This window comes from Phodopus roborovskii, unplaced genomic scaffold (genome assembly GCF_943737965.1).
Source record: "Phodopus roborovskii unplaced genomic scaffold, PHOROB, whole genome shotgun sequence".
In the NCBI taxonomy this organism is placed as follows: Eukaryota; Metazoa; Chordata; class Mammalia; order Rodentia; family Cricetidae; genus Phodopus; species Phodopus roborovskii.
Window position 1 is genome coordinate 9,095,492 of NW_026126434.1, and position 121,206 is coordinate 9,216,697.

General features: G+C 48.8%; 3 protein-coding genes and 2 pseudogenes across 4 annotated transcripts; 3 read left to right on the forward strand and 2 right to left on the reverse strand.

The window, feature by feature from the left end:
• Positions 1–1,605: 1,605 nt before the first annotated feature.
• On the reverse strand, positions 1,606–57,863 carry Pald1 (phosphatase domain containing paladin 1). 2 transcript variants are annotated; one of them, XM_051186748.1, is made up of 20 exons: positions 57,815–57,863; positions 33,854–34,067; positions 31,123–31,225; positions 30,114–30,293; positions 28,913–29,077; positions 27,951–28,111; positions 27,729–27,804; positions 26,833–26,984; positions 26,453–26,552; positions 26,146–26,250; positions 23,538–23,633; positions 23,100–23,228; positions 22,664–22,780; positions 22,425–22,580; positions 21,927–22,112; positions 20,793–20,933; positions 20,523–20,594; positions 17,122–17,262; positions 4,669–4,824; positions 1,606–2,960 (listed from the first exon to the last, which is right to left on the reverse strand). In XM_051186748.1, the coding sequence occupies exons 2-20, from the start codon at positions 34,036–34,038 to the stop codon at positions 2,808–2,810; spliced, it is 2,574 nt and encodes an 857-aa protein (XP_051042705.1). In that variant the 5' UTR covers positions 34,039–34,067; positions 57,815–57,863; the 3' UTR covers positions 1,606–2,807. The 2 variants fall into 2 exon arrangements, with proteins under 2 accessions (XP_051042705.1, XP_051042704.1); XM_051186747.1 differs by lacking the exon at positions 57,815–57,863 and adding an exon at positions 57,466–57,626.
• Positions 57,864–87,494: 29,631 nt separating this feature from the next.
• Positions 87,495–93,991, forward strand: Nodal (nodal growth differentiation factor). The gene is made up of 3 exons (XM_051186791.1): positions 87,495–87,690; positions 91,627–92,339; positions 93,070–93,991. The coding sequence occupies exons 1-3, from the start codon at positions 87,495–87,497 to the stop codon at positions 93,220–93,222; spliced, it is 1,062 nt and encodes a 353-aa protein (XP_051042748.1). The 3' UTR covers positions 93,223–93,991.
• Positions 93,992–100,926: 6,935 nt separating this feature from the next.
• Positions 100,927–118,259, reverse strand: Eif4ebp2 (eukaryotic translation initiation factor 4E binding protein 2). The gene is made up of 3 exons (XM_051186781.1): positions 118,015–118,259; positions 104,086–104,271; positions 100,927–102,949 (listed from the first exon to the last, which is right to left on the reverse strand). The coding sequence occupies exons 1-3, from the start codon at positions 118,157–118,159 to the stop codon at positions 102,918–102,920; spliced, it is 363 nt and encodes a 120-aa protein (XP_051042738.1). The 5' UTR covers positions 118,160–118,259; the 3' UTR covers positions 100,927–102,917.
• On the forward strand, positions 112,370–112,885 carry LOC127224022 (ATP synthase F(0) complex subunit C2, mitochondrial-like; annotated as a pseudogene).
• Positions 118,260–120,608: 2,349 nt separating the features above from the next.
• LOC127223889 (nucleophosmin-like) overlaps positions 120,609–121,206 on the forward strand; it is an 844-nt pseudogene continuing 246 nt past the window's right edge.

The following is a 121,206-nucleotide window of genomic DNA, read 5'->3' on the forward strand; positions in this document are numbered from 1 at the left end:
AATGGTGCACTTCCTGCAGTGGTGTACTTCCTGCAGTGGTGCACTTCCTGCAGTGGGACACTTCCTGCACTGGTGCACTTCCTGCAGTGGTGTACTTACTGCAGTGGTGCACTTCCTGTAGTGGGACACTTCCTGCAGTGGTGCACTTCCCGCAGTGGTGCACTTCCCGCAGTGGTGCACTTCCTGCAGTGGGACACTTCCTGCAGTGGGACACTTCCTGCAGTGGGACACTTCCTGCAGTGGTGCACTTCCTGTAGTGGGACACTTCCTGCAGTGGTGCACTTCCCGCAGTGGTGCACTTCCTGCAGTGGTGCACTTCCTGCAGTGGGACACTTCCTGCAGTGGGACACTTCCTGCAGTGGTGCACTTCCCACAGTGGTGCACTTCCTGCAGTGGTGTACTTCCTGCAGTTGGACACTTCTGCAGTGGAACACTTCCTGCAGTGGTGCACTTCCTGCAGTTGGACACTTCCTGCAGTGATGCACTTCCTGCAATGGAACACTTCCTGCACTGGTGCACTTCCTGCAGTGGTGTACTTTCTACAGTGGTGCACTGCAGTGGTGCACTTCCTGAAGTTGGACACTTCCTGCAGCAGGACACTTCCCACAGTGGTGCACTTCCTGCAGTTGGACACTTCCTGCAATGGAACACTTCCTGCAGTGGGACACTTCCCGCAGTGGTGCACTTCCTGCAGTTGGACACTTCCTGCAATGGAACACTTCCTGCAGTGGTGCACTTCCTGCAGTGGGACACTTCCCGCAGTGGTGCACTTCCTGCAGTGGTGCACTTCCTGCAGTTGGACACTTCCTGCAGTTGGACACTTCCTGCAATGGAACACTTCCCACAGTGGTGCACTTCCTGCAGTGGTGTACTTTCTACAGTGGTGCACTGCAGTGGTGTACTTCCTACAGTGAGGCTCCATCTTCTAAAAGTTCTGCAAGCTTCACACACAGTACTGCCAGCTGGAGAGAAAGCATTCAAACACATGGTCCTATGGGAGACACTTGATTTTCAAACCAAAATAGTATAAATGTAAAGGACAAGACAACAGTGATCGAAGGTGCTGGGCAGGGCCCTTGGGTGTCTGCAGAGGAAGTGGGGACTGAGGTCTGTCCTCTTTAACAGGCCCTAACTCCTCTTTGAGCACTTGTCTTTCTTAAAATCTGTAATAATATCTCCAGCTCTGCTTCATCATAAAGCTAATCCTGAAAGCTTTTGTGTGTGTGTAGATGCTGTGCTCATCGATTTTATGTCAACTTGACATAAGCTAAAGTCACTGGGGGAGAGTGAATAAGGGAATTCCTCTACTTGACTGACCTGTGGGCAAGCCTGTGGCACACTGTTTTGATTGACAGTTGATAGAATTGTTTGTTCAAGCAGAGATCAGCACGGCCATCTTAGACATCCACTACAAGATGGTAAGGTGTGACTGAGCATATTCAGGAAGTAAAGTCTGTAACACCCACAGCCTCCAACATCAGGAGTGCCAGCAACAAGGGCTTCCCATTCACTTTGCATCCACCCTCACTCTGGAGGAACAGGGGACCCACTTATCCTCATATCTTCCTTGATGTCTGCCTCACACTAAAGATCAATCAGCAACACTTTGCATGTTTCTACTGTTTTTAATGCTCAGAAGCTCTGTACAAAAACAAAACAAAACAAAAAACATAGAGGATTCCTCACAACATCCCTGTGAGGTAGGTAGGCAAGTATTATTCTCCCATTTTACAGATGGGGCAACTGAGGCAGAGAGGTAAAGTGATCCGCCAGTGGTCCCAGCATATCTCCAAGTCAGTGCCAACTGTGAGAGTGTGAAGGGTCCCCCTCTGGCCTCTGACTCCTTGGCTTCTTGTCTGGAAAGAACTGACATGCATGAAGCAGACACCAGCAAACCTGAGAAGCTGTGAACAGACATACAGCAGCTTGCAAAAGAAGTTGGCTAAGAGCGTCAATATATCCCCAGGCTGGAAACAACTCTGGTCTCTTCAAATATCACAGCTAACAGCTGGCCGGTCCTTCCGTCTTCCTGTGGAAGGACAGGAGCCCTGTCTCCAAAGTGTGCAACCACTGGATACCCCAAAGTGCAGTCCCAGTCAAGGCTCACCAAACACAGGCCTCTATGCTTGTCGCCCTACTGTGTGAACAAAGCTCAGCAGTGCCCCCAGGGAAGTGGCTCAGGGATCCTGGCAAGGGTGGGCCTGCAATCGGCTGACAATTCACCGCAGCCCTGCCTGACCCACCCCGCACTGTGAGCCTCCTGAGTCACTCTTGATCCTGCCAATGGGTTTCCCACACACAGATCCCTCCTGACTGGAGCCATCCTCATAGTCTTCCAGGCTGGCGACATTCATGAGCCAGGGGGAGCTGGGCAGAGCTGCCTTTAACATGGACCTGCCCAGCTCAATGACCCCGTCACCTACCTCAGGCAGCTGCTTAAAATGAACGAGTGAGAAGCAAGAGCAAGCCAGCCAGAGGAAGTGAAACAACGAACATGGTCAGTCTGCTGCCCACCTAGTCTGATGACCATCAGTGAGAAAAGGACAGTGGTGGCTGGCTGTGTGGGAAGCGAGCTTCCGAAAGGCTGTTCACCTGCTGTTGTGTGAGGGACACATGCTAGGCCTTGCCAGAGGCCATTACACACTCCAAGGATTCACAGAGAATGGCTGTGCCATCTACACTTCCCACAAAAGCCTCTTTGCAAAGGCTCTCAGCCCCTCAATAACTCCAGGAAGCTGGCAAGTGTTCATCTGAAGCAATGAGAAACTCAGGCCCCCGGCATGCCTGGCAAGGAACAAGAAAAAGGCCTACAGGAAGTCCCCAGCATCACAGGGTTCCGGGTCTCGGCTCTGCTCCTGCCAGCGGTGGCGGAGCCTTGACAGGGGCTGGTCCTCCGTGCTTTCTAGCTCAGGGAAGCCCAGCTGGTTAAGGATCTCATAGATGCCTGCTTTGGTTGCCACCTGGAGAGGGCAGAGATGGGGCAGAACTTCAGAGGAGGGGGCCATCATCCAGACTACATTCCTCATATCACACCCCACTCCCTTCCTGAGCTCTGAGACACATGGGTGAGTCTGAGAGCTGCCCTCAGCCAGCTCGGCAGCTACCACAAGTCTGCGTGTCCATCTCTAGCCACCTTGTTAAGAGGACCACTGACAAGTCTCTCTCCTGGGACTGTCAAATACATGGACAGTCCACAGCACTGGCCCGGCCACTCCAGCAAAGCACATCTGGGCAGGGAGGCTGCAGAAGCTGTGTGGATGCCAGAGCAGACAGCAAGACTTCTCTTTGCCTGGGAGATCAGCTCAGGAAGCTTGTTGGCACTGAACACTCAACACAGAGTTGATGGCCCAGTAGCCTGGCCCTTGGCCCCAGGCTTCAACCAACCCCAACACCTTCTTGGGGGCAACTTTCCCTGGAGTAAAGAGATGGTGCTGTCCCTCTTGCTGTCCCTAGGCACCCTTGTCCCCAGGGTAGGGATGTAGCTGCTGGTGTATCACTTACCTGGCAAGCCTAAAGCACTCGGGTTTGGGCCCTAGCAATCTATAAACCAACTTGGCATGGTGGTAAACCCCTGTAACCCCAGGAAGGTGGAAACAGGAAGATCAGAAGGTCAAGGTCATCCTTAGCTACATAGTGAGTTTGAGGCCAGCCTGGGCTATATGAGATCCTCCCACCTACATTCCACTCCAGGACTCAAAAAAAGAAGCCAAGCTTGGGCCTGCTCACCAAGGTGGTCTCAACATTCACCCTCAAATACAAAGATTCATTTCATATGCTTCCCCACATTGACACCTGCGACCAAGCCCCGAAGGCACTGCAGCCTGCATTCCACACCCCTGGCTCCTCCCTGTGGTTCTGAACTCTATCCAGCCCTGAACCCCCCCCCCCCCCCCGCACCTGTCCTATACCCGCTCTGATGGAGTTCCTCATTCCTGATCTCCGCCCACTCGCATCCTGGTAGCTAACCATGGACTTGAATTCAGACTAGAATGGCTGATGGATGGTAAGGGCGACAGGGCCAGCTTCCTGGCTGAGGGATAATTACAGGCTTCTTTCTTCTCTCTCCTTGACCAGCAGGTGCCAAGTGGGACTGGAAGTCCAAGTAAAGAGAGACCACAGGGGCCTCAGGGAGAGAGGAGCCAACAACCAGTTCCCATGACATTCATGAAGACGTCCTGAACCTCTGTAAGACCCCTCCACTAAAGCATACCTGGATCTTGCCAGGTCTGGCAGAGGCACTACACGTATGTCACGGAGTCCCCACCACCTTCCCAGATGACACCAACACTATTGCCACTATTCTAGTACTGAGGACAGCTGACTTACAAGACTGGCCACCCCGTCCAGGTCATGGGTGGGAGGAGACAGGATCTGGACAAACATCTTTGCCCATTATAGAGCACAAACGGGAGTTGAACAGAATAATGGACTAGTATCCAGGCATCCAGGCAGTGCTGGTCATGAGACGCATAGAGCAAGTTCCTAGCTGGCAGGCTGCCCTTCCCACCCCATCTCTCCCTCTTCTGTCCATTCATTGACTCGGCTGTCACACGTACCAGCTATCTGCCTGGTGAGACACTAGGCAAGGGACACAAGGGATGAATGGGACCAGGGGGAAAGATACAGCCCACCGTACCCATCACCCGCAAGCAGGCCTGTTGGTCTCACCGTGCGCATCCAGGTGCTGAAGGGCCTCTGCCAGGAGCCGGCCTTCTCCAGGCGGAGGTAGGCATTAAAGAGTATCAGGTAGATATAGCGTTCCAGGTACTGTAGGCTTCGTAGGTGCAACCTCCGAGCCTCCTGGGCATCTTTGGTGGCCTTTGCCTGGAGGACAAGGAGGATGGTGTCAGCAAGAAGACCATTATTTAACACACTCACACGGTCACTCACTGACTGAGCATCCAGCAAGGTGACTTCAGTACCAGAGCCTGGGGTACTGCCTGGCTTGGCCGCAGAGGAGACCCATGGGGAACCAGTTCCTGGATGGGTCTCAAACCCATTTCCTACTGAGAAGAAAGGCCTCTACTTCCTCCCAAAGTCAGGCAGTGTGCTGAAAAGCTAGGGACCATATGAGGTATAGAGGGTGAGATGCCTAGCTTGGGGTCCCCAGTCTCCCAGGCCTGACTCTTCTCTCCCAGCCCCGAGCATCCCTGTGGAGACATGTGGAGCTCTGATCATGGCCTGTCAGGGGGCCAATGGCATAGAGCTCTGACTGAGGCAGCCTCTAGCCCCAGGTGGCTAGAGTGTGGAACCTGTACTTTAGTGAGCTCCCACCAGACTCCCCTGGAAATGGTACCAGTCCACACGGGAGAAAAGAAGATGGCAAAGCTGATAGATGGGAGTCTGGATGGGCAGTGAAGACCTCATGGGTCTGGCAGTGAGAATGTGCACCTGTGGGGACATCAACAAGGTCCTAAGGTATGTGTGGAGGCTGTGGCCTGCTAGCCTGGGGGGAAGAGAGTGCCACCAGTATCATGGAGGATATTAATCCTACCCGTAGAGTTCATAGCCTCACTGCTCTTAAGAACCACATGGAAACCTTAAAATTCAAGGACCTTGGCTCACCCCAGATCAGCCAGTGAGGTCTCAGAGGGGTGGGGTATGGGTACTAGTGTTACTAAGGGCCAAGGTTGGGCACTGTGGGATTCAGCATTGGAACTCACTGAAGGTTCAGTAGTACCAGTAGCCTATTGGAGGAAGACACTGTGGGAGAGCCATGCAAAAGAGAAAGGGGACATTAAAAAAGGAAATGCTTGCTGGGTGTTGATGGCGAATGCCTTTAATCCCAGCACTGGGGAGGCAGAGGCAAGCAGATGTCTGTGAGTTCAAGGCCAGCCTAGTCTACAGATCGAGTTCCAGGACAGGTTCTAAAACAATACAGAGAAACCCTGTCTCAAGAAAAAAGGAAGGAAGGAAGGAAGGAAGGAAGGAAGGAAGGAAGGAAGGAAGGAAGAAAAAGAAAAAAGAAAAGGAAATGCTTTCAAGGTTCCCCTCGGCAGAGAAACATGCCAGGGATAGTCATAAGATCTGAGACAGGCAGCACAGCCAGCCTCCCCCTGTAGGGTGGTCTGCCTCCATATCCCAGTCTCCTCATCTACCCACCATGGATGTGCTGCCCACACAGCTGTGGAAAGGAGTCCCAGAGGGAGAAGGCCACCCAGACCTGTAGTAGCCCAACCTCACACCCTCAGGCCTCTACCCAGACTCACTGCAGCTCTGATTCAGGAAAAGTGTGGCATGGGCTGTCCTTCAAATGGCAGCGATATCTGTTGGAGGGCACAGTGAGCCCCAAGGGGCCAGGAAGGGATGCTCTCCCAACAGCTGGGCCACAGATGGAAACCCTTCCATGAACACACACAGTGCTGGCCTACATACACTGGGAAAACTCCAGGGTCACCCCCACACCAGACATGACATGGCCCAGTGCCCTAAAACTCACAACTGGGGAGGGCCTGCCCAGCACAAAATGAGCTTTGAGAGCATACGAGGGGTGGCAACTGGCAAAGCTGGGGACCCGGGGGAGGGAAGCAGGGGAGAAAGCAGTACCAGGAAGGGCTTGAGGACAGGGACAGTGCCTGGATCCCTGAGAGACAGACGGTGAGGCTCACAAGATGGCTACACATTGGCCGTTAGCCCCCGGCATCCACATCTCAGGGAACTAGTGAAAAGTTGTGTGTGACCCACACTGCCCCAAGCACTGATGAAACAGGTCTGAAGCCACAGAGGTGAGTCCCACCTGCCCTGCCCTCTGGGAGACTCCAATGTACAAAGCAGCCACCTGGCTGTGTCAAGAAAGGAGGGGGAAGGGCAGTAAGAAGGAAATGACCTGCCAGGTGGGTGAGGCAGAAGCAGCAGGCACCAAGGAGGGAGGCTGGGGTCAGGAAGGAGACATGTCCTCAGCGTAGTAAAGGGGGCAGCTTGGACAGCTGCGTTAGCAACAGGGGAAGACAGGCTGGTTAGTTTTGATTGCTGTGGACTCGACACACCATAGGATCATCTGGAAAAAGGGCCTCAGTGGGGACTTGTCTAGATTAGGTTGGCCTGTGGGCATGCCCCCTTTTTAAAAGACTTATTTATTATGTGAATAGTCTGCCTGCAGGCCAGAAGAGGGCATGAGGTCTCATTACAGATGGTTGGGAGCCACCACAAGGTTGCTGGGAATTGAACTCAGGACCTTTGGAAGAGCAGGCAGTGCTCTTAACCACTGAGCCATCTCTCCAGCCCCAGGCAATTTCTTCATTGAGTTTTAACTGAGGTGGGGAAACCCACTCTGAATGCTGGTGGCACCTTATCATGGGCCAGGCCCTGGGTAAATGAAGGGAGAGAGAACAGGCCGAGCACCGGCATGGATTATTCAGTGCTCTCTAGTCTTGACTGTGGGTGTGATGGTACAGCTGCTTCAGATTCCTACAGCCCTGACTCCCCACAAACCGAGAGCCAATCAGAGCCCTTCTCCCTTAAGTCCCTTTGTCAGGGTGTCTCATCACAGAAGCAAGATGAGAAGCCAAGACAAGAGGGAGGGCCCCCAGACCGAGGACCAGACAGCTGCCTGTAGAACACACAGTAGGCTGCATACCATTTTAAATATTAACATCATGTGCTCCCAAAAATCATTTTTGCTTATAGACAGTGGATATTAGGGGAAAAATATAGTTTACTTAAATGTAAAGCACATGGCCAACACAGTGACACCCTGATTGTCTCACAGGATTGTGAGCCAGTCCACATTACACGGATCAGATAGCTTCCATCCCTCAGTCCACCTGTCCTCTCTCAGTCTCCTCTGGACCTGGAAACGTTTTCAGGAGTACAGAAGTCACCCACAGTGCTCCTTGGAAAAGCCATTTTAAATTGCTTCCCATCAAGGCTCAGGAAAAATGCCTGCTCTCACCTGGCCACAGCCACACCATACCAGCACTATCCCAAGACACCAGCAAGGACGAGGTCTGAGGTACATCCGGAGAAGAGCAGAGGGAGTCTTTCTCCTTACCACCAAGGGTAGAATTATCTCTAAATTCAGACACTGTGTGAAAATGTTGTCTGACACCCCCAGAGGTTCCCATGGACACATCCTGCCTCTGGCCACAAGGTTGTGATTTGAGACTGGTCCATCTGCCTGTCACAACCCAATTTCCTTAAAAGCACTCCATGCTGGCACAGTTCTGGAAGGGGGCATCCAGCCACCTCCAGTGCATAAAAATAGCCAAGCTGTTTTTAAATGGTTCAGCAGGCCAGGCTGTCATTGGCTGTCATGAAGCTAGACAAAGGCTTCTTGGACCCTTGGGACTTAACCCCAAAATAAAAGGGGCCCAAGAGAGATGTCAGGGCTGCAGGGGCCACAGGCTTCACCTCTGGCCTGTCTAGCATGGGTACAGGTCTAGCTCTGTCTGGGAGCTCTTTGCTGGGCCACCAAGAATAAACATAAGGCTGTCATCTGTGCCTTCACCCACTTATTCCTTCTGTCCTCCCCTACCCAATTGTTCCCAGTCACCACATCTCAATGACAGTCCCTGCCTGGGTTACATCCATGCCCCAGGGCCCTTTCCATCATTGGAGAAAAAATGGCTTGTCCCAGTAGACTAAGAGCCAAAAGGGATGCAGACAGGTTTTCCTATTAATGCAAGTGTTTTCTCCACTTGCTACCTACTGCCCACTCACTAAATAGATCTAGCAGAACCTGCTGTGTCTGGCAGGGTCCTGGGACCTAGGCTGTGGAAGTGGGCCTATGCAATGAACCAAGCACTCCCCAGAGAGTGAGAGCTACAAACACAGAGGCAAGTCTCAGTGAGATGATACCAGGGCTAGGGGATGCTGGACTTGACCCTGGGACCCCTCTAAGTCCAGTGGTACACACAGACCACACCAGGCACAGCTTAAGAGCCTGTCCTAGAACTAACTCTGTAGACCAGGCTGGCCTGGAACTCACAGAGATCCTCCTGCCTCTGCCTCCCGAGTGCTGGGATTAAAGGCGTGCACCTCCAACACCCGGCAGCCACCAAGGAGGGAAAGGAAGATAGGACAAAGCAGAATATACAGTTCTGGCCCTGTTGGTCAGTTGTGGATTTCTGAATCTGCTTCCATATGTTTCTTCATAAGACAGAATTAGACTCCCTTAATATAGGTGACAATGGTGACTGGGACAATATATAAGGCCACTGGTAGGGCGACCAAGATCTAACTCTGATGCATAAACTGACTTAGTGGAGACCATTCTATATGGAGAGATAACCATGCTCAGCCTAGACACAGAGGTGTGGGGGGTGGAGAGGTATCTTGGTCCTGCCTCAATGAGATGATGGGACAGACTTAGTAGACTTCCTAGGGGAGGCCTTACCCTCTTCGAGAGCAGATGGGGTGGGGGAGGAGAGAGAGGAGGGAGGAGGAACTGGGATTGGAATGTAAAAATAAATTAATAAAAAAATTTTTTTTTACGTTCTGGCCCTGTTTCCAACCAGGTACAAATTTTCCTTGGGCCTCAGTTTCTTCCTCAGTAAAATGCTTCTAGCAGAGCTTCCTCTAGAGCCTGACCTTGGTTTCTGTCAGAAATAGTTTTCCTTCTCCAAGTCCAAAAGGAAACAACTGATTCACAAGTGGGCCAACCTGTGGGTTGGTGGCCATGTTGGAACACCTCAGTAGGGCCTGGACTTCTCATACTGGCCCCAAATGCTTCAGCTCTACCCTAACCTCATGAAGTGGCTCACCTCGAGAGACTTTCTTTCCTTTTCTTTTTCCATGTGAGGCAGTTTTTTACAAATGTTTATTTGTGTGTGTGTGCATGTGTGAGTATGTACAGAAGTCAGAGGACAACTGGAGAGAATCTGTCACCTCCTTCCTCAATGCAGGTCTAGGGACCATCAGATAGGGTGACAAGTCCCTTTACTCACTGAGCCATCTCACCATCCCTTGAGGCAGTTCTTAAAACTTCCTGAGCATTCTGGTCCTACAGACACACACACTCACACATACTCATACACACACACACTCATACACACACGCTCAAACACACTCATACACATACACTCACACACACACTCACACACACACTCACACACGCTCAAACACACTCTCACACACACACACACACACACACACACTCACATATACGGCACCAAGGCCTAGACACAGACAGCCTCATAGTCTACGGCATTGCTGTGAGTTGTGTCTCCAAGGCCAGGCAAATGAAGCAAGGAAAGGCAAGGCTGTCCCAGAAGGCCTTGGGGGCTTCCAGTTGGCATATACCATACAACATCAGTCACAATGGCATGAAGGGCTCTCAGCCATCACCAAGAACTGCCCAAGGGCACAGACAGGCATGTGTGTGCCTCTTTTCACCTTGCTATACCACAGGATGGCACAGCCTTCTCCTTGGTCTGACTTGGTGTCAGCAAAGGACAGGTAAGGAGTGAGCATGTGGGTTAGAGAGATGGTTCAGGATAAGACCAGTGCCTGCTCTTTCAGAGGTCCTGAGTTCAATTCCCAACAACACATGATAGCTCACAACCAATGAGATCTGGTGCCTTCTGGTGTGCAGACATAGATGCAAGCAGAACATTGTATACATAATAAATAAATCTTTAAAAAAAAAAAAAACCAAAAAGTGAGCATGTGCCAGGCAAGCCTAGCCTCAGACACACACATAGACAATCCCAATGAGTACTCAAAGCCTAATAATCCCACCTTTGAGGAAAGGTGAATGTGAGTGTACAAAGACCAGTATGAGAGAGCCAGAGAGATGGCTCAGAGGTTAAGAGCACTGACTGTTCTTCCAGAGGACCCTGGTTCAATTCTCAGCACCCACACAGCCACTCACAACTGTCTGTAACTACAGTTCCAGAGGATCTGACACCCTCACATAGACACACATGCAGGCAAAAATACCAATGCACATGAAATAAAAATAAATTACTAAAAAAAGACGAGAGTTGGGCATTGGTGGTGCACGCCTTTAGTCCCAGCACTTGAGAGGCAGAAGCAAGCAGATCTCTGTGAGTTTGAGGCCAGTCTGGTCTACAGAGTGAGTTCCAGGACAGGTTCCAAAGCAACACAGAAGCCCTGTCTCAAAAAACAAACAAAACAAAACAAGACCAGAACGAAAAAGCTGAAACTGAAGTCTCCGTGTCTTGGTAAACAATGGGAGCCCTCTGCATCCCCAGACTGTTTTAAGCATGTCATTATATATCATGCCACCTCTAACAAGGCAGCTGCACACAGACTTCCTTACTGTTCACGTTCATATCACACATGGAGCTCTTTCCTGCTCCACAGGAGAGTAAGGACCTCCCATTTCTCTACTTCTCTGGGGCCCTGGAGTCACTTCATCGCAAAAAGCAGCATCAATGCCAAATACCAGCCATGTATTCCTAACAGCTTCTGATTAACGTTTAAGTCAACCACTGACGCAGGCAGGGGGCCAGGAAAGATGAGTTCTGGAGGGTGAGGGGCAGAAGCCAAGTTGCCACATGCTGTTGGGAGAGTCATAATCTCAAGGCTGTGTTCTGCTGGGAGAACTTGAGATGGAGAAAAAATGCCGAGGGACAACTTGAAATGGATAGAATGTTGACATTCCCAGGCAGTGAGGCTGATGGAGGGGGCACATCCCAGATGGTGCCTGGGCCCATTTCCATTCAGAGCTGAGTAGCATCCCCCACAGCCACCACACATGCCCACTGGTCTGCTCTGTGCCAAGCTTGTCAGGCTCCAGCAGAGAACAGCTGAGGATTTCCAGTTTGAAACCAGAGGGCAGAGGCTTAACTGAACCCCCAAATACTGAAGGTAAGACCCAGCTGCCAGTTTCTAGGAGTCAGTCCATGAAGTGAGGTGGGGGCTACAGTCCCAGTGATTCTCCCCCACAGGCACCTAGAGACCCTGGGCTTGAATGCTGCATAGACTGGGTCATGAGACTGGAAAGGAGACCTTTGCCTCCTATCCCTGCTTTGCCACTAACCCACACAGGACCTTGTGTGGCCTGGCCTCCTATTACATGTACCACAGCTTCATCTGTGAACACACACTGGAATCTGAGGGCCTTTTGAAGCTAGGAGGAATATTACAGGACACCAGCCAAAGATGCATCCTCATCCCTTCTGCTGAGCACTTACTAGGATCTAGCCCAACCCTATGCGTAGAAAGCCCCCAAGGTCTTCCAAACACTGCCCCTTAAGAGTAGCGTGGCTCCAGCCTGGCAGGTGGGGACATAAGCAATGGGAGGCTGAAAATTCTCTCCCTCAGTGGAATTCAGAGCTTCCAACATCTACATCCTTGTCCTCCGCCTGTCAGTCCAGACGATCTATCCTGGCTCCTTCACCTCTTCCATGGAACTGGAGCTATGTGTGTTCACTGAGAAGAGCCAACCCCACTGTCTACTCTGATCACTGGTGTTTTCACCGTGCAGAGAAAATGGAACTTTTTACACACAGCTCAAAAACTACACAGAAACCTTCCTCCCTGCCACTTGTGTAGAACTGGCGGGAGCCTCTCTAGAGCCTGTGTACATCTGGCCTTCTACGCTAAGCATCTGGAATGGCTCAGGGGACAGCTCAGCCCACCATGATCTCAGACAGAACCTTTCCAGGATGAGACACACAGAGGACTTGGAGGAAGGAGTACCTTTCTTGCTAATGGAGCCAACATTCAAGTCTCCAAAAGCTGCCATCCTCAAACCTCAGGGCCATGAGAAATCAGGAATGCAGATCTTCCCAGTGCTGACCTCCATGTAAGGCTGACACATTCTACTTCATGATCACTAAATAGCCCTTCTATTATGAAATGCCATAAGTTTGGATGACAGTTGAGGTTTAAAATTTCTGCTTCTTCCTTTCTTTAAAGATTTATTTTTACTTGTGTGTTTGTGTGTGTGTGTGTGTGTGTGTGTGTGTGTGTGTGTGTGTAAAGCTATGCTACTGTGTGGGTACCACAGAAGACAGAAGGGGACATCAGATCCCCTGGCTCTCCTTACACCTTTTGAAGTGACAAAGGTCTCTGTGGATGGTTGTCATAGAAGAACAGAGTCAAAACCAGACTGTGTTTGGTCCCCCCATGCACACAAAGTCATACACACACACACACACACACACACACACACACTGTCAAGATAAACGAGAGCACACCAGGGCGTGTACATGTGGCTTTGTTGGGAGAGTACCTGCCCAGCATGCACCAAGCCCTAGGTTCTAACTCCAGCACTGCATAAAGCAGTTGTAATTGTGTACACCTGTGACCCCAATACTAGGGAAGCAGAGACAGGAGGTTACAACCTCAAGGTCATTCTCAGACACATTTAGGATTCGAAGCCAGCCCACGATACACAAAATGAAAGAAAGAGCCAGGTGCTCATGACTTTAATCCCAGCACTCAGGAGGCAATGGCAGGTAAATCTCTGAGTTCAAGGCCAAGCTGGTCTACATAGTAAATTCCAAGCCAGCCAGAGCTTCATAATGCCAAAAAGGAAGAAAGAAAAAGAGAAAGAAAGAAAGATCTATACACTGATGGGAGATGTCATTCTATAAATATGTTTCTCTTATTGGTTAAAGAATAAAGCACTGTTAGCCAATAGGAAAGCAAGATAGGCGGGACTAGGAGACAAGGAGGAGTCAAGGAAGTAGTAGGGAAAAGTCAAGATGTAGAGACTAGAGAGAACAGAGGTCTGGGCCCGCTCTCTAGTAAGATAAGACCACGTGGAAATATTTAGATTAATACAAATGGGTTAATATTTAAGACAGAGCTAGCCAATAAGAAACTAGTAACTGGCCAACAGCTTTATATCTAATACAGTATCTCTGTGTGTTATTTGGGGCTGGCACGGCCCTGGGACCAGACCGGCAGGAAAAACTATTCATAATAATACACACACACACACAAAAACATTCAATTATTATGAGATGTGTAAAAATAGACAAGTGAATCCAGAAAGACACAACAGGAAACATGGAGATGTTGGTGGCTGGGGACCAACTGCCAAGGCTTGAGGTTTCTTTCTATGGCCCTGAGCATGCTCTAGATTCCCTGTTGCAATGTTAACCATGGACCAGACTGCTCTAAATGCTTGCACTGGGCTGTATGTGAACTGTATCTCCATAAGCTTGGTCACAACAAGCAGGGCCCTGGCATGGCCCAGGCCCCATGTTACTCCATGTTACGAGTCATGAGTACTGTCATCTCAGAGCTGTGGAACGTCCAGAAACTCTGGCACAGCCCCAGAAACCTGCACTTTGGCAAGCCTGAAGGGGAAGCTGAGGTACTCAGGTAGGAGACAAGACTCCCCCACTCCCCAACCCCCACTCATAAGTGGCTGTCAGCCTTGGCTATTCCCTGGACTCACCTTGGCAAATTTTAAAAGCTACACTCACACACTGGTCATAAAGCAAACCAGGGACTCTAGGAGGGAGCTCAGACACAAGATGCTAAAAGTTCCCCGTTTGCCTCCTGCACAGGTAGGGTGAAAGCCCCTGAGAGTCGCAGCCCCCCCCCCATACTAGTGTGAAGTCCTGAGTTTGAATCACCAGAACCCAAAGAAAGCCAGATATAGTAGGTCTTGCCTATAATCCTAGCATTCCTACAGCAAGATGGGGGTTGGGACAGGAGAACCCTTGAACACTCAGGGCCATCTAGCAAACAAAAGGACCCACCTCAACATAAGGGGGAAGGAGCCAGAAAAGTGGCTTGGCCAGGAAAAGCATTTGCCATTTAAGCCCAATGAACCAAGTTCAATCCCAGATCCCACATAAAGATGGACAGAGAGAACTTCTAACCCTCGCATGCTCACTGTGTCACACACCCCTCCCATCATACGTGCTCGCGCGCACACACACACACACACACACACACACACACACACACACACCTTGCAGTGATGCCCTGGGTTCAGCCTGAAGCGATGGAGAGGGATTTACCTTAACTAAACTCACTGGCACCACCTGGTGGCCACACTTGTGAATAACTGCATCTAGCTCCCTGCCTCTGCAGGGACCCTGGGATTCCATCTCATGCAGAAACTTGGCCTTGGAAATATGAGGGGCATCTTGGTGGGGAGGTGGGGAGAGGCCCCACTTGTTCAGCTTCCTCTATTAAATACTCCACTGTGAAGGTGACTAAGCTACTGCCCCTAAAAATACAGGTCTGTCCCTCACCTTCTTCCCTTCTCATTCCCCATGAGTAAACCCAGCTACTCATCCAACCTCACTGCTGACAACACTGTGCTACCAAATGGCCTTCAGTGTCTCCAAACCCACTAGGAACCCTTAGGCCTCCTGGCCTTTGCCCATGTGGCCCTGGAGGCCTACACTGACTCCTCTTGAGGCCAATTCCTAGCTTCTCCTATGCTACCTGTTCTCTGTGTCCTCACAGTGGACATACAGGTAGAGTTCGAAGGAAGCGAGGGCCTGTGAGGTTTGGAGTTGGGATAGAGAGAAGGGGGCTCCAATAGGGCCTGGTCCACATGCTCTGAAGCAGGTCTAAGCACCCCCTTTCCACTGTCAGAACCTAGAGGCCTCAGCTCTCATGCTCTAGAGGAAGGCTCTGAATAATGGCAGCGAGTGTGTGCTGGCTAGCTTTCTGCCAACCTGACATAAGCCAGTGTCATTTAAGACGAGGGAACCTCAAGTGAGGAAATGCCCCCACCAGATCAGCCTGTGGGCAAGCCTTTGGTGCATTTTCTGGATTCATGATTGCTGTGGGAGGGCCCAGCTTCCCGTGTATGGTGCCACCCCTGAGCAGGTGGTCCTGAGTTGTATAAGCAAGCAGGCTGAGTAAGACAGTAAACATCGTTCTTCCATGGTCTCTGCATCAGTTCCTGCCACCATGGCCCTGCCCTGGTTTCCATGGGTGACGGGCTACAAGCTATAAGACAAGCCCTGCCCTCCCCAAGTTGCTTTCAGTCACCCTGTTTCATCACAACAATAGAAGCCCTAAGGCAGTGCGAGACACAAGGGTAACTAACTCATAGGAACCTGGAGATGGGTGCCTAATCACACATACATTGTGTCTCCTAAGTATGCCAAGTCCACTTTGGAAGCTCATGACCCACCATCTCATGACCCACCATCTCCTACCCATGAGTGACAGCTTCTTAGTCTGAACTTTTCCCAAGGCTTACCCCCAAACGCCTAGCCTGCCTCCACACAGGGGCCAGCCATCTGATCCAGGCAGGGTCTAACCCATGGCCCCAAGTCAAGGCTGTCCTGACTCATTCTGGTCATGCTTCCCCAGCTTGAGGCTGAACAAATGGCCTGACATAGCCTCCTCTTATAAGACACAGGCAGAAGCTGCCCTGAAAAATCACCCCACCATGGCATATACTGCCACCTCTCGGTACCATGCAGCACTGTCCCCTACCCACCTGCTACCAGGCTGAGAAGTAGGGATCTCTGACCTTGTGACCACCCTCCAGAGTACTGAAGCTGCAAATTCCATCTCCTGCCTAGCCCTCAAGTCCTATGACAGACAGAGAAGGGGGGCCAGGGCAGAGTATCTGAACTATTCTGATGACCTTATCATAATTTAGTGAGGACTGGCAATATGGCTCAGTGCGTAAAGGCAACTGCCACAAAGGCTAACCACCTAAAACCGTTCCCCAGGCTCTACATGGTGGGAGGAGAGAACCAGCTCCTACAAGTTGTCCCTGACCCCCACACTCATGCTGTGTGCACACAAATAAGTAAAATATGGAAAATAAAATAATATTTAACTAAGCAGATTTAAAAAAAAAAAACACTAAATAGGGGCCAGACCCAGACCCCAAATGTTGTAGACAAACCTGTCCTGGGGTGCGGCAGCTGCACCCTACAGTACTCAGCTTCATCCCTGCTGTCAGTCACACTGCCGCCCTCAGGAACACACACCAGACCCTGCTCCACCCAACAGGGTCTCAGGTGTTCCTCTTGGCCCCTCCCACAGCAAGTTATCCCAGATCAGGTAGGAGTGGCTTGGACTGCTGACATTTCTGTCTCCAGGTCCACATTCCTTTCTAAGAGGTGGTAAAGTGATCAAAAGGAATTAAAACAAAAGAAGGGCCCACTAGACTTGCTGCCACTTCAAACCTGCACCATCGATCTTCCACACCCTCACCCCCACCAGGTGAGCCACGGCCCATCCTGCAGAGCAGGAGCCCAGGGGCTCAGGGCTCACCTGCCGGTAGGTGCAGATAATGATCTCCCGAAGGTGGTAGTGCATAGGAGTCATGGTCTCGCTGACAGTGTCCAGCGCCGCGTCCACCTCCTTCTTCACATGGTGGCCATCGGGTAGCAACTGGACCACCTTCATCACCACCTGGGACCAGAGGAAGGGTGAGTGGATGGAAAACCAAGGGGGATCCTCAGCCCGGAGCCCTCCTTCCTGCTCCCCAGGCTTGGGGCAGTAAGGCGATGTGGGATTGCTTGGGTCACAGTTCCATATTCTTTTCATTCATAGGCAAGATTCTGTGAGTTGTTCAGAGGATCTTTATGTGTACATTTCAATGCATATATTATTTGCTGTGTATGTGTTAAATGTGCATGCATGTGTGGTGTGTGTGAATGCATGTGGTATATGAGTGCATGTGTGTACAGCTACGTGGACCTGTGCACACACAGAGGCCACTGGAGGACACTGAGTGTTCTGCTCCCTCTCTCCCTATTGCTTTGACGCAGGGTCTCTCACTAAACCCAAGCCTAGGCTGGCCTCCAGCAAACCCCACGATCCTCTCCTCTTCCCTCGGCTCTGCACATGCACATAGCCACTCCTGGCTTTTATAGGTCTTACTATTGGAACTCAGGTCCCCATGCTTGGACAATGAGCTCTGCACCCACCATTCTTAATGTGTGTATCAAAAATTCTAAGAAGCTGAGTATGTTCATCTTTTTTGGTCATTTCATTGACTTTCTAGCCTTACGAGAACTTCAAGAGCCTGGGGAAACAATTCAGTTGGGAAGGTACTTGCTGCTCAAGACTGGCAGTCTCTGGAGGCAGAGGCAGGCAGATCTCTGTGAGTTCGAGGCCAGCCTGATCTACAGAGCTAGTTCCTGGACAGGCTCCAAAGCTATAGAGAAACCCTGTCTCAGGAAAAGAGAGAGAGAGAGAGAGAGAAAAAAAACAGCAGTCTATTCCAAGCACCTACGAAAAAGGACAGAGTGGCACATGTCTGTACTTATGGCAATGGCAGAGGGCAGGGAGCAGAGAAGGTAGATCCCTAAGGCTTGTCAGTCAGCCAGTTTAGCTGAACTGGAAAGCCCCAGGCCAGGGAAACCCTGTCTCAAATAATAATAATAACAACAATTACTACAAGTAGACAGCTCCTATGGGATCACACCCAAAGTTGACAAAAATAATTATTTAAAAGAGGATATGAGGGTAAAGAGATGGCTCAGCTGTTAAGAGCATGGACTGTTCTTGCAGAGGACCTGAGTTTAGTGCATCAAATACCTCACAACAGCCTGTAACTCCAGTTCCAGGGAATCCAGCGCCCTCTTCTGGCCTCTACAAGCACATGCACTCATGTGGACATACCCTCACAGAGACACACAGGTACACATAATTAAAAATAAAATCTTTTACTGGGTATAGTAGTAAACAACTTTAGTCCCTGCACTCTATTCTGAAGGCAGAGGCAGGCAGATCTCTGAATTCAAGATCAGCCTGGTCTACAGAATGAATTCCAGGACAGCCAGAACTACATAGTGAGACCCTGTCAAAAAAAGAGAAAAAGAAATCTTTTTAAAAAGTGGGCATTGCCAGGCGTTGGTGGCGCATGCCTTTAATCCCAGAACTCAGGAGGCAGAGGCAGGCGAATCTCTGTGAGTTCGAGGCCAGCCTGGTCTACAAGAGCTAGTTCCAGGACAGGCTCCAAAGCCACAGAGAAACCCTGTCTTGAAAAAAAAAAAAAAAAAAAGTGGGTACTAAACCTCCGAACTTTCATGTCACCTTTGCCTGCCCTGTCAATCACTGTTGGTGAAACAGACACGAATTCTCAGTCTTTCACAGCACATTAACAGCAGAACTGGGAAAGCCAGGCTCCTATAACATAAAGTGCTAACAAGGAGAGCCGGGGAGATGATAGGAGAGCCAGGGAGATGATGGAGAGCCAGAGAGATGATGGGAGATCTGGGGAGATGATGGAGAGCTGAAGAGATGATGGAGAGCCGGGGGAATGATGGGAGAGCCGGGGAGATGATGAGAGAGCCAGGGAGATGATGGAGAGCTGGGGAGATGATGGAGAGCTGGGGAGATGATGGAGAGCTGGGGAGATGATGGAGAGCTGGGGAGATGATGGAGAGCTGGGGAGATGATGGAGAGCTGGGGAGATGATGGAGAGCTGGGGAGATGATGGAGAGCTGGGGAGATGATGGGAGAGCTGGGGGGGATTATAGGAGAGCAGGGGAGATGATGGGAGAGCAGGTAGGATGATGGAGAGCTGGGGAAATGGTGCCAGCAAACCACAGGAAGTACTAATGGTTTGAAATGCTCAGAGTATATTAAGACCACAGGCGAGGCTCCTTACAAAGATTCATCTTATTCTTTACTTTTTAGCTGTTGTACAAGCATTTTACCTACTGAGCCAGTAGGTAACTGCCCCCACTGCCCCCAACTCCCATGTAAAGAGACAGGATCTTTACATGTTCCAGGCAGTCCTCAGACTTACTGGATTACAGACATGAGCCACCACTCCCACTCAGGGTCTGTGATGCTAGGCTTAAACCCAGGAGTCCGTACATGCTTAACAAGCATCTAATTTATTTAATGCAGTGGTAGGGATCCAGTCCAGGGCCTTGAACATGCCAGGCAAACATTCCACCACTGAGCTACACTTATTTATTTATTCAAAACAAGGTTTCACTGTATAGCTCCAACTGGCCTGAAAGTTGCTATGTAGACCAGACTGGCTTCAAGTTTGATTTCTGTTAGTATATTTTTGTCACACTAAGAAAAAAAAAAAGAATCTGAGCATTTATCATAAAAGAAAGACATTGTCTAAAGAGGAGCACACCCAAAGGCCTAGAGGCACATGTGATTGGCAGCTTTGACCTCCCACACAGAGAGAAGGGCAACAGGACTCCCAGTAGGACAAGTGGCAAGCGTGTGGCACAGTTACCAGGTAGACAGGAATTAATGGTAATGCCAGCCACTGGTCAGATATAGATCAAGTGTGCAAAACGGTGTCACATGTCTGATATGACCCATGACTTGTGGCAGGTGCATGATTTATGATGACTGGACCTGAAATGTTAATGTCTGCCCACCCAGGGGCCCTGACCTGAAGCAAGGGGACGGATGGAGTAGGTTGTAGCCCTGCATGGGGCACCAACCACAGCTGAATCTCAAGAAACTGAGGTAGTTATCAACTAGGCTATGCAGAACCCAGTGCCCTGGCCAGGTAGGGGAGAAACCAGACCGTGTCTACTATGGGCATTTGCAGAGGCTTACGAGTCAAACTGTTCTGAGCCATAGTCTGTCCATCTGGGAAACAGAAAGCCAGACCCATTCCCACTAAGCTGCCAGCAAGACCCAAGATTCTAGTCTGCATAGAACTCCCAGGGACTCAGGGGCATACCCACCTGAAACTCGCCCTTGGTGAATTTGGCATCAGGCACGCTCACAAGTTCCTCCTCGCCCACCTCAGGGCAGCCCTGAGGGATGACAGAGCTAGATGGAGCATCTCCCTCTTCTACCCCATCCCCTGAAGCCCTGCTGGGGGGTCTGCCAGGACTGATGGGAGGGGTCCCAGGGTGACATCAGGCATGGCCTCTGCCCCTCCACACTAGCCATAGCCAGTCCCCACCCTTGCCTGGGATGATCTCTGACCTCACTCAGAAGGCCACACCTACCCCGATGTGCCAGCAGGCCAGCACAGCCACCACCATGGCAGTTGTGGTCCGGCCCTGGCCACTAAGGCAGCTGAAGACAAAGCCTGTGCCTGGGTCCTTGGTGAGAGCAGCCCGCAGGGCCTCAAACAGCCGGTCAAAGTCCTGAGGTGACAAGACCAGAGTCTGGGTCCAGGGGTGTCACTGGAAGCCCAGACTCACACTGGGGACCCCCATCCAAATGGTAACCCCAGTTTTATATTCCCATGTGCCCCGTCATACACATAACCTTGTCCATGTACACACACAGAGCTCACTATGTTTATACACAAGCCCACGTGTGTGTGAAAAGCTGCATTCTTGTGTATCTCCCATCCCAGGCACCCAAGATTGGGCACATGAGCAGATACAACACACTTCTGGGACTCAATATGCCAGCCCTCCACCTGGCAGATCATGCACAGATGTTTTCTAGCCTGATGCCCAGGCCCTGCCTGAGAACCAGGTCCTGCCTGAGCTCATCCAAACACTTGGGAGAGCAGCCTCCAGGGGGCAGCACTCCACGGGCTGTGAGCCCACAGAGAGCCAGGCAAAAGCAAATAGCCCTGAAACTATCACAGCAACATCCACAGGCCACACATATCAGGTATACCCAGCCCACAGATGTACCAGTACCTGAAAGACAAACCACACAGCCGGCTACAAACATACATCTGTCAGCTACCACATGAACACCACTTAGTCAGATTCCACAGAGTTTTCTCCATGAGCACACACGCCCACCCCTCCCATGGATGTACCATCTACCCACAGCCCACAAACACAAGACAGATGCCATGAGCCCCATGAGAACCTACACCCCACACCACCAGGGCACCATGCATCATATCCCTCCAGCAGACATATGAGCACGCTCTCTTCCCTGAAACATAAACATACAGTACAGTATACATGCCTACAACACATCACACACACACACACACACACACACACACACACACACACACACACACAGAGGGGGGGGAGGGAGGAACATGCTTCTGAGGTCACATATGGACCCCATCAGACAATCCCTGGCTGCATTATGGAGTTGAGCTGCTTTTCCCAGGCCTAGCAAGAGGAAAAGAGATCTTGGTCCCCAGAGGCCAGGCCCCTTACCTCCTCCGGAGGGGCACAGAAGTCTGGCACAGGAATACGATGGTAGGTAAGGCCCAGGCAGGTCCCCTGGTGCTGGCTGAAGACCTCCTGGGTGGTCAGACACTTCTGGAACCTGGGAGCAGTAGGGTTTTTCTTCATGTCAGGGGCAGGAGCACTCAGGTGGGCCTTCAGCTGTGCCTCCAGGGCCTGGACAGAAGCAGGACAGAGGGCAGAAGCCACTGAGACAGGCCTGAGAGGCAGGAGCCTGCTGGAGCCATGACTAGTACTGGCTTCCCAGCCCTAACCTCAGGTCAGAACCACCCCAGAGGCGGGAAAGCCACAGGAATACGGGGACATGGGAACACAGGAAGAGACCTAGAATAGTCTAAATCATTCCCTCCTGAACTCCAGCTTCTCCATTCACACAGGAGGAGTGTGGGGTCTTCTGGCTCACTCCCTCACCCTCCTTCTGTTCCAAGTGCCTCCCATGCAGACCATGCAAAAAGCCAGAAACCTTACCTCCAGCTGCTCAGGGGTCAGGGGTGGTCCCGGTGGCCATAGGCTGTATATGTGACCATCACACTCCAGTACAACCTCCTCCCTCAGGTTGATCCAGACCACCTGTTGTAGCTTCCTCTTGGTATCAGACAGGTAGGACAGGATGCTGCCTAGGGCCTGGGGGACGAGAGCTTGTCAGGGCCAGGGCTAGCCTTTCCCCTGTCCCCATGTTTGGACCTGGGCCTGGGAGTGGCAGGCACCTTGGCACTGGGCTGGGCGGTACCATAGATAGGCATGCGAGGCACACGCCGGAAGTTGGCTACATCCATCTCTCTGACGGTGCTGAGCTCGTCTGGAGAAACAAGATCATCTGCTTCCTGTGGGGAGAACACCACGCCTGAAGTTCATAGTCACCAACCATATCCAGCCTCAGTGGGCAAGTGTGGGGTAGCAACAATGCCCTACTGGGTACAGGGCATACATGGCTGCAGCCTTACTGGTGTCCTGGCAGGGATGCGGTGACACACACCCTCCAGAGAGCTCCAGCTGGGATTAAGGAGAAGGTGCCAGAACATGGTGCCTGAACATGTACAGTTAATTCAGAGAAGCCTATGAGGCCCCTGGCAATACTTCTCCATCCCTATAGGAATCTATACCTCCTCAGCCCAGCCCACTCCACAGTACACAGCCACTCACCAGGGAGCCTTTGGCGATGAGGTCCCCTGGAGCCACGGGCCCCACTGAACTCAGCATCACGGGCAGACGGTACAGCTCAGGGTGGGTACACAGCCATCGACTGAAACTGAGGGCAAAGGCCAGGGGGTACTGCAGCCCGAGGCCAAGAGAGACGGGGCATTGAGAGTGTGGGGACACCTTGAGCCCTCCTTGCCTAGCCACAAAAAGGGGGCCCCAAAAGGTCTAGGGGGAAACAAGTAGGTGAGGGAGGACCAGGGTGTTTGCTGCCCAGACCAAAAGGGAAAGGGGAGAGGGGGGTGGGGGAGAATCAACAGTCATCTGGATCCCTTCTTGCCCCTCCCAACCCTCCTCAGGGTCCAACACACACAATGCCACCCTATTCCCCATCCCGGGAGTCCCTGTTGCTGGGCTGGGTGCACTTTGCTCCCTCAGACCGACCTGCTCATGCAGATAGTAGTTAAATAGGATCAGGTAGAAGTACAGCTCCAGGCTCCACAGTGCCCTCTGCTGGACAGCATGTTGGCTACCACTTCCCTAGGGACAGGAAGGGGAAAGGAGAAATGAGGTGTTAAACATGGGGCTGCCCCCTAGCTGTGAGTAGAAGAGTAGAAAATCCCTGAAGGCACTCTGGAGCTCCATGACAGTTCTGCCAGGCTGGAAATCCTTCCGAGCGTCTATCCCATTCGTCATAGTACAGAACTCTGTGGTGACCACATTGGACAAGGGTGGCTCTGGTGCAGATGCTGCCTCTGCAGGCCAGTCCCCAGCCCTGGGACAGGGAACAAGAGTGAGGAGGGGACAACTGGCCGACGAATCCCCATGTCATGTTCCATTTCCTTTCCCTTTCTTGAGGGAGGCCCTCCTTTAGAAACCAAGCAGCAGTGACACACGCCTTTAGTCTCAACATTTGGGACGCAGAGGCAGGAGGATCTCTGTGAGTTCAAGACCACCTTGGTTTACAGAGCAGAGCGAGTTCCAGGACAGCCAGAGCTACAGAGAGAAACCCTGTCTCAAAAACAAGAATCAAGAACTGTCTCTGTCTCTGTATGTGTGTGTCTGTCTCTCTGTCTCTCTCTCATGTCTAGGGTCCTATTGCTATCCCTAATTCATAGAGAGAAAATAGGAGTTCTGAGTAACAGAGCAGCTTCCTGCAAGTCATCCAGCTGACAGGACCTGTCTCCACTAACCCAGCTGCACCTCCTCCAAGCACTGGGGTATCCGAGAAAGCCCATGAGTCCCACCCCTTAACCCCACAGTTCTCCAGCCAGGTCAGGGGCTACGAAGCCTTTTCTACAGAAAGCTAGAGAGTGAGTATGCTAGATGTTGGGGGCAGCCACAGTCTCAGTCACACCTTCCATGTTGCCATGGCAGCATGATAGCTCTGCCAATGACAGGTAAGTCAACCATGAGTTGCCCAGGGAAACAAAGATGGAGCATGAGCCCTGGGCCCTGTGCCATGCTCTGATGGTCCCTGACCCCTGGTCCAGACTAGGACATAACGCTGGGCTCTGACACCCCCACTGCAGCTGCAAAAGGGGGATTCAGATAATGTTAAGGCGAGATGAAGCCGCTCCAGACAAAAGCAATTACAGGATGGGGTCCTGATACAGCTCAAGAGTCTACGGTGACAGTAGCAGGTGACACTCAGCCCTCTTTCCCCTCTTTCCTCACATGACCCCACAGTCCTACCAGTTACTTATCATCACTTGCCCCATTTCACAAATGGGGCGATGAAGGCACACAGCACATGCCCAAGTCCCCATCTTTGTAAGTGACACTAGGACTACAACCAGGTAACTGGACCGGGAGCCCCCCCATTCTGACTCATTAGGCCAATGGGGGTTGACCTGGCCATGAGTTTAAGAAACAGCCATTAAAAATCTCAATGACAAAATCCAAGTATTCACATTAAAGCCAGAAGCGTGGGCAGCTATACAGAGAATCACAAACAAATGAACAAACAAACAAACAAACACACAGTTAAAAAGCATGCCTGGGCAGCTGCCAGTGTGAAGTACCATCACTTCTCATGGTTCTGATTTCTCAGTTTTCCCACAGCTCTCAAGGACTTTTTTTTTTTTTTTTTTTTAAGTATTAAAGAAAGAAAAGGTTGTAAGGGCTTAGATTCTTTCCGTACACTGTACACAAACACTTGTCGGCCCCCTCTTCCCCCTGGAGCTAGGGACAGGGGCTGTGAGCCAGCTCAGCACTCCTCCTGAAGCTGTGGGATGAACACAGCCTGCTCTTCCCAGGGAAGCCCCAGATGCTTCCTTTGTAGGAAGAGCCTGAATGAATCCCCAGAGACCCTCCCAGAGGCCCCTGAATTAAAGACTGGGTCCTGGGGTGACACTGAGGGAAGGTGAGGGGTTCCTTAAGGGGCAGAGCCTAGCAGGAGCACTTTAGGCCATTGGAGATGTGCTCTAAAAGGGGACTGCAGGATGTTGGCTGCCTCTTCTTATCTTTTTGTCCCCTGGCCATGATGTGAGAAGTCCTGTCCCACCATAATGTGCCAGCCAGAAGAGCAGAGCTAATGAGCTATGGGTGACCTCGCTCCTCTCCTCTTCTTTCTTCTCTCTTCCCCTCTCCTCTCTTTCTTTCCCCTCCCTCCCCCCCTCCTTCTCCCTACCCCTTCTCTCTTTGCTGACCTGAAACACACCATGCAGCCCAGGCTGCCCTTGAACTCAGTACCCCCACCCCTGCCTCAGCAGCAGTGTGGGGATTACAAGCCTGCACCAGCCCTGGCTAGCCTTTCCTTTTTACGAGCTAACTGTCTTAGCTTCAGGTTCTTCATCACCCTAATGTGAAGCTGACTAATGTGATGAACTGGGAATCTGTCTGCATCCAGAGGTCTCAGCAGGCTTCTCTATCCATGCCGTTTACTCTGCAGCCAAGAGACCTGCTCAGAAAAAATAAACTTCCTCTTCCTCATCCTTCCAGCTGCCCACCCCACCCCCTCCAGAAACTAACAGAGAAGCAGCATCCAGGAACAATCAGGCTGAAAAATCCCAGTCCCAGGCAGAGTGCAGGATGCTCCTCCTGATCTCACCTGCACTGGGCTCTCTGGCTTGATGCTATCCAGCTTCCTCTGGTTCTTTAGAACCTCTTCCTTCAAGTCATGTAACTCTGCACAGGCAGTGACAGCTTGATCCACCTAGGGCCGGAACAGGAGACAGAGAATGGGAGAGGACTGTCAGAGAGAAACAGTGTGAGGGAGGAGGAGAGCTCTCCACACACAGAGAGACACACAGACATACACACGTGCGCGCGCGCGCGCACACACACACACACACACACACCAGCGACAGGAGCAACTGCTGCCCACTCCCAGTGACCTGGCCCAGCCCCTCACTCACCTCTTCTACCATCTTCTTCCCCTGGGGTACCATGCGGATGAAGCCTTGGATGACCTGAAACTGCTCCATGGGCAGGAGTTTGGTCAGCAAGGAGGCAGCCCTGACAAGGTGAGAGTCAGGAGTGTGATGAGAGGCAGCCACGCAGCCCTCTGGCACCCCTCGGCCACTGGGAAGCATCAGATTGCAGGCTCCTTCTGAATTTCATTGGGGGAATGAAGGCTCAGAAGGGCCCAGTGCCTCTCCAGGGCACCAAGCAAATCTGTAGCAAATGAGGCAATGATGCCCAGCCTTCTGGATGTGGCCCATCATCCTGGAGGTGGCTTTACCCTTTCCTCTCCGGTCCTTCCAACCCCTTGCCTGGCTGGACCCCTGCCACTCACTCTGGCTGGGAGGTGATTCTACGGTAGTGGAACAGCACGAGAGTACCCAGGGCCATGCCCACATTGGTCCTGCCCACACCTGACTGGCAGCTGAACAGGAGGGCAGGGGGAAGACCATGGTTATCACGGAGACGCAGAAGGCTGGGGGTCTCCTGCAGGAGGGAACATGAATGATTATCATGCAAGAGTGTGATGGGAAAACGATGAGGCTGAAACCCCAGTCAAGCTCATGACATCTGCAACAAGCTAGGGTCAGAAAAGTAGCACAGCCTCTGATGTCAAACCCACAGCCAGATCTGATCCATCTGATCCCAGGGCCTCAGGTCCTGCCCCTGCCTAGCCTCAGGGGAACTCAGAGAACAGGCCAGGAATCTCCTGGGGTCCAGAATAGGAGCTACTCACAGGGTCCCAGGCCCTACACTGACCTGATGCCCCTCCCCATGCAATACAAATTAAGGCACTATCCCAAAAATGGGTTGGGACAGAAGCCCCACCCCCACCCCCAGTAAATATCAGCAAACAAGCCTGTGGGACAAGCTTGACTGAAGGAAGGAGACATCTAGAGAGGAGGAACAGCCTCCAACACCACACAGTGAGTGTGCAGTCAAGCCACAGCTAGAACCGGGTCCTCCAGCATTAGAGAATCGTAACATGTATACTCAGGTGCACCTGTGCACACACAGATACATGTACACACACTGCAGAAGCTTACATATATGCACACATAAGGGCATAGACACCACTCCACACCCCAACATACCTATATATACACATTATAGATCAAACCTTCCATAGAAATAGCCTGAGATCACACTATCCTAGACGTCTCCATAGAGACCAATGAATGGCACCTGTTCCTACCTACCACTCCCAGAACTCCCCTCAGTCCCACTTACCCGGAGGACACTGACAAAGGCATCAAACTGGGATTCCAAGGGGGCCCCTTGCTCTGGTAGGGGAAGACGGTGATACCTGCCAGGAGAAGAGAACATCCCATGAGCCTGGCAACGGCCCTGAGCAGCAGCATCCCTTATCCCCAGGCACAGGCCTGATGTGCAGGTGAGGCACTGAGGTAGCAGCTGGAGAGCCAGCCCAGACAGGACATCAGCTCCAGGTACCTGTAGGTGGGCTGAAGGAAGAGCGGCCGCTTATACACCTCCTCGGTCACGTGCACATCATCCTCACCTCGGATGGCCACGGCGTGCGGCTCCCCACGCAGGTCCTCCGTGTTGTGATACACGTGGTACGTGTTCTCTTTCAGCTGGGCAAAATCGTGGATCTAGAGTGAGATGCAAGAGTCAGAGGGACAAGGCCTGGGCTCCCTGATTGAGCAGGCCCCACAGAGGCCACACACAAGCTTCTTTTCCTTCAAGAGGGAGCCACATGGCCAGAGGTACTCTGCCCTGCCTACAGAGGTCAAGCCTGAGGGCAGCCAGACCTGCATGGACTGACCATGACCTCCACAGAGGTCAACCAGAGGGGGCAGTGGAAATGCATGAAGCCACCTGAATCCCAGGACGGGTGAGGCTCGGCCAGTTGAAGCAGATGTAAGAGGCTGGTCCCCACAGCAGGGTCTGGACTTCCCCACAAACATCTATCTCTGCAACCCCCCCCCCCACAACCCACTCATGTACCTCTGTGGTATGTCAGCAGTCTCAGAGCCCCCACCAAGCCTCTGTGCCACTGGAGAGAAGAGGACACCCCAGAATCTGAGACAGGCCCAGCAAACGCCTCCTTAGGGCCCCACATGACCAGTGCATAGCCGAACTTCAGCCATGAGCATCCTACGCTAAATCTCTTCTCACCAGACCAGACCCCTCCCTAACCCAGGACTGGGGAGTGAAGGAGAAACATGGTGAGAGAGGGACAGAAATAGGCCAGCTTGGAACAAGAGGTCAACTGTGCAGCCAACCACCCACCCAAGCAGGGCAGGGGAGTATGTGCCAGTGAAGGCCGAGCAGCTCCCACACCCAGAATGGCTTCAGGGGCATGTCTGGAGAGCAGACTGGAGCGTCTGCTCAGACATGAGGCCAGCTAGGAAGAAGTTCTCTCATCACATCGCCACCCCACAGGCCCTCACCTCTTTCTGGATGGCCAGCTCCAGGCTCTCAGCCTTGATCCCTGGCCCAGGGCTCCTGAGGTTCTCATGAAGGCTCTCTCTGTCTCGAGGTGTGTAGGAGACGAAGTCCTCCTCAGCACGCAAGAACAGCACAGGCTCCTCCCGCACACAGAAGATGATACACTCCTGTCAAAGAGAAGCCATTGCCCCTGTGTTGCATGGACACCCATATCCTGTCCAACCTCTAGGCCTTTGCACAGATAGTTCCTCCCTCATCCGGGGCGAAGCACTGGACCAGTCAATCCCTTCAACAGGAATCCTAAAGAAACTGAAGTTCCATCTAACTGCTACCCGCCCCCCAACTCTCCTCAATCAGCAGGAATACATTCTCCTCTCTTCAAGGCAAGTTCTGTTGCATTTTAATCTGTTAACATGTCAGTAGGCCTGTCTTCTCTCTGAGTGGACTGCACATCACCCAGACAGAATCACACTCTGGTCCTTTCCATGGTCTATAATACCTAGTGTATTATAGGAAATCAGTTGCCTGATAAAGACGAGCTAAAAAAGGCTAGATTAGCCTCTTCACCAAGCAGTCAGCCGCTGGCTGAGCTACAGCAGAGGGAGCTAAGCTAGGATCAAGATGGGAAGACAGGACCTTCACACAGCCCCCACTCGATTCTTGGTTGCTCTGCCACTCAACCTCATCCCAGGCCAATACAATCACTGCCACGGTTGAGGAACCTGGACCACACCAACCCTTTGGCCTTACCCCCACCTCCTTCAGGCAGGTGAGAGAAAGTTATTTGAAATCAGGTACTTGGAGTCTAATTGCCTGAGTCTGAGCCCTCAGGCACCACATGGGAGCTGTGTGACCTTGAACAAGCCACTTTCCCTCTCAGGATATCAGTTTCCTACTCTGTAAAATGGGGCCCTTCCTCATAGAGTTGACAGATTTAGGTGTCAGCCAAGACCATCATGTGGCAGTCTCTGAAGTTGGAAAGTGGCTCCCTTGTCACCTCTCACTTCCTCCAAGGCTCTCAAGAGTGGGCGCACAAGAGGTTTCTGACACTCCCCCTCCCCTGCCCCCAACAGGACAATGCAATAAATACTCTACAGTTTCTACCCGAAGTTAGAGGCCTAGCCAAGGTCACACTCCCTTCCTTAGCCCCAGGTGAGCCACTCCAGAGCTATCTAAAGACAGCCTGAGACATAGCAAGCTTACCTTGTGCCCATCCTTCTGGAGTTTCTGCAGGACCTTCCTAAATCCAAAGAGGCTGGGCTGTCCCATGCCAAACACAGGGAGTCCGCCCCGCACCTGCCGGAAGTTGGGAGCCCCACAGCTCCCCAAGGTGCCCAGCATGTCCATTTTCTCGGTGACATCACGCACCAGGAAATAGCGGCCCTGGCAGAGAGAATCACAGCAGATCAATTAGAGATGCAAGGGTTTCTCCGCGGGTAGAACTCTGGGCTCCAGGGAGCAGGGAGGGAGAATGGGATGGGGGTGGGGACATGGTCCTGCCCTCAAGTTACTTGCAGGTTCATGCGACAGGTGTCTGTGACAGCAGTGGTGTTTGGTTCAGGAAAATAAAGAAGACTTCATATAGAAGGTGGCCTTGGGGCCAGCCAGAGATTGGAACTGCAAGCCAACACTTACTCCAAAGAGGGTCTGCAGCTCCCCTGGAGGACAATGGGACACCCTGAGCTCTGAACCAAGGCTCGCAGAAAGAGGGTCATGTCTGGATTGAGCCAGACAATAACTAGGTGGGCTCCTCCCTGGAGCCCCACTAGCTCCAAGACTTAAGTGAATTGATACACAGTGACCACAGAGAAAAAACCAGACTACTGGCTGATCAAGAGTTCATTCCTGGGTCATCTCCTGTGACCCCTGCCTGGCAGATGAGGAGTGAGACCTGTACTCCCAGACAAGCCAGAAACTCCCACAATGATCATCACACAGACAGACAGACAGACAGACAGACAGACAGACAGACAGACAGTCATCCAGTGTCTAGTCATTCCTACACTGCTCTCGCTGCTCTTCATGAGACAAATACCAAACAGTAATCAGAGTTAGAATGCTTGTCCAGAACCACCAGTGAGGGACTGGGGCATGGCTCCGTAGTGGAATGCCCTGAGTTCCAAAGAAGGACTCAGAGACAGAGTGAAAGGAGGTGGACATGGAGAAGCAGAGAGGAGGGTGGGGTGGGGTGGGGTGGGGAGGCTGTCCTCACCTGCACTAAGTAGTGCTCAGGGGTAGCATCTGAGAGCCTGCCCATCCTGTAATGAGCCTTGAGCAACTCATCGTGAATCTGGAACTCCTCCTTACAGTTGTACCTGCCATGGGCACAGTGAAAACTGAGTCAGACAACCTTTGTTGGTCCCTTACAATCACCAGAACCCACAGCAAAGCCATCTCACCCCTACCCATGCAGCTGTTCCTTCACCCTCATACACAGAACACCAGAGCTGAGACTGAGACCTGGGGCTACCCCCATTGCAGACTACATTTCTCAGCCTCCCTTGCAGCTAGCTGTGGTCCTGTGATTAAGTTCTGGCCAATGTGATGCCAGGGAGTGAGGTGGGGCAAATTCTGGGCCACTCCCAAAGGCGGATGCCTTCTAATGTGTCTTTTGCTTGTTTTCCCTGGCAGAAGAGAAACACTTGTCTCAAAAGACAGAGGCACATGCTGATGGAATTATGGTAAGACATTTGGGGGAGCCTGGATGGTCAGGGTCTGCCATACCAGCCTGGAAAGCGAAATGAGAGGTGAGTATCTGTCTTGATTCAAGAATCCTATATAGACACTACTTTATTATGGTAGTTTAACCTGGACTCTAAGGCATTGACACTGACTGGATGGTCCACCCCTCAGGCTGTGACTGGAATAGTCCCTACACTTCCAATCCTAGAGTCGAGGGCAGTTCAGCCCGCAAGATCAAAGGGTGAGTCCCTACATTTGCGTTTTCAGGTGTTCCAATTCCTAGGACCTAATTATCACTCACAAGAGGCCTGACCACACACCAGCTGTTTAAAGCAGCTCGTGATGATTTCTGTAGACAGTAAGCCAGGTAAAGGCACAATGACTGAAGCAGAATGACTGTGCTCAAGACACACAGCCATGCTGTCACTGTACTAGTGCGTGAGACCTGCCTGTCAGAGCTCAAGTCTCATGTTGGGGCTCCATACAAAACAGCTGCCTGCAAGAAAGCAGTGGGTGAATGGGTGAGATAGAGGGCAGCTGCGTAAGCCTGGGGCCTGGTTGCTGCTCTGCCTCTACCTTGGTAACACTTTATAGTGTCCCACCCTCTGCCTCCCTGAAACTCACGTTTCTATCTCAGTTTTCACATCTATCTGCCGTGATCAGGGCTCTGCAAACCTTTCCTGCAAAGGCCCAAAGCCAAACATTTCTGGCTTTGTGGGTCATGTAGGCTCTGCTACAGTCTGACAATTCTGCTACTGAAGCACTAGGTGTCTACAGGTGATGTAAAAGTGGATGGACTTTATTAACATCAGCAGGTGGTGGGCCAGATTTGGCCTGCAGGATGCAGTAAGCTGGTGCCTCAACTGGAATGATCTGTAAGGTCCCTTCCACTTCAAACACTCTGTAACACAAGGAGGGCTGCAAGCAAGACCCACTCCTGCTGGACATTTTCAGGTAGCCAGTAATTGTCTGAGCCACAATATACCAGTTCTACATTTCCCCTGTCATCTCTGCTTATCTTGATGAGGAAACTGAGGTCCAGAGAAAGAACAGGAAGGCAGAGCCCAGGCTCCACACCTGCTTTCCCCAAAACCACCTTCAACATCCAAACTGCCTCCCTTTCTTCCTTCCTTCCCTCCTTTCTTTGAGACAGGGTCTCACTATGTAGCAGCCCTGGCTGTGTTGGAATGAACAATGTTGACCAATCTGGCCTTGAATTTACAGAGATACACTTGCCTCTGCCTCCAAATTCTGGGATTAAGGTGTATGCACTCCATTACACTGCCAGCCATTACACCGCCCAGCAACACAAACTAACTTTCACTGTCTATCAAGTCACTTTTGCATGTCATTTCTCTTGTGCCTTCATCCCAAGCACAGTAATTTATGGTAATTTCGGCTTTCCTGCCACACCCCAGAGCTAGCAGCCTGATCACTCCACCCATAGGCTTCCCCACCTCCCAGGTCTCTGCCATCTCTGTGTGTGGAACAAGTTTAATTCTTAGAGCCCTGTGTCCTTCTCCCTGCATTCCAGAAAGGTCCAGAGATGGAGCATGATGTTCAGGTGTGATGAGAAGAACAAGGCTCCCGGCTCCCCAGGAGACAGACCCAGGGTCTCTTGCACTCTCCTGTCTCTAGCTCTCAGAAGCACCATTCTTTCATCCACACACAGATGTCCACCCTCCCCAGACATCCTGTATGCTTCTGTGTCCAGGCTTCTGAAAACACACTGACAAGAGCGAACCTCTACCTCCCACTCAGCTTTTCTGAGGCCCCAGCTGGAACACAGAGGAGGAGCTCCCAACTTTCCAGCCCAAGACTCTGGAGGAAAAAAACAGCAACTGCGGGGCATCATGGTGCACACCATTAATCCCAGCGCTCGGGAGGCAGAGGCAGGTGGATCTCTGCCATAAAGGACAGCCTGATCTACACGGCAAGTCCTAGGCCAGCTCAGACTAACTACATAGTGAGACCCTGTCTTTAAAATAAAAAAAAAGGAGGGGGTATAAAAAGGATGTCCCTTTGGCCAATCTTCCTTCCCAAGGCTTCTGGCATGGGTAAACAACACAGATCTGGAGATTCTGCCCTAATACCTGTTTGCTGTGTGGTTCCAGAAATACTGATGAACCTCTCTGGGTGAGACTTGGTGTTTTATCTACAAAACTGGAAGCAAACTGGAAGCATTAAGTGTACTCAGGTCTGCCCCCCAACCCCAAGGCCATGTTTTCCAGGAACATGATAACATGTCCCCCAGTACTCACGTAATCACAACAGGGGCCACCTTATTGGGGATGATGGACTTTGCCTTGCTGTTGTGCAAGCTTGTGGTGTGGAAGGAGTGCACACTGAGTGCCTGCCTGCCATCCATGGTGCTGCTACCTTGCAGGCCCTCTAAGGAGGTGCCAGCTGAAACTGTCTGCTGTGCCGTGCTTGCCGTTGTACCCATAGTCTGCCAGCGGCCTCAGGACCCCAGACCTGCAGGTAAGAGGGCACACAGTTCAGAGGGCAAAGTACCCATACACATAAAAACAAAATTTAAAAAGAATATGAACATGTTCAGGAAAATAATTTTTTAAAAAAAGAAGGTAACCGGGTGGTGGTGCCCACCTTTAATCCCAACACTCGGGAGGCAGAGGCAAGTGGATCTCTGTGAGTTCGAGGCCAGCCTGGTCTACAGAGAAGAAGAAAGGCTGAGATGCAGCTCAGCCATAGAGGTACAGTCAGGAAAGGATAGCTGCCCACAGAGATGATGGTGCTTCAGGACTTCTAGGCTCAGAGAGTAGGAGATGAAGATGGGTAGAGAGGGCTTCGATGGGAATGGGTCCACATGTGCCCCTTGCACCGAAGCCTTGCTCATCTCTTCTGTGTCATTCTGCTAAGGCAGGCAGGCACACAGGGAGACATTCTACCCATGAGTTTCCTAGAACGAGTCCAGAGACATCCCAGCTAGGAGAGCTTCCATCAGATGAAGTGTTCAAAGAGAGTGGCGGCCACAGAACCCAACACCAACATTTGGTCAGCATCATCGGTCTTTGGGATTTGGGGCGGAGCTTCCTCACCCACAGAAAGCGCACCGTGGATTCAAAGAAAACAGGTCTTGCCAGCCTGAGGTTAAAGTCCAAGGGCTACAGTTGAAGAGCTGGAAGTTGGCGTGAGGCAGGTTGAGTGTCCCACAGAGAGTGGTAGACATGGCAGAGGGGATCATGGGAGTTTCTAGGAACTCTGTGGCCACAAGCACCACATATAGAATAGATATTGCTATGAATGGGGGGCATCCTTTAGCTCCCCACACCCTTTTACACTTGGAGATAGCCCACTGTATTCCCTAAACATGGCAACTCTCCCAGCTGCAAATCATGAGTATTGTTTGTTCCTGAGCACACACTCCCACTCCTCTGCTCCACACCAACCTCCTCTAATCACTGCAGTGACACCCAGAGATGTGAGCAGTGGAGTGATGGGGTCAGCACAAAGGCAAGCAAGTCAGTCCGCGGTCCCTAGACCTGACTTAGAGCTCACAACGCCATAGACTCTCCCTGTGTTCCCCAACACTGCAAACAGGGGATCCTTCCCCAGAGCTATCTCTTGTCCTGGAGACTCAAGAGAGAAACTGCCCATCTCCTCTGCCCTTCTAGAACTTTCTCCAGCTGCTGACAGTTCCTGTCCCATACAGAAAAGGCCCCCTCTTTTCTTTAGCCTCAGCATCCTTGAAAACTCCTGGTGAACGCCCCACACCTGTACATAAGAGCCCATCTCCCTGGCTCTCAATACACTGCTTGGTTCCCCTACCCCTGAAAGGTACACAGAATGAACCTTTATATTCCCAAATAGGAAAGCAGGTAGCTCACAAAGCGGAGTTTCTCAGTGAACCCCAACTGATAGACCACAGAGAGAGCACTCTCTCTTCTTCACCATCCTCTCCAGCTGCCGGGCTTCAGGCTAAAGTTTCCCAGGCCTCCTCCCAGCAGCCTGGGCCAAAGGAATGTGAGTGGAAACAGCTCCAAGAAAGGAACACATAGGAAAAGAGGGAAACGGGCATGAATCCACTGCTGGCCACAGCTGCCACAGGCCAGGCCCAGGCCCATTCCCACAGGACAGGCTCTACCCCGCCCACCCTTTGCCTCTATGCCTTCTTGCTTTGGGCTCATAGACAATGACAGGCCCCGGCTGCTAGCCTGCAAGGACAGTCAGCAGACAATACAGATGTGCACAGCTGGCAGAACAAGCACTAGGGTGGGCAGCATCCTTTAAAAACTGAACAGGCCTTTAAAATTGTGTAGACGTACTATCACACAATGACTCAGAGGGTCTGAAAGTTGCTAAGGTCGTGATACTGATAATTATAGCACTCTTGATAACAATGGTCAGCATGGCAGTGCTATGAGTGGGCTTCTGAGGCGCTTAGGCTCCTGTGGGATATCCTGGAGGTGGAGAATTAGACGGTGGGCATGAAACAAGGCTGTTTAGGGAGCTCACTGGCATAGGTATGTAAACAACCTGCTGTGTGTTAGGATAACAAAATACCTGGGGTAATCAACTGACACAAGGGACAGGTTCATTCTGTTCTACAGGTCCAGTGGTTTCGGTCAATGGTGCATTGGCACCATTGTTTCTGGGACAGTAGAGCAGCAGAAGCCCACGGAGGAGGGGTTCCAATAGGTAGATCTCCTGACAGCCAGGAATTTGTCATGTATTATCCTGTTTAATCCTGACCCACCAAAGAGGCACTGTATGAAGTTTACATACACAAAAAAACTTGAAGATGAGCAAGAGACAGATGTGAGGACATGTTTGCATCCAAACAAGGACACAAGATGACAGGGCTCACTCATCTTCAGTGACAGATTTTCAAAGACTAAATAAATAATCAAGGCCCTGGAATTCCCAGGCCCTCACACAGCTGGCCAAGTGAAGTCCTGTGGTGACTTCAAAAAACAGTTCCATCATTTTGTTTGTTTGATTGATACTTACGTATTTGTTGAGACTCAGCATGTCCACTTAAAAGGCTCTACCAGAGAACATGTCTGGGCCATGAGGGAATGTGGCTTTCTAGTCCTCAAAAGCAAGACTGACCTACCTAGGAAACTGTGGAAGATCCTGCACAGCCTGAGGCTCTCACTCAGATTCTCAGCCTAAAATCATCCTTAACTTTGGCCAAAATGTCTACAGTTGGGGCCAATGGATAAAGGCACCTGTTGCCATGTCTGAAGACCAGAGTTTGAGCCCTGGAATCCACACAGTAAAGGAGAAAACCTACTCCTAGTTGTCTTTTGACCTCCATGGGTATGCTTTCTGTGTTCTGTTGTTCCTGCCCCCCCTCTTTTCCCCTTACTCTCTTGCACTCCAGCTCTCTCACTCCCTCTAATTAATAAATAATATTTTCAAATTATTTTTGAATACCCAGAATGCCTTCCTTCCCCCAGGAAAGGCAGAGATGACTACCTAAGCACAATGCTATAGAGGACCAAGATCTTTAGATACTTGTGCCATGTGACTAAATTCTAGCTAACAGAACATAAGGGACAACTTAACATGTCAAGGTCCAGAATCCTTCCATATGAGAGCTTTTCCTCATTTCTTCCATCCTGTGGCCTGGGACACAGATGTGACAGTAGACATTTTGCAGCCATGTTGAACCTAGCTAGAGCTTGTGAAACAGCAATTTAGGAACGGTGGCCATCCAAGATCCTGAGGGAAACCATGGAGTAGAGCCACCAAGTGTCCAGCATGATCTACAAAGCACTAAGCTTGGATAGGGACAGAGAAATAAACTTCCATCTTGTATAAACTCTTGTTATTTGGCTTTTCCTATGACTTACAGACAAATCTAATCCTGACTAATGTACCCTGTTATTTTTAGGCAGGACCCTCAGTGACCACAGACCAGATGGTCACAGGAATGAACGTTTTCCCCTCTTGCAAGGGAATGTCAACCTCCCTGCCGGTGAACAGGCTGCGCTGTAGACTGTGAGTCTGCTCTCAGAGTTTGAGGTGGAGGGAAGTCACTGCCGTGGGCGACCACAGAACACATGACCCATACACCCCCCCATCTTAGCAGCAACTGAGGAGACATAGACATGAACCCACCATCAGTTAATCTCCACCACCAGCTGCAGGGTCTAGAAAGTTCTGAGCAGGATTATGTTCCCTGCTGCAGACAAAACCTGGCTTCTGCTACTCCCAAAGGGCAGAGGAACTCAGAGTGCCTCCTTGGCCCTCCAGGAGCCGTTGTAAGCCATGAGAGTCCCCACGGGGCAAGAAACGGTCACCAGGGAGAGAGAGGCCTGCAGCCAGGCTGTTCTGCTGCACACACAACTAGTAGTAGGCAGTGCAGTTTCCCAGAAGAACCAGAGATGCCGGAGGAACAGCTGTTCCCTTGGCTTCTGTCCACTGCAGCCCCCGAGTACTGGAATGAACCAACACGTTGGAGACCTCAGACAGCAGGGCAGAGACAGTCAAGATTCTTTAGGGTCAGCAGAAACCTAGACTCTCTTGGGGATCCATGAGGGCACCACTTGCCCGCTTTCCTGATGGCTACCTGGGCCTCAGAGAGCCACTTAACTCAAGCCCACTTGTGACTCCAGCAAACATGCAGGGCCACCAGGGCCTGTTCCTCCCAACCCTATGGCCTCCTTCGTCTAGCATTGAGAACAACCTTCTGGGGCTCACGCAGTGGCTCAGTGAGCAGAGTGCTCAGCCAGCATGCACGAGGCCCTGGGTTCCAGCCCTCAGCACTACATAAACAAAATATGGTGGTGAACATCTATGATCCCAGCACTTAGGAGATGGAGGCCAGAGGATCAGGAATTCAGGGTGATCCTCAGCTACCTACTAAGTTCAGAGCTAGCTTGGGCTACATAAGACCCTGTCTCAAAAATAAAAGAAACAAATAATAATGCCCAAGACACCCCCACCCAACACACAGTCAACTTGGTGTTTCTAAGCACAGACTTGAACCTCTGATACATGTAGCTTCAAAATATCCCTTGCCGGGTGAATCTCACATGTCTTACCCCTCCAGAGCATTGCTATGAGGAACAGAGGGCTACTGTCCCATTCAGCAGGTACAACAAACTCATGTACAGAGTTTACTGTCTGAGAAGCCGCTTCTCTTCTCAAGTGACACAGAGAGACCTAAAACAGGGACTGCCAGGAGACAGAGCTTGATGGGCAGGACGGGGTGTGGCCTTTCCAGGGCCACAGCCTCCCACATGCTCCTGGAAGCAGATGCCCAGGCCTTAACAATAGAGCTAAAAATAGGCTGATCCATCTTGAGGACAGTGGCTGAGTGAGTGGCCAGCTGCAGGAAACATCTGCCCCAGCTTCAGAACAAATACAGGGAAGTCACCAAGCTATAGGGTTCCCCTGCTGGGGGACCAAAGGGCTGAAATGGAATCATAAAACTTTTAGGGCAGACAGGGAGTGCTGGGAAGATGTTTCAATCACACACACACACACACACACACACACACACACACACACACACACACTCATGTACATCAATCCCCCCCTCCCCTGTTTATCCCTAGCTGTCCTGGAATTCACTTTGTAGACCAGGCTGGCCTGGAACTCACAGAGATCCACCTGCCTCTGCCTCCTGAGTGCTGGGATCAAAAGGCATGCACCATTACTGCCTGACATAAGTCAGTATTTTTTAACTATTACAAGAAGTAAACATGCCTGAAGAACAACACCCAAGATTGACTCTAGTCCCCATACACACCTGCACACAACACACGTGGACACACACACTTTCAGATCTATCCCTAGAGCAAGAGCTTAGATTGTCCCCTTCCTTCCCAGGTCTTTTCCCTCAACTCCTAACACAGTCACAAACATGAATGTGACACTCACAGTAGAGTCAGAATCCCCCTCGGGCATCAACAGGTATCTTAGAATTGGAGCCAGAGGTGCTTTTAAGAGTCCATTCTGTTCTGTTTACAGAGGAGGAAACTGAGGCCCAGTGGTGGCCAGAGACCCACCCACACACAAACAGTGGGCAACAGAATGGGAACAAGAGTCTCCTAAACACCTATCCCCTCTCCGGTTAATTGCTTTCCTGCCCAGAACCAGGGAAGACCCTGTTATGGGACACACTCCTGTTTCCAGCAAGTGGTGAGAACAGAATCCTATGGGAAGGACTTCGGGGAGGCTCAAGGAAGGACTCCCCTGAGCCAGCCCAGCTTCTTCCAGCTGCCTATGACTCCCAAAACCCATGTTGCATCAAGACTTCAGTGTAATGCATCACCAGGCCTTCACAAATCAATAACAGAAATACAGAGCAGAGGAATATCCTACTACAAGGCAGGAGCAGTCTTGGAAATCCCAGTCACTGGTGGGAGGCCTCTGCTGGCAGGCCCAGCCAGTCTGGAAGACGCAGGACTTCTCTTCATCCGGCTAACTCTCAGGCTTGCTCTCACTCATTCCACATCTTCCTGCCCAGCACTGACCCCCAACAAGACGGGAAGAAGCTTCCCTCAGCCAGGAGGTACCCCAAGTCTCTTCAGGCAGGGGCTAGGCCTAGCCTTCAGGTACATCCCAGAGCCTGGCCAGGGCTTGGCACAAAGGGGTCACTTGAAGGAACACAGAACATAAGGTTGGACTCATGGGAGCCTCTTGTGAGAATTAACAAATTAATAAGACAACACATGTGCACTTTTAGCCCAGGGTGGGGAACACAGTACCTGTACCAGAGAGGGCCACTAAAAATGACACGCAGAGGTATCCTCAGCCCTTCAGCTGAGAAGGATAGCGAGGAAGGTTAGGGTTAGGGTTAGGTCCAAAAGCTGTGGACACCAGAGGGGTATATCCCATCTGAGAGCACACCCCACCCACATGGATCAGGTGCTTGCCTGAGACCCTTGGGCCTCGTCTCTTGAGTCAAGCCCTCTTGTCTCTCAGTGGGGCAAGAAAAATGGTTAAGCTACAACCCCCATATATACACCTTCATTCACACCAGAAATGTATCAAGGCTCTGAGCAGTTTTTGAAAGCTCAAGCAAATCTTTTTGTTGTTGTGTTATCTTTTGTGTGTTGTATCTGGGGGTGGGGGGAGACAGGTGTTTTGTTTCGGTTTTGGTTGTTATTGTTTCCAAGAGTCTATGTGTGTGAAGTGTGATTGTCTATGTGCACATGTGTGCACATGTCCTCAACCACCTTCCACTGTATTCATTGACTCAGAGTCTGTCAGGCGAACATAGAGCTCCTAATCTCCACTGTACTCCTTGATTCAGGGTATGTCAGTTGAACCCAGAGCTCTGGATCTCCACTGTATTCCTTGATTCAGGGTATGTCAGTTGAACCCAGAGCTCTGGATCTCCACTGTATTCCTTGATTCAGGGTATGTCAGTTGAACCCAGAGCTCTGGATCTCCACTGTATTCCTTGATTCAGGGTATGTCAGTTGAACCCAGAGCTCTGGATCTCCACTGTATTCCTTGATTCAGGGTATGTCAGTTGAATCCAGAGCTCCTGATTGAACAGTCTAACTAGCCAGCTTTTATCCAGAGACTTCCTGACTCTTATCTTCCAAGCCCCAGCATTGGGTATTGGGGACTCAAATTACAATGGTGAACACCTTACCTGATGAATCACCTCCTTGGCCCTGTTTTGTTTTGTTTTTGTTTGGTTGTTTTGTTTTTAAGATAAAGTCTCATGTAGCTCAGTCTAACCTTGAATTTGCTATGTATCCAAAAATGACTAAACTTCAACGAATAATCCTCCTGCCTCCACTCCTAAATGCTGGGATTACATTTTTTTCATCAGTCCTGTCTTACTTAGGGTTTCAATTGCTATGAAAAGACACCATGAACATGGCAACTCTTATAAATGGAAACATTTAATTGGGGTGGTTTACAATTTCATCATGGTGAGACATGGTGGCACGCAGGCAGACATGGCATTGCTGAAGGTGCTGAGAATCCTACATCTTGACTTGCAGTCAACAGGAAGTAGTCTGAACCACTGGGTGTGACTTGAGCATATATGAGACTCAAAGCCCGCCTCTACACTGACACACTTCCTCCAACAAAGCCACACCTCCTAAAGTTCGACTCTCTATGAGCTTATGGGGCCAATTACATTCAAACCACCACAGCCCCAACTAACCAAATAATGAATCTTTAACACCAGTCAGTATAATGTGCTCTATCTGGGGACAATATACAAATTATGACAGGTGAGCTGGGGAGATGGCTAGGTGGGTAAAGTGCTTGCTGCACAAGCAAGAAGACCTGAGTTCAATGCCCAGCATCCACATAAAAAGCCCTGGTACACCTTTTAGACCAGCACCAGGGATACAGAGACACAGATCCCTGGAGGTTGCTAGCTGACCAAACTAACTCAGTCAGTAAGAGCAACTAAAAAAGATACCCACCCAATGCCAATCTCTGACTTCCACACATACACAGCACCCGTGCATGCACACATGAACACACAGTAAGATGATAGGCAAGAAAATGTATGAGTTGTTATTGAAATTGAGACCAGTAACCCTGAAGGGGAAAGAGAAGGAACAGGTAATGTGCAGTGGCCACCAAGAGAGCACAGACACTAGGCAAAGGATTGTCACAGGACTGCAGTTTGGTAGGCATGTTTCTCAGGGCCAGGGTCCCCAGTATCTTCATCCCCGGTTACCTAGATGGGAACATGTGTGACAGCATGCTTCTTTCCTTGACAGAATGGTATTTTGTGGGGCAAAAGCCACAGTGAGTAAAAATACCACAGCCATGGCAGGGAGCAAGACAGTGACCCACATGGGCTGGACTGTGTTTTCCATCGACATGAGCTTACTGTGACAACATACACCCACCTATTATCTAAGAGTGTCCTTGTGAGGCAGTGAGGCACAGCTTCTCAATCCCCAGTACCACATAAACCATGTATTGTTGTGGGATAATCTTTTTGTATACTGTGAAATGTGTCATTCTGATTGGTTTAATAAAAACATGAACCAGGCAGGAGGTTTAGCAAGGACGTCAGGACAGAGAGAACTCTGGGAAGAAGAAAGGCGGAGTTGCCACCCAAACTGAGAGGAAGCAGGGAAGGGAGTACAGAGTAAAGGTAACCAAGCCATATTAAAAAAAAAAAAAAAATAGATTAAAAGAATTAAAAGATATGGGTTCATTTAAGTTATAAGAACTAGTTAGGAACAAGCCTAAGCTATTGGCTGACCTTTTATAATTAACAATAATTCTCTGTGTTATCATTGGGGAGCCCACGGTGCTGACCAAAACAGTCCTGACTACAGTGCATGGTGCTACAAGTCTGGAACTTGCAAGATGGAGCCAGGAGGATCAGAAGTTCAAGACCATCCTTGGCTACACAGGGAATTCAAGGCCAGCCTGGGCTACTTGAGAACATTTCTCGAAAGATCTGCCAGGTGTGATGGTATACACCTTTAATCCTAGCACTCAGGAGATAGTGGTTCTCTCTTGAGTTCAAAGTCAGACAGACCCTGTCTCCAGGGTGGAGGGTGGGGTCAGTGTCTTCTTGCCTAGTAAGCTAGTGTTTCTCCAAAGTCCTGCACCTAATGTTACAAAGTCACAGAAAAGCCACTCAAAATATAGCATGCTTGTGGCATTAGGGTTTAACAGAAAGATTACTATAATGTTTCCAGACTCTGCTCAAATCTAAGAATCTGCTCCTGCGCCAACATGGCTCAGGGGTAAAGAAAGTGTCTTGACACAAACCTGATGACCTAAGTTTGGCTCCCAGGACCCAGAAGGTACAAAGAGAGAACCAAGTCCAGAAAGTCACCCTCTAACCTCTATGCCCACACCATGGCTTGCTTGTGACTCCCAGCACTTGGGAAGCAGAGGCAGGTGGGTCCCTGGGTTTCAACATTGTCAACCTTTTAAGTTCCATGCAACCAGCACTACCCAGTGAGACCCCATCTAAAATAAATAAATGGAATCCACTGCTGCTAGTATTTTTACCTGGTATCAAAGAAAACTGTCCCCAGGTGACTAAAACATCCCTTTCCACCCAAGAATCAATGGACAAATGAGCCTTCTCCACACACTTAAACCAAGCAGCAGATCACAGCCCACTGAATGCAAAAGCAGAAATGGACAGATATAAAAGGGCCTTGGGAAACTGAAATAAAGACACTCTGGCCATGAGGGCACACACATTTCTGCAAGGATACAGTTCAAAATGCTCTTGGTGAGTATGGAATCTGGGGGCAGGGATAACCCAGGTGATTTTTCTCATCTTTTCAAATACTTTTATCTTCTCTGATTTTTGAGATTTTTTGGGTTTTTGTTTTTTCCGTTTGGTTGGTATGGTTTGGTTTTTGTGATGCTTGGGAATGAACCCTTCACATCATTCATTCAAAGGTAAGGCCTTCTCCATGGAGCTATGCTTTCGGTCTTATTTTCTCCACTTCTCCTACCACAGACATACCCCATACATCGTAAGGCCATTGGGACAAGCATCCATGGTTTAGTATCAACTTTACAGCCAAAGATATGCTGGCACCTCCCACAGAAGTGGGGCCGCCCTTGAGTACTGTGGGCAGACTCATAAATGCCTTCCTGTAGGAAAAACCAGGACCAAAACTTGGCTTCTTCACCAATGCTGTCCTGCTCCGGAGGCCTGGCCACAGCCTTGCTTTTCTGCACCCCATTTCCTACAGGGGACTGAGAGTTAAATGAGGTCATTCAGTGCTATCCTGACCAGGTCAGTGTTCTTGTTGTCACAGGCAGCCCCGGCTGCCCAGAAGAAATCGGGCCCAAGGGCAGCCATGGAGCATCCTCACCTCATACTACCTGCCTGTGAATGCAGCCCTGGACCAGTCATACAGCTTCCTTGGACCCCACTGATGGAGTTCCAGGCAGGAAAGGTGATGGCTTATTCAGACAGGAAGTGAACTCGCTGGATGAAAGACAGGCCAGCATCCCATCAGGAACCCCCACCTGCTAGTGACCCATGGGGTCATGGGAGCTGGGAGTGTGTGGGCACATGTAAGCTGAGGAGGAAATGGGATTTACTGCAAAAGCCAAACACAGGGCAACCCCCTGGGTGGGGAAGTGACTTCATTTCACGCTCTGTCCTCATTCCTTCCGCCTCTGGCTCAGAAGGGACTTAACCCTGAGAAGGCCATGTTTCTCCAAGTCCTGTCCAGCTTCACGCCAATTCAGGCTTTCTCCTCTCCCTGACACCTAGCCATGCCAATTCACAAATGAGGAAACTGGGGCTCAAAGAAGCTGACAGCAGGCCAGAGCCTCCAGCATTTTCCCCAGTACCCTGAGCTGTAGTCAGGGAGACATTATCTATCCATCAGGAAAGGCTCCTGAAGAAGGCAAGGGAACGAGCCAGAAAAGCAAAACAATGGTGTCATTTCCAGAAGGAACAGCACAGATGGACATCCCATGCTGTGCAGAGCCTTCTGGGAAATCTCATGGTACCTGGGACTAGAACAGAGGATAGGAGGGGACCCAAAGTTCCTTAGGCACTGAACCAAGATATCAGGTATCACTCTGTGGATGAGACACGCCACAGTATGGAGGCATGGCTACAGCAGTGCGTCACCTTCAAGTAGCCACGCAAAGGAGGAAGCATGTGGGAAGGGACAAAGTTGTGTTACGTTTGCGTATGCTGCTGAATGTGTGTTACATTTGTCTGTGCTGCATTTGTTTAACTATGTGAAGATGTGTTGTTGTTTTACCTTGCTTGCCTAAGGCACAATGGTCAATAGATAAGCAGGGGAGGGATCTAAGGTGCTGGTGAACAGAGAGAATAAATAGGAGGAAGACTCTAGAGAGAAGGAGGAGGAGAGAACTAGGGAGATGGAGAAGAACATACCCAGGGTCAGAAGGCAGGCAGCCTCCAGCCAGCCAGACACAGAAACAGTGGAAGTAAGTTACACAGAAAGAAAGAAAGGTAAAAGCCCCAAGGTGAAATGTAAGTGGAGGAAAACAGGTTAAGTTATAAGAGCTAGCAAGAAATGAGCCTAGGCTAAGGCCGAGTAGTCATAACTAACAATGTCTCCATGTTATGATTTGGGAGCTGGTTGGTGGCCCACAAGAAAAAGCCTGCTGCCCCTTTATGCTACCACCCCAACATCTCTAAGAGAAGAGAAAGGAATCCCCATAGCAACAGCAGCCCAGGCCAGGTCTATGCCCAACAACAGCCAGATCAGGGTACTGGTGGGCAGGCCCCTGGGCTCCAGCCTCCACCCCAGCATCAGTACCTTTACAACCCTGACTGAAGCACTTTATCCATCTGGGTCAGTTCATTACACAAGGAACTGGCTGCTCTTCCAGGGGACCAGGATTCAATTCCCAGCAGCCACATGCTGGCTCACAGTCTGTAACTCCAGTCCTAGTGGATGGGATGTTCAGTTCTGGCCTCTAGGGGCCGTGCAAGCATGTGGTGCACAGGTAAAGCAGTCATACACTATGCTGGCTAGTCTTGTTTGTCAATACTTCACCTGGAATTAACTAAGACACAAGCAGCAGGGCGCACCTGTGATGGCTTTTCTTGATTGGAACATCTGAAATCAGAAGACCTACCCTAAATCTGGGCCACAGCATCTCATGGTGGCCCACATAAAAAGACAGAGAAGGAAGCATTTGCATTTTGCCTGCTTGCCCTTCCTCTTGCTGGCAAGTTCATTCTTTTGACTGGTAATAGAGCCTATTTCTCCAGGATTCCAAGGTGTATCAATAAACAGCTGAGACATCCAGCCTCACGGGCTTTCTGTTGGGAGACTATCTGGACCCCAGCCTATAAGCAATTCTAATAAATCCTCTTTATATAAAGATATAGACACAGATTCGTTCTATCAGTTCTCTTCCTCCCGAGAACCCCAACTAACACATACACATAAAAATAAATAATAGATCTTGTAAATAATGATGCTGATGCCTAGCCAGAACGAGATGACACCAGCCAGGCTGAGATGACCCCTGGCAGACCCACCTGTGTGCCCACAGCCAGCAGCCACACACACCTGCTGCTGTGTTGCTGTTCCCAGTGCCTCACAGGCCAGCAAACAAAGACGGGAGGCAAAGGACACTGCCACCAAATTCAGAGTGGATGCTAGGTTCACCCCATTCACGGAGGCAAACTGTGAGTGACCCAAGAGCCCTCCCTGACAAGCTGAGCCAAGTCCCCAGGCCTCTGTCTAGCCTTCCTAACTCTAGGTCCAGAGAGCAGCAGGGAGGGGCACCGGGCTGCACAGGAAAATAGGGTTTGGTTTCTCTTCTTCCTGTTTATCTGTCCCCACCATCCTGAAGCTCATGGCACTGTTTGTTCAGGGAAAGTCCTGCCAAGAGGGACATCCTGCACTATGGCCACCCTGGGCTGGGCTGGGCTTACCTGATAGCCTTGTGCTGGATGCTCTGGGGGCCAACTGCCTGCAGACCCCTGCCTGGGTCTAAGGCTGCTGCAAAGAAGGGATTTCCACAGCAGCTGCATCAAGTGGGAGTGCCTGGGTCTGAAAAAGGCAGGCCTATCCCCCCTGGGTATCAGTTGGTTCCATGTACAGATGTGAGAAGTGACAAGAAGGATTCCAGGCAGAGACTAACAGCCTAGGGTCAGGAACTCAGAGCCTAAGCTATGCAGTCAGGTAGACCTGGCACCCGAGCTCAGCAATACGAACTTGGCCACATCATGAACTTCCCTGAGCCAGTCTCTCTCCTGTCAGGTGACAACAGCAGAGAGTACACAGGGAAGAGGTGGCACCTGATAAATAACAGCCTCTGTCATCATCTTCCCTGGTGCTGACTCCTCCCTCAGTCCTCAAATGTGAAATGCCCAAAAAAGTAGTTACACTGGGCTGGAGAAATGGCTCAGCAATTAAGAGCCCTGATTTGTTCTTCCGGAGAACCCAGGTTAGATTCCCAGCATGCACACAGTGGCTCACAACCATCTGCAACTCCAGTTCCAGGGGATCTGATGGCCTCTTCTGAACTTCATGCTTACCAGGCACACTTATAGTGCATATACATGCACATAAAATAAATCTTAAAAAATTAAAAAAAAAATAGTTAAATGGATGAAGAGGCAGGCAGATCCTGAGTTCAAGGCCAGCCTGGGCTACATAACAAGATTGTCTCACAAACAAAACAATGAGAACAATTAGGGCCCAAAAGGAAGGAAATTCTGACAGGTGCTGCCACATGGTGGACCCCTGAGGACACTGTGCTGTTTGGATAAGGCAGAACGTGAGGAGGAACCCTGTGCAGCTCCATTTCGTATCCCCTGTAGCAGCCCACCACAGAGCCAGGAAGCAAGACAGTCACCTCCAGGGACTGAAGAGCTGGTGTCTAAAGGGCACAGAGTTTCTGGTTGAGAAGACAAGACTGTTCTAGAAAGGCTGCGGATGTGGCACAGTCGGCAGAGTGTTTGCCTAGCACACACAAAACCCTGGCTCATTCCTTAACATCATATACAACAGGCATGGTGGTACATGTAATCCAGAACTTGAGAGCTAGAGACAGGAGGAGGATCGGGAGTTCAAGGCCAGCCTCTGCTACATAGTGAGTCTGACGCCAGCCTGGGCCACATGAGAACTTGTTGAAAGACAGGAAGACAGACAGACAAACACAGACAAGGGCAAACCTAAACATGACCATCTGCCCTGCTGGAACCAGAGGCAGGGGACAGAGAAGGAGGAAGATGGAGAAGGCGACTACTGAGTGGGTGTGTCCATTAGTCAAGACTCAGCAAAGTCTCCCTCCACCACTCCAGCCAGGGTGGGGATGGGGAAGCCTAGGGAGTTAGATGGACTGAGTGACACTTGGCTTCCTGCTGCAGGCCTTCAGGAAGCTCCTCAGCTTCCTTCTTGGTAAAAGAAGGATTCCAGCCAGCGACTCACTCCTGGGCATCTCTTCTAGAGAGGGAAGTACTCATGGTCCTCAAAAGGCATGAGGGAGCTTTATCCAACCCCCACAATTAGAAACAAAACTAGGGGCTGGGTGGTAGTAACCCAGCACTTGGGAGGCAGAGGCAGGCGGATCTCAGTGAGTTCAAATCCAAGCAAGTTCCAGGACAGGCTCCAAAGCTACACAGAGAAACCCTGCCTCTAGAAAAGAAAAGAAAAGAAAAGAAAGAAGGAAGGAAGGAAGGAAGGAAGGAAGGAAGGAAGGAAGGAAGGAAGGAAGGAAAAATCAAACAAAGCTCAGGTCCATCCCAGGAACAAGAGAACACAATTTGTGGCTGCCCTTGTTGGGGACCCAGGTTTGGTTTTTAGGGCACCCACAAGGCAGCTCACAATCCTGTAGCTCCAATTCCAGGGATCCAGCGCCCTCTCTGACCCTGATGAGCACACACGGTACATAGACATACATACAGATAAACCTATTTAAAAAGAAAGAAAACCCACCCTGACTGTAAGGATTACCCTGTAACCACCCTGCAATATGGGCTGGGGTTTGTTTCCACCTTTAGAACCCAGTTGCTTCTCTATGAAGGCCATCACTCACAGAAGGACTGGCTCAAGTCAGAACATGGAGTGGAGAGGGAGAAAGAGGCCACCCCACCCCCACAGGAGCATGGCCATGCCTGACTGAGAGGGTCAAGTTTCCAAGCAGGCTGGACTACGGTGGAGTGCAGAACATCTGTGTGTCCTGGGCACAGCCCATGGTTGCCGTGCCAAGACCCGACTCCCACAAGAAGAGAGGGTTGAAGAACCGCCACACACACTTCAATAGTGCCATTATTCTGCCCTTATCAGCAAGCCAACAAACTGGCCTGCCAGGAGTTAAGGGTGACCTATTGAGACAGACATACAGTCACTCACCGGCAATGTGGGCTTAACTGGAAGGTCTGGTTACCCCAATCCATATACCCACTGCCAAGCCCTTAACATACATAGTCTGAACACCATGCAATGGCAGGAGAGGCCAGGACCGCAACACTGGCAACCTCTGAGACTGGCCCACTTCCCCACACCAGCATGGCTTACTGCAGGTGGCTGGCTCTCTAGCATCCTTTGTTTTCCTGCTTCTGTAGGGTTTTGCTTTTGATAGTGCTAAGGATGCAACCCAAGGCTTTGGCCATGATAGGCAGTGCTCTACCACTGAGCCCTACTCATGTGTTTCCTAGTTAAATAAAACCTGAATTCTCAGGCACTTGGGTCCATTATGTATATGCAAGTTACACTCTAATGTGAGTAATGAACACCAATAAGTACTTTTCTATCTCTCTGAAAGAGGAATCTCTTTGAAAAGGGATCTGGGGCTGTGATGTAGCTTTTCAGTACAATGTTTACTTAGCAGGCATGAAGTCCTGAGTTCGATCGATCTCCAGTGCAACATAAACTGAACAAGATGGTACTTGCCTGTAACCCCAGCACATGAAAGATGGAGGCAGGAGAATAAAGAGCTCAAGGCCACCCTCTGCTACATAGTAAGTCAAAGTCAGCTTAATATACATGACTCTGTCTACAAGTAAGTCTACAAATAACACACTGGGTGAGCTGGAGAGATGGCTCAGTGGTTAAGAGCACTGGCTGTTCTTCCAGAGGTTTGAGTTCAATTCCCAGCACCCACATGGTGGCTCACAACCATCTAAAGTGTGGTCCAATGCCCTCTTCTGTCATAAAGGTATACATGCAGATAGAGCATTCATACATAAAATAAATAAATAAATCTAAAAAGAAAAAGAAAAAAAATACACATGGTATGACTACAGTAATATGAGGTGTCCAGGATCAGAAAATCTATAAAGACAGACAGTGAACTCATGGGTTGGGGTGATCAGACACTACTAATAGTACAGGGAATCTGTGGCAGTTTGAATGTAATTGGCTCATAGGGAGTGGCACTATTAGGTGTGGCTTTGTTGAAGTGGGTATGGCCTTGTTGGAGGAAGTGTGTCACTGTGGGAGCGGTCTTTGATGTTTCCTATGCTCAAGATACCACCCAGTATCAAAGTCCACTTCCTGTTGCCTTCTGATCAAGCTGTAGCCAGCATCATGTCTGCTTGCACACCACCCCTGCTCCCTGTCATGATGATAATGGACCAAACCTCTGAAACTGTAAGTGGGCCATCCCAATTAAGTTTTCATTTATAAGAGTTGCCATGGTCATAGTGTCTCTTCACAGCATTAGAGAAAGAATAGACAGTATCTTTGAGGTTCATGAAAATGCTGTACAATTAGACCTTGGTGACAGGTGCACCATCTGTGAATATATTGAATAGAAGCAGCTGAAGACAGGTGAACTGAATGACATGTGAATTATTCTCAAGCCAGGTGTGTGGTAGCACATGTCTAAATTCTCAGCACTCGGGAGGTTGAGGCAGGAGGATCTCAGTAAGTTTTGGGCCTGCCTGAGCTATATAGCAAGATCTTGTCTTGAAGAAGAGGAGGAGGAGGAAAGGAGGAGAGGAGGAGGAGGCAGAGGAGGTGGAGGAAAAAGAAGTATATGTCAGTACTGGGTTAAGGAGCGCTAGATTGTGGGATTCCTTGGTGACAGCTTCCCTCCCAGGCCCACTCCCTTTCCCATCCCCCTTTGGTGTCCTTAAAGATCCAAGTCAACAGCATCTGAGTAGGTAGGTGGCTACACCTACTTGGGACACCTACCTGGGAAATACTTGACACAATAGTGTTAAGATACTACACTGAACTATAAAATTTGGGGAAACGTTAAAACTTCACAGGCAGAAAGATGAGGGTTATGGTTACCCATCTAGGACAGTGTCAAAGAGGAAGTGTGACCACAGAGATTTGGAGACCGGACTGTGAGGGATTTGGTAGTGACATCCATGCTGCCTGGGCCCCTTCCTACCCTTCCTACAGAGGTGCAGCCCAGCCCTCCACCCACACACATACCAGAAAGCATTTGTGTGCTGAGGCCCCCACCAAGCGCTCCTAAGAAAAAGCCAACTAAGCAGGCAGTGTCTGGGGCTTCCCGAAAACCTCAGCACTGGCTCCTTGTCCTTGCAGACCCCAAGGCTCTTCCATACACCCAACCAGCTGCCCTCTACGGGCCATATTCCTTCTAGTAAATCATAGATACAAGAAGTGGGACAGGAACCCTGCATGAAGCTGCTGATTGGCGGACACATCCACAGACCCTCAGCTTTCAGCTTGACCTCTCCGTGATGAATCACCCCCCAGCAGTGTGCACAGGCCTAACGCTTCTATTCTGGTCAGGCTTGGAGCAAGCACATTTGCTGACTGAGATATCTCACCTATCCTAAAAAAGTTCATTTTATGTTCAAGGAAAAGTCATTAAAAAAGAATGAACTAACCAGAATTGGGGTTTGTTTGTTTTTGATTTTTGGTTTTTGTTTTGTTTTGTTCTAAACATGGTAGCACATGCCTATAATGCCAGGACTTGGAAGATTGAGGCAGGAGGATTGCCAAATGTTTAAGGTCAGCCTGGGCAACAAATGAGTTCCAAGCTAGCCTGGGCTATAAAAGTAAGATTTTGCCAACAAGAAAAGGAGGCTAAAGAGATGGCTCAGTTAGTAAAATGATTGCTACATGCTACACAAGGACATGAATTCAAATCCCCAGAACCCATGTAAAAGCCAGACACAGCAATGCTCATCTGTAATCCCAGTATGCCTCCTGTGCGAAGGGTGGCTGCTACTCAACAGAGACCCTGCCTCAAACAAGGCAGAATGCAAAGACCAACATCCACAGTTGTCCTCTGTTCTACACACACACACACACACACACACATACACACACACACACACACACACACACACACACACACACACACTTACAAGAGTGGAGGATGTAAATACAAACACATAAGAAAGACTAGAGAGAGAGAGCTCAGTCAGTGAAGCACTTTTTTTTCTTTCTTTTTGTTTTGTGAGCCAGGGTTTCTTTGTGTAGCCCTGGCTATCCTGGAACTGGTTCTGCAGGATTAAAGGTGTGCACCACCACCACCTGCATGTGTGCTATTTCTAAAAGCAATCAGAGAAAAAAATTCCACCCATTCCATAGATGAGAACATATGTTCAGAGCAGACACTGGACCATCACCCAAGCTGATGCTCATCAGAGCCCACAGACAATAGAGGCCTGCCCCACACTTCTCTGCAGCCTAGGAGCTGATGTCCTAAGACTGCCCTTTGTCATGAGCATCTGGAACCCTGAGATTACTGACAGGTCCTGGATAAGTCAGGCCAAGACACACTCACAGGAGACTCCAAATGTCCAGGAATGCCCTCCACCTCCCCTAGTTCCCCGCAGGTGGGCAGGTTCCATAGCCATGAGGACAGAAAGAGAACCTGGAAGTCAGCGCAAGGCTAACCCACACAGCAGACCATGGCTGGCTTGAAGCTCTCCTAAGTCCCACCATCAGTGAGGCACTAGTGGAGGGCCACCCTGGGAAGGAAGCAGAAGGGTCCCAAGATGGAGGACTCTGTCAATACCAGTGTCAGTTCAAGGGCACACATTCCCCTGGCCACTTAGTGACCAGCAAGAGAAGGGTTAACTCAGTGGTGAGGTTCTTGGCCCAGGAAAGGGAAATTCCCTTCTGCACTATCCAAAAAAAAAAAATCTTCCAAAACACCCCAGTTTCCCTGTCCTCTCTTTGGGGCGGGAAGCCCAGGAGTGGCACAGCTGGGAGGCAGGTGCGGGGATAAGTAGAACAAACATTCTAGGCCATCTCAGGACATTCACCGCTCTCCCTGTGGAGGCCCACGTCTCAGGGGAGCCACAGTCTTCCAGTTCCAAGTGCTCTCTCCTTAAGGAGCTGCTGCAAGCCCACAGAGTTCCTCCCAGTGACCTACCCAGGTCCCAAAGCCCAGGACCTGCTGGAGCACCACAGGCCCATAGTGAGCCCAGATGTCCCTTGTCTATGGCACAAAGCTGCCCCAGCTCCAGGCTAGAGAGGACCCCTGTGTCACAGAACATCCACAGGAAATATACAAACAGCTGGGGCCATTCCACCTACCAGACCTTCTGCTGGGATAGCCATCTAACCTTTGCCAAGCCTACCTTAGTGACTGCCTGGGCAAACTGTGCCCACCAGCTCCAACCACAGGCAGCAATAACCTACCTGCACACAGTAGGACCCAGTGGAATGTGGTATAATCCACCTCTAAAGAGATACCTGTACTTCATCTGTGCATGTGCACACCAGTGTTGATTATACATGCTTGGCCGTATGTGAAGGCTGGAGGTTGGCACTAGATCACTCTGTATTTTTGAGACCCAGCACCTTGGCTAGGCAGGCTGGTCAGCAAGCCCCAGCACTGCACATGACTGCAGCCAGCTCATCAGTGGATTTTAGTAATGGAACTTAGATCCTTATGTTTGCATGAGATCCAACTTTACTAATGAGCCATATTCCCCACCTCAAATCAAATGACATTTGGTCCTTGTCCCCCATCAACATGCTGCGATCCATCGTGGGCTTCTCTGGTTCACCACCCTGCTGGAAAATGTGACCATCATGATGACTACAGCACCCATTGTGTCCCTAACACATCCTGTGAGCCAAACAGTCTCCAGCCATCTCCGTACACACCCACCTTATGTTCTTGTGATATCCCTTCAGGGGAATCCCTTCCCCTACCCTGTTACATAAGGAAAATAAGGCACAGAGATGTTAAGTGTGCTGCTGAGGGTCATAGAGCTAGGATAGGAATTCTGCTACAGTCTGCTACAGAACTGTAGACAGTTAGGGGGAGTTTAGCAGGACACTCTGGGGGGTTGAGGGAAGGAAGACCTGCAAGAGACAAAGGCTGTTGTTCACTCACTTTTTATTTCCTGAGTCCCAGACAAAGGCTTGAGCAAAGTAGCAAAGCCAGCTCCCAGGCCCATCCCTGTGCCATGCTGGCCACAGGAAACGTGAAAAGCCTTTCTCCAAGCCTGTACTCTGAGCCAGGCAAAGGCAATGCTGCCCACCGCAAGGCCAGAACCATGATTTGGGCTATTCTTAGCAAGCCACTGGCTCCCCTCCCAGAGGCCCTGCAGGCAGAAAGCCCATGCTTCCACACGCCCAGCCTGCTACTTCCTGACCCCTTTCAGAGCACCCCAGGATGAGGAGGGGCTGTGGGCAGAGAGAAAGGACAGAGGGGGCTGCCACTTCCAACAGAGAGGTGCCCAGTGCCTACATGCCCTACTTGCCCAGGCTCCCAGCCAAGCACCTAGCTTCTAAAGAGTCTCTGGGCTGTCATGGTTGCAGCCCTACTGAACCCATGGAAGGTCACTAACTTTCCATGAATTGTCTCCCATTTAACCCTCCAGGGAGCTGAGGTTAAAGATGAGGCAACTAAGACATTAAGTAACTGTGGAAGGTCACAAGAGCATTTGGTGTCAAGCTGTATCAGGGTCAGGGCTGGTCCCAAAGTGCCAGGCTGGGCAGAGTAGCCATGAGCACAGTGAGAATATGGGAGCCTCTGCTCTGTCCAAGCCAAAGGGAAAAGGCTTTCATCCCAGACCCTCCATATATCTCCCAGTGGTATATAGAAGCAACTGCCTGAAGGCGCAAGGGTGTAGTTAAGCTCAGCAGAAAAGCCTGCAGACTCTAGGGCAGGCAGCAGTTGAAGCAGCACACAGAACAATGGGAAGGCTCATAAAAGTCCCAGGACACAAAAGGATGCCACCAAAGGCTGACAAAGCTTCAGCTGGTACCCCAGGCAGACACTTAGCCAGTAACTGAAGGGGCAGGAGGTCATATGCCTTCAGAGTAAAACAACACTAAGCCATTTGGGACCCTCTAACTATCCCCAACATGGTCTAGAAATAAATCCACAGTGGGGCTGTGTCTCAGTTGGTAGAGTGCTTGGGTAGCATGCATGAGGCCCTGGGTCCCATTCCCAGCACCTGTAAACTGGGCATGGGGGAACATACCTGTAACCTTAGTACCCAGGAGGTAGAGACAAGAGGATCAGGAGTTTAAGACTATTTTTGGCCACACGGTAAGTTCATAGCTAGCCTGGGATATATGAAGAAGGAAGGAAGTCATACCACACAACACCTGAGAACCTGTCCCTCCATGCCAAACAAGATGATGTCTGGCTAGGCTGCCGTATCCACAACAACATTTACCTGGGACTACATCTCAGCATCTGCGGGTATCAGGATGCTAGCCTTGACTAGCAGGTGCCTCCGGCCAGTATGTGTGTTTCCCTGAGAGGTCCACAGCTGGATCCATGTCTACCTAGGTACTTGAGAACCTCAAGACCCAGTGGCTAGTCCTCCTTGGCCATGCTCATACTCCCTGTCCCCTCATGTGTCTGTGATCTTGGGTTGCCCGCCCATGCCCTTCTGTGCCTGTTCCAGTTCTTCCCTTTGTCTGCCCAGATGGATACACACCTGACTATGAGCTCATGTCCCACCCACCCTGAATTCCCACCTGTGACCGGGAAGCTCCCACTAGAAGAAAAGCACCCAAGGCCTTGGACACTGGTACACTACCACCTCCCCAAAGTGTTGTAGAAAAGCAGAAGCCTATCAGGGACAGTAGGGACAGAGCAGAGTCCCGGATACTGTGGAGCCTCACAGGTAGGGTCAGATTGTCCAGGCCCCACCCTGTCCACTCCAATACCAGAGAGGAGAGCAAAGTGGGCCACCCCCAGGCCTGTTTGCCCTCACAGGAAACGGAGGCTAGCCGATGCCTCCCACCATTCCCTCCAGTCCCCAGATGGAGGCTCTTCAAAAAGGAAGTCAGGGTTTCCTCCTGTAGGGCTGGCCCAAACCTCAGCAGCCCGACTTCTGTTCTGCTCCATCTGTCTGAAGAAAACAAACGGGTCCTTAGACCCCCCCAAAGCAAACAAAATCTGGGGGCTTGGGGGGTGGACACAGAAGCTGGAAGTCCTTGCTAGCCCTCCTATGTTTGTTGTCCCTGAGTAGAAAACGGTTCCGATTCTGTTGGTAATGCTAACAAAGAGGGAGGAACTGATTCCACCAGGCCACTGAGACACATCTATGTGCAAAGTCTCAGGACATTCCAGCCAGTACCCTTGCAGCACTGGTGTTTTGTAATTCCCACGAGTTAGCCTCTTGGCATTTTCTTCTACTGCTACCAGCCCAGAGCTGATATCAAACTCCCTATCAGAGAACTGGCCTTGCGTTTCTGTCTTGTCTTACCTTGCAGGGCAGAGCCACATGAGGACAAAGTCCTTCCAAGTCCTCCCACCTCCCACACTGTCTGAGTATGGCTCAGAGCCCACATCTCACAGGTGCTCTGCCACTGGTTGTGGGCAGCCAAGGACTCGCGGGGGCTGTGGCTGCCAGAGCAAATGCCTCAAGCTTGCCCAAACTAAGAGGCTTTTATTGAGTCAGATTTCCAAAAAAAAAAAAAAAAAAAAAAAAAAAAACGAGCACTCTGGCCACTACGAGAGGCTAGAACAGTCAGTCTCCCATGCACTGTACCTTTTCTGATAAGTCCATTTCCTTTCAGGGGGTCCTCTGAAGCTTGATGAGAGGACAGATGCGCGCGCGCACGCGCACACACACACACACACACACACACACACCACATGCAGAGGCACATCAATGCACACTCTGCATGGACACGCTCGCTCGCTCACACCAAGGAGACTCAGGCTCAGAAGAGACCAAACAGAGCAGCGAATTAAAGCTTGTGCCTGCCAAGTTCCTGAATTTGCTCTCTTGTCCCTGGGCCTCAAGGGCCCTGCAGATTAAAACTGGGGATCCCATGCCCAGATCGCGACCCGGCTGTCTCCTAACTTCTTAGAATGCCCAGCTGGCTGGGAGGACTCCCGGACACCGCAGTGAGGAGCGGGTAGTGCCATCCCACGTTGTCTCCACTCCGAGGGAAGCCAGGGTACAAGAACTGAACCCGGGATCGACCTGCGCACGACCCAGGAGCAGCTCAGGCTTTGGGAGACCGCGGTGGCGCCGAGCTGGGGCAGGCCTGGGTGGCCCGAACGCCTACGCTCCAAGTCTAGGGACCCCGATTCGCCCTTGGCGCGGCCCACGAGTGCTTACCTGGCAGCCGCAGCTCCAGTGGAGCGTCGCGTTCTGCGGCCGGGGACTGCCGGTGCCGAGGCGGGCTGCAGGCGCGCCCGGCGCGGGCTCCAGCTAGCTCCGCCCACTCTCCCAGCCCATCCGGGGGCGGAGGCAGCTCCCGCAGAGTACAGACGGTGCAGACCCCACCAGCCCGCGGTCACCAAGCCCTGGATCATCCCGGGAGCCCCGCCCCGAGACCGAATCCCCCTCACCCGCCACGGTCACTCCTTGCCCAGCCGGGCCTGCCGCAGCTTCGGCCTCCGCCCTCGGGGAAGGGGTGTGAATTTAAAGACACACTTCACCGCGTCGCGATAGGCATCCCCCCCACTTCAGCCGCAGCTCCCAGAGGGCCCTGTTCCGGGCCAGCTTCCTCCGTCCGCTCGCCCTGCGCCTGAAGAAAAAGTCTGGGGCGGGAAACAGTGCCTGCGAAGCCAGTTCCTCTTCCCTTGTCCGCTCCGCTCCTTCTGGAAGATACCCAAGGCCGGCGTCCAGCTCCTTGCCCGGAGAAAGCAGCATAGACTGGTAGTGCCACACCCCCTCCCCAACTCCAGGTCGGCAAGGATATTGGTAGCCCCTGGCTCTATCCTCTCTCTGCTTCTCCAGTCTGAGCAGAACACCAAGTCGGCCTTTCTCCTGTGCAACTTGCGCTAGGGGACTGACGTCTCTGGGCTTCAGATGCCCAAGGACAGGCCCCTTAAAGAGCAGTTTGTTAGCTTGATGATGCCTTAAGAAAGCTGCAGCTCCCGGTCTTTGCTTCCAAAGAAGGGGCCCAACTGGCCCTACCCAATGTCTACAAGTAGTGGTGGGCCCAGTGGCTCTGTCGAGCTCTAGGTCCAGCACCTGGGCAGTCTGACTCTTGACCTCAGTTCAACCACGTGCACTTGCTTACCCCTCCTTCTGTCTCAGGAGGAGTATAGGCTGAGTTACTTTTTTCCTCCCTCTCACCCTACACTAAGGAATCTCTCTCTCCTCACCTGCCTCTATCTGCCTTGGCTAGTTAAAGCAAGAGGGTCCTTGGCTCACTATGTGGGGAGTTGTGACCAGCATGAAGACAATGCAGGCCTGGCTTCTATCCAGTCAAGTCAGGGCACTCTAATCATGCAGAATGAAGGGCTTGCAACCCTAAAAGGATTCATTAATGGTGATCTGGCCAGATACCCAGCATGTCTGTGATGGTCTCATCTGTCTGTCTAATCTTAGAGGTTGTTCATAATGAAAAGGAGTGGGGTGCCCTGTACAGATGTGTTTGTGTGCACAGCCAGCTTGTGCTGCTCCTCTGGAGGGATGTGAAAGGGATTGTGTGTCTGTGTCAGGCCTCATTGGGAGTGTGGGAATACAAATGTGTGCACCTGTGCATGCATGTGCATGTGTGTATGCGAGTGCATGTGTGTGTGCTTAAGTGTGCATGTGAGTATGTACATGTGTGCATGTGTGTGTGCTCCAAGTATGTATGTGGGTATGCATGTGTGTGTGCTCAAGTGTGCATGTGAATATGCACATGTGTGCATGTGTGTGTGCATACACCTGAATGAAAATGAATATAGAACACACAAAGCACCCAACCCCATTACAGAATCAGGACACAGGACCACTCAGCCCTAGCCAGGTTTCAGTACTCTTGAAATCTCAAATCCAGCCCTTGAGCAGAAGCTGTGGGAATCCAGCTTCCCTCGTGGGAACACTCAAGCCACAAGTTATTTCCTGACAGGCACAAATGATTGTCTGGAAGGCAGAGGCCCTGAGTCCTAACCAAAGATGACACTTGACAAGGGATGAGAAGCAGACCCCTCTGGTCCTCTCAGCTCCCATCAGGCCAGGCAAGCCTGGGGATACAGGACAGAGAAGATGAAGTCCACCTGTCCTTACTCTTGGTGACCACAGTACTGTCACAGTATTCCAGGGCAGGGGTCAGCAGCTTCCCCCCAGCTTGGTGATCTCTAGGAGAGTTACATGACTCCCAACCCAGACCCAGCAGGGCAAACCCACATTACTTCCCTGTCACCACAGGTCTCCAGGAGTTCTGGCTTCCTGGGACCACCTGGAGGATAAAAGGGGTGCCAGCACTAACTAATCACTCCATTGTTATTGCTGTCACTCTCATTGTTATTGCCACCAGAGCTCACATTGAGGACCTAGCCCTGGACCTTCCAGGGCAGAGGGCTGCCCTGGAAGAGAGCTTCTTCTGGCTGAGTCCGGAAGCCCAATCCTGTTGGCTTCCCTCCCTGGTGCACCCACTAGATCTGTGGGCTTTGGACCTTGCCTCATTCTGGCCCAGTAAGGCTGTGGGACCCAACCAAGTACATCTCTTACACTAGTGCATCCCCTAGACCCTAAGTACTTTCAGTAACTGACAGCCTCAGGATCATCAGGATTCACACTCACACCACAAATGGGGTTTTGTTGTTGATGTTTGTTTGGTTTTGTTTTGTTTTGTTTCTTTTTCTGATGCTGGGATAGAACCCAGGGCCTTGAGTGAGGCAAAGCTCTACTACTAAGGTACAGCCCCAAACTCTCAGAAAGCCTAAAACCAAGACCCAAAATAAATACTTTAGTTTGGTTGTTTCTTTTTTGTTTTTCTGTTTGGCTTTGTTTTTGAGACAGTCTCATGGAGCCCTGGCTGGCTTCAAAGCCCCTGTGTAGCTGAGGATACTGTTGATGGCCAGACCCTCCAGCATCTTCTTCCAGACTGCAGAGATTACAGGTGAGTGTCACCAAGACTGTTTATGCAGTCTGAGGATGGAACCCAGAGCTCCCACCATGCCAGCCCTATAGTGTCTCTTTAAGCACATTCTCCATGCCTAGCCCTGAACACCTGTGGGTGAGGAGAATAAGCCAACAAGCCGATTGGCCATCTCTAAGCAATCCATTCATGCAAGGAAGGGATGGGACCCGAGTAATGGAAAACCAAAGAGGATGGCCCTGGGCCAAGCACAGACTTTTAAGCCAGCTTGAGTTGAAGTAGATGGTTGTAAGGGCCCTGCCAGCTCCAGCAGTGTCCAGGTAGTTTGTGTAGTCCTCTGCAGGAAATAGATCTGAGTTTTCAACCAGTAAGGTAAGCTACTTAACTTCTCTGAGTTACCAATTCCACATCTATAAAGTGGCCATACCTACCCTGGTATCATTCTGAGATTAAGGAAAAATAAATCCCATAACCAACAGTGCCCCAGATGAAGTTCTGCTCTTTGGGGTTTTTCCCTTGCTTTTGTTTGTTTGTTTTTCTGTTTTGTTTTGTTTTTTGAGACAGGGTTTCTCTGTGTCTCTCTGAGTTGCTGGCTGTCCTGGAACTCACTTTGTAGACCAGGCTGGCCTCAAACTCACAGAAACCCTTTTACCTCTGCCTCCTCAGTGTTGGGATTAAAGATGTTCACCACCATGCCCAGATTTATTATTATTCTGAGGTTTTTGTTGTTGTTGTTTCAGATGAAGTTCTAAACAGAAAAATAGTTGTGGTGGTTAGCTTCAGCACTAGAAGTTTCTCTGACATGTTATTTATCGCTCTCCCTTCAGTGTTCCCTAGCCAGCACTTATTCCAAACCCCTTCAGAACATGCAAAATTGCCAGGCCCCTGCTGGCTGTCAGGCAGGATTCCAAGTGGCTTTCTGCTGGGCCTCAGTGCAGAATTCCAGGCCCTGGACACTGGGAATAATAGGCACAGGGAGGGGCCACCACCCTGCAGCAGAGAGGCTACCCATCCCTGAATACACTGCTGTCACTCGCTCCCTCCCACCCATTCTGTCCCTTAAATAGTCCAGCCCTGTTGCCTGGTTGTCTCCAAGCAGCCCCATCCAGGCTTCCAAGGATGTCTCATAATGGCAGTGCCATTTACGAAGATACTGCAGGGGAAGCAGGGAACTGGAAGAGGTCACAGGATCCAGGGAGGCTTGACATAGCCTCCCAGGAGCCCTCTTGTGTCCCTGTCCCTAGAAACAGGACTCCTGGGGTGGTGGCATCTCCCTGAACCAAAGGCAAGGTGGATGGCTGCTTGCCAGAAAAATGTGAGGGAGGTAGAGGGCCACAGACTTAGGGGGAGGGTCCTGGACATTGGGGACATGAGACAGGCAGAACCCTGGGCTCAACCCCCTGTCACCAACCTCATTACTAACACTTGTGGGCTGGTTATTCCCCAGAGCCTCTGAACCCCACAGAACCCCAGTGCTGGAAGACAGCAACTGTATGGGGTTAGACCAGACACTATCGTACCTTTTGTCAGTATGTGTCCAAATATCACAGGAAGAGACCCTCTGCCCTCACGTTTCCACTCAGAAATGGGCCTAGAGATGTGCTTCTGTGGCTGCAAATCACCTTGAACAAGACTGGTCATAGTTTTCAACAGTGTGAGTTTGTAAAATGAAAGAATCTATGGACAGAGAGCTCATGGGCCTGCTAACTTGAGCATGGAACATGTGTAGCTATTTTATTTTATTTTTCAAATTTTATGTGCATGAGTGTCTTGGCTGCATGTGTGTATATTCACCATGTAGATGCCTGGTGCCTTCAGAGGCCAGAAGAGGACACTGAATGACCTGAAACTGAAGTTACAGACTGTTGTGAACCACCATGTGGGTGCTGGGAACTGATCTCAGGTCCTCTGGAGTAGCAGTCTATACTCTTAAGTACTGAACCACCTCTCCAACCCAGATATTTTATTTTTTAAGGTAGGTGTGTGTGTGTGTGTGTGTGTGTGTGTGTGTGTGTGTGTGTGTGTGTGTATGTGTGTATCTATTCAGATACCTGAGGAAGCCAGAAGAGGGTATCAGATCTCCTGGATCAAAGGACTATGAACCACCTGATATGGGTTCTGAGATCTGAACTTCTGTCCTCTGGAAGAATAATAAGAACTCCTAAGCTGGAGCCTTCACCAGCCCACATGCTGAGAGGGGACTATCTCTAGAGTGGGAATGAGGGCTGGAGGTGGACAGGGATAAGGACAGCCAGAGTTGTATGGACTATGGTGGTGGCATTCTGGAATCAGTCAAGGTCTCTAAACTACAGGTCATGCCAAGTTCACCCAGACAGTTACATACACAGTCCAGAAGCTGGAATAAGCTTGGAAATACTGTATCCAGGGATAAGAGCCAGAGTAAAGCTATAGACATTAACTATGCAACACTGTTAATATACAGTATCACTGGTATAGACAACATCTGTATACAGGATGCCACTTTTGTTCTCTGCAGTGCTGGGATAGAACTTTATAAATGTTAGATTAGCACTCTACTACTGAGCTACACTGAGGAACACCATATGCTGGGCATTCACCTAACGTGTGTGTGTGTGTCTGTGTGTCTGTGTGTCTGTGTCTGTCTGTGTGTGTGTCTGTATCTATGTCTGTGTCTGTGTCTGGGCTAGAGAGATGGCTCAATGGTTAAGAGCACTGGATGCTCTTCCTGAATTCAATTCCCATCAACCACATGGTGGCTCACAACCATCTGTAGTGGGATCTAATGCCTTTTTCTGGCATTACATGCAGTTAGAGTACTCACATACATAAAATAAATAAATAAGTAGACATTAAAAACAAACGAAAAAATCCATATCTTATCTGGGCAAATCCATATCTTATCTGGGCATGATGGCATAGGCCTAATCCCAACACAGAAACAGATTGGTCTCTGAATTTGAAGCCACCTTGGTGTACAATGAGGGTTTTAGGATAACCAGGACTACACAGAGTAACCCTGTCTTGAAACAAAACAAAAGTATATATTTTGTTTTTGTTTAGGACTCAGGATTAAGAGATAGATGGCATCTCTGTGAGTCCAAGGCCACCCAGATCTACACAGATTGAGTCAGCCTAAAGGGGATTATAACTCACACCTTTAATCCCAGGACTCATGAGAGATATGTAAGTCAGTGTCAGGATTCAGAGAGGCATTCATTCTCCAGCCACGCTGAGTGGAGGCTATGGTCTGAGGCTTGGTGAGAGCTCATGGAGACAGGATCAGCCCACTCAGCCTGAGGTAGAGGTAAGAGCTAGTGGGCCGCTGCTTTGCTTTTCTGAACTTCAGCTTGAAGCTTGAACTCCAATGTCAGGCTCTGGGTCATTTATTAATTTGTGTTATATACATACATATATACATACATACATACATACATACATACATACATACATACATATTCATCTTTCATGATTTCTTTGCAATCTTTTTCTCTTTTTATTGCCTTGAAGTGTATGTGTGTCTTTTTGGTGTTTGAGTTTTTGGTGTTTGGGGATTTTTTGGTTTGATTTTTTAGTTTTTGTTTGTTTTTGAAGTCAGGTCAAGTAGCCCCAAATGTGTAGCAATTTGCTGCCCCCTCCAAGTGCTGGGCTTACAGACTTGCACCACCACACCCAGTTCCCATTGGGTCTCTGTTGGGGAGTTTGAAAGCAACCACAACCCTCACAGCAGCTTGCAGACCCCTCATCAGGCTGTGAAGGATGAGACACACACCATTCCAGAAGAAAAGTGTAAGAGGATAGCCAATGTGTTCCACCAGACCTGACCTTGACCCTGGGGTGGCATCGCCTACTCCCTTCTTGACTGTTCCCTTCAATTCATTACCAGAACTCTCTCTCCCTCCTTCCTTCCTTCCCTCCCTCCCTCCTTTTGAAACAGAGTCTCATGTAGCCCAATCTAACCACCCCTGCCTCCACCTCTCAAGTACTAGGATTACAAGTGTGCCCCAGTACACCTGGCTTGTCTTCAGTCCAGTGTCTAGAAGCTATGTTCTTGAAGAGACGATGCTTCCTACCTTTGTACTGCTTTGCCAACTTGCAGACACGTAGCAGAGGCAGGGACAACTCCCAGGATTGTTATCCCACACACAACCTTAGCCACACTGTAGCCCCCACATTCACATTGACTGGATTCAGAGCTCTGCGGGAAAGCGGACCTCCATAGGCATTCGCAATCCTGCAGGAAAGAGCAAGCAGGAGCAGGGTCCAGACCATTCTTCCCCTGTCTCAGTCATTAGCGGAAGCCATGGACACCTTTCCAGGGTGGGTGGGGATGGTGTTGACTGTTTAGGAACCACTAGGCCAAAGGACACTGAGACCTCTTCTGGCTATATCCAGCTAATACAACTTAGTTACAGTCCCTCCCCAGCACCCCCCTCCCTGAGTTATAGGGCCCCCCAGCTCCACCCCAGGTGCGTTAGTCTGAATTCACTGGCAGAGATGGGACAATGCCAGCTTCTCTGAGCCTAAGGCTGCTCTGGCTAAGGCTCAGAGGGATTCTCAGGCCTGAAACAACATGGCTATATTTGCACTTCCTCCCATCTCCAGTAGGGAACAGGAACCATGAAGTCAGGCCAGATACCCTGAAGCAGATTAGCTCACTTCCCAAACCTCAGTTTCCTTGTCTACTCAAAGAGAATGTGGAAAGCATGGCATGGTGGGCTCCCCATGCCTCTGTCCCCTTCTCCCCCCCACACTTCCACTGAGGGGAAGATGGGGCCAGGCTTGAAAAAGCCATATCAGGCTTCTAGAGACCCAAGTTCCAGCCCCATCCCTACCTCCCTGGGTCTAGGCTGGGCAGATCAGGGGACTTGGCCTCAGTCTGTTCATCTGTGCAATAGGCACAATCATGCTTGCCTGGTGCTCTTCTCAGCTCCATCTATGGGGGAGTAGGTGATGAACTTCAGGGGACTTTAGAGGCATTGTTGGAATTTCCATGTAACCTTGGGCCAGGAGGACAATTGGAGAAGATCTCCCCACTTCACCCCGGAATCCCCATCTCCTTTGAGATGCTGTGCCTTCCTTCCCTGGGTGATAAACTTCATAGTGGCCATGTCCATCCTGTCTTCATTACACAAATGTATAAATTGAGATAACAAAAACTGAGGAATTTGCCTCACATCCCCCAGTCCACCAGTGCTGTTATGTTCAGCCACACAAATGCTGCCTGGTTTGGTTCCTCTTAGTGACTGGACCTGACATCTTTGAAAGCAGCCCTCTTTGCTGCAGCCTGAGCTGTCAGGGTGGCCTTCATCCTTCCTGTCAATGAATCTGGCAGCTACTTCCAACTGGCTCTGTGTGTGTGTGTGTGTGTGTGTGTGTGCCTCTCTCTGTGTCTCTGTCTCTCTCTGTGTCTCTGTCTCTGTCTGTCTGTCTCTCTCTCTCACCACCACCACCACAACCACCACCAGCACCAGGAGTCTCAGTAGATCAGCTTTCAAATATTTGAGAAATGCCATGCCATATCCGGGTCCCCAGACTCCCTAGTTAAACACCCTAGCTTTCAAAGGCTGTGGGAACCTTGAGAACCTTGAGTTCTGAGTTCTTTTCCTACCTCCCCTGCGGGATTCTTTCCCAAGATGGTGGAGAAAGGAGCCTTTGTCTCTCCAGCCATCCCCTCCCACACCACCAGGAGCTGACTCCTAGCTCTAACCTCGCACCTCACTGGCACTTTACATTAAGGCATTGTAGTCTGACCTTGAGGCCCCCCTCACCTGCCTCCCAGCCTGTCACCTGCCCCTCCCCACCACACACGCTTCTGCTTTGGGGACAGGGTTGCTGCAAGTGGGAAGCCTAGGAATCCTGCTGCCTGAGGTCCTATGGGAGAGCCGGGCCAGGCCAGGAGGGAGTGGCAGTCAGAGTCAGGACTGAGGGATGAAAGGCCATTAGGAACCCCTGGGAGCTGTAGACATGCAAAGACCAAGTAAGTTCTCTCACTTCTCTCCCAGGCTACTCCCCACCCTACAAAATATCCTCATGTTGTCACATAATGCTACAGAGTCTCCATTTGAGGGGATGAGAGGCTTCTGGAGGATGGTCACCTAGGGTCCTTAGAAATGCAGTTAGTGCTATGTATGAATCAGTTAAAAATACTGGAAGGGCTGGAGAGATGATTTAGCAGTTAGGAAGGCTCTGCTGCTCTTCCAGAGGACCTGGGTTCAATCTCCAGCACCCATGTGGTAGCTAACAACTGTCTGTAACTCCAGTTCCAGGAGATATATGCCTTCTTCTAGCCTTTGAGGACACTCGGCACACATTCAGTACACAGACATACGTGCCCGAAAACATACAAACAGGTAAAAGACCCATATACATAAACTAATTCCAGCACTTGGGAGACAGAGACAGGCGGATCTCTGTGAGTTCGAGGCCAGCCTGATCTACAGAGTGAGTTCCAGGGCAGCCAGGACCGTTACACAAAGAAACCATGTCTCAATAAATAAATAAAGTTTAATATTTTTAAAAAATTTATTATCTGGCAGTCAGATGTGGAAGTCACACCTGTAATCCCAGCATCTGAGAGACATAGGCAGAAGGACCAGGATTTTGAGATCACCTTCAACTACATAGTAAGTTCAAGCTCAGCCTGGTTAACATGAGACCCTAGCTCAACAACAAATATTTAGTTGGTGGTTGGGAATACAGCTGTAACTCAGTTGGTAGAGTGCTTACCTAAGAGCTGGGTTCAGTCCCCAAAGCTGAATAAAAATGAGCATAGTACAGACACCTGTAATTCTCTAGCAAGGCCACCCTCAATTACACAGCAAGTTTGAGGCCATGGAGCCATGTGAAACCCCATCTCAGTATATATCTGGGTGTGGTGTGATGATGTACACCTTTAACCCCAGTGCTTGAGAGGCAGAGGCAGGTGAACCTCTGTGAGTTGGAAGCCAGCCTGGTCTACAAAGTGAGTTCTAGGATAGCTAAGGCTATAAAGTGCGACCCTGTCTTTAAAAAAAAAAAAAAAAAAAAAAAAAAAAGACTGTGTTTGTGGTGTGTGTGTGTGTGTGTGTGTGTGTGTGTGCTTAATAGCACTCACCTACAATCCCAGCACTCAGTGGGATTGCAAGTTCCAAGCTATATAAGACTCTTTGTCAGAAACCAGCCAACAAATAGTTATAGAAATAGGCTTTATGTTTTGTTTTATTGCTTTAAAATTTTCCATTGATTTGTTTATTTTAGTTTAGCTCAGTTCTCCCCAGCCTCACACATACAAGGGCCTCATCTCACTGTGCAGCACTGGCTGACCTCAAAATTTCACAGCAACCACTGACTCAGGCCTGCGCCACTATGCTGGACCTAATCTTTTCCATTTTAGTGAGTGTGCTGTACATGCCTACACTTAGTTTTTGTTTGTTTGTGTGTGTGTGTGTGTGTGTGTGTGTGTGTGTGTTTGTTTGTTTGTTTTATCACATCACAGTGATTCTTTAATTTTCTGAGATTTAAAAAAATATTTGTGTGTGTTCTGCCTATATACATGTGTGTGTGTACATCCTGTGGCCACAGAGGCCAGAAGAGGACACTGGATTCCCTGGGACTGCAATTGCAGATGGCAATGAGCTGTCCAGTGTTGGGAATTGAACTTGAGTCCTCTGGAAGAGCAGCCAGTGCTCTTAACTGCTAATCCATCTCTCTAGCACCATGTTATAAATATTTTATGTATACATGTATTTGGCCAGTTTGAGGATAGCACTCAAACAAAGCATGTCTAGGCACAGCAAGATGGCTCAGAAGGTAAATGAGCTTGCTACCAAGCCTGATGAACTGAGTTCTGTTCCTGAGACCCATAGCAGAAGAAAACCTACTCCCAAAGTGTCCTTTGATTTCCATATGCATGCACACGATTGTGCACAGGAGCACACATACACAAATAAAATATAAAAATTAAAAATAAGAAAGCATTCAGTCAGGCACAGTGCTGTACACCTTTGATCCCAGCATTAAGGAGGCAGAGGCAGGATCTGCCTGGATCTCTGTGAGTTCGAGGCCAGCCTGTTTTACATATTGAGTTTCAGGCCAGCCAGAGCTACTCAAATAAACCCTATCTCAAAAAACCACCACCAACAACAACAAAAATAGTCATTGAGCTATACCTCCAGCCCTGTTACACATCTTTTACCATAGTTGGGAACAAACAAAAAGACAACCCACAAAATAGGAGAAAATAATGTCAAAACAAAACAAAACAAAACCTCAATAACAAAAGTAGGCCTCCCCCAAAAGAAGCCCCAGGGGTCCTGAGTCTGGCTCTGAGTCAGGCAGACCAGCAGAGGTGGGGACCCCACACAGCGTGGGAAAGCAGGGTGATTCTGCAAGTTCTCCAGCTGCTCTCTTCCAGCTGCCCCCATAGCAACCCTGGGGCTGGGCGGGCAGGCCCATGAAAGCCAAGAAACCCCTGATCTCAGCTCCAACTCAAGACACCAGAGCTAGACTGTGGGGGAGGTATGGAGGGCAGTGTGGCTTCAAAGACAGTACCAACCCACGCCCACCCGTGGGCTAATCTCGACAGAAAGTTCAGGCCAGTAGGAGCTTGGCAGGGTTCCAGCATGCCCTTGACATTCTCTTCTATAGCTCCCCAATCCTACAGGAGCCCCATCCTACAGGGCCCAGCTCAAACTAACACTTCATCTAGCTTCAAAAGCCTTCCTTAGGATGCAGAGATGTGAAGGGCAGCATGGTTTAGAGTCTGACAGGGAACTGTAGCCTGTGACTCCATTTCATACTCAGCCATCCGCAAAAAAGGGTATAATAATGTCCATTTCCAGTTACGTTGAGGATCACATCAAATGGTTTAATTTGATGGAGGTCAACATAGAGTATGTGTTCATTAGATGGTCTTTCTCTTCCATTGCTAATCTAAAACCTAGTGAGCCAGCAGTGTTCCCCCTACTCAGCCACTAACTCTCCGGGTAAGTGGGGTGAATCCATTGCCTTCTCAGGGGCCTCAGTTTCTACCAGTGTAAAATGCATGCATACAACTATCCGATGTTTCAGCTGCCTAGAGCAGAGGCCAGCCTAGGTTGCACGAGACCCTGTCTCAAAACAACACAGGGCTGGGCATGGAGGTGTGCACCTTTACAACCTGGTCTACATAGAGAGAGTTCCAGGACAGCCAGAGCTACTACATAGTGAGAGCCTGTCTCCAAAAATCAAAATAAAATTTTAAAAATAATAATAAAGTTACTGAACAGCTTCATCTGAGGCATCATGGAAATGTAAAGTCACAGAATGGTAATAGAAAGCCAGGTGTCAGACAGCAGCTGTGGAAGACTCCAACGCATATGGAAGACCATGAGAAAGGTCACCCATGGGTAAGGATGACACTGGCCAAGGTGGAACCAATGAACCTCTGGGGTGCTGGAACACCAGCTTTTCAGGGTGTCCTAGGCAGAGGCTGATGGCTGTAAAACTCAGGAAACTAGAATTGTAAGATTCCATCATTCAGCGCCCCCTGGTGGCCCAGGCCTGTCATCCCATCCACTCTCCAGGACGAGGTAGAAGGACCAGTAATTTAAGGCCAGCCTCCGCTACAAAGTAAGTTGAAGGCCACCAGCCCAGGCATCTTGATGAGACTTTCCCCTTAGAAGAAACAGTAAAAAGAAGGCTATTCATATAGCTAAGTAGAGCAGCATGTATGAGACCCCAGGTTCAACCAAACCCTGGTATCAGACATGCTCTCTTCATTCTCCTTTCCTCCCTCCCCCACCTAGGCATTATTTTGTCACCCCATTAACCACTAAGTATCATTTCTTGGAGTTCCTTAAACCAGCCAGGTGTGCCCCTTCCTCTGGGCCTTTGCACTTCAAAGTCTTTCTTCCTGGAACGCCCTTCCTCAGATCCTTCTTCATTCTAGTGCAGTGTTTGCCGAAATGTCACTCCCTTAAAGAAGTCTTCCCTGTCCCCAAAGTCACCTCTCAGCCCCTCTCTATTGCATCACAATATGGACCCCCAGTTGTTGCCCAGTATTGTCCTTGTTGGAGGGCTTCCCTGTTCTATGTCTTCCTTGAGAAAGATGTGAGCTTGAGGGCAAAACTTGACCATCCAGGTTTAAGTATACTTCCATACAGAGCTGAGGCTACTAATTAAACATTGTGGACAAGCAGATCATCACCAGAGGCCCTTCAGAACTGCATTCTTCTCAGGGTGACAAAGACGGAGTTCAATATTTATTTTTGACTCCCCCCCTTCAAGAGAGGCCTGCTGTGTGCCTGGACTGAACCTTTGAGGGGTGCACAATGGCAGGAGAGGAAAGGGTGAGGAACCCTGCTCAGGGCATTCTCAGGGCTCCATTTCTGAATTCCTAGGGTCACTGTCCCACTGTGGGCTCTAGGTGTGGTGGACAAGGCAACTGAGCAGCAGAAGGCTGGGCCTTAGTAGGAACCCACTCCCTTCTAAAAACCCAGAGAGCTCCAGCCAAAGCCAGGCACCTGCTACCCAGGCAACTGTTCCAGTTCCATGGGCACTAGATTCAAGAGGCACAGAGCCAGGAGGTGACAGGCATCTGCCATGCCCCCTTTTGTTGTGAGGGAGGCTCCTTGGTCCATCTAAACTGCAGGCTGCAGAGCTGAGTGTTGTGGGATTTTGCTGTTGTTTGGTTGGTTAGTTGGTTTGTTTTATTTTGTTTTGTTTTTGAAACATAGTCTCAGCCTGGCTTCGAACTTGGTATGTAGCCGAGGGTGACTTTGAACTCCTAATTCTCCTGTCTCTTGCCTCCCAAGTATTGAGATTCCAGGGATGTCTCACCCAGTTTGTTTTTGCACCATTGTGTGTTTTCATGTATGTGCATTTACCATCTACAACTGTGTGTACTGGTGCCCAGTACAACAGTGGGCAGCTTCTCCTGGAGATGGGTTGGGGTTATAGTAAGGGGAAGGGTTGTGTGGTGACAAGAACCCTCCTTCACTGAGTACCTCCTATGTCCATGTGCCACCCTCAATTCTGTTCAGTTTTGTTTGTTTTGTTTTATTGAGTCTTGTTAAGTTGCCCAGACTGGCCTAGAACTCATGGCATCCCTCTTGCTCTAGTGTTGGAATTATGGGTACAAGATACTATACCTGGCTGCCATGAATTTCTTCATTCTGTGTCACACAAGCCTTTAGATGTGTGTGTTGTTTCCATTTCACAGAAGATGAAAAGACGCCAGGGAGGAAACTTCTCAAAAGTCTCCTAACTAAGAAGCCATGGAGCCAAGATTAGAACCTAGGCAATGGGACTCCAGAGCTTGGGCCCAGCACCAGGAGCTGCCTCGGCTGCTCCTGGGGCCAGAACTCTGCACAGTACCCAGGAAGATGGACACAGGTGACAGTGACATAGGTTTCCCTGAGCTCTGCTAGAGATGTGAGGCGATAACCTGGGTAGAGTCCCAAGAAAACAAGAATGGTACAGGGGGCTGTCCAGAGCATGACAGCAGAAGAGGGCAGCCTGGCTCAGCACCAGCTATTTGGCTCAGCTGGACCCCAGCCTGGGGAAGGACTGCTCTCTGCTAAAGACTAATGTGGGGACCAGGCCTGGGAAGCCACCTGCTAGACCACCTCCATGAGCAGCTCCTCTCCTTTACAAAGATATTCCTGGGTCCACTATGAGCCTGGCACGATGCTAGGCACAGGGGATTCTGAACTAAACAGATGGTAAGCCAGAGTGCCCTTGTGGGACCTGTGACATCATACTTAAGGCATAAGGGCTATTTAACACAGGGAAGGTGGAGGCAGGAGAATTGCCCTGAGCTCAAGGCAAGACAAGAGGACTGTACTAAAGGTCAAGATGTGGAGGGAAGCTTGGTGGCTTGAAAGCTGGGAGGGATTCAAGACAAGTAGGACCAGAATCAACTTAGAAACAGTTTCCACCATCTAAGCTAGGGAAGGCTTGGGTAGGGGTGGACAGGAGAATAAAAGTGAGTGAGAAATAGCCCTCAAGAGGGGGATGGAGAGTGTGAGGAGGCAGCACCATCAGCAACCTGGCAATGAGGGAAAATGTAGCAGCGTTCTGGGGGGTTGAGGGTCAGGCTGTAAAGACCAGGGCATAGTGGTGTGTCAAACAACAGGGCTGTGTGGCCAGAGGATGATGTGGAAGACTTGGGCGAAGCTCTCTAGAACTTTCCTTGGTTCCTTCCACATACACTCCAGTTTCTGCCATCATCCATACAACATCCACTCCTTCTGTAGATGGGAACAGTGACCCAGAGAGGCAAGGTCACATGTATGCTTTGCCCAAGTCTTCTCCCTGCCAGCAGAAGCCAAGGACTATGCCAAGATCCCAAGAGTCCCTTGCCCAGCCTTCCTCCCTCTACCTGGCCTTCAATATCCAGCCCAGCAATTCCCAGGGGACAAAAGCAGACAAAGCCAGGAAACAATGTTCTGATGTGACATCTCACTTCAACTTGCTCAACATCAGTCAGAAAAGATTACATAAAACATGCCTCCCCATAAGCAATTTGCTAGTTTTAAATTACATATACTCTATATGTCCTAAATAAATTACATATACTCTGTGTACCATGATAACATATCCAGTTGTTCCATACCCAGGACATGACATTCCTTTCATCCAGAGTACCCACACAGTATAGCTAATCTTCCCTTGGGCCACCTAGGAGCCATCTCAAGTCAGCCGTCATCAATGCGGTGTTTGTATTCATGTGACTTGCTGTTGGCCATTTCCTTTTTGTGACAGGGTCTCACTATGTATTCCTGGCTGCTTTGTGTAGGGTGTGTGTGTGTGTGTGTGTGTGTGTGTGTGTGTGTGTGTACAGCCTTACTAGTGCAGGCTAGCCTCAAACTCAATTATCCTCCTGCTTCAGCCTCCTGTGTACTGAGTGTGTACCACCACGGCTAGCTCAAGTAACCCTCATCAAGAACAGCATCTTGGCTCATGTCTATAGTCTCAGCACGAGGGATTCAGGGGTGAAGGGAGGGGTGATGGGGATGTCACCATCTAGACTACACAGTGAGTACCTGTCCAGAAAAAACAAACCACAAAGCCAAAATAAATAAGTGAATAAAAATCAGGTAATATACCAGACAATGGTGGCACATGCCTTTAATCCCAACACTCAGGAGGCAGAGGCAGGCAGATCTCTGTGAGTTCAAGGCCAGCCTAGTCTACAAGAGCTAGTTCCAGGACAGGCTCCAAAGCTACACAGAGAAACCTAGTCTCAAAAACCTAAATAAATAAGTAAGTAAGTAAATAAATAAATAAATAAAATCAGGTAATACTTATTTTACTTAATGCAATTAGTGCCCTATCTTTTATTATTATGCATACGACATTCTTTTTTAAAGATTTATTTTTATCATTTTTATAATATCATTTTTAAAATACATATATATTTATGAATATATAAACATGTGAGTATATGACATTCTGACTTTAGGTATGCCTGCAAGCCAGAAGAGGCCACTAGATCTCATTACAGATAGTTGTAAGCCACCAAGGCTACTGGGAATTCAACTCAAGGCCTTTGAAAGTGCAGTCCATTCTCTTAACTTCTGAGCCATCTCTCCAGCCCCTTAATGTCCTATTTTGACATTAGTCATTCTTATGAATTGCTTACTGTGCCTAACTTATATATTTTTGTTCTTTTGAGACAGCGTCTCACTGGCCTGGAATTTGCTGTGTAGACCAGGCTGGCCTGAAACTCAGAGGTCTGCCTGTTCTGCCTCCTGAATGCTGGGATTAAAGGTACTCACCATCATGCATGTCTTAATTTATAATTATTTTAGCCAGGCAGTGGTAGCGCACATCTTTGATCCCAGCATTCAGGAGGCAGAGGCAGGATCTGCCTGGATCTCTGTGAATTCAAAGCCAGACTGGTCTACAGAATGAGTTCCAGGACAGCCAAGGCTACACAGAGAAACCCTGTCTCGATAAAACAGACAAAAAACGTACAATTATTTTAAATGTATTGTTATTATTTTGTTATTTTGTGTATATATGGGTGTTTTGCCTGAATGCTGTGCCCTTGGAGGCCAGAAGAGGGCATCAGATCCTCTGAGACTATCGCAGATCCCACACTAGTCTTGAAGTTGCTGGGTAGTGGAGGATGACCTTTAACTTTGGATAACTTCTGGTTCCACCTCCTGGAATCACAAGACTGTGCCACCACACTCAGTTTTTTATTTAGTACCAACGTGCCTTGGGCAGGAACTGAAGCAGGGAGATCCTCAGTGTTTTTGCCTGTGAATTGGGAGTAAGTACTGTTAGTTTCTGCTGAGGCAGCAGTTACGTCATCATCTGTTGCCAGTGAATTTCCACCGTCAGTTTTGTGGCATGGGTGTGCACCCCGTAAAAGTGCCCGCCAGGCACAGCTGGCTTGTCTGCCTGTTGCTCCTCTCTTGCTTCTTCCCCTTGTCTCTTCCCTGTTCTGTAGTCTGCCTGCCTGCTGCCTGCCTCTCTCCTGTCCTCACTCCCAGCACAGCCTTTGCTCTTTCTCCCCTCCCCCAATAACCCTCTACACTAACTCTGTTGCATGAGTTCTGTTTTCTTAGTGGCACACCTTGGCAGCTCTTTCCCCCAAAAGGTGCCCACTTGGACTTTCTTTTCTTACCCTTTCAAATACACCTCCAGAGAGTGCCATTGGTTTTTACCAGCCTCAGGGCAAAAAAGAGACATGGGTTCCAAGCATCAGATGAAGCTGGCCTTGTTGTGTGTGTTTTTTTTTTTTTTTAATTATTTATTTTTATTTTGTTTGCATTGGTGTTTTTCGGGCATGTATGTCTGTGTGAGACAATTGTGAGCTGCCACATGGATGCTGGGAGTTGAACCCAGGTCCTCTGGAAGAGCAGTCAGTACTCTTAACCACTGAGCCATCTCTCCAACCCCTGGTTCCATTGTTCAAGAGAATCTCACTGAGGCATGGGTCCCACATTTGACACAGCGGGGCTTCATTGTTGTATAAGAGAGTTTGAATATGTCTAATAACTGGCCTGGAACTCACTATGTTAGACCAGTCTGGCCTTGAACTCATAGAGATCCTCCTGCCTCTGCCTCCTGAGTTCTGGGTCTAAAGGCATGTGCCACCACAGCTGGCTTCTGACAAGCGCTTCTTTAGTCGTGCTTGGAAAGGACACAGGTTTAGCACAGTCCATCTCACCTAATCCCAAAGTATCCAGAAGCAGCTAGAAAGCCTAGAATAAAGGACTTCTGGTGTGGTTGGGGTGAGAATAGATTCTCACTTCCAGGGAATTAGCTCTTCTCTGAGGTACTTCCTGCTCCATCCAAAGCCTCTGGGCTAATCGCATTAGCTCTCCTGGGCTTCCCTGCATTCTCAGCCTGGTATGTGCACCTCTCCCAAGATGCCTTTGAAGTCTGGGGTCCTTTGATGTGAGTGGATGTGAATGGGGGATGCTGGAGATCCTGTGACCCCTGTGGTCACCGGCCCACAGAGCTCTGGGAGCCTGAGCTGCAGGTGCCCCTCCCTGCCTGGGGTGAGCCGGTGTGGGCTTTGGAGTCAGGAAGCTGATCGACAGAGCTTGCAGCAACAGCCCCGTGACCTTTGGTCGGTAACCCAGCCTCTGAGTCTGGGACCCTTCTCTTTCAAAAGAGGACTACAGAAACACCTACAGGGGGGGGGGTGTCAGCGAGTGTGTGTGTGTGTGTGAGAGAGAGAGAGAGAGAGAGAGAGAGAGAGAGAGAGCGCACTCTCATCTCACCTAGTCAGGAGCAAGGTTCTGAAAGACAAATCTTCCTGCGTTCCTGGCAGCCCCAAATGACACCGCCTTTCAAAGACCTTAGAACTTTAGTCAAAGTATTCTCTTAATCATATTTCTCTTTCAGAATTATAAATAAACACACAAAAAACAACATTTTAGTTATTTCTGTTTTTGACAGCTTTAGGAACCAGTTTAATATTGTCTGTTGATTTTTGGTTTTTGGTTTTTGCTTTTGGGAGTCCTAGGTGTCCTGGGGCTTGCTATGTAGCCCACCATGCTGGCCTTGATCTTGTGAGCCCCTGCCTTTGCCTCACAAGGGGTGGAATTATAAACATGAACTACCATGTCCAGCTCTATTGATTTCTTTGTTTGGTTGGGGGTTTTGTCTGTTTTAGGATAGCATCTTTCCTTGTAACCCTGGATGACCTTAAACTTGCAGCAATCCTCCTGCCTCTACCCCCCAAGTTGTATTCTGACTACCATACTCCTACCTCAGCACACACGTCATAACACTTATGCATACAAATATAAAATAAATTTAAAAACAAAATTACTGGTCTGGGGTGGTAGTTCAATGGTAATGGGTTCCAGGTAGCACTGGTGAGACACTGGTTCAATCCCCAGGACCAGCTTTAAAAAAAAAAAAAATCAGTCAGGTGGTGGAGGTGCACACCTTTAATCCCAGCACTCTGGCAGGCAGAAGCAGGTGGATCTCTTTGAGTTTGAGGCTAGCCTGGTCTAGATAGTCAGTTCCAGGATAGCCTGAGCTAGAGTAGACTATCTAAAAACAAACAAACAACAACAACAAAAAAAAAAAAAACCAAGGTCTTGCTATATAGTTTTGAGTGGCCTGGAGCTGCCTACATAGTGCAGGCTAGGCTTAAAACCTTAACAATCCTCTTGCCTCATCCCGAGTGCTGAGATTTTAGGCACTAGCCATCATATGACTCTGTCTTTTTTCTTTCTGTTTGTTTTTTGGTTGGGTTTTGAGACAAGGTCTTGTGGCTCAGTCTTGTCCTAATCTTAACAAAGGATGATCTTCAATTCCTGATCCTCCGGCCTCCACTTTGAAGTGCTGGAGTTGTCGGTGTGGGCCACCATGCCTGGCTTGCCTCTACTCTTAGTAGGTGCCCTAACTGATCATTATCATAAAGCAATTTGGGGGGTCAGTCAGCACCTTTGCACCCAGAAAACAGTTCTGATGGTATTACATCCCTCTCTCTCTCTCTCTCTCTCTCTCTCTCTCTCTCACACACACACACACACACACACACACACACAGAAGCCAGAGAAGAAAGCATTTCTCAGCCCAGGGCTCAGAGCTGAATCATCAGACTGCACCTCACCTTCCTTATGGTGACTTCCTCCCACAGACAAGGGAGGTGGGGAGACAGGAGACAGAGGCTGTGGGAATCTCAGTAGCTCCAGGGTGGGAGGAGAAGCCCTCCTCCCGGTGGTCTGGGTATTTGTTTCACAAAATCCTTACACTCCCCGGGGGTTCCCAGTCCAAGGGAGCCTTCACCTCCTGACCCTGTGGGAAGCACTCAGCTGGGCTCCTGCTGGAGAGGGCCCAGGATGGGGAGTTGCAGGAATTTAAGATCTGCCTAGGCCCTGGGGCTGGACCAGCTCAATCCAATCTCTCAGGCCAAGATGATGTCAGTCCAGTTCAGGAAACAGCTGCCATCATTCTCCTGAAAGGTGGGCATTGAATAAGCAGTGCATGATGAAGGCATAGTAATGGGCCATGAGTCCAGATACTGTCACATCAAGACAGATGTCCCCTGTTGTATACCTAGAAGAGTGAGGAGAGTGGTGGCCTGGGGCTTGTGTCCTTTTGGCAGCCACAGCACCAAGAAGCACCTGCCCAGGGTCCCCACCCCTGTCCCCACTGCAGGCAATGGGTAACAACAAATGCATCCTGATTCCTTATATGAATCAGAAATAGGCCAGGAGCTACTAATGCACTGGGCTGGAGGCTGAACGAATGGCAACATACAAAATGAGTTCATTTTTGCTGTGGGAATGCCCTGAAGACAATGAAGAGAATGCTACCATAAGGACGTTCCTTAGCTGGAGTGAAAGAGTGAAGGCCTCCCTGGGACTGTGTTTAAAACTCGGTCGGACTTAGGGCCTATCCCAGCATCCTTAAATGACCTGCCTCAGTTTCTCTGTCTGTATCACAGAATTCAACATCCCATCACTTCCTAGGGCTAATAGACAAGATGTCCACACTTAGCAGGCTTCTAGTGCACCCAACCAGGGCCATGAACATACAACCAAGGAGTTGTCACCATGGGGGACAAGAGTAGTGCCATGGGCCATCCAAACCCTCCTGAGTCTGCACTTCCTGATTCCAGGTCTTTCTCAAATCTAATATGCACCAGGGTTTAACCTCATTTGCCTTTTTTTTTTTCTTTTAAGATTTTTATGTTTGTTTATTTAGATTTTTTTTTTCCTTTCAAGACAGGGTTTCTTTGTGTAGTCCTGGCTGTCCTTGAACTCAATCTGTAGATCAGGCTGGACTCAAACTCACAGAGATCCACCTGCCTCTGCCTCTCAAGTGCTGTGATTAAAGGTGTGAGCTGCCACCACGGGCTTATTTTTAATTTTTAAGCATGTGTATGTACCCTTGGTGTGTGTGCACGGACCTGTGTGGGTAAGTGCAGTACCCTTGGAAGCCGGCAGATCCCTGGAGCTGGAGTTACAAGAAAGCTGCCTGACCTGACCTCGGTGCTTGGAACCGAACTTAGGGCCTCCATAAAAGCAGCCCTTTACTGCAGAGCCATCTCTCCAGTCCTTTATCTTGAGGGCGAAGCTATACATTTTTCCCCACTCCCTTTCCCTCCACCCCTCTCCTCTTCTACACACACACACACACACACACACACACACACACACACACACACACGCCTCCTGTGCTCCTAATTTATTCAGGAGATCTTGTCTTTTTCTCTTTCCTAAGTGGATCCCTGTTGTTACCTAGCTTTTCTGGGCTTGTGGACTATAGGCTGGTTGTCCTTTGCTTTATGTCTAATATCCACGTATGAGTGAGTACATCCTGTATTTGTCTTTCTGTGTCTGAGTTACCTCACTCAGAATGGCTTTTTCTGGTTCTGTCCATTTGTCTGCAAATTTCAAAATGTCATTTTTTTTTTTTTTACCACTGAGTAATACTTCATTGCACAAATGTACCAGAGCAAATAGGTTTAATAGGTTAGGAAGGGAAGGGACTTAGGCACACTGAGGAAACAGACTTAACAGTGACCGGTCAGCTACAGGCAATGTTTGCCACGGTGAAATGAGAGTTCAGAGCTTCCCATTTCTCCACTGAAGCAAGACAGAAATCTACCTTCTGCAAAATTTCAATAATTTTCAGCCCAATGGTATGGCTCACACATCAGCACGTGAGAAGTTGAGGCAGGAGTTTTGTGAGTGAACTATGACCTCCAGGTACACAGTGAGTTCCAGAGCAGCCTGCTTGTATTTATAGTCCCAAGCTCTTGTCTCAAAAAGGAAAAGAAAAAAAAAAAAAAAGAGGAAGGATTGTCTTCCTGTAATGACTTAATAAAAGCATTTTGATACATAACAGGAAAGTGGCAGATAAAACATTGCTCTCAGCCAACTGGCTTTAGGCACAGTTTGCCATCTCCACTCACCACGGACACCAAGTGCCAGGTCCTTTGTTCTACATTCATACCATGCGCCAGGCCTGCTGGCAGAAAGTTTCTGCAGACCTCAGGACTTGCCTACTGAACAAAGACAGGCAGGGTCCAGTCCTGACGGACAGGGTATGTGGAGGAAGAAATAGGGGACAGTGACCCTGGAGCTGTATTCTGAGGGACAATTAAGAATGCATTTATATATTTTACTTATCACTTGGTTTTTTGAGGCAGACTCTTGCTAGGTTTCTCAAGCTAGCCTTGAACTCATAACACTCCTTCTGTTTCACCCTCCCAAGTACCAGAATTATAGCTGTGACCCATTACGCCTATTTATTCATCGAACTAACTAATAAAGTCCGGTCTTACAGAGCCTAGGCGGTTTCAAACTTCCTTTGTCAGTTGAGGATGACCTTGAACTTCTCATTCTCTCACTTCTGCCTCTTGAGTGCTGTGACTATACCAACCCTGGTTTATGTGGTCTTGGGAATCAAACCCAGGGCTTCACGAGATAGGCAAGCTCTTAGGCCCCAGAGCTCAATCTCCAAGCCTATGAATTAATTTTGACAAGAGGTCCCACTATGTCACCCAGGCTTGTCTGATACTCAGATCACCTCCCCCTTTTGCCAGCCTCCTAAGTAATTGAGACTATTTCTGGGAGCCCCCATCACCTGATAATAACAGTTTTGTGTAAATGAAGAGGCAAAATTACTTCTGGGGAGAAAACGAAACAAAAAGAAGCTGTGAACATCAGGGAAGAGCAGCTGTTTCAGAAGGGCCGGTACACACTTGGGGAGAAGTGGGAGGCTAGAGGGGAGGACTATGAGCTACAGGAGCTGCCAATACCTTAAGGACACAGAGAACCTCCAGAGCACAGCAGGGGCCTTGACCTGTCAGTTCTGGGTGCCAGGCTCACAGAGCAGAGGTATGGGAAACATAGTGCAAGCAAGAAACAACATTGGAACCCCTGCCCCCAGCATAATGGGCTATGGGCTACTGAAGGGCATCAGAACTGATAGGCCTGCTTCTCGAGAACTCCATCTGGTGGCTGCCATGAGTTCATGGCGAACTGATGAAAGATGTTTGCTTGCTTTGCTCATTTATTTATTTTTTGAGATAGGGTCTTACTATGTAGACCTTGCAGGCCTGGGACTCAGCTCCACCTGCAGCAGCCTCTTGAATGCTCCTCCTGAATGCTAGAATTAAAGGTACCTGCCACCATGCTGGTTGGATGATGTTTTAGTTAGGAGATTTACTGGATAGCTGGAGACTGTATAGTGAAGAGGATTGATTCTCTCTCCCTACCCGCAATACTGGGGAGAACCTAGGGCCTTGCACCCACTAAGCAAGCTCTCTACTATTGATCCACACCCTCAATTCTTTTTCTATTTTAAATTTTGAGACAGGGTCTCTCACTAAGCTGCCCAGGCAGGCCTTGAACTCATGATCCTCTGGTAGTTGGTGTTACAGGCTTCAAGCCCCAACTCCTGGAGAGGACTTTCAATCTGAGTCATTAGATGAGCTGGGGTTTACTGAGCGAGCAGATGCAGTGGGAACAACAGAAAGGCCAGTGTTCTGGGGCTTGCTTTCTGTCCATCAAATCAGTTGGCAAACACAACAATTGAGTGCTAGAAGCTGCGCCAAGGCCCTGGAGTAAAGCAAGAAGGCAAATGTTCTCCACTTTCATAAAGAACTCTCTATTGAATTCTTCCTCTGTGGCTTCTGTGTGCTAATACATATAGTTGTCCAGAAGTAGCCATGAAGAGTTCTAGGGTCTCCCAGGTACCACAATCTACAGAGGCTCAAGTCTCCTACATCAAATAGCACAATGTCTGCATATAAACAATATACCTTCCCAGATAGTCTTTTCTTTTTTTTAGACAAAGCTTCATGTAGCCCAGGCTGGCCTTGAACTATGTAGCTGAGGATGACCTTGAACTTCTGATTCTCTTGCTTCTACCTCCCAAGAGCTGGGATTACAGGTGTGTACCACCACACCAAGTTTTTGAAGTGCTGGGGATCAAATCCAGGGCCTCAGGCATGCTAACAAAGCACTCACTTGGTAAACTGAACTACATTTGCAGCCCTTTCCATACACTTTAGAGCATCTTCCAGTGATTTATAAGATCCAGTATAATGGAAAAGCTGGATGAATGTTTATGATACTCTATATAATGATAAACTGGTTTTCTTAAAATATTTTCTAGCCAAAATGGTTGAATCTACAGAGGGCCAACTGTGTATGAAGGCAGCCAGTGTCAAATTAATTTCAGAACTCTGGAGGTAGAGGCAGGTAGATCTATGGGAGTTTGAGGCCAGCCTGGTCTAGAGAATGATTTCCAAGCCAGCTGGAGATACATTATGTCTCAAAACAAAACAAATACAACAACCTGGCAGATAAGTAAAGCTCACTAATGTTTTTGTTGTTGTTATGTGCCTGTAATCCCAGCCCATGGGAGGTGGGGACAGGGGAATCAGAAATCTAAGGCCAACCTCAAACCTCAGTGATTTTGAGACCATCCTGAGGTAAAAGAAACTTTGACTCAAAAAAAAAAAAAAAAAAAAAACCCCAAAACCAGGGCAGGAGAGATGGCTCAGAGGTTAAAAGCACTGAATGCTCTTTCCAGAGGACCTGGGTTCAATCCCCAGCACCCAGTGGCAGCTCACTACTGTCAGTAACTCCAATTCCAAGGGACTTTACCTCCTCTTCTGGCCTCTGAAGTCACCAGGTACACACAGGATACACAGATATATAAGCAGGCAAAACACCTATATAAAAACAAATCTTAAAAACAAACAAAAAAGTAATGATATATAGTAAACATGTCTTTGACTCCCTAAGAATCATGTCTGAGTTAACAGGTTGTGAACTCATGGGGTGACCAGATTTCTTCAATGAACTGCCAAATGCTGCACACATCATGTTTATCCGCACTTACTATCTACAGTTCTTGTGTTATTTAGACATTATTATTTATCTTCATTTTATAATCAGGCAGGCAGAAGCATCAAAATGGATCAGGCGAGATGGCTCAGTAGGTAAAAGAACTTGCTGCTAAGCCTGAAGACGGGAAACCACATGAAAAAATAGAGAAAAAAACAGCCCCAATTTTCTTTGACCTCCACATACAGGGCACATGTATGATCCATACATATACATGAATAAGTAAATCAGTGTTTTGTTTTTTAAGATAGTAAACAATTAAGCCAGGTGGTGGTGGCATATGGCTGTAATCCTAGCATTTGGGAGATCTCTGAGTTCAAAGCCAGCCTGGTCTACAATGTGAGTTCCAAGACAGCCAGGCTTACACTGAGAAAAACAAACCAACAAACAAAGAGAAAAAAGGAAGGAAGGAAGGAAGGAAGGAAGGAAGGAAGGAAGGAAGCAAGCATGCGAGCAAGCAAATTGACTCAATACACTGAGGTGGTGAGAGAAGGATCCAGATTTGCTTTCTAACTTCAGGGTCTAGAGCAATCATGCTGCCCTACACTAGAGCTAAAGTCAGGAGACAGCCAGAGCAGCCTGCTGGAAGCCTCTTGCAACCACAAGAGACTTTGCCCCCACCCCCAGCAGCTGTGTGACCTCTGAGGTTATCATTCAGGTCAGACAGTCTGGGGACGTGAGAAAGTGTCACTCTCCACCTCAGGAAACAACCCTGGGACTAACTAATGCCCTTAATTAAGGGAGAAGGATGGCTTGATGGTTGGCCTGTGTCCTGAAGAGGCTGCAAAGACTTCGGTCCTCTTCCCAACGAGCTAGAGAATGCTGGAGATGGACAGGCTTTGTCAGATAGTCCAGGGAGAAACCCCAGATCCCCAGGCAGCTGAGGGCCAATACACACAAGAAATGAGCTCCGTCTGCAGCCCAGGTCACATGAGGGCAAAACTTGGGTAGTCTAAAAAAAAATCTACTACTACAAGACATTTGAACAACTGTATTAGTCGGGGTTCTCTAGAATCACAGAACTTATGGAATAAACTCTCTCTCTCTCTCCCTCTCTCTCTCCCTCTCTCTCTCTCTCTCTGTGTGTGTGTGTGTGTGTGTGTGTGTATAAGGGAATTTATTGGAATGATTTACAGGCTGCAGTCCAACAGTGGCTATTGTGAATGGAAAGTCCAAGAATCTGGCAGTTGCTCAGTCCCACGGGCTGGGTGTCTCAGCTGGAATGGATGTGCTGACAAAGGGAGGGCAAGCCCGAGAAGAAAGAACCTTCCTTCTCCCATTGTCATTACATAGGCTTCCAGTAGAAGGCGTGGCCCGGATCAAAGGTGTGTCTTCCTCAAGACCTGGATCACAAGTGTTCTCTCTATTTCTGGATTATAGTTCATTCCAGATACAGTTAAATCGACAACCGAGAATAGCTATCACAACTTTTTTGGGGTAGGGTTGTTTGTTTGTTTGTTTAGACACAGGGTCTTATTTATTTCATTTATTTAGTTACTATATAGCTGAGGCTAACCTTGAATGGAAGGTTTTCCTGCCTCCATCTCCTGGGATTATAAATATTGCCTGTGCTTTCTTTTCTTTTTTCCCCCTTTAATATTTTTTTTAAATATGACTGGACATGGTGGTGCACAAACTTAGAAGGCAGAGGCAGATGAATCTCTGTGAGTTCAAGACCAACCTAGTCTATGTAGTGAGTTCCAGGACAGCCAGGACTTACACAGAGAAACTCTGTCTCAGAAAAACTGGAGAGAGAGAGATTTATAAGCAATGTTTTTTGGGGGGTGGTTCAAGACAGGGTTTCTCTGTAGCATTTGGAGCCTGTCCTGGAACTTGCTCTGTAGACCAGGCCGGCCTTGACCTCACCTATGCCCACCTCCTGAGCACTGGGATTAAAGGTGCATGCCACCACTGCCCAGCTATAAACAACTTTTTAAAACATTTATTTATATATTTATGTGTTATGCTAGGGCAGAGGATAGCCTTCAGGAGTCAAAGTCCCTTCACTGTTTGAGTCACCAGGTTTGGTGGCAGGTGCTTTACCCACTGAGTCATCTCACCAGCTCTTTTTCTTTTTAAGACTAATTTATATATTATGTATATAGTGTTCCGTCTGCAGGTCTGCCTGCAGCCTCCACCAGTTCTATCTTCTCCTCCTCCTTTTCTCATCTCTTTTGTGGGAAAGCACCAAGAGTTGTAACATGGATGTGGGTGACAGGTAGACCTGCCTCTCCTGCCGGCTGTTTCTTGTGTATTTTGGGGCCAGCACATCACCTTCTCCTCACGAGCTCCCATTTTGCCTTACCATCCTGTCTTGGACATGAGGTAGATAATGAAATCAATGGAAACAGCAGAATGCACAATGCACATGCCCCTCAATAATCAGCCATTGTTGTTATCATTAACTGCAACTCTGTTTGTTTGGTTGGTCGGTTCCTCTGTGTAGCTTTGGAGCCTGTCCTGGAACTCGCTCTATAGACCAGGCTGGCCTCAAACTCACAAGAGATCAGCCTTTCTCTCCCTCCTGAGTGCTAGAATTAAAGGCATGCATCACCATTGCCTGGGACTCAACTCAATTCCTACACTTCCTATGTGCCATACATGCAAGAGATACAAATGCCAAAAAGCTTAACCATTGATTAAGAGAAGCTTCTAACTGAAAGTAGAAAAACTATAAAATCATCTTCTTGGGTCTTGATGGATGGTATGCCCTTTGCCACCTGGATCCCAGGAGTCCAGACTCTGGCAGCCTCGAGTTCTGGAATTCCCATCTCTTCAGCACCCCTCTGCATTGGCACACTTGATGCTCCATATTTTTGTTAGTCAGGATGTCACTATGTATGTAGTCTTGTTGGCCTGGCACAGCAGCTAGAAGTCACCATGAAAACTCGCTATGTAGATCAGACTAGCCTGGAACTCACAGAGATCCTCCTGCCTCAAAGATCTTCCTGCCTCTGCCCCTCGGAGTGCTGAGATTAAAGGTGCATCCCACCACGCCTAGCAACCTGTCATTGTTTAATTTCTATATGCTAGGATCCAGATGCTATCTGCCTCTGGGAAGAGGTCTGTTTCAGCGGGCAGCAGCTCCTAACACCACCAGGTAACATTGATCAGGAGCTCCAGTACCCATCCAGGTGTATAATCCCTTCAAAAGGGTTCACAGCCTTTCAAGCTCTTAGTCTTAAGTGCTTAGGAGGAGATCTCTCCAGCTGTTTTACTCCGCACACATCCTACAAACTGTAACCAGGCCCACCCAGGTTTCCAAAGCCTTCAGATAAGAACCACTGGGGTGCTTACTGAATATGCAGATCACCGCACCCTCGCTTGGAATTTTAATTCTGAGGTCAGGAGGGAAATGTGAAGCCCAGGCTTTAACAAACAGCCCAGGATACTGGCATCCTCAGGCAAGTCCAGACATGGTGCTCCGAACCTGGGTCTGAACCTGGACCAGAACTGAAGCTCAGTTCTATCCGAGTTCACCTAGCAGGCACGAGGCCATAGGTTCAACCCCAATACCACACAAACCAGGGCACCTGCAGTGTAATCTGAGTACTTAGGATGTGGAGGCAAGAGGATCGAATTTTAAGGTCATCCTCAACTACAAAATGAGTTCAAGGCTAGCCTGGGCTACACGAGATAGTTTTGGGGGGAAACAAAATGCCCGGGCTGGACTAGGATATCAGGGTAAGCGAGCTGGTGTGCAGATCATCAGGACCTGTGGTGGCCTGCAACCCGAGGCTCCATCCGGCCAATTGGCCAATTAAAGCAGCTTCTACAAGATCATGCAGGCCCCAGGATGTCTCTGCACGCTAACTAGCCTGTGTACCTGCTCACATACTAGCCTGTTAAAGAGCCCAAGTGTGTAAAGTGCCCAGCACATAGTAGGTGTTCAGTAAATGTTAGCCATCTGCTAAAGTGCTAGTTAGAGGCTTGAAAAGAGTGGGATGGGGGTGGGGAGCAGCTAAGGAGAAAACCAGCAATAGCCGAGGAAAACATGGGGGCGGACATCGGGACAGAAATTTACATTTCTTTAAAAGGTAATTCCAAACCTGCCTTCCCTTTTGAGAAAACAAAGCCTAGGATCTTTCCATTCCCAACAGTCTCTTCTTAATGACTCCATTCCGATGAACTCAATCATTTGCACGGTGTGAAAAACGTTCACCCCCTTAACATAAATAACACCCTTTAAGAATATGACGTATTTATTATATCGAGTCCCGCACAAACAAATACAACTAATGAGAGTTACTCTCAGAAAATAAAAGTCTTCAATTCCATCTTGGGCAGACAAGGTGAGCAGGCGATCCCAGGGCCCGGCCACTGCACGACTGGCAGGAGAGGCAGCCAGGCCCCAACTCTCTCCTCTCTTTCCTCTCCCCTCCTCTCCCCCCAAAACTCCTGTAGCAAGCAGGGAAGGGCCTGTCACCACCCAAAACACCTGGGTTAGCTATAGCTGAGCCTGCCTCTGCTCCCCAGGAGGGCGCTTTGGTATTTGAAGCTGACATTTGTCACCAAGGGCCTTCCTCTGTTCTTGCAAATTCCCAATACCCAGTACTTGCCAATGAAGGCTGGCCTGGAGCTACCCAGAACAGAGGACCGCCTCCCACCCCAGCTCTCCCTACCTGCTTTTGGATGAGCTGGAAAGAGAGGACCCCCCAGGGTTCCCGGACAGGCAGAGTAAGGAAGCCATTGTTGTGGTTCTGGGCTTAAAGCCAGGGCTCCAACACACCGCCAGCTCATCGAAGCATAGTCGGTAGCAGGTAACAACCCGCTACCTCAGAAGTAAGACTTTCCGAGGTAGAGGGGCAAGGTGCGGGTACAGCCTAGACCCACCCAGTCTCTGTACCCAAGACCCTCATCCCAATTTATCAATCACATCTCACCACATCACATCTTTCCCCAGCAGGGGCTCCCCTACCCTACGCCTCCAGGGGGGTTATAGATTCTTAAGGCCTCTCAGGAGGGAGGGTGGGAGGGGGCGGGGCGGCGGTGGCTCAGATATAAGGGACCCAGCCGCTGTTTTCGGGTCCAGTCAGCCCACCATGAGTGCCCACCGCCTCCCTATTCTTCTTCTCCATGCCTGGTGGGCCCTACTCGACCCGCGCGCCGCGACGGTGACCGCCTTTCCTCTGTGGACACCGGGGCAGCCCTCGTCACCATCCTCTCTCGCGTACATGATGAGCCTCTACCGAGACCCGCTGCCTCGGGCGGACATCATCCGCAGCCTCCAGGCTCAAGGTAGGCTGGAAGCCTGGCTTCACAAGCACCCAAGGGCGCACGACCCGGGAGGTGCGCGGTGGCTGCGGCGGGGACTGGGCACCAAAGACCATCCAGAGTCTGGTCTTAACGATGGGCAGGCTCAGGGCACAGCGCTGGTGGCCAGGTTGGAGAGGAACCCAGGGTGCCGGGGCCACCGCCTTTCGGGTCCTAGTTTAGGTGGCAGAGAATAAAGGGGTAGGGCGAGGGCCCGATCGCACCATCTGTAGTTTGTCCATCTGTAGTTTAGAAATTGCAAGAACTCCTTCACAGACTTACGTTGAGGACTAGATGACAACACGCCACGGCCCCCAGAGACACTCTGCACGAACCAGGCGTACAGTAAATCAGGTCGTTACTGAGTTTTTTTCCCGGCTGCCGTATTCTTAGGCGGGGCGATGTCAGGTGTCCCGGGCTCGGAACCTGTTTGGATCCAGGTTTGCGTGTGTAGTTGGCCCAGTGACCTGAGTGTTGTTCACCAGAGTAGATCAACAGGTGGGTGCCCAGGAGAGGGAGTACAGACTCGGACTCCCTTCCCGGGCGCAATCCACATCCCTTTGCCTGGGCAGCTTGGCCAGTCCGCGCCTCTGTCCTGCGAGGCCAGACGGCCCTCCGCGGGACCCGGACGCAATCCACATCTGCTAATCCGGTCTGACCCGTCGTCCGCAGGCCCTCAGGACCTGGAGGCGGAGCCCCTAGTCCCTGCACGCTGCGTCTGGGGTGAGACTGCCAGTGACCCTCTCCTGAGGGGTCATCTGGGGACTACTGGCCAGGCATCGAGGAATTGGTGAAGTGCTCGGCCCCTCCGCCTAGGGTGGAACCGAGGCAAAGCGGGAAAAACATACCTTTCCAGCTGACTCCACTTTTAGAATGTTCTTGAAGGTTTATATAAATGATGGGACAATCTGGGATTCAGGAAAACTGCTCAGGTCCATCTAATTCTGTTTCGCAGTGGCCTGAGTCCCACGGCACCATCATCTCGCTTTTTGTTTGCTTTTGTAAATCGAGGGACTTCAGCATTTTAACTATTTGCCAATGGTGTCAACTGCCTCCATTTCAGCAAAATGGCTCTGCCTGAAGGGAGGTCTAGGGGAAGATCCACATTCCAGGTCACTCCTTATTTCTTGAGACAGTATTTAATCTGCCCCATTACAGTGGTAGTGGGGTCTGTTAGCTGGGATCTAAGTGCCTGTCTGTGCCTGATTTGTTCAATTTATTCCTGTGCAAACAGCAGCATCAGTGAGGGGTGCAGGCAGAGGTAGAAAGGCAGTTCTGGTAAAGCCTTGGCATTCTGGAAGCAAAAAATGGCAAGGACCTCATGATAGCCCCTTGCCTCCCTGGATGAAGACCTGGGCAAGCAAACTGCCTGAGTTACAACTCTTTCCTTTAGCATTGTAGGTGGCTAACCGTGCTAATGATTCTTACCAAATCCACACTCAGCACACAAGTGAGTTTCAGGGTGGCCATGAACCCCTTCCTCATGCCCACCCCATTCATATTTACAGTATCACTTGTTTAATGAGCTAGAGCTACCTGTATCCCATGGAAACCCTGGGGGTGGCCTGAGAGGAAGCAGTTTCTTTCTGCCCTACCTGCACACTGGTCATCAGTTACAAGAGACTATGACTGTGCAGGGCCTTGCGCCTAGCTACCTGACTGCCATGTTTCATTCCTGAGTTTTGTTTAACACACGACATCCCTTCTTTCTACCAAGAAGGCAACCAAGGCCCAGAGAAAGAAAATCACCTGACCACAGGCTGTTGCTCTTAGCAGATGAAGCAGGAGCACCTGCTCTGGGAGGCCATTTGCAGACACTTGATTAAGTTTCAGAACACAGGCAGGCTGCTAGTACAGGGGACAGGATGGTGAGAGGGTCCCAACTTGTTCCCAGGGTCAGTGGTGTCTGGGGAGAGTCTCTAGGCTAGAGCTAGTTATGGTCTCCTGAAGTTGCTAGTGAGGAGGGAAAGTGGAAATTAACAGAAAAGGTAGCTAGAGGTCGCCTGGAGAGGCCACCAGAGGCAGACAATGGAAATTTCCCTGGGTAACTCCCCTAAGCATGAAGATGTTGTTCTGGGGATGGTTAAAAGCTAGGAGCTACACTGGATCAGCCCAGATCCCTGCTGTCCCCAGGACTACTCAATAAGCCTGTTATAGAGTCCTTGTTTTGTCTTTTCGGTAATGAAATAGACCATAAAACAAAACAAAAACGCCACATAAATGTAAGAAATTAAACCTCTAGATTTCCCCAAGTCTTTACTTATTTTGTTGTTGGTGGTGGTGTTGGTGTGTGTTTGAAACAGGGTCTCATCTACCCAGCATGTCTGACGCAATCTACCCTGTCCACTAAGGAAAAACACAGGCCTGAGAGAGTGGCTTGCTCAAGGTTCAACAGGGCAAACAAAAGCCCAGGGTCAAGAAAGAAGGCTTTACACTGGTGGGTGAGGGCTGGCTGAACCATCCAGTCCTCTGTGTGTGTGTGTGTTTCTTCTTTCTTTTTAAAAAATATTTATTATGTACATTATATGTTCTGCCTGCATGTATTTCTGCACACCAGAAGAGGGCACCAGGTCTCACTATAGACGGCTGTCAGCCACCACATGGTTGAAGGGAATTTAATTCAGGTCCTCTGGAAGAGCAGCCAGTGCTCTTAACCTCTGAGCCATCTCTCCAGCCCATGTATGTGTTTTTCAAGACAGGGCTTTCCTGTGTAGCCTTGGCAGCTCTGGAACTTGCTCTATAGTTAGACTGGCCTTGAACTCAGAATTCAGAGATCAACTTGCTTCTGCCTCCTGAGTCCTGGGATTAAAAATGGGAGCCACTATCGCCAAGTGCCATCCAGTTCTTACCCACTGTTCTCTGACTGCCCAGGGTGTGTTAAAGAGAGATGGCTAGAACAGGGATTTCAAGCTTACTCCTAGTTCTTCCTTCCTTCCTTCCTTCCTTCCTTCCTTCCTTCCTTCCTTCTCTTTCTTTTCCTTGGTTATATTATCCCACACACACACACACACACAGTCTGAAGCCCAGGTTGGCCCTGAACTACTGATGAAGTTGAAGATGACCTTGAACATTTGACCCTCCAATTCTCCTCTGGAGGGCAGTTTAAGCAGTGCTAGGGATCAAATCTGGGTCTTTGTATTTTGTAGGCAAGAAGTGGTCCAACTCAGCTACATCTCTAGCGCTTTGGTTACTTTCTTTCCTATTTTTTTAAATAACCTTTATTTGTGTTTTTTTTCCCTTCATCTCTAAAATAGACTGTATTTGTGTGTGTGTGTGTGTGTGTGTGTGTGTGTGTGTGTGTGTGTGTGTGTCTATGTCTGTTTGGAGGTCAGCGTTTGATGTTAGGTGATTTCCTTAATTGCTTTTCCATCTTCTTTTTTGAGACAGGGTCTCTTGATAAACCTGGACATCACTGATTTGTGTAGATGAGTTGACTATCAAGCCTCAGGCATCCTCTAGTCTCTGCCTCCCAGAACTTAGATTACCAGGGTACAAGACACCACACCTGACATTTTACAGAGGTACTGGAGATACACACACACACACTCACACACACACACACACACACACACACACACACACACACACACACACACACACACACACACGGCAGCGCAGCTAGCTTAACTTGTAGTCCAAGCACCTGAGAGACTGAGACAGAAGGGTGGTCCAGAGTTCCAGTCTACAATAAATATCAGGTTCCAATTCTGCCTGAGTTAGTATCAAAAAGCCAAAATAAATAAAATGGACTAGATAATTTTACAAGCCAAAAGGGGTGGGTAAGGGGTGAGCCGCAAATAAATAAAATGGACTAGATAATCTTACAAGCCAAAAGGGGTGGGTAAGGGGTGAGCGGCGGGTGACAGGCAGCCTATCCAGCTGGTGGTTGATGAAACTCCCTATTACCGTTTCCTCCTCCAGATGTGGAAGTGAGTGGGCAGAACTGGACCTTCGCTTTCGACTTCTCCTTTCTGAGCCAAGAAGAGGATCTGGCATGGGCGGAGCTCCGGCTACAGCTGCCCAGCCCCATGGACCTCCCCACTGAGGGCCCACTCATCATTGAAATTTTCCACCAGGCAAAGCTGGACCCAGAGCAGGCCCCAGCCGGCTGCCTGGAGCGAGTTCGGATGGAGCAGTTCACTATCACTCCGTCTCAGGTCACTTTTTCCTTGGGCAGCACTGTCGTGGAGGTAACCAGGCCACTCTCCAAGTGGCTAAAGGACCCCAGGGCACTAGAGAAGCAGATGTCCAGTCTGAAAGGAAAGTGCTGGCATCAGCCCCGCACCCCACCTGTCACTGTCACCAGCACAAATGTGCTCATGCTCTACTCCAACCGGCCTCAGGAGCAGAGGCAGCTGGGTGGTGCCACTTTGCTCTGGGAAGCTGAAAGCTCCTGGCGGGCCCACGAAGGACAGCTGTCTGAAGAGAGGGGCCGATGGAGAAGGCACCGGAGGCATCACTTGCCAGACAGGAGCCAACTGTGTAGGAGGGTTAAGTTCCAGGTGGACTTCAACCTGATTGGCTGGGGTTCCTGGATCATCTATCCCAAACAGTACAACGCCTATCGCTGCGAGGGCGAGTGTCCTAACCCCGTGGGGGAGGAGTTTCATCCTACCAACCATGCCTATATACAGGTAGGATGCCTGGAATGGAACAGGCTGCTAGACAGGGGATGATATTCAAAGGTTGCCATGAGATAACTGGGTTTGGTCATTCCAGTACCTCCATGTTTGCTCCTGTGAGAATGTAGAGTGTCATAGCTCTGAGTTCTGTTCTGTGGGGTTACCCTGGGAGTTCTCTTTCTCCCCCCACCCCTCTCTCTCTCACACATGCACATGCATGACGCACCAGGCTGGCCTCAAACTCAGGATGACCTTGAACTCCTTCACTCCCTAGTGCTGGGATTATAGGCATGCACCACCACACCCAGTCGTTACAATACTGAGGATCAGATCCAGGACCTCAAGCATGCTAGGCAAACACGCTACCAACTAAGCTACATCCCCATCTTTTCCTTGTTCCTATAATTAGGTGGTAGGAATAGAACAAAGGGTCTCTGCTCCTCCAGCTCTGACACTCTGAGAAAGGACATTCAAAATTGGACTTAGGGACTAGACAAGCCTTCTTACTCCTGCTCATTGCTTGTGTGACTTTAAGCTGCTGCTTCTCTAAAGATCTTATTTCAAAGACAGTAGCATATTTCACAGGCACATGAGTAGGTGGCACATGCAGTATTCTATTATTTATGAAAATAGTTTTCTATTTTTGTACCAGACCATATTTTTCACTTTGGCTAGAAATACTAATTCTGCCTCTGCCCCAGCTGTGTGAACCCACTGATCCTCTCTCCTTCCTCCCTTTCAGAGCCTGCTGAAACGCTACCAGCCCCACCGGGTCCCTTCCACGTGCTGTGTCCCTGTGAAGACCAAGCCACTGAGCATGCTCTATGTGGACAATGGCAGGGTCCTCCTGGAACACCACAAGGACATGATTGTGGAGGAATGTGGATGCCTCTGACACAGCCAGGGGGAGGGCTGAATCAGCTTGCTCTCCACAATGCTAGTGAACTCCGGGGAGACCCCAGTGTCTATCCAGGGAGCAAAAATGGGAGAAGGGCTCTGCCTGCCAGAGCTGAGGAGGAAGGCCTGCTTCCTGTGCACAGTCAGACCTTAGACCTGCCAGGCCAGAGGCTACTGCAGGGGGGCAGGAATGGAGAACCTTGGCAGAGGCTGGTTGGGCTCCCTGGAAATGGGGGCTGTGAACTGTGCAAGTGCTTTTTAAACTCTGGAGCCCTTGGAATGGTGTGCAAAGGCTGGGGTATGCTATGTATTTATTTTTGAGGCCATCTGTAGCTTTCCTGTACTCTTAAAAGTGGTCTGTGACCCACTGTCACTTCTTAAAGATCGGTATAATTTGACTAGATTAAAACTAACCATTTGGCTCACCCTGCTTCATGCTGGGCTAGGGGAGCCCCACAACTTTCTGGCTTGCTGTTACTAATGTGATGGCCTTCCTCAGGAGCTCCCTGATCTCTGCTTATGAGTTGCCAGAACAATAAAGCCACTGTCCAGTTCTCTCAGGGCCAGCTGATGCCTTTGACCAGAGAGGTGGGCACTTGTCCAAGAGGGACTGGCCATGGTGGACTATGGAAGCCAGAGCTGTCAGACATCTGCTTGTCAGACAGAACCCAAGTCTATTAAAAGTCAGTGAGAATTCAACTCAGGCTCTCAATGTGTTTTGGGGTCCTGAGGTTCTGATCCAGCAGGGGTTGGGTTGTGGTCATAGCTTTTACAGGGCTATGTGATGTGCGTGGGGGGGAGGGTGGCATTCACCGCCTGGTCTCCCCTTGTGAAAAGTGGCAGACCCTGATTCCTTTGTAGGTTGTGTCTCTAAGGGCTAGGGAATGATGTGGCTCAGTTAGGACAGTCAGAGCTACACAGTGAGATCCTGTCTCAAACAAAAACAAAAATGAAAGGTAGGGCCCTGACCCTCTAACTGGATTGTCCTGGAGTCTTTTCACTTTAGTCTTAACATATAAGATCTGCTACGCTGGGTAGGGCTGCAGAGATGGCTCAGAGGTTAAGAGCACTGGCTGCTCTTCCAGAGGTCCTGAATTCAACTCCCAGCAACCACATGGTGGCTCACAACCATCTGTAATGAGTTGTGGTGTCCTCTTCTGCCATGCAGGCATACATGCAGGCAGAACACTGTACACATAATAAATAAACCTTAAAAGAAAAAAGACCTGCTCTGCCTGTTGAAATGATTCTCAGGGCAGCCTAACTCCTGATTCTGCATGGCAGCATGGCAGAAGGAAGCTCAGCTTTCTGAAGAAACTTCTATCTCCTTCCCCCCCCCCCCCCCCCAAAAAAAAAAATAAAACCTTTAATCCCAGCACTGGGAAAGCAGAAACAGTTTGAGGCCAGCCTGGTCTAAGAGTTCCAGGACAGCCAGGGCTGTTTGTTACTCAGAGAAATGGGAGGGGGAGGGGGTTAAGTTCTATCACTAAAATATCTGAACAGCTGCTTGTTCTTCTGGCTGGGGTACAGAGCTGCTTTGGGGGTTGAACATGCAAGTTAACAGGAGCTCTCCCTCCCGCTTGCTTCCCAGGATGCCCATCCACTTTGCTTCAGCCTTGGCTGAATCAAGGCAGTGAGGCTAGTCCAAGCAGGGACTGGGTTGGCTACAACCTAGCCTGGGCTGACAAAGCCGAAGGCCCATAACTCAGCAGCAAGGCTGGGTCCAAGCAAGCTCTGAGCTCAGTAATTCAGTCACCAGTGTTCGGTGTTGAGGTTGGAATCAGTCTCACTCTAGCTCCGACGGGCTTCAGATTCTCAAATACTAGGATTACTCACCTCTATCTACCACCATGCCAAACCAAATTTTACTTTTTGAAAACGGCCTAAAGGCCTCATGGATGTTACAGCAGTGCTGAGATTCAGGACACGCCTTTAACCCCAGCACTCGGGAGGCAGAGGCAGGCATATCTCTTTGAGTTCCAGGCCAGCCTGGTCTATAGAGAGAGAGCCAGGACAGGCTCCAAAGCTACACAGAGAAACCCTGTCTCAACAAAACAAAACAAAACACAACAGAAAGCCCTAGCTTAGACCAAAGGCTTGACCTCCAGGACTCAAGCCCACTACGGAGCTTAAGTTCTTGGGGGGGGAGGAGTGGCCTCTTGAGGCTTTAGGAAGCAGGTGCCTGCAGTCCTTACACAGCCAGACAGCAGAGCCAAAGGCCAAGCTATTTGGTTTCAGCTTGTGCTTACAATTGGCTGTTCAGTGAACTTGTGATGAAGCTCCCTGGTGACAAGGTATTGCTTATGTCAAGTTGGGATGTGGGCACGAAGTGATCAAGTACATGTGCTGATCTTGCTTATATTATAGTGCTAGCTGCAGGACCAGTGTGCTGCCCTGGCTGCGGTTTTCTGGGTACCATTGTCTAACAATGGTTCTGGATCTGGTCCATGGCTGGGCAGGATGCCTTGAACATCCCAAAGGACTGCCTCTGAGAACTGTCCTATCTGAATGTGGGGCTTTAATAGTTATTTGCTCTCAAGGCAAAGGTCTGGTGTTCTGCAACTGTAAGCAGGGTCAAGAGCAGAAACAATAGTTGCCTTACACACATAAATACACCCACCACCTGGCAAGCAGGTGGGCTGGCAGTAGCAGAGAGCTGTGCCCTCTGCACCATAACCTGGGTTTATCTCCACCTTAATAGCACTTTTACAGTAGGAAGACCCCATCCCACCCACCCCCATCCCCTGGAAAGGCTCTGCAGGTTATCCTAGCCACAACTTTCCTTTAGTGTTAGGTCCATAGTTGCATTTGCTCTAACCCACTCCTGCGAGGAGGGTCCCCGCAGGCTGGTGATTCTCTGAGCTTAGTGTTGTTTTAAGAGGGTCTCACAGTATAGCCCATGCTGGTCTGGAACTCAACAGTAATACTACCTCAGTTTAACAAGTGATGGGACTACATATGTGTACCACTTGAATTCTTTTACAAGAACTGGCTGTACCAGCACTAGGCACAAATTCTCTTGATCTTACAACCATCTATAAATGATTTCTTTACCCTGATAGGGGCTGGAGGTTGAGAGATGTAAGAATCTCCCCATGAACTGAAGCTGCCCCACCCATGGTCTAGCACCAAACCTCTACTCTACTTGGTCTTGATAGGAAGGTTAGCCTCATTTCCTCTGTGGACTTGTCCACAGCCACCAACACAAAAAAGCCAAGCCAGGCTCATGTATCAGCCCAGAATAGTCAGATAGCATGCACATCAGATTTTTACTATTTATAACAGCAGTAAAATTATCATTATGAAATAGCAACAAAAATAATTTCATGGTTGGGTCACCACAACATGAGGAACTATATTAAAGTGTTACAGCATTAGGAAGGTTGAGAACCACTGGCCTAGAGCAAAACACGCATGCCAGGTGGTTTTGTCAGAGCAGAGAGAGGCCATCAAACTCCTGTGCTTACATTCACAGGACCAGAATGTCAGGGATCCATTAGGGAGACAGAAAACAGTTGGCTTATTCTGCCTGGCTCCTCAACCGAGACTTACCAAATCCCTCAACAGTACACCAGATAGTTTTGGGGTGTGTGTGTGTGTGTGTCCATCCCAGGCTGGCCTCCAACTTTTAGCAATCTTTCTGCCTCAGCCTCCTGAGCACTGGGGTTAAAGATGTGAACCATGCATAGTATCTGACCAAAAAAAAAAAAAAAAGCTGGGTGGTAATGGTGGCGGGGGCAGCACACACCCTTGCTCCCCTCCCAGCACTTGGGAGGCATAGGTAGGCAGATCCGTGAGTTTGAAGTCAGCCTGGTCTACAGAGAGTTCCAGGACAGCCAGACCTATTACAGAGAAATCCTGTGTTGAAAAGCAAAAAATAAATAAAATCAATACATCAAGAGATTGAGTTTGGTGATACAAGCCTTTTAATGGTAGCACTTGGGAGGCTGAGGCTTGTAGATCTCTGCATTCAAGGGCAGCCTGGTGTATATGAGAAGTTCTAGGCCATCTAAGAGCTACACAGTGAGACCCTGCCTCAAAAACAAACAAAACGCTTAATAAACTAAATTTAGCTAAATACTAAATTCAGGATGGCTCCATGGTAGAAACTGTAGCATATGTGAAAGTGGTGGGCAGTAGTGGCAAACGCCTTTAATCCCAGCACTCAGGAGGCAGAAGCCAATGGATCTCTTAAGTCAAGGGCAGCCTGGTCTACAGAGTGAATTCCAGGATAGGCCCCAAAGCTACAAAGAAACCCCTTCTCAAAAACAACAACAACAACAACGGAGGCAGGGTTCAATGCTCAGCACCACAAAATACCAAGTCAATATTCAAGTTCTTTATTTAACTGTAACAGCAACCATTGGTGAGAATTTTTCCCTCATTCTAAACACCTGCTAGCTTGGAAGAACAGTTAAGAAACAAAAACTGGTCATGGAATCACACAGGACTGTTTTAGGATTGCAGGGAACCTACTACCACTGACCATTGGTGACAGTGAATGAAGGGAGGTGAGGGGACATGTCAAGGGAACAAAGTGGGAGGACCAAGGAAAGTGCTGGCAGCTTCTGGAATTCCATTCCACATGGCTAAGGCTGCAGGAGTGAACAGGGGAAAGTCTATCACAAAACACAAAGATTCTTAAAATGGACAACTGGGAACCAGAGTCCTTGGGCTCTTCAAGTTGCCTTCTTCTTAGCTGGAGCTGGTGCAGGTGCCATGAAGAGGAGCAAAGGCATTGGTGTGAGCCAGTCAGCGTGGTCCTGCTGCCCCTACCTCCTGCCCTCCAGTCATAACTTCCAGGCCTGGGCTGGGCAGCTTTTAAGACTGGAATGGAGAAGAAAGGGATACAGAGGCAAGAATGGGCATTCTGTGCTGGATTCAAGGAATTCTCTTAAGTTTGCAATGTCCCGGATCTGGGTCTGAAGCCCTGTCAGGAGCTTCCTTTGGAAACATCAGCACAGCCAAGTGTCTACAAGGCATGCACCTCTCACTGCCACCCTTCCACCCCAGAAAGGTAAACAGGCACTTGTATCCACTGGGAACTGCTTCAGCTCAGTAGGCTGCAGGAAGAGCTGAGCAAGCAGAGAAACCACAACCACCCGAAGACTTTCAATGTTAAACTCTGCCCATAGGCACCAGCTTCCAAGACCCGCCTAAGGTAAAGTTCCAGTTCCAGAGGGTGGAGAAGGCATCTTGATTGATCACAATGAGGATCTGCCAGTCATCCTTACAGTCTTTAGTTAAGTTCCTGTGAGCTAGCTTCAATCAAGTCCACCACTGACGTGGAAACCATTACCAGAGCAGGAAGCACGACTGGATGATGTGCACCGAAGGACTGCTCCAACTGCCGGAACCGGAATTCCCGTCACTAAAAGCCATGGGGCAAGGAGTTGTGGGTAATCATGCCCTACTCAGAAGTTCAGACAGAACTCTCTACCCCAAGAAACCGTGCTCCTCACTAGAAATCCCATCTTCCACGGTAAGGATGGGTCAGTGATTGGGTTTTCGCAGATTAATAAATAGCTGCCGTGGGCATGGAGTCCAGAAAACACACTAAAGAACTTTAACTACATGAAGACAGTGGTGGCCTTCCTCTAGAAGGAACACTCCCCTAAGCACCCAAGATGGAGACAGGAAAGAGGGTCCATCCCTGATACATGGCTGCCAACACCTGAGTCTCGTACACTAGCGCCCAACTCACAGTGGCAGTCTTTACAAGCAGGCTGGATGGACTCTCAGTGGAACACAACTGAACAAGGTCTAACACCCAAGGAGACAGTAACACAAGAGCTCCCCATCCCCCACCCCTCTTCAGATTAGGAAAAAACCCACACACCACTAGTACCTGTAGTACATACTCAAGCAAGTATGGCTACAGAAAAGAAAATGCTAGTAAAGACAGCACCAATTCAAACAAGAGCCTCCATCCAAGGATAGGGAGAATGCCTAGCAGGAACATGCAGATCTCCCATGAGTTCCGAGGCACTGGTGAGCTACCTCTTAGGCCCCCGCTACAGGTGAAAACAAGACTGCTTTTAAGTGCAAAGGAAGCAATGGGCAGTCAAGCACATACAGGCATCTGCGTTTTCAGGTACCCCTGGCTTATGGAGAAGCTGCTCTGGGTGGGACACCCTGACCAATGACAGACTCAGGTAGCATCTGGCCATGATACAATCACCAGGACAGCTTCCTGCTCCGAAGCTCACAAACCTAACATCCTTTGCTCCCCTCTGACAAGCCCTTTTGTCAACTCCCGACTAAAGACAGAGATGGTAAATGACGCTTAAAGAGGCCACCCCAGAACCTTGCAAAAGCAAGCATTCTTGAGAAGACAGGCCAACAGGATGCAACAGATCTGGGAATCTCGATTTCCTGCCACAGGTCTTAAGAGAGGGGAAAGAGAAGTCTGTCTTTTGTCCCAGTTTGGTCCCACCTTAGAGGGTTGTTTTGATAGCAATGTGCACCCAGCTTATGGCTGTCCTCACTTCCCTGAGGACTACTTTCCTCCTGTTAGGGGCATGGTAGTTTAAAGGCACTGCAACTTTCTTCTTAATCCACCTTCTTCTCTGGGATCAGTCACTCAGGAAGAAGCCAGGTGCTGTGAAACCTACCCAACAGAGACCCACATGGAAGGCACCCTGCTGACAACCAAACCACAAAAACCTTCAGCTCCAGATGAGAGCAGCCCCCCCCTGCACCCTACATGCGTCTTCATGAGGACCTATGCTAAAGCTCCATGATAAGCAGCCTCCAATCCTGTTTGAGAAACACTGACAGGTTGTGTTCACTATTTTGAGATATTAGGCTTGCAGGTAATTTGTTACACAGCAATAGATAACTCATATAAACTCTTGCCTAGAAGCCAGCTTTTCCACTCCAGTGCCCTGGAGAAGGCAAGGAGATGCCTACTTCAGCAGAACATGAGGGCTGGGAACTCAGAAGGAAGGACATTGCTGATGTGAATACTGCTAGGGCTGGAGGTTCTTCCTCAATGTAGGATGACTGTCCCAAGTGCAGGCGCACATCCTTCATAGAAATGGCAGAGGTTACTAAGATTTAAATAGCTGTGCACTCAAGTGAGAGGCTGGCAGATTACAAGGGTATGTCCTTTCCTTAGGGCACCTGCTGTGAGGCTCCCTGAATACCCAGAGGTAACCCCTATTGGACCCTGCTTACTAGAAAATGGCTCATGAGGTATGGTACAAAGATGCCTTCTGTTGGAAGCTTAGTTCTTGTCTTGTGCAATCATCTTACAATGCTGATTTATGGAGATCAAAGAATGGGTAGTGGTGACCTTCGTATAAGGCCTGCAACAAGCAGTGAGAGGTCCTGGCAGAGGACATAAGGCTAAAGACTCCTGCACCACACAGGTGACACTTGAAGGAATATAGACAAGTCTTCTGATTGAGGGGGAGGGGCACACATGCAGGCTCCCCAAGATGGCAAAAGGATAAGTTTCTCGCTCGATCCTACTCAACTCCCTTGCCAGTTGTGGGTCCAGGAGGCCACTCTGCTGCAAGCAGCCGTTCAATGAGGAACTCTTCTGACACTCATATCTCCTCACTGCAGCTGCAGCCAGTCCACAGGGAGCTGGCAGCGTGAAGAACCATGAGCCTTGCTCCCCAAGAAGGAAGCTCCAGGGTGCAGAGGTCCTGAGCTGCTTATGCCACTGGCAGCACAACTCAAGTTTTCCCAGGACTCCAGAAAATGAAATTTGGAGTTTAATTAAAAACATAACAGATACATTAAACAAAGAAATAAAACTCTTCTGATTATCAACTTGGAGACTCCAAGAATCCCCAAACAATGGAGACCCAGCTTATTCCTGAGAGAGCGACCTTCACAGAGGGTTGCAATCCGAGCTATTCACATTGTGTAGCAGAAAACAGAACCAAGTTCTGCAGATGTCCTTCCTTTCTTTTTCCTAAAATCTTCACAAAATAGGGTCTTTCCATGGTTCAAAGGAAGAGCATACAGCTTTCTTTCTCAGCCAATGGGGATCTGAAATCTTACTAAGAAGGCTTAGATAGGCATCCAATACAACCAGAAACTCCCAGGACACCAGTGGCTGCTAAACTGTCTTTCTTTAGGAGGATGATGCATAAGCCTGTCTCTCTCTCTCTCCTGGGATCACCATGTCAGTCTACAGTACCAGGAGAGTGGGGTGGGGAGAAGCAAGAGAGCAAACTGGTAAAGGAAAGGAATGAAGTCTTTGTCAACAACTCATAACAGGGCAGACTGGTCCAATTTCACAAACCACCCTTTCTTCACTCCAAATAGACCCCCAAACTTGAGAGCACAGGAAGGCGCTCAGAAGGAACTATGAGAGACAAAGGACAGTGAAGACAGGAGACTTGCCCAGGAACCTTTCTTTGCTTTTTTTTTTTTCCTTTTCTTTCTTCCTTTCTTTTTTTTGTTTTTTAAAATAATCTTCCTAATACTGGAAGATGTTTTGTTAAAAAAAGTTGCAGTTCAAAATTGTTCTGAAAACTTATCTAAAAATAGGTCTGTAGTCATCTTAAAAATAAAAGGTCTCTCCTCTGATTAAGAGACAGATATTATCAGATACCAACATGTGAGGTACCTCTGATGTAGATTTGGAAAACATCCTGGTGGAAGAACCAGAAGGAAGAAGAGAGTGAGGTTTGAAAAGGAGAGGAGGAGGGAAGCAGGAAGGATAGACACAATGAGCAGGGCAGGGAAATGCGAAGGAACACACTTTTTTTCAGCCCTTGCTTCTCTCGACAGCCAAGACAGAGCAGATCCAAAGCAGGGTGTGTGTGTGTGGTCAACTTTAAACTCAAAATATACAACTGCGGGACAACAAACCTGCTAAGGTCTGCCAGGTTTAAACCATGACTACTGAAGCTGGCTACCTGTGCGGCTCAGTCCTCCTCTTCAGAGGTCAGCTGGGCATCCTCAAGCAGACCCACTAGTGGAAGCCAGACAAAAGTCACAGGTATCTCAGAGCAAAGAGGACTCTTGCCTGCATGATGCAGGTAGAAAGAATAGCAGACAGGCAAAGAACAGCTGATCACCCAGGGGTCTCTTCAGGAGAAGGGCTTAAAAATACCCGTGCCAATAAAATATGTAAGGGATCAGGGAGATGAGCAATCACACCCAAAACAGAAGCCTTCTTCCCAGAGAAAAGGGAGGCTGATGTCATGAGTTCCAGGAATGCAGTTGGAGCTGCAGGAGGTACAAGAACTGTGCTCCAGTACTGAGAACAAACATCTCCAGGAGTAGGGCAAGCAGCTCACTGTTTATCATTCCCCCAAGTGGTTTAAAGATCCCACACCCAGCACTGAATCATCGATGGGATGCAGAGAGGGAAGGCAGAGAGCACAGGCACAGCAGAGGGAACCAAACCTCCTTCCCTCCCCAGCCACCCCAAGCAGAGGTGCTTCTTAGAGAGCCCCTGGACTTGGGGTAAATCTGAAGGGGGCAGGAAGATTTTTGGGAAATGACCATGGAAGCTATAAGGACTGCTTTCCTCTGTGGACCAATTCCACAGAGGAATCCAAGGGCAGGACACAGGCGAAGATGTGGTCAATGGAGCACATCTTCCATCATTTGGCACCCAGAGGGAGGGGAGGAAAACTGCCATTTGCTTCTTGGTTCACTTCATTCCTACTGGCCCAGTCAGGTTGCACCAGCTGCGTGCTGCAGTCTCCTTCGATTCTGCAGCACTCAGATGTCCATTTCAAACTGAGCCTCATCTCCTGGTTAGAGGGAAAGAAATGAGAAGTTTAGTACAAAAACTAATGGCAAAGCTGTTTTCAACATCTTTTTCTATCTGCAAAGGGCAAAACTAATACAAACTGTCCCATTCCCTGGGGCCTCACAATACCTACTCCTGAGTGTAACACTACTGCTCAAATTTAATACTTAATTTTGGGTGAGCCCAGGATACATAGCAAGACCCTGTCTTAGCAACAAAACCACATTCATTTTGTTTCGGCTAATCAATCTCAATTGGGGGTAGGTGTGGAGAGGGGAGTGATCACACCAGGAAAGGCACAAGGGGATGTTTCCAGTTGCTCTTCCACAGACAATCCACACAGCAGCTCCTAGTCACTCATGTGAGCACTATTCTGGAGGCAGCTTACACCCATAATTCAGGCACTCAGGAAGCGAGGCAGAAAGATTGTTGCAGTAAGTCTGAGGCCAATCTGGGCTTCATGGAGAATTCTCTGTAGCCTTGTTCCCCAATCCTCCCCATCATAAAACCAACGAAACAAACAAGACAAAAACAAAAACTTCAGTTGGAGCTGCAGAGAACATGAAGTACAAAGCCTTTTCTCTTCCCTGAGACAGGGTTTCTCTGTGTAGCCCTGGCTGCTCTCAAACTCAGATCCACCTGGGATTAAAAGCGTGTGCCGCCACCACCTTGTCAGGGTTATTTTCTGGTCTTGCTGGAAATAGGTGGCTAAGACTCTGGGTTGGGATATACATGTGCTTGTGCAAGGAGGCTGCAGGGGTAGCATGTGTGTGCAACTGTGTCTATGTGAGTGCGACCCTTAGCAAATAAAGACTCCTCCAGGCATGGTTCTAATTCACTTTAGGGTTACCATCCCTTTAAAACAAACAAACAAAAACTGGGTCTACTCATGTAGCCCTGGCTGGTTTCCAATTCACAGAGATCTGCCTGTTTCTGCTTCCTGAGTGCTGGGACTGAAGGTATTAACCACTACATCTGGCTCCCATCCCTGATTTGTTTTTTCCCAAGCATGTAGGTGGAAACTGAAAGCATTTTAGTAGATGTTTAGGAGAGGAAACAGACATACAACTAAAATAAATGGGCTGTACTTTGATGAAGCAACATTTCCAGTCTGCAGTAAACTGATAGTTTACTCACCAACTGTATGCTTCCTGTCGTGATTGTTCAGGTTGTTCAAGTTGTTCACATCTACTTTGGAGTCTTCAATGAAGGTGCCAGGGCTAGTGACTCCAGGGATATTGGGCAGATGGCAAGGCGGGGTCTGTGCCATGGGAGAATTTCGACGATCCAACAGAAACTTTCGATCATAAATGATTCGTGTTCCTAAAACACAGGGTTGAAGAGCTTCAAATAAATTAAGGCACCACTAACACAATGAGTACTGAAGCTGGCTACCTGTGAGGCTCAGTCGTCCTCTTCAGAGGTCAGCTGGGCATCCTCAGGCAGACCCACCAGTGGAGGCTACAACACTTGCACTACAAATGACTGCTCTGGGAGCAGACAAAGGTCACAGGTATCTCAGAGTAAGATGCAGGTAGGAAGAATAGCAGATAGGCCAAGACCACCTGGAACCCCTTCAAATGCCACCTAACCCTTAAAGGCATCAATTCAGCCAAGAGGGGAGCCTACCCTCTCCTCTGAAGAGGGTAAGGTGCTCTGTCCTCTGGAAACTCCTGTTGGTTCTTCAACACTTAGCTCCAATGTCACTTCTTCTAGGAAGCCACCTTCCGTTCTTTTCAGATCACTCAACACAGCACCTTATGCAGGACTCCTGCCTGTATGTGCCTGTCTACAGACATCAAGCTCTGTATGCCAGCTGGATCTCAATTATTTACATTTCAGTTTTCATAACAACCCCCCCCACACACACACACACCTCTTTTGTTTTCTTCTTTTCCTTCTCTTAAAGAAATTTAACCTGGGTTGGGGTTTTGGATCTAAATCTTGTCTCAGCCACTTACCTACTAGACCAACAACTTAACTTCTAAAGAAGTTTTTCTTTTTAGATTTGTTATTATTTTGGCCTGAATATATGCCTGTTTGAGGGTGCTAGACCCCTGGAACTGCAGTTACAGACTGCCCTGTGGGTTCTTGGAATTGAATCCAGGTCCTATGGAAGAGCAGCCAAAGCTCTTAACTACAGGTCCATCTTTCCAGGCCTCATCAAGATAATTTCTTTTTCTTTTTTTGGAGATAGGGTTTCTCTGTGAAACAGTCTTGGCTATCCTGGAATACATTCTGTAGATCACTCTGGTCTCAAACTCACAGAGATCTTCCTGTCTCTGCCTCCCAAGTGCTGGAATTAAAGGCATGTGCCACTACCACACAGTTTAAGATAAATTTCTTAACGAAAGAAATATCAAATATAAACACGTATGTGAAAAGGTAGATAACCACCTTCAATTTCCAGCAACCACAAGGTAGCTCACAGCCATCTATGGTGGAATATGATGCCCTCTTCTGGCATGCAGGTGTACATGCAGATAGAACACTCATACATAAAATAAGTAAATCTTAAAAAACAAAACAAAAACCTGCATAATATCAAATTTTGAGAGAAACATGAGCAAAACCACAAGAAGAGATATACCTGGCAGGATGGTCATTATCAAAAACACAAGAGGTAAGTGCTGACCAGGACAGGAAAAGGGATATGTTGATGGTACAGCCCATAGGGCACAGGTGCTCTGAAAAATGGGATGGATTCCCAGAAATTAAACACACCATTTCTATCTATAGGGTTTACCAACCCCACCTAGGGTGTAGCTCCAAGGAAATGAAACTGGTAGTGCAAAAAGACAGTTTACTCATAATGGCAAGTTCACTATCTCTCAGAAGAATGGGGAGGGGGCAGGAGAACTGCTACCATTATGAGGTCAACCTGGGCTACAAGAAGTGAAATCTTGTTTCAAAAAGCCAATAAAACAAGCTATGTGTACTGAGTGGCTCGTGCCTTTAATCCCATCACTCTAGAGGCAAAACAATAAACAAATAAAACAAAACAAAACAAAAATGCAAGCAAGTAAACCAAAAGACAGCAACAAGAATGACAGGGAGAAGTAAAAATACCTGCATCCCCTGCTTGAAAGGTAAACTAGATTAATAACTCTGACAGACATCTGAATTATGAGCAATAAGGCTTCTAGATTGTAGAAGACTTTGACTATGAAGTTTGAGAATAGCTGACATGGGACGTATCTGTCATCCGGCACCCAGTATGGTTACATGGTGCATTTGATGCCAACTAGAAGTACAACAAAAACAGCAATAAGAACAAAACCCCCAGACCCTATTCAGTCACACTGTGAAGCTAACACTGCTACACCCAACCCACTGTGCCAAAGTTGGCCCTGTGCTCCTCCAAATTGCTCTCAGGTGCTCCCATACATAACACAATACCACAGATGGCCTGAAGGTTTCTAGTGATGGAGACTGATAGAAAACAGTAGAGAGCAGGTGGGAGAGAAGCAAGCTTGCGGCCGTCCCTATTCAGGAGGACACTAATCTCGGCGCCAGAGGCCAACCCCTCACGTTCTCATCTGTACTTAAGCTCCCCACCACTTAGTCCAATCATACTGTGTACGCATCAGAGCTTCTACACTGGAATTGTAGTTGTGATGGATTCTTTTCTAGTCATCCCAACTTGATACTTCTAACCTGTTTGGAAACTCATGATCTGTTCATTATTACGCTACGTAGATTAGGGGCCAAAGGCTGAAAGGGGTCACAATGACCTTTTGCTAACAAAGGGAGAAAACTTTAGTTGATTAACACTGCACGTTTGTCCGAAACCCCTATTTTTGACTAACACATTTATGGGGTATAGTAATGTTCTAATCCTTGTGTACATTAGATAATTATCAACTTGGGGTATTTTTAGCCCATCTACTACCTTAAACTTGCTATTTTCTCCTTGTTTTAAAAATGTATTTGTGTGTATAAATGCTTTGCCTACCTGTATGTAGGTGCACAACCTGTATGCCTATGAATAGTTGTGAGTCATTCCGTGGGTACTAGGCACTGAACCTGGGTCCTCTCCGAGAACAGCAAGTGCTCTTAACTCCAGCACCCATACAGTTGTTTTTAGACAGAGCCTCCCTATGCAGCCCTGCTGGTCTTGAACTTGGTATCCTGTCTCAGCCTTCTATATGCTAGGATTACAAGCAAGCATACCACACTCAGCTGATGTGGTTCTTTTAATGATAGTATTATGTATGTACATGAACAGGCATGTATGTGTCATGTTATACATGTGGTGGTCAGAGGACAACTTTCAGGAATCTTTTCTCCTACCATGGAGGTCTCAGGGATTGAACTCAGGTTATCAGGTTTGGCAGAGAGCACCAAAATTTCAAATAGTACCTTAAAATCCTGTCTTTTAACTACAGTTACACAATAATGGCTGTTACAATTAAATTTATAAATTACAGAACAGTAGTCCTCCCTTTTCTGAGGTTTTACAGAGAATTTCAAAGATTTCCTAAGTTTCAAATAACTTTCAAGCACCTGAAGGATGTTCTGAAATCCTCCCCCGTGATCATGGTTAATCTCTTCATCAGATGACGGACATGTGGCTGTTGCAAAGTCTTAATTATTAGGAGTGACACTGATTTAAGATTTAGATATCCACACAGGGTGGACAGCCATTCCCTGGAGCACATCCCAACATGGAATGGTTAAGTCACATGCTAATTGTCAAAAGAACTGCTGAGACTTCACACTCCTGTCAGCAGGGTGAATGAAGGCTCCGGATTTTACACAATGCAGTTTACACTGTTAAATCTCTTCATGTTAAGTCATCCTAGCTGACATGAAATGATTTCCCCCATGAACTGACTTACTTTGCACTCCCTGATGGCTAGCTAATTATGCCGGCTTTGCTCATGTGCTTACTGGCTTTTTCAATCAATATATATATCACCTTTTATTGTGTTTTAATCATCCTCAGTACACACACTCAGCTGAGGACTGAACCCATGGGCTGGTATGTCTGAGGCAAGAGCACACACATAATTTGTAATTTTCTTCTGTTTGTATACTTTTTCCCTTGATGGTTCTCTCTCTTCTCCTTCCTCCCTCCCTCCCCCAGTCCTGAGGAATGAACCCAGGGGCATGTGTTAAGTGATGTATTCTTTGAAGCATAAAAAAGAAACAAAATTTAAAATCCCTGGTTGGCCTGGAAATTGTAGTAACACCCCCCCCAAACCCCAATTGAGTTCTAAAAGCTGGGCTCATATATGCCACCCCTTCAGACCCTAGTGTTTAACTGTGATGAGATCCAATATAAGTTTGTTGTTACTGCTTGTGTTTTTTATGTCAAATCTAAGAAATTACTTAACCCAAGGCTATGAGTTCTGTTGCCTGTTTCTCTCTAAGTACTCTATCTGTGAACTGTGGACCCACATTGTATTTTTGTGTGTGGACAGTAAGTTGTATAGGCACTGTCTACTGAAAAGAGGTTCAATCTGAATGGCTATGGCACCTTTACTAAGGGCAGTGTGCTGAGAGGGCACATTACTTCTGGCTTCCCAATTCTTTCCCACTGATCCACATACAAATGCAAACTACACATTTTGAAAACAGGAGATGAGAGTACTCCCAAGTTTGTTTTTCACTTTCTACAACTGTGTGGCTACTTCAGGTCCCTTAGGGTTCTATATGAATTTCAAGGCTGCTCCCAAAGATGCAAGCTTGGACTCTGATTGCCTTTACTGTGTACATCATCTCCTAATCTATCAACAGCAAGTGCCTCTTGAATTTCTTTTGACGATAATTTAAAAAAAAAAAGATTTATTTATTTTATGTATATGCATGTTCTATCTGCACCTAACCTTTATGCTAGAAGAAGATACAGCTATAAAGGGTTGTGAGCCACCATGTGGTTGCTGGGAATTGAACTTAGGAAAAGCAGCCAGTGTCCTCACCCTCTGAGCCACCTCTCGACCTCAACATTAAGTTTTAAAATTATGCCTGTTTGAGGGCATACATGCTATGGAGTGCTTGTGGAGATCAGAGGACAACTTGAAGAAGTCCGTTCTCTCCTTGCACACATGGATCCTGGGGATCAAACTCAAGCTTAGCAGCAAGATCCTTTATCTATTGTACTATTTTTGTAGTTCCCAATGTACAAGTTTTGACTTTTAACCAATTTTATTCAATTGTAATATTGAGCCAAATTACTACCTTTCAAGACTAGTTTATTAAATTTTGAATCACTGCAAATTAAAGAATTTACTTATTTGGGTTGGGTTGGGTGGTGGTGGTGATGCACTTGGGAGTGGTGGTCCTAGCACTTGGGAGGCAGAGACAAGTGGATCTCTGTGAGTTTGAGTCCACTCTGGTCTACAGAGTGAGTTCCAGGACAGCCAGAGTTGCACAGGGAAATAGTATTAAAAAAAAAAAAAAAACTGTTTGGTAGTTACATCCCACACAGACACACAAAAATAGCAATAGCAACCAGCATGTCAGTGATTAACATGCACCTAACCATTCCAAAGAAACAAGCTATTAAAAAAAAATTTTTTTAATTATCAGGAAAAAATTCCGTTTAAAAAAAAAATTTGGGGTGGGGGTGGAGGAAACAGTTCCCATGCCATTTTGGATGGCCTTGAACTCACAGCCCTATGACCCTTAGGAATTCAGTGTATGGACTACAGATTAACTGGGTGGAGAGTACTTGACGAGTTTATGCAAGGCTCTGAGTCTGAACTCCAGCATAACAGAATCACTCAGAGAAAAAGGCGCTTGTGTTCTAGAAGAAGACTAACCAGGGCAGCAGAGACCATGAGAAAGGGGTCCTTCAAACTCAAAAACTAAATGAAAATGGCAGGTGGTTAGGTGATGAAGTCAAGAATACTTGAAGGCATGCTCAAAGTTCATACAGTTCCAACACTGGGAAAGCAGGCAGGAAAGTTAAAAAAAAAAAAAAAAAAAAAAAAGCCATCTGTCTCTTGCCTTTAATCCCAGCACTCAGGAGGCAGAGACAGGCAGATCTCTGAGTTCAAGGCCAGCCTGGTCTAAGAGTGAGTTCCAGGACAGCCAGGGATGTTTCACAGAGAGACTCTATCTTGAAAAACCAAAACAAATAAATAGAAACAAGAACCAACAAGATGATTCAGTGGGTAAAAACACTAGACATTATATAAACATGAAGAACTAACTAGCCTTTGATGACCTTGAATTTAAGATCCTGCCTCTACTTCCTGAGTGCTGGGATCACAGTCATGTACTACCATGTCCTGTTTATGTTTGTGCTGCGATTGCACCAAGGTTCTGTGCATGCTAGGCAGCCTTCTACCAACTGAGCTACATCCCCAGTCCCCTGTCATTAGCATTAGAGAACACCTGATTCAGCTCATTATGCAATTCAGACTTTGCCTTAGTGCCTGTGAATTGTGTTGTCCCTGTCTCCTGTGTCACATTGATTTCTTTATCTGTAAAGAGGCTGCTCTTCAAGGTCTCCCCATCAGTGGACCTTCCTAGTAGGTCATTTCTCTGCAGTGCAGTGATGATCCATCATTGAGTACTTGGATTTGGGGCCCTTTGCTCTCCGTTACTGGGGCATGGGCTTAAAGGATTTGGTAGACCATCCACAGAACTTTGGAGGTCTCCATTTGCCACAACACTTAGTCACATTATGATACAAGTCCTCAAACACCAGTTGTGCCTTTAGTTGTCACAAAAATGGTCTCAATTGTGGTTTTATTAGTACTTCAGGGATTTAGTAGCTACGCAAAATAAATGTGGTTTGGTCACCACCAGTCTCCTGGGGCGCCTCTGGCTCAGGCAGCTTTTAGTTTTCTTTGGATTATCAGCCACAGAACTTTTTAACAATCTATTCATCCAGGGCCTCCATGAAGAACAAATGTTTGTTAAAACTTTTTTCCCTGGAATCTCTGGCACAGGCAGACAGACCATCCCAAGCTCAGTGGATATAACTCTATTATAACCCTTTACATGTTTCTGCGTCTTCCTTCTTTGTTACTAAGGGTTGGGAGTGGGCCCAGCCTTCTGAGTGCACTAAAGTCACTGGCTGCTACATACCTTGTTTCTGATTGTTTGGTCGCCCTTACAATTAAAGATGTGTCAGGGTTGGAGAGAGGGTTCAGTAGTTCAGAACATGTTCTGCTCTTGTAGAGGAATTGAGTTTTGTTCCCAGCTCCTGCATCAGGCCCCTAACAGCTTCCTGTAACTCTAGCTCCAAGAGATCAACAACTTCTGGCCTCCTTGGGCACATACACTCTTGTAGACATACCTATATACAAATATCCTTAATTAAAGATTAAGCATACTTTTTAAATTTTTTTATTTGGGTTTTTGGGACAAGGTTTCTCTGTGTAACAGCTCTAGCTGTCTTGGAACTTTGTAGACCAGGCTGACCTTTAACTCAGAGAGATCTACCTGCCTCTGCTGGGATTAAAGGCACCACCATGGGGGTTGGAGGCTAAAAATAAATCTTAGAAAGGATTCCAATAGATTACCAAGGTTGCTTGCCAAGTGCTGGTTTTGTCTTGTTTTTGTGGTGGTGGTCAGTTGTTGTTTATGGTTTTGTTTTGTTTTTATGTCATGATAGTCTGTGTAGTCCTGGCTGGCCTGAAATTCACAAGTTCACTATGTAGACCAGGTGTTGGAATTAAAGTCATGTGCCATAAAACTCAGCCTGTTTCTTTTTAACTATCACTGGTATGTGTGCTAGGTAAATGTGTGGATGTCAGAGGATGTCTTTTAGGAGTCACTTCTTCTATGGGATCCAGGGATTTTTTTTTCATGACAATTATATCCAGCAAACTAGGAATAGAAGTGAATTTCCTCACCTTTTAGTAAAAAACAACTGTAAGAATCCACACCTAAGATTTTACTTCATGGTGAAGACTGTCTGCTTTGTCCCAAAGATCAATGTGCCACACACTACCATACTAAAGGACCTAACCAGGAGAATGGGTCAAGAAAACCAAATATGAATCCACACAAGGATGGAGTCCTTCATCTGCAAATAACAAGAAGCCACATGACCAGAACTGTATTTCCCAGTTTATTTTTACTTGTGATATTTACCTTCTCAAACTACCCAGTGAAATGAGTAGTTTCTGTCATAACATCTGCCACAGAAATTGACACAATCATTTATTGAAATGGAAACACGCAAAGATTTTTGAGCTTTTGGTTGAAGTGGTCTTTAAAACTAGGCTCTTGGCCAGGGCTGGTGGCAAAGACCTGAAATCCCAACTACTTTGGTAGTTGAGTCAAGGAAGAAAGAAAGTTCAAAGTCAGCCTGGGCTACAGAGTGCTTCAAGGCTGACCTGGGTAACTTAGCAAGATCCTGTCCTTACACAAACACAAAAAAAGAGCCCCCTCAAAAGGTAACAACCTAGACAGAAAGCCATTGAAAGAGAACTCTTAAAAATTGTGATAAGGGCTTCTCTACCCTGGGAGCAGCTCTCCTGCCTTGGCCCCTCACCCCTGAAAATGTATGCCTGCTCCAAGTTCATCTCCACCTGCTCCTTGATCAGGAGCACCTCTCAGCTGCTGAGTCCTCCCCTGTCTGCAGTGGAGTTGAACCGACCACAGACTTGGACAGATGAGGGCTTCAAAAGCTTGGCAGCCCCTCGTCTTCTGACCTCACTCATCCCTAGCCGCAGCTTCCAAACCAGCATCATTTCCAGGGACATTGACACATTGGGGCTGGGGCTGCTACAGTTGGGGTGGCTGGCTCTGGAGCTGGCACTGAAACTGTTTTTGGGAGCCTCATCATTGGTTATGCCAGGAACCCTTCTCTGAAGCAGCAGCTCTTCTCCTACACGATTCTGGGCTTTGCCCTCTCAGAAGCCATGGGGCTCTTCTGCCTAATAGTGGCCTTTCTCATTCTCTTCACCATGTGAAGCAGCTGTCTCCACTTCCACCTCCCATAGTTCTTTCGTGTCTGGTCTGCCCTGTATGTTCCTTCCCCAGGAAGTCTGGGGAAAGTGTTTGGCTCAGGGCTTGACAGAGAGAAGACAAATACTGTATTAATAAGAAAAAAAAAATTGTGATAAGGATACTGAAGTGTAGCTCTGCACAGCTGATGGCTTCTGTTGAAGGTGCAGGTGGGAAAGGCCACTGGGAGTGTAATAATGTGAGCAGTATGCACGCAACACAAAGTGGATTTTCTTTTTTTGAGGTCTTCACAAAGGTGGGCAGGATGGACCTGGGAGAACTGGAGAGTGAGTGAGATTTGGATGTATGACATGAAACTTCCAAATAATGAATATTATGTTGGAGGGGGGAGAAAAGAAGAATCTGAAAAAAATAAACTCACCAGGTAGCCAACCAATCTGTGAGCTCCATTCAGTGAGAGACCCTGTCTCCAAAACTAAGGCAGAGCACATTAAAAACAAGTGATGCATGTATGCGTGCGCACACATGCACACACACTCGCGCGCACACACACACAGACACACACACAGACACACACACACACAAAATACCAAACCAGGAACACAGGATGGACAGCAGTTGACAGCTGGAAATCTAGGCTTTGTTTCATTGTTTGTGAGCTGCCAACCTCAGACCTCAAGTACTAGGAATTACAAGAAAGTACCACTGCACTCAGGTAAAGAATACAGGTTTTTAAGGTGCTTCAAAAAATCAAAGTAAGGTCAGGTATGGCAGCACACAGGAGGCAGAAGCGGGCAGATGAGAGTTTAAGGTCAGCCTGGACTACTTAGTGAGTTCCAAGCCAGCCAGGGCTACAAAGAGAGACTGACTCATAAACAAACAAAAAACAAGTGCATGGATGATCTCTCTCTCTCTCTCTTCTCTCTATCTCTCTCTCTGACAAAGGTCTTACTACAAGTCTCAACAGAGCTTAGGTCCTATAAATAGAGAGTCAAAAAATCCCCACAAGCATTTGCTCACACTAGAAGGCTTGGAGCTAGGAAGCCCTGAAACTAACTTGCCAACAAATTCACCAAGGGCCCAGGCCCCTTGCCCTCCTGCTCACTAGATGAAGTAACTGTCTTGTGTGATCCAAAAGTCTTTACATATACAAACTACTAAGCCTACAGAGTATACAACCATACAAAAATCCCTCAGTGAAAACACCTTTAAGACACCAGGCCTGGAAAGATCTCCACTGAAAGACTTTGGGTGCAGGTGTCTGTTTCTCTATTCCCTCTGAGGGATGATGCATAGAAGGCAGAGCTGAACCAGGAACAGCAGCGCTACCTTCCTGTCACCCCTCATCTGACCGGATCTGCTCTCCCAGTGCTGCCTTGACAAGAAAGGTCCTCAGCCTTTCCCAGGCTTGCAAAGCCAGTCCCTCCAAATCCAGTACAAAAGCTGAAGGACAGACACCCTAGCAGAATGCCATTCCATGGCAGTCTGTAGTATTGAGGCAATCAGTTGTCATTTCCTTGGCATAATAAGACAAAGTGATGTAATGAAGTGCTGTGGCTGAAAACTGAAGTTAACAGGCTGGGGACATGGCTCAGTATGTGTTAAGTATATACTCGAAAGGACCCGAGTCCAGATCCCTGGCACCCATGTAAAGAATGTGGCGAGTCGCCTGTATTCCCGGGGTGAGCTAGTGTGTGCATAGGGGTGTATGGGGAGGAGTTGCTGGAACCTGCTGGCTAGTTAGCCTTAGCTTAGCCAAATCTCTAGGTTCAGCAAACCCATGCTCAGTGACAGATCCTGTCTAAAGGGAGAATAAGCAAGCAATGTTTTTCTCTGGCCTCTGCATGGGTCCACAGAGGCACACACAAGAAAAGAACAGAACAGAATGAAGTTAAAGAAAGATTTTGTTGGCTCAGAATAAACAGGCCAAACTCACCGAGAAACCAAACCATCCCTGAATCTACAGAGCACATTCATTCCTCCAAGAAAGGAGGTTCCCCCAATACACCCCCGACTTTTTTTACACAGCTCACTTTCCTTTTTTTCTTTCAGGCCTTCTCATTTATTTCCAGATTCTTCCAATGGGCTGCAGGTAACTCTGCCCTAGGAAACCAATAGCAAGAAAGAGGAAGGGAAAAGAGACAGAGAACACACAATTTCAGGCCACAGTGGCCCTCTGCTGCTCCTGTGAGCACTGTTCTTTTCCATAACGGAGAGTGTGGTTGAGGAGAGGAGTAGAGAGGAAAGCTAAATAAAATAGGTCGCTATATTTCTGCTGACCCCAGAGCATTGCTAGCTAACATTCCAGAGGTAGAAATGTCTTGAAAGGTCTGCCAACTTCCATTTAAGATGGTGGAGAAAGAGACTGGGTAGTGATAAGACTACTACTAAGGCTACCCTCTGACATGAATTGGCTGTACAATACTAACTAACCAGTAAATTTCTTTGGGTCTCAGGGCCATTTGATCCTAAAGTGAACACATTATGGTCCTCCAGCTAACAGGACTAGTATACAAGAAAGCTCAACTATTGGAACAAGCTCACCTTCCGTGAAAGCAGCAGCAGCTTGTACTGGAAGAAGGGATGACCACACATCGCTCCACGGGTAGACAAGAGAAAATGAAACTGGCTTTCCTGTCCCTGAATAATGAGCAGAATCCCCTCACACCAGCAAAGCAACACAAGATGTCTCAAAACCCACCCAACCAAATCATTCTAAAGGGGAAAAAGTTAGTACATTTTATACCTAAACACCACAGAACTACCTGCTATAAAAGACTGGTTAGCAGGTTGTGGTGGCTCATACTCTTAATCCCAGCATTAGAGAGGCAGAGGCAGGTGGATTGCTCAATTTGAGCCTGGCCAGGGTTATACTATCTTTAAAAAAATAAAGGGGGGGGGGGAATGGAAAGAAACTCAGTTCTAACCTACAAATGCTATCTCCTTACAAACAGAAAACAAGCTCCCTTGATTCAAAATCCCAAGATGCTAGGCACAGTGGCCCCTTAATGCCACTACTTGTGAGGCAGAAGCAGGCAAATCTCTGTGGGCTCCAGGTCAGCTGGGGACACACAGTGAGACCTCACCTCCAAACAAATAACTATGTGCAAAAGCTCTGGACATGCAGGCTGTCACGGAAGAGCGAATGAATGAGTATTTCTGCCAGACCTTCCCAAGCATCTTAGAACTAATCCAAGCTTCGAGACAGCTTCTAGTTTTCTATCTTTAAAGCTAGGCTTAAAGACTATGTGCCTTTTTGTTTGAAAGAACAGTAGCAAGGTGTTTGAAATATGACCACAGGATTTTCCCTCTCTGGATCTTCCCTCAGAAGAGCTAAAATTATGGTTCCTCCCAAACTAAGTTATAGCTAAGTGCACCTGTTACTGTGACATGTGCTCCGAACTGTTGGGAATATGGGCATTTTACTGATTATTACCACAAAGAACTCTGGAGTAAATTACAGATCTCTCTCTACCACCTTGGAAATATTTTGTTGTTGACTGTTTGTAGCCTTGGCTGTCCTGGGAAAGCAGTATATAAAATGGGCTACCTTTGAATTCACAGACATCAACCTCTGTCTGCCTTAAGTGCTGGGCACTAGTCTGTTTCTTAAAAGTTATCAGTTCAAATTAACACAATTCCATCTGGGGCTAACCAAGATCTTACTTTTGGTTCCACCTATGGAGGGACACACACACTAACAATCCCAGGCCTCAGGAGGCTAAGGTAAGAACATCATGTGTTTGAGGCCAGCTCGGTGTAAGGTAGTATGATGGACCATATGGTGAAATACCATCTCTTTAAAAAAAAAAAAAAAAAAGGAGAAGGAGGAGGAGAAGAAAAGAAAGACTAAAACCTGCTGGTCTTGAATAGACCAAATTAGAAAGGTTTCTTGAGCAACTTAAGCCACTGCCCCTTTACCAGGATCTCCACTGTTCTACAGAGGACTTGTATTATGGCTTCTTAAACCTGTCTATCCATAAGGAATGCCTTCCTTTGCCTGGGTCATTTTAAAGGTCTTTCAGGGCATTCTTTCCTTTCTCTAGACTGGCCTGGCTGGATCCTCTGCCAGCTTTTCTCCTAGATTCGTTTCTTTCCTTCCCCCTTCCTTGTTTGTTTGTCTTTTTTTTTTTTTTTGAGACAGGGTCTGACATTGTAGTACAGGCTGTCCTGGAACTCATTATGTAGCTGGGGCTGGCCTTAAATTACAATTCTCCTGCCTCTTTTTTCAGGAGTAATGGGACCACTGTCCCAAACTACCACTCAGCCTCTGGATTGCTATCTCTTGGTGTTGGCAAGGCGGTTCTTTATTCTGTGCCTTCCTATTGAACAAGGAGGGCCAGGCCCAATTGCAAGTGATTGGTTGAAGAGAACTTAGGAGCCCTGCCCCACTGTCAAGACTACTAACCCCATTGACTGCCTGGGCTGCTAAGCAAATCTTCACCCACTAAACAAAGGCCAACCCTCAGGGTCACCAAAAGAAGGCAAAATTGTGAGATTAGAAAAGGAGGGCAATTCCCTTCATTAAGATCCCTTTCCAAGCTCCTCCCTCTAGAGAAACAGCCCAGAAAGGGGACAAACAACCTTTGCGATCCCTTCTCCTGTGATCAATTCAACACATTTCACTTCTTCTCTAGTGTTGCAAATGAACAGTTCTGGACCACCTTTTGAAAAGCAACCCCAGGAAGCCCCTTCCCTAGTAACCCAACTAGTGTGTGCTGTTTGGCAAAGCCCCCTTCTGCAATCTCAAAGACGCTCCCCAAAAGCCCGAGGCTGAAAGCTGACGGCGACTCCACTAGAGAGAACTTGAATCTTCAGGGCTACCACAGGAGGCATTTACACCCCCCCCCCAGTTCTCCCAGCCTGGGGCTCCCCCAACCTAAGATGACTCCCCCAGAAAAGTAAACAATGCTGTCAAAGGAGGATAATACTGGGCGAGGCAAGCAAAGTGCATGCCAGCCTCGTCCCGGGGCTCTAAGCACCACCAGATAAGTCATCGTAGCGTTCCGCGCCTGATCCTTCATCTCGTTTTCCCTCCCCACAAACCCGAAGGGTTGTGTGCTTCGCAGAGTGCACGCGCTCTGCAGCACACAACCCGAGCCGCGGACGTGCCCAAGAAAGGAGAGGAAACTGTAGGTCGAGTACATAGTGCCACGCGCCAGCCGCGATGGCGGGCAGGCCCGGACGGCTCACCTCCCGGCGTGGTGGAGAACAGCGTCCCCCCGGGCGTGGTGCAGTAGTCCTGAGGTAGCTGCGCGGCGTCGCTGATGGCCACGGTGCGCGTGGGGATGGCGCGGCTCTGGCTGGGCTGGTGGCCGCCTCCTGCCGACGCGGACATGGCTCAGGCGCGGGCTCGCGGCTTTGTGCGGCGGCGGCGGCGGGGCTCGGGAGGCTCTGGTTCCTCGAGCAGGCGGAAGAGCGCACTGGGCTCTCAACTCGCCGGCTCTCACTCGGTTGCTCCGCCGCACTCCCGCTCCCACCGCCGCCGCCGCCGCCGCCGCCCGGTTCTCCGGCCTCCGCCCGCAACCTCAGCAGCAGCAGGAGCAGGAGCGGCAGCAGCGACTGTGACTACCGGAAGCGAACGAAGGCGGGAGCAAGAGGGAGGGGAAGGCAATATGGAGACCGGACGTGGCGTAAGGGGCGTGTCGAAGGAGTGGGCCGGGATCTGAGGGCGGGGCTGAGCAGGCGAAGGCGGGAGCCAAAGAGTGATCCCGGAAATCCGAAAACAGGAAGTAAGCGTAAAGGGTGGGGCCTTCAGGGTGTGCTGGGCCGGACTTGGAGGGGCGGGATTGAGCTAAGAGGAACCAAATCGAAGGGAAGGCTTGGAAAGCTTTTGTTTGTGGTGTGGTGTGTAGGTGTCAACTAGTAGTACTTTCCTGGTGCCTACTTCAGTTTCCCATCTATATTTAATAATTAAAAGTATAATTTGGGGAGGTTCCGCGGATGGTTCAGCGGATAAAGAACGGCATTTGCCACCAAGTCTGCCAACCTGAGTTCACTCCCCAGAAGCCACAAGGTGGAAGAGGGCGCAGGATGCAGGCCATGGGCATATACACACATATAAATAAATGTAATAAGAATTGTTTTTAAAAGTATGATTTTAGTCTTAATTGTTCATTATTAAATAAAGGCAATGAATGCATGGTGAACTAAGGGTTAAAAATCAGGACTGGAGAAATAGCTCAGCATTAAAAGCTGGTAGTTCCTAGCATCCACTTCCTAGCATCCATGTGGTGGCTCAGAACTATGCATGACTAGAGTTCCGGATACCCGACCTCATCTTCTGACCTCTGCAATAGCAGGCACACACACATGCATGCATGCACACATACATACTTGCATACAAAGCACTCATACAAGCTTAAGACCCATCTGTGCTACTACATAGCTAGCTAGCTTGAGGCCAGCCAGGAATACAAAAGACTGTCTGAAACAAGTAATGGAAAGTGGGGGGAGTGGGGTGAGAAGATGGGTCCACCTTTAAGATTGCTTGCTGTGCAAGCATAAAGACTTGAATTCAAACCCCATCATCCACATTTTTTTAAAAAAAATGTCTTTTAAAGATCAGACATGAGCCTGGGCGTGCTGGAATGATACGTGCCTTAAGTGCCTTTAGTCCCAGCACTCAGGAGGCAGAAGCAGGCAGAGTTCAAGGCCAGCCTAGTCTACCAAGTGGGTTCCAGAACTGGTAGGACTACACAGTAAAACCCTGTCTCAAAAAAAAAAAAAAAAAAAAAAAAAAAAAAAAAGGTCAGACATGAATTAACCCCACCGCATCCCACCCCAGTGCTGTGGAGGGCAGAAGCCAGGGTAACAGCTGGGGCTTGCTGGCTTCCATCCAAGCTCAAAGCTCAGTCAGACCCTGTCTCAAAGTGTCCTGGTTGGTTTTTTTTTTTTTTTTTTTTTTTTTTTTTTGGAATGTGGCAAAATCTAGAGTCATCTGTGAAAGAGAACCTCAATCGAGAAGGTGTCTTCACCAGATTGGAGCCTGTAGAGAATCCTATGAGGCATTTTTTTTCCATTAATTAACAGACTAATTTAAGTTAAAAGAATAAAAGAGCTAGCCAGAACCTGGTGGTGGTGGTGCAGGTCTTTAATCCCAACACTTGGGAGGCAGAGGCAGGCAGATCTCTGTGTGTTCGAGGCCAGCCTGGTCTACAGAGTGAGTTCTAGGACAGGCTCCAAAGCTACACAGAGAAACCTTGTCTCCACAAACAAAACAAAACAAAACAAAACAAAAAAAAAAAAAAAAAAAAAAAAAGGAAGGAAGGAAAATGGGTATATGTAAAGAGTTGGGTTTTTTCCGCCCGCCGCCGGTCTTGTCCCGCTGCCGCACCAGCCCCAATTAACACACAGAAACTCTGTATTAGATATAATTCTGTTGGCCAGGTACTAGTTTCTTATCAGCTAGCTCTGTCTTAGGTATTAACCCATTTCTGCTGATCTATGTATTTCTCTTACCGGGGAGCCGGCCGGCATACTGCTTTCTCCCGACTCTCCATCTTGGCTCTCCTTACTATTTCCTATTTCCTCCTTGTCTCCTAGTCCCTTCTATCTTCCTTTCCTATTGGCCAACAGTGCTTTATTCATTAACCAGTATGAGAAACATATACAGAAGGACATCTCCCATCAGGTATACAGTTATAGAAAAAAGTAATTAGTTTATAAATAACAAAAAATAGGCTGTGCCTGGTGTGATTCCATCCTGCATGTCTGTTCTGAGGAGCAGCAGTTCAGTAGACTCCTTAGTCTGACTTCTCTCACACCGAAGTGAGCACCTCTACCTCATGAAAGACATGATGGATATGAACATGAGCCCTCTTAGGCCTCAGAACTACCTAACTACCTTTTACGTTGTGAACTAAAAGCTGACAAAGATTATCACTTAAAGTGGATAATGATGAGAATGAATGCCAGTTGTCACTAAGAACAGTTAGGTTAGGGGCAGGGACAAAAGGTATATTACACATGGTAGAGGCCAAAGCAATGATCTCTGAAAACAGTCCAATTAAAGTAATACTGGAAACTTTGAAAATGTTTACAACCAACAGTCCCCTTGGGGGCTTTTAAATTACACCTGTGGCCTTATGGTTAAGGTGAGGTCCAGAGCCTGTGCATATCAGTGGACAGCACCTAGTAGTTGTAGAGGAAGATACAGAGTCACAATATGAAGATGAGGAGGATGTAAAACTCCTAAGTATGCCTGGAAAGTGAGATGGTGATAAGGTTCCACAGAAAAGAGTAAAAATTGATGAAGATGAGGATAATGAAGATGATTTTGATGATAAAGAAACTGAAGAAAAAGTTTCAGTGAAGAAATCTGTATGAGGATCCCAGCCAAAAATGCACAAAAATCAAACCAAAATGGAAAAGACTTAAAACCAT

Coding starts and splice junctions, on each gene's coding strand:
- Pald1 (XM_051186748.1), bottom strand. CDS start 34,038: ATGGGTACAACGGCAAGCACGGCACAGCAGACAGTTTCAGCTGGCACC. Junction 26,553..26,832: donor AGAATCACCTCCCAGCCAGA/GTGAGTGGCAGG, acceptor TCACCTTGTCAG/GGCTGCCTCCTTGCTGACCA. Junction 22,113..22,424: donor TGACCCCTGAGCAGCTGGAG/GTAAGGTTTCTG, acceptor GCTTCTGTCCAG/GCCCTGGAGGCACAGCTGAA.
- Nodal (XM_051186791.1), top strand. CDS start 87,495: ATGAGTGCCCACCGCCTCCCTATTCTTCTTCTCCATGCCTGGTGGGCC. Junction 87,691..91,626: donor CCGCAGCCTCCAGGCTCAAG/GTAGGCTGGAAG, acceptor TTCCTCCTCCAG/ATGTGGAAGTGAGTGGGCAG. Junction 92,340..93,069: donor CCAACCATGCCTATATACAG/GTAGGATGCCTG, acceptor CCTCCCTTTCAG/AGCCTGCTGAAACGCTACCA.
- Eif4ebp2 (XM_051186781.1), bottom strand. CDS start 118,159: ATGTCCGCGTCGGCAGGAGGCGGCCACCAGCCCAGCCAGAGCCGCGCC. Junction 104,272..118,014: donor GTTCTCCACCACGCCGGGAG/GTGAGCCGTCCG, acceptor CCTGTGTTTTAG/GAACACGAATCATTTATGAT. Junction 102,950..104,085: donor CGACAGGAAGCATACAGTTG/GTGAGTAAACTA, acceptor CCCTCTAACCAG/GAGATGAGGCTCAGTTTGAA.